Below are 132,897 nucleotides of genomic sequence, written 5' to 3' on the forward strand. Positions count from 1 at the left end.
GACCCTGATCACTCAGTTCATAAAATCAAGCTTCCACAGCTTCTAAGTAGGGACTAAAGGCAAGTGGGGCTTCCTGCCGGCCCAACACACAGGGTGGTTGTAACAGAGAGACCAGAGGCCAGGTGTTGAGTGCCGGCTGAGAAGCCCCCTCCCGTGGGGAGGCCCTGAGCAAATTACAGGAGGTGGGGACAGAGCTCCCCGGGGAGGAACCATCGGGCAGGAAAACCTCCAAGATGGAGGGTGAGGGTGAGGGTGAGGAGGATGGGCAGAGGAGCTGTAAGGTCTGCGGCTGGGCGGAGGGCCGGGGCAGGGCCAGGCGACAGGGCACCAGCCAGGTCAGAGCTGTGATGGGGCTGCCAGGGCTGCTTCCTGCCGTTTCACTCTAACTGCTCTGTGCAGCGTAGATTAAACACAGGGGCGCCCGCGCGGCAGAGCCGCGCAGGGAGCCCGGGGCTATCAGTGCGTGTGGACCCTCCCCCGCTCTTCCCTTGGTCCAGCCGGACGCGTGGGGGACAGAAGACGACACCGGTGTCAAGCCCACACCCTTGACAGATGCTGCTGTCTGGGCGCAGAATCTCTCCGGCAAGAAGAAGAGAAAGGCTCAGAGGTGCCCTCAGGGCAGGGTGGCCTGAAGGGAGAGGCGAGGGCAGAGAGCACCCCTCCTCCCAGGCCTTCCCCTCCCTGCCCCCTCAGCCCCTGTCTCAGGACTTGGCAGCACCAAACTCGGGAAATTTCAAAGCCCAAAGAGGGAAGGGGCACAGGTCGCCCTCGGCCTGACGTCCCCTCCGCCCAAGCCCAGCGTATGGCCGGCTGCACATGCGCACTTGGGCTGCTAGAACCTCTCCCTCTAACTGCCTCGGGTTCCAACCCCCCTCTCCTACCTTCCCCAACCCCCATCAACGGCTTCCAAGCAACTGCCACTGATTCAGGACTGCCTCCCATCCTGGGCCCAGGCTGGACCAGACCCTCACCTCCTCCAGCATCTTGGGTTTGCTTCCTGGGCTCCACCCCGGAACCTGCCCACTTTCTGGGAGTTTCTCGGCAGTGTCCAGCGCTGGTGATGGTCTCCATCAGTGGCTTGGGCACTTTGAACACACTTAACTACTTTGTCAAAAGCTCAGGATCACACAAAACTATTTGTTAGAAAGAGTATAATGTTACAGAACATTGTTCTGGCTGGGGGACCCTCCCCCGCCCTAAGGCTGGTCTGGGGTCTAGTCCGAGACCCGCCGGCCCTTGCGCCTAAACACCACCAGCTGTGACCTGTCACTTCAGATTCTGCACAGCCTCAGGACAGGGGCGGCGACACAGCCAAGCTCTGCCCGGCCGGGCCAGCCTGGGCCGAGGACCCCTGCCCTTCTCTGGTCACTCACCCTCCATGCTCACCCGGATGCTAGCTACACTCTCTTCCCCTCACAAGCAAACTACTGGAAATTTTGCTCAGTTTGTTCTCCGGTTCCACGCATCCCTCCCGACCAGCGTCTAATCCACACGATCGGGCTCCACACCCACAATGTGGCCAACACCATCTTCGGCTCAAGACACCAGGGAACTTGTCATCGCCCAGAGCTATGAAGCTGTTCCGTCCTCACCTTGGGACATCCCTGGGACCACATGTTCTGTCGGGCACTCTTAAAACTCTGTTTGAGCTCTCCGTGTGCCAGGCTCGACGACACACAATACGGGGACAGAGATGAATCAAGATGTGGCCCCTCCAGGAAGCCCCCAGCCTGGTGGGGGACGAGGGCTGTTTTGTAGGAACGCACAGGGGAACACCCAGCCCAACTCAGGAAGATCCAGGAGGTTTTCTGAAAGGCTGAGGAGGAAGTCCCGAAAGAAGGGAAATGGGAGAAGCAAACACAAGGGCTGCACTGCCCACAGGCCTGTCTCACAGGCCCCAGAGCCACGGTCACAGCTGGGCCTCAGAAAGGCCTCTGGTGCCCCTGGGCCTGACCTGGGCTCCCCTCCCAGCCTCTGTCATGTTCTTTTCTCTCGCAGACGGGCTTCCTCCGACCCCCAGGCCCCTTGGCTGCCCCGCAGCTCCTGAGCCTACACATATGAAAACATATATCAAATAGAGACTGGAGACTTTCTTGTACTAAGTCTTGACTTTGACATTGGTCACCCAAGGTCAGGGCTCCACCCCGACCCAGTCAGGCATGGCAAGGGAGGGCATCCCCTGGAGCCCACCCCTCATGGGGGGCCGTGGGGGGACCAGGGCCAGGAGGCAGGGAGCCGAGCCCCCATCAGAGGTCGGGGGGGGGGTCGGGCTTCCCCGGAGCAGGTGCTGAAGTGAGCCTGTCACTCACATGACAAATTCCATCGCCTAATAAACTTGAGCTCCCCCTGCCCAGAGCCCCCTCTCGCTCTTGAGTCTTCTTTGCCACCAGGCACTCATGGGAACCTCTGCCAGGAGTGAGCTGAACTCGAGTGCGGCTCCAGGGTCTCGCACCTCCCAGCCACCTCTGAGAGCCTGACTCGAGTCCTGGGACCCTCCGTCACTTGGGGCGGGGAGTGCTGTGGTGCACGGTACCAGGGTCACCCCCCCAGCGAAGGGTGCTGCCGCTCCAGCAGCGATTCTAATGCTGACGAGCCATGCCTAGCTTCCCCGGAAAGCGCCCCACAGATCCCTCACCTTTCCCAGCGCCGTGGGTGCACTGCTCGTGGGAACTGCCAGTGTGTGCCGCCCTCCACCGCCGTCCCCACAGCCCCCAGGGCGATGCACATGCCCGGCCGCCACCTGAGCTCCGGGGCCCACATGCAGGATGCAGCTCCTGAGTCCTAGGGAGGGGGCCTGGCCCTGCTCCTCCCCACCTCTGGGCCTGGGTGGGTGCCCTTGGAAAACTCAGCCTACCTGAATCACTGCAAACTCACACACCATCACACAGGTAAACCTGTAATCTTCCAAGGTGCCCACCTGCCCAGGTGCTGTCACTGGTGTACACCTCCATCCCGCACGTGAGCCTGCGTGCCTGTGCGCACACGGAAGTGGGGGGTCGGGAATAAGCCAGGGACAGTAAAGCAAGGCAGGGGCCTTGCACAGACCAGTGAGGGTAGTGGGCCAAGAACCAAGGAGTAAGAGTAAATCAGTCTCACCCTCCGGCGCCACCTGGCACCACTCTGATCAGGTTCTCGGGACTTAAGTCTGTCCCCAGCTTCCTCAGACGACCACCTTTGGGCTACCCGCCGAGAGCTGGAACTACCTGGGAATTTCAGGCCCTGGGGTCAGGCAGGACCAGACTGCTCTGTGACTTGCATCCAGGGGCCCGGGATCAGACGAGGCTGAGACGTACCTTGAAAGCCCACTGGGCCTGGCTCCGTCCCACCCAACTCCCCCATTCTCTCACCAGTCTCTTCTAGGAGAACGTCCTTAACAAATCACTTGCATCCAAATCTCTGTCTCAGGGTCTGGTTCTGGGGAACCCCACCCAAGACAATTTCCAGCATGGAAAAAAAAAAAGAAAAACAGGGACTTCCCTGGCAGTCCAGTGGTTAAGACTGTGCTCCCACCGCAAGGGGGCATGGGTTCAGTCCCTCTTCGGGGCACTAAGATCCCGCATGGCCAAAATAGAAAAAAGAAATTGCTATCCCAACCTTGTGCCTGCAAAGAACAACATGTATTTTCCTATAACCCAACCAAACTTCTATTGAGAGACCTTGTTTCCCCCAGATTGAATGAATCCCTCAGTCAATTATAGGTTTGTTCCCAGGGGTGTACTGGTAAACCAGGATCTCCAGGGAAAAGAAAAAGGTCCTGATTTCTAGCATTTGCTAATTTCCATGATATAAACAATCCCACCACAGCCAGTCTCAAACCCCCTACACAATGTCACTGACCAGGGGCTGGAAAGAGATGCTGGGGGAGCCAGCTCCAGCCACCTTCCTTCCCAGCCTCACTCTGGGGGGTTTTCTCCGTTACTGTGAACACCTGTGACTCGGTGACACTGGTGGGGTCACAGCCTCTCCTCGAGGACGGCCACGCAGCCCCCGCCTGACTTGACCCCTGCTTTCCTGGCACACAGGCTGTGTTTTCTGGGGCCCTGTTTTCAAACTGCAGCCTGAACTCGGAATTCTCTCCCTCTGGGTTGTGCCGAAACCCCAGGTGAGACACCCAGGAGACGGGACACAACTCCTTCCTCCTGTCTCTCCTTCCCGGGCTTGGAGAGCCCTCCCTGGGGATGGGAGGTGAGATGGGGTGGGGGCCAGGGCACCTCACTTGCTTTCCGAATGCTTCTTGGCACTCTGCCCCCTCTTCTTCCTTTGGGACATGATGATTAAAGTCATTCACTGAGCTCAACACAGGGATACAGTGACCTAGAAAAACTAGCTTCCCACTCCCATGGAGCCCACATCGGGCTCCTGTTCCTGACTCCCAGCCACGCAGCAGCGGAGCTGCTAGCCTCCTGGGAAAGCTCTCAAGGCAAGGAAAGGGCAGTTGCAAAGGCCCTGAGGCAGGAATGACCTTGGTTTGCCCTTGGTGTTTAAGGCACAGAAGGACAGTGGGTGGGGATGGACCAAGGCCTGCTGTGGAGGGAGCAGCAGGATGAGCACCAGGCCAGCAGAGACCAGCTCAGGCAGGAGCACAAGACAGGGCAAGGGGGTGGGGTTACTCCAAATGCAAAGGGAAACCACGGAAGGCTTATGAGGAACAGAGTGATGTCAGTGGACTTATGTTGTTAAAAGATCCCTGGGGCTTCCCTGGTGGCGCAGTGGTTAAGAATCCGCCTGCCAATGCAGGGGACACCGGTTCGATCCCTGGGCCAGGAAGATCCCACATGCCGCAGAGCAACAAAGCCTATGCACCGCTACTACCGAGCCTGCACTCTAGAGCCCGCGAGCCACAACTACTGAGCCCGAGTGCCACAGCTACTGAAGCCCGTGTGCCTAGAGCCCGTGCTCCACAACAAGAGAAGCCACCGCAATGAGAAGCCTGTGCACCACAACAAAGAGTAACCCCAGCTCGCCGAAACTAGAGAAAGCCCGTGCACAGCAACGAAGACCCAATGCAGCCAAAGATTAATTAATTAATTAAAAAGAAAAAAAAAGATCCCTGCAGCCACTTTGCGGTAGAAGCAGACATTTAGATTAGGCTCCTGCAAAAAACAAAGAACAAACAAACAAAAAAAACACAACAAGTGAAAGAAAGTCATCATTTGGACCAAGGTGGAGGTGGTAGAGACAGAGGGACAGAGGGGACTCCAAGTGTCTGTTGTGAGCAGTGGATGAGGCCCGATCTCCTTACCTGAGTTGGGGAAGAGAGAACAAGGAATCGGTTTGGCGGGGAGGAGTGTGCGTTCCATTTGCACAGGTTAACATGGGGTGACCGCCTGACTTCTAAACAGAGAGGCCAAGTCGTTCATGAAATACAGGAATCTGGAACTCAGGGGAAGAGGTAGAAGTTGGGATCATCCACACGCAGGCAGGATTTAAGCTGTGGGCTGGATTTTAACCAGGACCGACCTGGGAAAGGCTGAGCCTGCGGACCCACCACCACTTAGAGAGGAAGCAAAAGGAGTGGGGATGCAAAGGAGGCCGAGGAGAAGCAGCTAAAAAAGAAGGGACATCAGAAGAGTGTGGTCACAAAAAACAAGCCAAATTCTAAGAACTGTGTCGAACATAGCTGAGTTCAATGGGGATACAGAAGTGCCCAGCCGGCGTGCAGCATGGAGCCCCCGCTGACCTGGACCAGGGCCGTGCTGGCGGCCGGCGGCAGAAGGAAGGGGCTGGAAGAGGGACTCAGGCCTGAGTTCCTGCTGGGAATATTTCGAGAGAAAGAGAAGAGATAACTGCAGGAAAACAAATGCTTGAGACAGTAGGAGGGTCTGACACCGGGGCAGAGGCAGGTGGGCAGCCTCTAATGGGAGCAGAGATGGCCCCTGGATAAAAGACAGGAAACAGAGCTATGGATGCACATAGGTTTGCATATCTGGCCAAGAGAAGATGAAGCTCCTGCTCACTTTCTTCTAGTTTCTTGGTTAGGTGTGGAGCAAGATCTGAGCTGAACAGGTTCTTCCTCAAAGAAGGATCCATAAGGACGATCTGGAGAGTAGAAAACCATCCCTCCCCTCCCTGCATCCCCACCACCACTGGCACCTAATAGAAGAACCTACATGGACCAGCCGACAGTAAGCGTTTACTGAAGGCTGCATCCGTGTTAACCTAGAGCACGTACAGCTGCTTTTGGGCCTAAGACCTTTGCTTCATAAGTCTGATTCACACGCAGGCTGTTGTACGATTTCTGCATGAACCAAACTAGCTCTCTAGCCATCATTTTGGTGTCAAGACAAAAACCAACCTCGACCAGTTTCTCCATTTCACAGGTCTTGGTGCCAAAAGGAGCTGGCCTGGTTTGACAGACATTGCCAGATGACAAAGTCCTTCTTTTACAAGGGGACCACAATAGGGCTTCTTTTATATCAAAGTATTATTGGATTTTGTGATCCAAGAGGCACAGAGAATCTGTTGATACTTCTTCATTTTGGTGTCTATTTCGAAACTGATCAAGGGTGCTCAACAAACCCCACTACCTTGAAAGAAACCTAAAAAGAAAAAGAGCGTAGCAGAGAAGCAAACAAAATTTTGGAAGCCAGAAGGCGGATGGATCTACTGCCATCTATCTGTAATTGCCATCGCAGGTCCAGGAAAGCTAGGTCAGAAGAGAGTGGGGCGGGGGGGTAGTCCCAGAGCACCTGACTACTAACGATGCAGGGACATAACAGATATGATAGAAAGATCCAGAAATGAATGTAATCTCGGGGCTACAAAGTTTTTACAAAGCAGTCAGACCCCTTCCCTCCCCTCCCCCACTCAACTCACTGAACAACTGCCCCGCAGCTGGACCAGCAGGGGCCCCGAGCCTTGTTCTTTGGAGAAGATAAATCAGGATGTCTGGACTGGGCTGGACAGCTGAAGGAGGGATGACGGTACTGAAAATAGAGGGACTAACTGAAAGTTTACACATTGAATGATGAGCCCCCCACTCAGCTGTTAGAATATGGGGACCCAAGCTCCAGCTTAGACCCTCTGGGCAAAAGCATGCAGGAAACGTCTCTGGAGAATCTGACCACAGATGCTCCACTGGTGGAACCCGCCGGCCACATCACCCTGCAGGGAAGATAGCGCAAAGCAGTAATGCCCGCGGGCACGGGGCTTTCAACACGCTTCTAAGTTCAAAAGATGGCTGGATAATATGAAGGGAAAGATACAGAGTGAAAGACACTAAAACAAACATATAAATTCAAGAATAAGAAAACTTCACAATATTCTCATTAATATCCTCACAGAGGCAAGGAAATCTATGTCCCCATTAAACAAGGGCAGGATGATTTTATATATTTAGATAGATAAAGATACAGATATCTGGGCTTCCCTGGTGGTGCAGTGGTTGAGAAGTCGCCTGCCGACGCAGGGGACACGGGTTTGTGCCCTGGTCCGGGAAGATCCCACATGCCGTGGAGCGGCTGGGCCCGTGAGCCATGGCCGCTGAGCCTGCGTGTCCAGAGCCTATGCTCCACAACGGGAGAGGCCACAACAGTGAGAGGCCCGCGTACTGCAAAAAAAAAAAAAAGATACAGATATCTGAACAACCAAAGGGAAAAAGTGATGGGAAATTAAGAGTTTGAGAGCAGATTTTTAAAATCAATGACTCAATATCATTAGTCACCAAGGAAATGCAAATCAAAACCACAATGAGATTGCATGGCACACCGACTAGGGTGGCTATAGTCTAAAAGACAAACAGCAGGTATGGGTGAGGATGTGCAGAAGGGGACTTTCATACATTACTGGTAAGAATGTAAAATGGAAAGCAGCATGGCAACTCCTCAAAGAGTTAAACACACCCAGCACTTCCCAAGAAAAATGAAAATATATGTCCACACAAGATTTTGTGCACAAATGTTCATAACGGTGTTATTCATAGTAGCCAAAAAGGAAAGATAACCCAAACGCCCATCAACTGATGAATGGACAGATTAAGCGCGGTCTACAAGAGGATACTATTTGGTAACAACCCAGGAATAAAGCACTGACACAGCTACGACATGGATGAGCCTTGAAAACGCTATGCTGATTGAACAAAGCCACACACAAAAGGCCACGTATTGTGTGATTCTACTCATAAGAAATGTCCAGAACAGGCAAATCCATAGAGACACAGAGGCTGGGAGGAGAGAAGGCAGGGAGTTACCTGTAACGGATACAAGGTGTCTTTTGGGGGGTGTTGAAAATGTCCCAGGATTAGAAAGTGGTGGTGGTAGTACACTTTTGTGATTATACTAAAAATTTTTTTAAAAAACATTAATTGTACACTTAATTGTAAAAACACTTAATTTAAAAGGGTGACTTTTTATGACATGTGAGTTTCATCTCAATAAATGTGTGTTATTTTAAGAGATCAATGAATGTTTAGAATTTAAAGTTGAGAAAAATCACCCACAAAAGTAAAGCAAGAAGACAAATAACTGGAAAATTAGAAAGGGAAAATAAGAGAATTAGCATCAGGAAGTCTAACATCTGAATGATCAGATGTCTTAGAAATAACAGAGAAAAGAAAGGACAGGAAAATCATCAAGGAATTAAATTTTCTCAAAACTGAAACACCAAGTTTCTAGATGGAAGGAAGCCTTAAAAAATGAGAAAACAGGAAGTACCTAGCAAAACGTATGCAATTAGACTCACACTGTGAAGATCAGAACCCTGAAAACAAGAAAAGAGTCCATAAACTTCCAGAGGGAAAAGGCTCCATACAAAGGATCAAGAATAAGAAAGGCAGTGAGATTTTCAAAAGCAATATTAAAAACTAAAAGTCAACTGAATACCTTAAAAATTCTAAGGGGATTGAACCCGCACCCCCTGCATTAGAAGGCAAAGTCTTAACCACTGGACCACTAGGGAAGTCCCTATTCCACCACTAGGGAAGTCCTTATTCTACCTTTTTGAGAGTTTTTTCAAATTGTGAATCAGTGTTGAGTTTTGTCAAATACTATATCTGTATCAGTTGATATGGTTATGTGATCTTTCTTCTTCAGTCTGTTAATTTAGTGAAGTGTAATTAATATTTTTCAAATATTGAACCTGCCTTGGACCCCTGAAATAAATCTCACTTGGTCATGGTGTCAAAAAAAAGAAAAGAAAAGAAAAGAAATTTAATAATGGGCAAAAATTTGAACAGATCTTATTTTTTTTTTTTTTTTGCAGTACGCGGGCCTCTCACTGCTGTGGCCTCTCCCGTTGCGGAGCACAGGCTCTGGACGCGCAGGCTCAGCTGCCATGGCCCACGGGCCCAGCCGCTCCGCGGTATGTGGGATCTTCCTGGACAGGGGCACGAACCCATGTCCCCTGCATCGGCAGGCGGACTGTCAACCACTGCGCCACCAGGGAAGCCCTCCACTTTCATTTTTAATGGCTACATTATTATATACATTATGGTCGCATTATTTAATGACTCCTCTAGGACTATATAGCATACTAATCAAACATAGCCCCAATTTAGGGGAAGAGGAAGCCAAATTGGCCTTAACTCTTTCCTATAGTTTTACTTATGTTTCCAATGGAACAGTGTCAAAATGTGCAAAAATGGCAATAATAAAGTGCCACTTTTATCAATTAAGCACGGTATCCATACAAAGACCTTAGACATAACCTTTCACTACATCATAACTATTTGCTCTTCAAAAGGAAGTTCAGAGAAAGATGGATTAAGAACGGAAAATTTCTACCTGCAGCAGTGAAGATTATACATAAGATTACATATTATACCAACATGCTGTAATGTTACATTTACTTAGACTCCCCTCATGATTTCTATTTTCAGATTCATAATCATTCTTTGACATTAGAAATTGCCTACATCTATGACCCAATGATTCTTAAATTTAAAAAAATTATCCAGATTAAAGAAAAAACATTAAATTTTACTAAGTTATATACAAATATTAAATATTTTATTCTAATGTATCCTACGCATAGACCACATAATTCAATCATCTAATAATTAGTATTGATGGAAAAAATTTTCGCATATTGAGGTGTGGGGAAGTCATTCTGGCTTATACCTGATTTGGTTCTCTAGTGAGAACTTTATGCTCACTAGAATAGCCTGCCTCCTGGCCTGTCAACCATGCATTGTCCATCTGCATCTGCTTGAACCACTAAAGACAAGAATGCATTTAAAAATCAAAATGGAGTAACTATGGTTCAGGCATCCAAAATGGAGCCAGGTGTCCATTGTGGACATGGTTTCAGACACATTCCTGCATCACTGAGAACTTGAATTTTCTGAACTGTATCAAACTCAAGGACACCAGCAGCCTTTCTCAAAACAGAATCTGGAACAGCTGCCAGCTGCAACCTTCTGGTCTCAACGTCTCCCCTTGTAACTATGCCACCACTTCAGACCCCAACCAATCCTGGCTTAACAAGCACCTCACTTCTTACCAGATCCAATTATCATTCCTGAAAAACAACTCACCTAATTGTGCGGTTTTTTCCTTTAGTAGGCACCCTCACTTTGCAGTCTGGAGGAACACAACCCAAGTGCTGCTTGAATCTGTGTCTCCTGGGGTATAGTCTTCAGTTTGCCTCAGATAAAACTCTTTTCTGTTCCTATTATAGACTGTTATCGATTATTTCCATCAATAGGATGTAATTAGAGGTGTCTGAAAGAAACTGAAATGTGGGCACAAGGGGCAGAGCATTTTTTCCCTAGAGTTCTTTTAATAGGATAGTAAGGGTTTTTTTCAGTTTATTATGTAAGGCACCAAGAGGGAATATTGTCTTCTATTTCTTTTTCTAAGTAAACTATTAAATTTGAGTGAATTCTCATTTAGGTACATTTTATTTTATGTGCTTAAACTTTTAAAAAATTGTACTGTTTGCTTCTATTTTCAGCTGACTTTAATTTACAAACATTGTTATCCATCTCATGTGATACGACTTGATAAAGTGTATATAGTAAACTAAGTTATAACAGAAAAGGAATTAATACGCACTTCTCAGATCTCGGTTCAAATATCCCTTCCTCTGAAAGGCCTTCTCTTGATCATACACAAACCCCCTTCCCTCCCCAATTTAAATTGGACCTTCCCTATTTCTCCTCACTTGTATAATTTGCATTATATAATAAACACATTGGCTTGTGTTTTTATGACTGAACATACGTCCACCTCCTAGTGTACAAACTCCATGAGGACCCACGTCTTTTTTTTTTTTTTCTGGAGTACAGTTGCTTTACAATGTTGTGTTAGTTTCTGCTGTACAACGAAGCGAATCAGCCATATGTATACATATATCCCCTCCCTCTTGGACCTCCCTCCCACTGCCCCCCCATCCCACCCATCTAGGTCACCACAGAGCACAGAGCTGAGCTCCCTGTGCTATACAGCAGGTTACCACTAACTACCTATTTTACACATGGTAGTGTATATATGTCAAACCTAATTCCCAATTCATCCTACCACCCCTTCCCCACCATGTCCACACATCCATTCTCTACATCTGCGTCTCTATTCCTGCCCTGAAAATAGGTTCATCTGTACCATTTTTCTAGATTCCACATATATGTGTTAATACACAATATTTGTTTTTGTCTTTATGACTTAACTTCACTCTGAATGACAGACTCTAGGTCCATCCACCTCTCTACAAATGACCCATGTCTTCTGTTTCACCCAATACCAACCAGGAAGCCAAGCAAATTGTGTGTGCTTGATACATATTAATAAACAAGTGGATACATGGAGGTCAGTGAATGCACATGACAGTGATATTTAGAACCTTCTTCTGTCTTCTCAAGTTAGATTTTCTATAGTCATCCTTTGTTCTACTCAAAGATCTAAAAGTATAGTATAATTTTGGCAAAAAATTTGGCATAATATTAGGCGAAAAGCATTACATGGCATTTGTTATTAACAGGGCCCTAAAATAAATGTGAATTGTGGATCTCTATTTTTTTATTTAAAAAATTAATCAGATATAAAGTTTACTCCAAATGCCCACTGCTGTGTTGCATTAAACGGCCCAATTTGCTCTATTAACGGGATTTTTATTAGATATATTTACCTATCAGTTATAACATCCCATGTCATTTTGCTCAAAATCAAGGAACACGTGTTATAGCAGGTTTCTTAAAAGCTATGTCAAAATTTTCATGTGTTGCAAAAGCCCTATAACATGATGGACATTATGTGAGAATTAAGGAGAAAACCAAGGGATCTCTGGTGGATTGGAGGTGTGGATAGAGGGCACAGGGTCTGGAAGCGGCCCGCTCCTCCCTGGGCTATATTCCGTATTCTCCTTTTAGCAAATATAAACGGTATGTGACAATTGGCACTTGTTTTCAATTTTTTACTAGGTGTAGAAATTGTTGAAAATTATGTCTTGGACCTCCTGATTTGGAAACTTTGTCGAGATGGAAGGTGTAATAGTTTAAGGTAGGGGTCAAGAGTGTGCCGAAGTGTGTGCACGTGTGTAAGATGAGCAGGAAACAGCGCCTCAAGGTGAAAAGAGCGCTGCAGCTGCTCCGGGAATTCAAGATTTCAAAGCTAGCATCCCACCCCTTTACCTGGCTCTCCGTTCCTACTGACCACTGTTCAAGATCACAGCCACGGAGGTGTTTTAAGAGCTGCAATGGCAGCTCCGGGCAGCTGCGGCACCGGCACGGCCTCAGCGGCACTGTCCGCAGCTGCGCACCGGGCTCGGGCAGCAGTCTTTACGGTAATGGGAACTGAGACGAGGGCGGTACTTACGGTAACCGGGGGGGGGGGGAGTGGCCAGGCGGCAGTATTTACGGTAAGGGGGCCGGGCGGGGCTCGGGGCTCGGGGCTGCCCGTGCGGCCCGAGGTCCGCGTTGTCAGGTGATCTATTGCCGAGGCGGTCGCCGCCCCCTACACCAGTGGAAAACGCGGAATGGCCCTCGGGGGCAGTGAGGGGCCGGGGACCTGCCTCATCCGTGCCCCCCAGCCTGCAGGCTGTAGCGCCGCGCCGGGTCCGCGTGCAGCCCCCTCCGGTCCCTCGGCTGGGGCCCCGGCGTGAGCCCCGCGCCCCGCGCCCACATGGGGCTGTGCCACAGCCTCCGGCCGCTGCTCTTCGGGGACCCGGAGCCGCCCTTGGAGGGGGCGCAGTCCGGCCCAGACCACACCCCGGACCAGGACCTGACCCCGGTCCCGACCCCGGTCCGGACCCCGGCGGGGGCAGGCGCGGCGCGGACCCCCGCGCAGAAAGAGAGGCGGCGGCGCGCGGACCAGCAGCGCGCGGAGGAACGCGAGGCCAGGCGGGTCAGCAGGAGCATCGACCGCCGGCTCCGCGAGCAGAAGCGCGACCTGCGGCGGACTCACCGGCTGCTGCTGCTCGGTGGGTACAGGGGGCGCGGGGAAGAGGGCGCGGGGCGGGGCGCGCGCGACGGGAGGCGCGGGGGGCGGGGCGCGGAGCCCGGCGCACGCTGGGCCGGGAACTGGGCTCGGGGCGTCCGCGGGCCCCGCGGGTTCTGTCTCGGGTCTACAGTGGTTCTTACCCGACAGCGTCCAGTTGAGTGACTGGGCCGCGAACGCGCTGCCTGGTGACTCTGCTCTTTTCCACACCGTGTTATCCGGGCCCGTGGCTCACTTGTTACCGGTTAAGGATCCTGCCCGGGAATTTCGTCCTCACTCGGTTCATCCCCAGGGCGTGCAGCCGCGGAGGGGCCTCGTGCATCTCACCTCCTCAGCGGCGGCCTTTGTTCTGAGGGCGCGAGTGAAAGCAAGTGCACGAGGCCTTTACATTGGTGGGTGTGGCTTGTCCCCTTTGGAGAAATAACTTGCACAGCCCAGGGTACGGGCCTTCTGTCTAACTGAGTAGGTTCGAGCCTGGTGCCGTCGTAATGTTTGCTCCTCCTTCAGAAACATTCGCTGTGCCACCTGCACACAAGAAAATGGGCACACCACCACCGGTGCTTGAAGGTACAGACCGCGTCGTTTGCTGGCATTTCTCAGCGAGTAGGACAGTCTTTCCTGTGAACAACTCGGAGACGTTCTCTGTGCTCTCAAAGCCTGGGTTCCTCATGCTACTTGTGACTTTTAAAGTTTAGGGGGAGGGCTTCCCTGGTGGTGCAGTGGTTGAGAATCTGCCTGCTAATGCAGGGGACACGGGTTCGTTCCCCGGTCCGGGAAGATCCCACATGCCGTGGAGCCTGCGCGTCCGGAGTCTGTGCTCCGCAACGGGAGAGGCCACAGCAGTGAGAGACCCGCGTACCGAAAAAAAAAAAAAAAAAAAGAGGCAACGATAGTAGAGGCCCGCGCATTGCGATGAAGAGTGGCCCCCGCTTGCCACAACTAGAGAAAGCCCTAGCACAGAAACGAAGACCCAACACAGCCATAAATAAATAAATAAATTTAAAAATAAATTTTAAAAAAATAAAGTTTAGGGGGAAAAAAAAGCAAGACGTGGGCTTCTGACCCCAATTTTGTGACCTATAAGGAAGAATAATTGTTGAGTTCTGTGCCCTCTTGGGCACAAAGAAAGAACCCGGCCCACGATGGAGGAAGATCCCTGCTTATAAATGAGTGAGACTTTTCAAGATCTCGGGAACAACTAAGTCTTCGGTTTTGAAAGGGCTCACCATTGCAAGAATGAATGACTAAAACAGCACAAACCTAGCTGCTGTATCCGGTGAAATATCTGAATTCTATCATAAAGGGACTTTTTTTGAAGTAACAAAGAACAAAATATACAGAAGTGATCAGGTTACCTGAAAAGGGAAGGGGACACATCAGAAGCAGAGGTATCTACAGTGCTAACTTCTGGAACAGGGCAGAACAATGTTTCCAGGGGTCTGAAAATACAGAACGGTGATCCTAGAACCTGGTACCTCGTTAAACCACTGTGTGTGTGTGTGTGTGTGAGGGGAAAATAGATTTCCAGACATACAATTGCTCAAAGTACATCCCCGACCACATATTCTTCTGGAAAGAAATGAGAAATTACTCCAGCCAAATTTCTTTTAATGCACCAAATTAAAATAACTCAGAATTGTGGTCTCAAAAAATAAGAGAAAAACAACTAAGGTCTACAGTTCGGGCACTGTACCGTTGTTTTAATGTGATTATGCAGCCGGACAGAAGTGCCTAAAAGGATATGTGGAGCAGAAGATGCTCAATATATAGAAAAAATTGTAAAGTTAACGATTCTGTGAAAGGGTCCTGCGAGGTGAGATCTAAAGACTTGAACAGTGAGCAGTTTCTTATCACATGTTGAGAGACTGTCCCTTTAAAGACACTGCCTCAGCCTTGTGTGTCAGCATCATATATGACGTGATGCATAGTCAGGTGACTCACACTTTGGGGGGAAAGTGTCGTGGATCTTCCCACCAGTGACAGCAAGGGTGCAACACAAACTGTCCTGTCAAGGTGACATTTAGTCCAGACCAGGTGTCGGTCTAACAGGGACAGTGCATCCTAGCTTCATCCCGCTGTTGCCTTGTGAGAATGCAGGCCCACTGTTGCCGGGTCTTGAATTTCCAGAATAAGAGGGAAATGCTCATTTTCATCTGAAACCTCCTTACTTTTAACCATTGGCTCAAATTAATAAAACACAATCTGTGTGCCTGCTGTGGCCCACAGGCCACCAAGTCTCACCTCGGTCGGATCTCTCCCAAGCTAAAGGGACATTTCCGCAGGCCGAGCACTGGGCTGTAGGGGCAGCAGCCCCAGGTCAACACCAGCAAAACTCAGTTGATGAGACTGGGTGTGGGATCAAAATATGTAATCTGTCTGAACACACAGCGAGCGAAGCCAGGTTCCCCATCCTTCAAGCTGAGCTCATAGGGTCATGACACAGTCATGACAATAGATGCCATTGATTGTTCTTCCGCCTCTTTTGTTGACTATGACGTAAATTCATGTTCACTACATTCTGATTGGAAAAGTATTCATTTGATATTATCATTTTTTCCAGATAATTATGCAAATTGAAAATGGCCAACTGTGGTTAAGATTCATGTTTTTGTTTCCTTCTATTATTTCCCGTTGTTTTCCTGTGTGTTTGGTCTTTCTCTGCCAGGAATACATCTCTCGAGATGGAAGCAGTCTCTGTGGGACACTTGCTGCCTTTCTCTTGTACTTGGCTGTTGGTAGAAACCAGAACGCTGGCTTGACCTCTGTCTGTGTCTCTAAGAGGAAGTACTTGGTACAGTCACAGAAAAACAGAATGTTCTCCACTGGGAGGTTTTGATCACTTTTTTTCAGACAAATGTCTCTTTTCTTGAGTCGTGCTGTGGACTTGAGCTGCATGGACCCCCAGGACGCCTCCCTTTCAGTTTGCTGCCTTGTCCTGCCCCAGCCTCCTGTAGTCCCATGGTTTTTAAAGTCAGGAGAAATTCCAGATGCTCTGGCTGTGCCTTGGCTTTTCCAAACTCACATGCACAACACGTCCTTACAGCCCGGGGAGAAGATGCAGCCACAGCTTCTATATCACTCTGTTGTATAAACTATCACCAGCATCCTGCAGACACAAAGCTCCCCGTTTCAAATCAGTGGAGCAAGACTTAGGAAGCAGATGTGGCCCAAGGGATGGTGCAGTGAGAACGAGCAGGGGGGGCCGTGGACCTCCAAGGCCAGTGTGGACGGACCCTGAACCCACACCTCTCCTTAGAAGGAAGCACAGCCCAGGAGGGTGTAAGCTGGAGTTAATCGTCATTTGATGTGGGGATGGCCTGTGTTCAGAAGGATGTTGGGCCGTGTTTCGGGCCACCCACCTGTGAGTTCAGCTCCTGCCCAGGAGGGTCAGCAGAGAGGCATCCCTGTGGCCTAGTGCAGAGACAAGGGCTCCAGCGCCATCACGCCCAGTCTGCTGGCCGACGGAGCAGGGCCTGGAGGAAGGGAGGCCACATGGAGGTCACCGAAAGATCAAAGTACACTCATAGAATAGATTTGTTTTTAAAGGGGACCAGGGATTCTTTTTTTCCATTTTGAGGGGTTTGTCAGAAAACGGTGTATTAAGGTTGCACTTGGAGCAAATGCACAGCAAAACGCCCAGCATATTTTCCACCATCGAAACCCGGCACCTGCCGCACGCCAGCTGCATCCACAGTCTAGTCACAATGCCCCGTCAGCCTTCATGGTGTCCCTCTGGAAGGTGAGGTTGGGCCCTCTCATTTGGCTATTAGAGCTTTTCATGTACAAGGAAATTCCATGCGCTGGAAAGAAGCAGCAAAACCCAGGGGGAGATGGCCGTTTTCTGTCCGTCCTTCCCTCCTGGGCCAGGAAGGATGGTTATGTAATTCTCTCTCTCAAAAGCTCTAAAGTACCTGGTACTTTACTTTAGAATCATTTCTTAATTTAACGTAACAGTGTCCTGCACACCAGCTATCCATAGATCGGTGCTGTCTGGCCTGAAAGGCGGGCAGAGACACAGCTGGTCTGATGCACTTCCCTGCGCCCTAATGGAGGATGTTTATTTAATACTCAGACCCACTTCCCCCTCTGTCGGGTGGTGTTTTCTTAGAAGAAACTGCTCCCATTTGGGCTTGGGCACAATAATGAGCTTGGAAGGGCAGGGAAGGCCCGGAGCATAATAACCAGGGTTTAGACAAAAACATTCCAGTTCAGCCGGGAAAGGAAAGTATTCATATTCCTCTTCAGAAAAAAAACAAAGAAAATTTAGTTACTTGCTTTCCTTATCTGTGAAATGGGATCATAAACCACCTCTTAGGATTTCTTAGCCCAGCGGGGCCCCACCCATACTGGGAGAAAACATCCCCAGAGCATGCACCTGCAGAGCACTTGTTTCCAGAACAAAGAAAGGAATCCTACAGACTGACATAAAAAGATGCCAATTAAAACAGGCAAACAGGGAATTCCCCAGTGGTCCAGTGGTTAGGACTCCGAGCTCTCACTGCTAGGGGCCCGGGTTCAATCCCTGGTCAGAGAAATAAGATCCCACAAGCTATAAGATGCGGCCAAAAAAAAGGGGGGGGGAAATGACTTGGAGCTGACAGTACACAAAAGAAGATACGTGAAAAACCAGTACACTGCCAGCATGATTGGTCATCAAGGAAATGCAGATTAAAACCACAGACAGCAGTTCACTCCTACCAGGGTGGCCTTCCTACCAGGGTGGCCTACAGACCCACAGTTCCAGTGCTGACCAGGATATAAAACAGGGTCAGCAGACTCTCTCTATGAGGGGTAGGCCATGGGACCTACGCCATGCAGGCAGCCGTAGACCACACATAAGCACACGAGTGGGGCTGTGCTCCAATAAGACTGTATTTATAAATGCTTACATCTGAATTTCATGTAATTTTTAAATTGGCTCACGGGCTTAGCCTCTCCGCTGCATGTGGGATCTTCCCGGACCAGGTCACGAACCCATGTACCCTGCATCGGCAGGCGGACTCTCAACCACTGCGCCACCAGGGAAGCCCAATTTTTAAAGTTTTAAATCCTATTCCTTTGATTTTTTTTTTTTCCCAACCACTTATGGAGTCTTAGCTCACAGACTATGCAGAAACAGTCTGCAAACCAAAGTTTGCTGAGCCCTGATCTAGATGGCAAAGCCTCACTCTCTGATGGTGGCACAAGGACAACTGTACAGTCACTTCCCAGAATTACTGGGTAGTTTTCTATGAAGTTAAACATACATCCTATGACCCAGCAATACCACTCCTAGGAATTTACAGCAGAAGAATGAAAATATGCATTTATTATAAGAAGTTATACAAAATGCTTCTATCTGCTTTATTCAAGATAGCAGACGGAAAACTGGGAACAACTCAAAGTGTCACTAACCAGAGAATGAATAAGCATACTGTGTATATTCATACAATGAAATACTCAACAATAAAAAAAGTACTGATCGATAACATAGCAACATGGATGAGATTTTTGAGTGTTATGTATACATGCAAAAGAGTATCTACTTATGATTCTGTTTATACTGAATTCTAGAAGAGGTCAAGCCAGTCGATGGTGATAGAAATCAGAACAGTAGTTTCAGGGGTCAGATTTCTGGAAAAAGTCGTGAAGCACCTTTCTGGGGTCATGGAAATGTTCTGTATCTTGAGTGGGACAGCGATTACACAGGTGTAAACATGTGAGAACTTATCATACTGTATGCTTAAGATCTATGCATTTCAATGTATTTAAATTTTACTTTTTTTTTAAAGATAAAGCCCTTAAAAATAGTGCCTAGCATATAGTAGAGGCTTAATAAATGTTTACTGTTTTTAAAAGGATTTTTTAATAGATCAAAACTCAAAAGAGGGACAGTTCTAATTATAGAATGAGATAATAAATTATGGCTTGCTACACCAGGGGTCGCCAACCCCAGGCCCGTGGACCCATACCCGTCCCAGCCTGTTACAAACCGAGCTGCCAGCAGGAGGTGAGTGGTGGGCTAGCAAGCGAAGCTTCACCTGCCACTCCCATCGCTCTCACTACCGCCTGAACCATACCCCGCCCCCACCATCCGCGGAAAAATTGTCTTCCATGAAACCGGTCCCTGGTCCCAAAAGGGTTGGGGACCGCTGTGCTACACCATACCTAAATTTAATATGTTTAATACAAAGGTCCTTACTTACCATTTGTAGGATCTGTGTTCTAATGATCCCAAAGATTAAACACCAGACGCTGAAGTGGGACCGTGGTATGTGAGTGAGGGCAAGGGTGGTGTAGCTAATCTCTCTGCCATGTGGTCAGAGTGAAAGGGGGGTTGTGGTCAGATTAACTGCTTCTCTAGCCATTTACTGAGCTCCTGGGTGATGCCAGGTGTCACGGGAACATCCACACTGGAAATCATTAAACTATAAACTGTTTTGTTACCGGGTCCCCTGCTGCCTTGCTACTTTTCTGTTCTGTTCTCCCCTACCTTCTCTCTAAAACAGGACCCCAAACTGAAGTTGTAAAGCTGAAACTCAAAGGCAGAAGGCTGATAGGAAGCCATTCACTGGGCCAACTGTGTAGGGAAATCATAGTCACTTGTTTTCATCCAGACTCTTTCTACTGTGATAGAATTCCAGCTCAAACAGCCTAAGTTAGAGGCAGAGGAGGCGTCAGCCAGGCTCTGTCTGTCCCGGATCTTGGTTCTGTGTGTTCACCAGCAGCTCCAACTTCACAAAGTCTCAGGAGCCCAGAGGAAAGAGGCTCTAGTAACAGTTCTGGGTGGACAGCTCAAGTGAGAGCTTAACATTGTTTCTAACTGGTATCTGTTCTTGTCCCAAACCTCAAAGGTGCATTTTAAGATAAATGCATTTAATATTTTCTAAAATTATTTCTAAACTTAATTTCACCATTAATCTTTGAAAAAAGACATTGATTTCTTCATAATTTCTTCTGTTTCCTTACAGTGATGAAATGGACAGAAACATAGATTTTTGCTATATCACTGTAAGAAAATGCAAATATTCCTGGATTCCTGTCTTAGACAGTGCATTTTATGATGTATAATCCCGAGCACTATTGCAAGCTAAAGACTCTTAGGCATTTCGAAGGCAAGTTGTTTCCTTGGGAGCCCACGGGTAAGGGACAGGGATTTCTCCTCTCTTGGGAGAAACCATAAGGCATCACTTAAAGTCCTGAGGTTTAAACACTGGTAGAGGTGGACCAGGGAGCAGATGAAATCTCAACAAGAAATGTCAGAACCACTAGTAGGGAAGAGAGATCAGGCATCAGAGTTTTGATTTGCTCTTTGGTCTTTGTACTGATAATTTGGTGTTTGGCAGCAAATACAATATTTAAGCCATATTTCTAAAATCCTGGAAATGACACCCAGGATGTGACGTTTGTGGGCTGGAAGGTTCACGTCCTCTAATGCGGAGAGATGGAGCGTTTTCTCCTGAGACGTGAGAGAGAACGAGATTCCCCACCTAACGTCAGGCTGTTCTGAGGCCCTTCAGGACCCGACCACGTGTCTGCCATTGCGCGCGCATGTGTGCGTATGTCTCTGTGTGTCTGTGTGTATGTGTGTCTGTGTCTGTGTGGGTGTGTCTGAGTGTGCATGTGTCTGTGCATCTCTGTGTGTGCGTGTTTGTGTGTGTGTGTGCGACTGTGTGTGTGCATGTCTATGTGTGTGCGTGTGTCTGTGTGTCTCTGTGTGTATGTGTGTGTGTATCTGTGTGTGTGAAATATCACCGAGCACCGCCCCTTCAGGGCACGTCACACTATCTGTCTCTGTCCCTCTGTCCCTGCCGTTTCTGCCCCCCCCCCCCCACTGCTCCCTCTGCCTGGAGAACGGGTCCCCTTTCTTGCACCTGCATGAACGCATCTTAGCTTCACATCTTGCCTTTGTTGTTACTCTCTCTGTTGAGAAGCCTTATTTGATGCCCATTTTTTCTTTCCCTGGGCAGCTCTTTCCTTCACAGAACTTACCCCATTTTGAATTACATTTTCATTCATGTGTTTGCTTAGCGTTGACGCCAGTAACCTCTTGGGGCCAGAGACCTCATCCTTCGCGTTTCCTTCTGCGTCTCCAATGTCCTGCACGTGCCTGAAGGCATGTTTTTCAGTAAAGGCGTGAATGTCAGGCTTAGGTCAGATGGTGACAGGCAAGTGTAAGCGCTGGCCCGGCAGGCGCCCTGTCCCCTCGTTCCCACCCCCGCTGCACCCCAGCAGGTGAGGACTGTAGGGTTGACCGAGGCTCTAGACCAAGACCACAGGGTCAAGTGGCAAACTTTTCTTTCTTTTTTTTTAGGAGGTTACTTTGTTTTAGTATTTCTTAATCGAGATACTGTTGACAGAAAACATTATATTAGTTTCAGTACAACGAAATGATTCAGTATTTGTCTATATTGTGAAATGATCACAATAAATCTAGTTAACATCTGTCACCACACATAGTCACCCAAAAAATTGTGTGTGATGAGGACTTTTAAGATCTACTTTCTTAGCAACCTTCAAGTACACGATACAGTATTGTTAACTGTAGTCACCGTGCTGTACACTCCATCCCCAGGACGTATTTATTTTACAACTGGGAGTTTGTACCCTTTGTCCCCCTTCCCCCGTTTCTTGTGGCTCACTCCCCTCTACACACAGGTGGACCCACCACACCAAAGTCTCTATGCCACCTGCTCGCGGGCTCCTTGGCTTCCCTTGGTCCTCTGCCCCTGGAATCCCCTCCCCCATTTTCAAAGGTCATCTCGGGTGTTACCTCCTCTTCCAAGCCTTTCCTGATCCCCTCTGTTGGAAGTGTCTGCTCATTTTATATGCAACTCCCTTAGAATACCTTTCCTTCTGCTGTGGACATTCATAAGTTTACCTGGAATCCATGATCAGACTGTATCCTATGGGAGTCATGTCCACTTTGGTTTATCTATTAAACCTCCACGCCACCTGGCAGAACCTGGCATAAAATAAATGGGAAATTATCGTTGACAAAACAGAAATGAGAACGCGGAAATCCTGCCGTGCATTTTAATTCCAACCCAGAAAGATTGCCATCTGTTCTTTTCTTAATTGAAATATAATTCACATACCATGAAATTCACCCTTTTAAAAACTGTACAACTCAGCAGATTTTTAGCGTATTCACAAGGTTGTGGAACCATCACCATTACCTCATTCCAGAACATTTTCATCTTTCCAGAAAGAAGCTCCCTGCCGCTTAGCACTCACCCCTCCCCCTGCCACCCCTGACCACCACTGATCCACTTTCTCTCTTTATGGAATTGTCTGTTCTGGACGTTTTGTGTAAAAAGTCACACAATATGTAGTCTTCTGTGTCTGGCTTCTTTCACTTGACAGGATGTTTTCACCCATATAACATGGACCAGCACTTCATTCCTTTTTATGGCCAAATAAAGTCCACCATATGGATCTGCCACCTGCTACTTATTATCTGTTCTTTCAGTTGGTAGATATAATAGCTAAAATGTGTGTTTCCACTTTTTAGCTATTATGACTAATGCTGCCGTGAATGTTCGTGTACAGGTTATTGTCTGGACGTATGTTCTCATTTCTCTTGGGTGCATATCTGGGAGTGGAATGGCTTGGTCATATGGTAACTCTCTGTTTAACTTTTTGATGAACTACCAGACTGTTTTCCAAAGCAGCTGAATCACTTTACATTTTCACTGGCAACATGTGAGGGTTCCAATTTTTCCACGTTCTCATCAACACCTGTTATTGTCCATCTTTTTTTTTATTACAGCCATCTTAGTGGGCATGGAATGGTATACACTGTGGTCTGGATTGGCATTTCTCTGATGACTAATGTTGCACATCTTTGGGTGCGCTGATTGGCCATTTGTACATATTCCTTTGAGAAATGTCTGTTCAAATACTTTGTTCCTTTCGTAATTGGGTTATTTGTCTTTCTGTTGTTGTGTTGTAGTGGTTTCTTAAATATTCTGTCTGCTGGAGCCTTTTGTTCTTAACCACGTGTAACTCTGCACCTTATGCCCTAACCTGCAGAATATCTGTTCAATAGTGAATAATGTCAAGTTTTGCCTCTATTTTTATAATTTTAATTGCCTTGTACAATTGCCTTGCAATATCCATAGTCTAATTCCAAGTTTCTAGATATGGACCTTACCAACATTTACATATTTATGGAGGGGTGGGTATGTGAAATTTTCTAAGATGTCAGTGTACTTTGAAACCCTGTTTTATCAACGTAAATGTGAAATCAACAGAACCCGATAGTTTATGATGAACAGGATAATTTAACAGCAGTAACAGAAATACAGGGACATGGTGGGGGGGTGGGAAACAGCGGCCTTAGGAAGAGGGGAGGGAGGGAAGGGATGGGTAGGGGAGGTTGTGTATTTTGAAATAGGCGCGTTGTGAGTTTTGACTAACTGACACGTGAGAACAGAAAAGGAGAAACAGAAAAGGAGAAAAGGAGCCGGGAAGGAAGCGAAGTTGGGGCGGGGCTGTGGGGACCCAGGGCCTCTCGAGGCGAGGCAGGTGCGCGCGGCCGGTCGTTCCTGTGGTGGTCGCCAGGTGGCGCTGCGGCGCGGGAAGTCCGATGGATGGGCAGCAGCTGCTCCCGGACCGCGGTCCGCACTGGCCGCCGGGCGGGTAGCGGGGAAACCGGCTTGTACTGAGCTCCCAGGTGTGAGTGGTAGTGCTGGGCGAGAGGTGAAAGCGAAGGATGCCCTGCCAGTGGCAGAGCGGGCCCTGGAGGGGGGGACCCCACCGACAGGGCCCTTACCTGCGCACACCTGCACACACCTGCACGCGGCAGCATCCCCCAGTGGCGGTTAAAGCGGCGCCTCCTTTGTGTGGTCCCTTTTCTCTCCTGGGAATAATTGTTCTGTGTGCCTGTGTGATGCTGTACATCCCCGGACAGGTCATGCACCTGTCCATTCTGCACGACTGTTCCCGCCATCTCTGTCCCAAGGAGGGCACCCCACCTCCTGACGACCACCGGTTCTAGTTTTGTCCGGCCTGTAATCAATTCTCCATGTAAAACTTGCCCCATCCCTGCCCTGCTGACAACTTTGACTTCCGGCCGTCCTGGGGATAAAGAAGCATCCCTAACAGAACCCACAGCCGGACAGCGTGAGTCGTGACTCCTTGGGGCAACACCGGCCATGCCATCAGCACTGCATAAATACTCAGGGAGACTGATGATAAACTCCACACAAACAAAATCCAGCTCGCCAGCAGGTAGGAAGGAAAGGAACCAAGAAATGAGTGAGAGGGGTTCTCACTTCTCCATGACTGATGTTATGTTCCCTTCTCCCCCCCACTTTATTTATCTCTTTGTTGTTGGCATGGACACATGGTATTTCTATATTGTTCAGTGGCTTAGAAGTCACTCCTGTACTTAAATACCTTGGTGCTGAAATCATCCCAGATTTGGCCAAATAGGAGCCCCTTCTGTCTGGTCTTGTGTTCTCGGGAGGTGCCCCCAGCATTTGAAAGCACTTTCCTACTTTCTGGCATAACAATGTTCCAGATTTATCTGTGGCTCCCCTGCCCCCACCTGTTTCTCTGAGGAGTCCTGGCTCCTCTGGGTTGTGTGATACTGAAGACCAAGGCCTGGGCACTAGGTGCGCTCACCACCACTGGCGTGTCTAATGCCTGGGTCTTTTCAGCAGACAGAATGAGGGAATAGATGCGTGTGGCACAGGTGTACAGTGTACACACACACGTATGTGCACATAATCACAGACACATACGTACATACTCTAGACATCACGAGCTCATTCCGGTCGCTACAATTCCAGTCCATCCCATGGGCATGCCTTGCGTTTCGCCATTCCGTGTTTGTCCGTCCTCTTTCTCTCTGAAAATCCTGGTTCTCAGTAACCACCTCAATGCACCTGTCCACCTGCCCCGTCCTGTCATTCATGCACCTAAGGGTTTGGGATTTGCACTCAGAGTCTCCCTTTTGAACCTCAGTCTTGAATTTATCTGTCGTCTAAATTCATCAAACTGTTCCTACTTAATGAGCAAATAAACCACGAACGGGAAATACAGACGATCCCTAGGCTTTGTCTCCCTTGTTCACAGCCTGTGAGCTTCAGAAAGAGCCCGTGCAACCTTCCTGGGAAAGGCCCATAGTTCCCACCTATGATGGAGCAAGTTCATGTTCTGTTTAATTTCATATACAGGTTGACATTCTATTACAAGGGAAACTGTTGCTTTACACTCTGTGAGCCAAATTCTAAAAGAAACCAGTTGCTAAGGCAACTGAGTGAAGAGTTAATTAATTCATCAGTCATTATATGCAGATTAATTTGCCTGTGTTAGCAAGGAGGTGGGCTTGTTTGATTTCTCGTTTTGGAAGAGAGAATGGTGCGATTTTTTTCCCACCAGTCAGTTCCTTCTGGAAAGGGCTCAGGCTTTGGGATCAGACAGAGCTCCACCCCCATCAGGCCCCTGTGGAACCTTCGGGCCAACAGCCTTCTCTGCAAAGTGTGGATAATCTTGTAGCTGTTGCGATGATCTGATCAGATGAGCCACTAGAAACAGAGCACCTTTCAGTGTCTTTTTAAAAATAAGACGAAGGGTGACTTACAAAGGTTAACACACATCGCTCTAAGGAAGGAAGTGACATTTTTCTTCACTTGTATAATTGACTACACACCCCTATGTGCTCCCACTGTAATCTCTACAGAATCCCGAGGACTTGATTGCACGTCTGCCCCTCTCTCCTAGCCGATTAAACTGCTTGCGATCAGGGACAAGGTCGAGTTCGTCCTTGTAATCTCAAGGCTACGTGTGTGTAGGATTCAAAAAATGCTCTTCGGTGAGTGAATGATGGAAACTCACCGCTTTACAGGCTCCCCTGGAGCCTCCTTCTGACTCCAGGGTGTGCATCGCCACCTGCTGGTCAGAACTATAACTGCAGTAGTTGTTTGTAAAGGAGGAATTGAAGTCACGTAGCTGTAATCGGAAGCCTCAAAACGAATAGCGGGAAATCACGGGCGAGAAGGATTTCTGTCTTCAACCACGGTCATGATGTAGACCCTAAATGTAAATTTTTTTCTTGTCTTTTTGTGGTTAAGTATACATAAGGTATAATAGACCATCTTAACCATTTTTAAGCACACAGCTCAGTGGCGGTTAAGTACATTCTCGTTGTGCAACCATCATCTTCAGAATTTTTCATGTTCCCAAACTAAAACTCCAACCCCCATCAAACATTGGCTCCCCCTCCCCGTCCACCACTCCCTGGTAACCACCATCCTACTTTCTAATGTATTCAGTGACCACCTCGCGTTTTCACACCAAAACTAAACCCCTGTCTTCAGCACTGAGTGGCATCTTCCAATGAGGATATTTCAGTCCTGGGTTTTTGGACACAGGGTGAAGTCAAAGACAGTTAACCTACCTTTCCTACTCATTTGCTATTTGGGTTTTTTAAGCCATCAGTTAAAAAGACTGCATCCCTACCCTTTATGGGTGGCACTTCTGAAAGCTCCTTAATACTACTTTGCTGTAGGAGTAGGGGGGAAAAAAAGAAATTAATTCAGTAAATTCTAAAATATTTGATTGCAGAGTGCTATGTACAGAAAGGGAATGTTGAAAACGTTTCCCTACTTTTCTATTTAAAAATGTAAAAAAAATTCGCAAGATTTTTCAAGTGTGTTGTGATTAGGTCGTGGGGTGAGAATGCTGGTGCGAATGAAAATAATCCACACAGACCATTTCCACCGAGACACTAAGAAAGGAAAAAGAGAAAACAGCTAACTGCAAGGTGTTAAATGACAGGAAGCAGCACGAGGGCCGTGTGCGCACAGGCCACTCCACCGCCTCGGCTCCAGCTCCACCAAGTTTGTTTACAAAACTGGGCGCAGCTTTTCATTTCTTCCGCCTGGTCACTGCATTGAGTGAGGGTTCGGCTCTCCCACTCTGCTTTGTTCCTCTTCTTTGAAATCTTTCAATGTACCTGCTCCAAATGCCTTAGAGTGCAGTTTTAACCTTTACAGTATAAAATGCTAGACCAGTTAACGTTTTAAAACATTGATTTTTTAAAAATTAAATTCAATATGTCCGCTATCTCATGCCAGACAGCATTCTAGTCACTTTTCAAACTGGCTCAGCATCTCCTGGATCCAGGCCTGTAGTGATGTGAAACAGTTCCTTTGAATTTTTCATCTTGTTAATTAAATTTCTGCGGAGGTCCTCCTTATAACGGGAGACAAATTTTGTTCTCATTATTATCAACGAGGACTTGGGTCCAGCTAACCAGAGAACAGCTGTGATCTTTTCGACATTTGCCAACTTCAATCGGAGGGGCTCAAACAAAAACAGATTTCAAAATTGTTATTCAAAATTCACAAAACTAAGTACAAAAGAAATTCAAATAATCCAAATGCACTTAGTCAAATGCACTAAGACTTCTGAGATACCTTGTCTTAAACATCAACAAGAGCAGGAAAACACCACTTTGTTTTACGTTTGCCCTTCCGCCCCAAACTTTGTGCCTTCCCAACCCTTCTTGCTGCCCAGGGCGTCCCCCGCCCGGCCGCCCCCTCTGCTGGCAGCGCGCTGCCGGCGGCCCTTCGCCTCCGCAGGTGGGTGTGCGCCGCGCGAGTGGTGCTGATGCTGCGCTGCCGTTGCCTAGCGACAGATGCCGGCACTGCCAGCTCCAGGCTGCTCCCCAACAGCGCCGCTCCCGCGCTCCAGGTGAGCCAGCAGGGATTCTGGATTCTGATCCCAGGGTTCAAAACTCAAATGGGGATCGGTTTCCCAGACCAGACTAGGAAAAAGCCAGGTGACTGGGTTTTTTTTTTTTTTTTAAGTGTCTTGAGCTCCTACCTGATAATAGACTATGTAAAGATGGGCTTGGCATTTCTCATCAGAAAGGTCGCGTCGCTGTGTAGGCACGTAGCTTTTCCGTTTTGGAGTGGTTAGCAGTGTTCGGTGCGCTTACAGTGCAGACGCTGCAGCCAGGCTGCAGGGGTTTAGATCCCAGACACACCTCTTATGCACCCTCTAACATTCTGTAAAATAACGGTCACAGTAGTTCCTTTTAGGGTTATCACAAATACTAAATAAATTGCTCCATGGGAAAGGATTTAACCCAGGGCCAGTAATCACTGGATCAGTCGTAGAAACGAGTTATTTTAACCCTAATTCCTAGATATGAACAAGTGAAAACCTTTTGCTATGTTTTCAGGGTTCCAGGTTCTAACTTTTTTCTCCCTTTATAAGTTTGGTGGGATTTGTTTTGTCCCCTTTTCTTCCAGCTAACAATTTATAGAAACCTTGGCATTAAAAAAAGAGACAAACCTTTTAAAACATCCCACCGCACTCTATTTTTGTACACCTGTTCTCGCCTCCGACTGCCCCGTCAGCCACCGAACAGGCCACGTGGATGTTGCTGTGGGTGAATGCTTGTGTTAACACAAGGAGTGAGGCCTCACAACAGTGCTAAACAGTGTCCCTCCACAAGCTAAAACTCTTATCCAGCTCAGAATATGGCATGGCACTGCGTGTTTGCTTCTGCTGTGTCAAGAAGAGACACTACTGCTTTTGTTTTTTAAAGAGTATTCTTATTTGGATACAGTACTAAACTGGACAAGTATTTTATGAATTTAAAATCTGATCGTCAAATTCCTTTCATGAGAACGCACACTTGGAGCGGGAGTTATCTTTGGCCTTCGTGAATTTGTTCATCCATCAAACAAAGACTCAAGGGGCATCTCCCCGGGCCAGGCACTGAACTGGGCACAGCCCAGCAGGTGTGAAGTGCAGGCTCCGCCCCGGCCCTCACTAGGTCTCGAGTCCAGTGGACATTTGAAAGAGCAGCAAACAAACCATTACAGTGTAGGTGCTGTGAGATACGGGAGAACAGAGAAGGGGGCCTGGCCCTGACTGTGGAAGCAGTGGTGAGGCAGGAAGGGTGACTAAGGGTTGGTCAAGTGAAGAAGGGGCCACACGTCTCCCAGAGAGTGAAGCAGCGCATGCACCCACGCCATGCACTCGGGTGTCCATGTGCAAGGGGTCAAAGGGGGGCTGGACATGAGAGCTGAAGCTGAGGAGTTTACACGGACCCAGTCTTGATGGACCGTGGCTGGGGGCTTGGCAGTGGTGGGGACAGTGATGTGGTGAGATTTGCATTGTCACTGTGGCAGCACTGTGCAGGTGGGCCGGAATGTGTGAGCAGGAGGCCACTTGTGACATCCAGCCTGGACAGTGACCATGGCAACGGCAGATGGGATAGAAAGAACAGGAACGATGTTTAGGAAACGGACCCAAAGGAATACGGTAACTGGGTTTGCAAGAAGGAAAAGGAGTCAGGAATGACTGCCATGTTCTGGTTGGGAAAATCAGGGGCCTTATTCACAGAGAGAGAGAGGAGCGCGCTGGAGGTGTGGGTGGGCACGGGGAGGAGATCCTGGAGGCACGGAGATGGAGGTGTGCTTGCTGCACTGGTGGTCAGAAGGGTGGGCTGGGCTGAAGGTCTTGTGTGGCCGTCGTCAGAGCCGCGTGTGCAGAGGATGGGGGAGGCAGTCAGCCCCCGAGGGCAGGGCATTAAGGGGACAAGGGCTGTGCTGGGTCTGAGCCTCCTCTCCAGGTGGAGAGTGGGCGGGAAATCCAAAGTCCACGTCGGGGAAGCCGAAGAACCGGAGAGACTCCAGGAGGGTCAGAGAAGGTAAAGACCACAGTTCCTGGATGAAGTTTGACCCCGGGGGTCCACTGATGACCCCGTGAGAGTATTTCAGTGAAGCAGGTGGGCCGAAGCCAGGTGCCGGTACCTGAGGCGTGAATGGGAGGTGGGGAATGGCAAATGGAGTCAGATCCCGGTTTTAACTCGGAGCCGGTCTGTGGGCAGGAGGACATGGCGGGGCTGACGCAGGGCCTGAGGCTGTAGGATGGGCCGTCAAATGGGACGGAGTTGAACGTGTTTGTCCGCCCGACGGAACAATCCGTAGAGAAAGGAGGAGAAGAGAGCGGGGAGGCGGGTGAGGCCCGCGGGGCCCAGGGCGCAGGGGCAGGGGCGGCGGAGACCGCGGTCCATGCAGGAGGCCAGGCGCGATGACCGCGAGGGAATACGGTGGAGCCGGAGGGGAGTGGGGACTTGACGGCGGCGTCAGGGCCCCTGGCCTGGAGACCCGAAACTGGTACCAGCGACGTACCGGGAGGCGACCTCCGCGGTCACGGCTCTGCGCCCCCCCGCGTCCAGCAGCGCGGATGGGGAGTGACGGGCACCCGCTCAACAGGTGGAAACCAGCAGCCGCCCTCACTGGTTCTGGCAGCGGTGCCAGGCTCGGGGCCACGGCGTCTTCCAGAAAAGTAGCAAAGCTGCTCAGAGCGCGCAGAGAGCGGGGGGCGGGAGGCACACAGGAGGCTGCGGGAGGCGGCGTGGGTGCGCTGGAACCGTCTAGAACGGTAACGGGGGAAGGCGGGGTGCCCGAGCCCGGCACGGACCCTCCCCCTGATAGAATATGCATGATCATGCGCGAGGCCTCGCGCGCTGGGAGCCGGAGGCGGCGCGGGATCCGGGAGCGCACGCCCAGACCTAGCGCCGCTCGGGCTGCGAGGGAGCCGCGCGCCGCGTCCGGACCGCAAGCGGGTGAGCCTCCGCGGGGTCCCTTCGAGGGCGGCCGCCACCCCTCCAGACCCCGGGACCCGCGGCCTGGCCACCCCCGAGCCGGCTCCCCACCCCGCCGCGGAGAGGCCCTAGGGGCTCGGACCCGGGACGGGGCGCGGGTGGCCGGCGGGTGTTCGCAGTTATTGGCGGGGACCCGGTGCGCTCCGTCCCTCCGCGCCGCGTTCGGCCGCCACCGGCGGGGCCCGGGCACCGGGCCGAGCGTGCCTGCTCGGGGTACCCCCGGGCAGCGCATCGGGCGCGGGGCGGGGGAGAGCCAGCGCCACCCAGCTGGCTCCGGCGGTCCTGCCGCCCTTGGCCCCGTCTCCGCTCACTGCTGTTTATCCAGCAGATAATTCTAAACAAGTGTCTTTAAAAAGTAGTTGGCTCCGCGCGTCTTCCTTGTGTCCTCTTAGTCGAGAGTTCGCGGCGGGGAGGGGGAGGGAGAAGAAACGCCTGTTCCGATCGGAAAACACCGAGAGACCTGAGCATCTCTTTCAGCAGCGAGGAAGAGGGGCCGCCGCAGGATCCACACACACCTACAACTCTCTACTTCTGTGCAATTCCTAACTACGCCTGACGTCCACGCAAGCGGTCAGGCATGGGGTGTTTGGGCAACAGCAAGACGCCAGAAGACCAGGGCGTCGATGAAAAGGAAAGACGTGAGGCCAACAAAAAGATCGAGAAGCAGTTGCAGAAGGAGCGCCTGGCTTACAAAGCGACTCACCGCCTGCTGCTACTGGGTAAGGCGTGGGGCGCGCGGCGGCGCCCGGCCCGAGCGGAGCGCACGGCCCGGGGCGCACGGCCTGGAGCGCGGAGAGGGCCGGGCGGGCAGGGCCCGCGCCCCCGCAGATAGCAAGAGCGCACCTGGAAACGCCCGCGTGGGGGCAGGACACTAGTTCAGTCTCGGTAGGCGTGAGAGATGGCTACGGTCCTCGGCCACAGATCACAGCATTCTCTCTGTTTGTTTGTAGGGGCTGGTGAGTCTGGGAAAAGCACTATCGTCAAACAAATGAGGATCCTGCACGTCAATGGATTTAATCCCGAGTAAGGAATGACCGATTTCGGGTTTGCTTCCCACCTGCATGCACATTTTGTCACTGCTTTCCCGGCCTCCCCAAAGTGTTTTCTCCAAACAGTTAATTTGATCTTTGAGTCGACCTTTTGGGGGAGGGGGGGGGCGGATGTAGAAGTAAGTTGTTGAATTTGGCATATTTAGGCAAATCTTTCTTCTGGTAGTGTCTACATCAAAATAAAATAACGATATATGATTTATTAAATACTCTTGAGGTATTGATCTGCATTATTGATATCGCGCTGAGCACACTTAACCAATGTGTCTATATACACTTCTCTCTCTATCATTTGTCTGCATCTATTTCAATCAACATATGGATAGATTCAAATAAAATATATTTACAGGTGTAGCCCTGTAGTGTTTATATGCAATAGTCATGGTGATTTTGCCATGTTACGTAAAGCCTGTGTTGTTGTCTAGAGCTAGAGATTGTGGTGTGTGCACGTTTGTTTAGAGTCCAAACCAGTAAAGGTGGATGTTTTCCTTTTCCACATAAAAAACTTTGCCCTGTGGTCCTGGGGCTAATGTTGACGTCTGGTAGTACCATTGTAGACCCCCTGCAGCTGGGAATTTAAAATCCCACTCAACTGATTTGGGGCAATGTGTAAAGTTAATTAATAACCATTCTGTTTTCATACAGGGAGAAGAAACAGAAAATTCTGGACATCCGGAAAAACGTTAAGGATGCTATTGTGGTAAGGAATTTTTTTTTTTTTTTTTTTTTTTTTTTTTTGCCTTGCCGTGCAGCATGCAGGATCTTAGTTCCCCGACCAGGGATTGAACCCGTGCGCCCTGCAGTGGAAGCCACTGGACTGCCAGGGAAATCCCAGGAATTTTTTTTAATATTTGTTCAGTAGTAAGGTTGCACCCTCTGCTCCCTCAAACTGCGTAGACAGAAATTATGCACTAGATTACCACACATGGAGCCTAAATGGTTTATTTATCCATGTATCTTTTTCCTTCACTCCACTTTAGACGATTGTTTCGGCGATGAGTACTATAATTCCCCCAGTTCCACTGGCCAACCCAGAAAACCAGTTTCGATCAGACTATATCAAGAGCATAGCTCCCATCACTGACTTTGAATATTCCCAGGTAAGTAAATCCTTACTGAAATATTTTAAATGGTACACGGTGGAACAGTTTTTTAACGAGGTGGCTTACTACGAACCAACGTTAATATTATTTCATCTTGGACTTTCTTCAAAATCTAGCTCTCTGCTTAGGAGAAGTGCTTCCCTCCATACCCAAATATTAACGTGTTAAAAACATTAAAGACAATAAGATTGTAAGAAATGCTTTTATGAGTATATCGGTGGGGGTGATGATCAGGTAGACAGCATACCTCTAAGAAATATTGATAGTACTTTTTCCACTGTGTATTCCTAAATCAACAATTAAGCCGTTTCCCAGATAACAAAAAAGTAGAAATTGCACGAGCAGAGAGAAAGGTTTTATGGTATGTGACTGCATCCTTGGGAGTAATAGAACAGAATTCAGTTCACTCTTAAAGGACATGCATCCTTCAGCTCAAATGAGAGGCGCATGCCAGCTGTAGGTCATACATGGATTACTTCTGAATGTTGACTGTATCCTGGGAAAACGTGATTTACTTCAGATCTGCAGGATTTAGGGCTGCTTTTCTAATCACTTGGATGGCAATGTTGCTTATGCGAAAGGGTGTTATGAATATTAGTTTTCTCTTGTTTGGTGGACATACGTTTCTTTAAAATATTGTTATTTGGTAATTTGATTAAACATGTCTTGAAGGAGAAAATAGTTTTTCAGTTTCTCAGAAAATCATTTTTGTTAACAATTGTGCTCAAAGAGCATGTGTGTGTGTGCATGTGTACCCCTCCAAAACAGTATTTCAAAGTCTCCACTGCCTGGCGTGGTGGTCTTGAGACATTTTTCATTCTAGAATCCTCTTTTCTGAGGGAAGCTGATGCAGGACCCAGTGTGTAAGACAGATGGGCCCATGTGCCCCCTCCCCTCCCCTTCAGTAGAACACACCTGCCCTGTAGGCTCTGTATCCAGATGGCGGATAAGAATTACATTTTAAAGCTTTTTTTTTTGCATCCTCTCATGTGATTTTTGTTTCTGATAAGCATTCCCATATAGCCAGTGAAAATCCTAGAATTTCTAAAAAGACAGAGGTAGCGGTGGTGAACTACCTAGAAAAGGGGGCCACGCCAGCTGGCGTGGCAGGCACAGTGTTTTTTAGTTAACTGTGTCTTTAACTGAGTGATGTGGAGGGGGCTCAAGGAGACGATGGGGGGCCAAAGCCGTGCTTCAGCCAACTGGAGCTCTGGGTCCTCCCAGCTCACTGTGATGATTTACATATTGGAAAAGTCACCCAAGACTGCAAGGTCCTAGCTGAAATCAGGTTGTTCTTATTCAACTTCAGAGTTACACATTCATAGACATGTATTTGAGTTTTAAATTTTGTCCTGCATGCTTGCCTAAAAGTCATCATAAAACATTTCCTATGTGGTTCTGATGAAGGGAAAAGTTATTCTTAGCATATAAAGAGAAATTAGCATCAAGATGTATCGATCTGTCACATCTTCTTTCTTCTGTTTATGACAAACTCACATGTGACAAGAGCTCCCAGATTCTATCTGAAATCCAGTAACTCCCACGTGGGTTACTAAGGAATCCAAAGCACCTAATTTGCAAATGTGTTTTTGAGGTATAGCATGATTTTTAATTAAAAAAATAAAACTCAAGAAACCATTTGCATTGAAGGCATGTATTTTCGTATAGATATGTTGAGGCAACTTAAAAATGATTATCGGGGGCTTCCCTGGTGGCGCAGTGGTTGAGAGTCCGCTTGCTGTTGCAGGGGACACGGGTTCGTGCCCCGATCCGGGAAGATCCCACATGCCGCGGAGAGGCTGGGCCCGTGAGCCATGGCCGCTGAGCCTGCGCGTGAGAGGCCACAATAGTGAGAGGCCCGCGTACTGCAAAAAAAAAAAATGATTATCGGAAATCATAATTAACTATTAATAAAATAAAAGAGAATTGGGAACCAGCAGATGCAAATGCAATTATAATACTTTTTCAGAGGTAATACTTTTTTTGGTAGTTTTTAAACCTACATTCTGTTGTCATGTGTCTCTGTCCATGTCAAGTGAGATTATGTTTACAACTGAGCCTACGCTTATATAAATGAGGAAATTAATATCTAACTTTCTTCCTGAAAATTGTGTTTTAATATGCACACAGTTTTCAGTAACACTTATTCTATAGTACTCTGAAATAGTCATCACTTATATCGTTAGATTAAATAGTTCTTGAATTTATGTTTTGATGATCCCCTTAAGAGTGACATTAAGACAAATCTCTGACTTATGTACTCATAACACTTGGTACATTTGAAGACAATTAACTTTTGTTTAAAGAAAATGTGTATTGTAAAAGTCATAAAAGTAGAGCTAACTCAAGTGTTTCAGTAGTAAACATAACACGAATTTACTAAGTCTAGTACTTTTTTTTGGATTAAATCCTTGAGAAAGTCTGTGTCGTAGTCCAGTTCCTTGAGGATCTTGTTTATTTTCCTGTAGATCTAGAACAATTTTTGAACCAAATATGTCCTATCATTAAAAGTTAATTTCAGCGTTATTTAATTTTAGAAGGAAAACTTAGAAGAATGTTTAAGATTCTTCTTTATTATTAAGAATTTGAGATTCTACGTGAGATTACTCTTTATAATGAAAAAATCTACAGTATCTTAGTAGAATCCTAAGAATTTCCTCTAAGAATGTCACACTTGGGTTTACTCTTTACATTGCCTCCTACTTGAATTTCAGTTGGATTATAGAAAGAAGAGTGAGGTTGGCGGGTGGCCTGCCTAGGGGACGGTGCCAGGGCAAGTCAGGGCCAGCATCAGGGGCCACAGATCTCACTGGCCTCTTAGGCCTGGTCTGTCCCGACCTGGAAGGGCTCTGGAGCCCTCTCAGAGGGGATTTTCGTGACCTGAGTGTTTTATCAAGGTCGCTCTGGCCTTTGGCAGAGACGGGCTCTGGGGAGGAAGAGGTGACTCCTGTGACAGTCCAGATGGCAGACACTGGGGCAGCCGGGGTGGCCTGGGATGGCTCACTGGCCATTGCCTGTTCACAGCGTTTTGCTCATGAGCACGCCAGATCACCTCCGCTCTGGACAGGGCTCCACCCGGGACCCCTTCCTGGGACGGCACCCCGTCTGTGCACCCAGCCCATCGACACGGGAAGCGGTAGGAAATACACAGGCTCAGGTGGTGGTCCTGAGAGAACGCACATCACCTGATCATTTACAAAGTGGGAAAATATTGTGGTTGCCTTCTGTGGCTTCACAGAAGATACTTTTTTAAAATTCCATCTTCTTCTTTGAAATACTATCATAAGGGATATTCCTAATAAATAATAACTTTTTTTGAAGCAATTTTCAACTTACCCCCAAAATGCAGAAGTAGGACAAAGAACTCCCATACCCCGCACCCAGGTTCATCAAGAGGTAACCTCTGGCCACATTTGCTCTCTGGCCCTGTCTATACTAAAACACACCTTTACGAGCCATTTGATAGCTGGTTGCAGCCATCATGCTCCCCATAAATACTTCAGTGTGTATTTCCTACAAACAAGGCCCTCCGCTTGTATAACCAAAGCACAGTTATCAAAATTAGGGGATTTAGCATTAATACAATGCCTATGCAAATTTCACCAGTTGTCCCAATAATTATAGTGAAACTATAGTAATAATAATAATTCTGTTGGTAACCCTGGTCAATAATCCAGTGCAGGGTCTGGTGGCCTTCCCAGTGGTTGGGGACATGAACTCTGGTCACTTAGTGAAGGTGGGGTCTGCCTCTTTCTCCTCTGTAAAGTTACCTCCCCCTCTTGTAACTCATAAGTACGTTTGGGGAATATCCTTTGAGACTGTGTAGACACCCTGTTCTTTTCAAAACTTCCACACTCTCATTTTAGCGCACTAATAAATTTCATCCACAATAAATATTTAAGAGGGAAAGCTGTTGGCAATTCTTTCAGTTATTTCTAAATCCCATAAAGAGAAGTAAACAGAGTGTGGAGCCTGGTGCTGCCTTGCGTTTGATGAAAGGCTTGTCGTCCATGCTGTTAACAATCAGAGTTTGTGAGGGTCACTCAGAGCAGCATCCTCTCATCTGTACCCTCACGGCGAGAAATCTGGGCTGAAACCACGAGACACATTTTCCCTAAAGTATTTTTCTTTACAGAAAATACACTCTAAGGGTTACAAAGTAAGGCAACATTTTTTTAAAATTCCTTGGAGAAGATGTCACTGAAACTTCAGATCCTTTGAAAGTGTGAGATTTTTGTTGTCAGGGTTCCCCTCAAATTTGGATGTATTGGAAGTTTGTCATCAGGTTTACCAAAGCAAAGTTCACTTCTGAGGACACTTGCACTTTTCAGAAGCATTTGACATTAAAAATACCATAGTAATGGGGCATTTTGTCCTTACCATTATTGAAGTATAGTTGACTTACAATGTTGTATTAATTTCTGCTGTACAGCAAAGTGACGCAGTTATGTGTATGTGTGTGTATATATATATATATATATATATACTCTTTTTCATATTCTTTTCCATTATGGTTTACCCCAGGATATTGAATATAGCTCCCTGTGCTACACAGTCGGACCTTGTTGTTTATCCATTGTATATATAATAGTTTGCATCTGCTCATCTCAAACCCCCAGTCCTTCTCTCCCCCACCCCACCTTCCCCTTGACAACCACAAGTCTGTTCTCTATGTCTGTGAGTCTGTTTCTGTCCCGTAGATAAGTTCACGTCGTATTTTAGATTCCACATATAAGTGATATCATATGGTATTTGTCTTTCTCTGTCTGACTTACTTAATATAATAATCTCTAGGTCTATCCATGTTGCTGCAAATGGCATTATTTCATTCCTTTTAAGACTGCGTAATATTCCTTACCTTTGCAGTTTTATGTAACTCTGAGAGAAAACGTTTTTACCTTTTCATCTATCTCTCCGGAAACGGAGGAAGGAGCAGAATGAGTTGATCTTCTTGTGTCAAATTAAGGCTTGAGTGAGTCAACACACGTGGCTTATGACACAGGTACATGAGGTTTTCAGAAGCAGAAAAATGAAGTTGCTCCTGAGAATATTCCTTTGAAACACTGACTTTTCAAGTTTTTAGTTTTGCATGAGAATGTCATCCATGAATATGTGGGGTTTTTCTTCACCTCTTAAAATAATCCCACACAGTTTTTATCCTGTCCTTTATTACGGCATATAGATTGAATTAAATCAACTTCACATGTAACATTCTCACTGCACATAGCAATTTCATGTTTTAAGTTGTATTTGTATTTGTTTGAATAGGAAGTGTCTGTGTGTGGCACAAAATGCAAAAGATAGGAAAGAATGACAAGTCCTTCCTCACTCCTGCCCCCAGGCACCCACGTGTCGTCCCCAGAGACAGCCAAAGTGACGTAAAATCGACTTAGGGTCCTCAAAGAGCAATCTTTTAAACATATTTTGATCTCATAGCAAATAGTCAGTTATAAAATGTCATTGCAGTTAATCTTATCAGTATGGAGAAAATATGTAGCCTGAATTGCCAAGTAAGCATTTTTTCAAATAACATTTAACATTAAAGTAAATTGTATTGAAACTGTTTTGATGCCGAGACAAAATCCCAGAGTGGATGGTGACGAAAATAAGAGAGGTTTATTAGGCATCCATAAAATACTGAGATTTTAAAGTGCAGAAGCTGCAGGCGTCATCCTTGGAGGGAAACCACAAATGACACAGTTAAGCAGAGCAGGACATGGGAGGGCACTTTACCTCTGGGTTCTGTGTGGTGGGTGACCTCTTCGGTCTGACCCCATCCCGCCTTGGCTTTAGGACACACCGTCTCCCCCAACACCCAGCTTCCTTTCACAGACCTCACTGGAAGTTTCTGCCCAAGAGAAAGCCCTAAAAATACGTAAAGGTATTTTCCATGTCCTATTCTTCTGAAAAGGGCAAGTGTCCCCAGGTGTGACGTGCTTTCCTCCATCTGCAGGTCATTCCCCAGCTCTGGCTCTTTCCACCTTGAAAACCCACCTGCTGATTTTTCTTCCTCTATTTGAAAAGCTCAGATTCCCGAGAGCACAGTGTTCACGCTGTATATTTGCCCTTATTTAAATAGTGATTTGCCAGGGTCCGTCCTGAGCACTCAGTAAGCACCCAATTAATGCTGAGTGATCAGAATAACTAAAGAAACAAGTTATTGGCCGCTTTTAAATCCCTCCAACTAACAAGGCTAGACTTACTTAGAAAGCAGATTATGTGTCATGATTCCAAATGCTTAACGTTTACGCCTGTCCTTTTATCTGAAGCTCACATCATGACTAGTCATGTTGAGTTTTGCCAGTAAACGTGCATTTACGGGGTGTGGGAGCCTCTTCCCCTTGCTTGGCACGGCATGTGGCATATACTTATGCTCCGAAAACGTGCTCGAGAATCACGTGTTTGCCATGTGCTCAGTGCTACACTTAGGACCGTGAGTTACACTAAGAAACTCTGAGTTATGACTTCTCACCTCCAGAAACTTACGACTTAATGAAGAAACAACATGTTCGTAATGTGTAACATCTGTAACATATAATACGTAACATAGAATTAATGAACAATAAAGTATCCTGTAATGGCAGGCTACCTTCTGTGGGGTAGACTGGAAACTCTGGACCCATTCAGGGAAGAAGACCCGTAAGAACCACAGGTGCTCAGACCACAGGCTTGGTGACCATGCCCTGGGGGAGAGGGGCTTCCTGGGCTAGTAATAGTGTCACCAGCAGAGCAGTAAGAACTGAGGGTCGTGGTGGGGAGGACCCAGCACAAGTCAGAGGTGTGTATTGAAGGGAGATGGAGCATTACGGAGGTGGGACATCGACCCCCAAACTAACTGGCACACTCAATCAGATGAGTGTTGGTAGAAGAATGACAATTGGTATTTGAGCTTGCATTTTTATCAGCTACAATGTTAAAGGATTTATGGAGTTATCATCATTTATTCTCATCCACAGTAGTGTGTTCATTACCCAGAAGAACACCTTTTACGACAAGTTGGCTGATTTGAGAAATTACTAGGGGGTTCCTACACCACTTTCCCAAGCCTCTACTCCTTAGTTTCCCAAACCCTCTCCTGAATTTTAGACATTGTCTAAATGTCCCATTGCTTTACATAGTAAATAATGGCATATCATTTCAAAGTACTCAGTATTAAATTTTTAAGGGTATTTTTCATAGTTCTTAAACCATTGTATTTTTATTTGTTTCTTTGTTAAACTGTGTCATCACCTCCCAAAGAAACTCAAATGGCACCAACTGGCATCTTTAGCTGCTTGAAAGAATTTAAGTGATAAAGATTATCATCCATGTTTCTTATTTCTACAGTTAAAAAATTATAAGTAAGTAGTACATCATATCCATATCATCACATAAATTCCTCTAATTCACTAGAAGTTAAAATCTTTCAAATCAACCTTCATCCGTTTTATCTAAAGAGGCATCCTATTCGATTTTTTTTTCAGTGATTGCCTGATATGTGTCAGGAACCGTGTTAGGCGTTGGAAGTACCGGTGTGGATGCATGCCCGTCTGCATGCCTGTGAGGAATAACAGGGTGCATGCAGAGTTCAATAAATAATTAGGAAAGGTTCGCACATGGGTGCAGGGGAGGAGGGATTGCTGGTGAGGTTTGGGTGGCTCAGTCCCAGGGGAGCCTGGACTGACTTGTGGACAGGTCCACAGGTTGACCGGGGACAGAGGGCAGTGTGGCCAGAGTGTACAGTGGGGGATGCATCCAAGGGGTCCGTCTCCCAAATCCCTACATCATATGAAGAACTTAGAGAGTCTAGCCCTGCAGAAGTACCATGGCCAGATGGTCTTGGAGTCCCAGCCCTCATGAAGCTAATATTTAGGTAATTCAGCTGGAGACTTTTACACTAACTGCAGTGTAACATTTCATAGTGTGAATATTATGGTAGAAATAAAAACACCAGTGCCGGTAGTAGAAAAGAATTATGAGGCATTTAAATGGTTGTGCCTCAATGAAAAGATTGTTTTACATTGTTCTGGTTGACTGTATGGAGAGTACATTTGAAACTACTTAGTATTTAAGCTAGATTACTAGCCATGCTTCCCTTTGGTTCTCTTCACCAAGAAGTCTGGGAGAGTGAGCGTGTGAGGCTTCTGCCTCTAGCCTTGTTCTGTGCCCCCTGGAGCCCCCAGCCCTGCTGCGGCGTCAGCGGGTCCTGAGTCGGGCACACCTGGCAGCCCACCTGGTGTTGACGGTGCCCCTTGTCTCCACTCTAGCGGCTGCTCCTTGAATCTCGGCCTTTCAGCCGGTCGTGACTTCAGGGTGTCTGGTCCAAGTCTCACTTTGTAGACCGGCACAGAGTCTTGCGGGGGGTGTCACCCAGGCGTGCTGCCCTGGAGGTCGGGTCAGGACAACGACAGTCTTCTGACCCCCATAGGCGGTCTGCTAACCACCCTTATCCGTGTGTGGGTCGGACCCACATTTGTACCGAGGAGCTTTATGATCTGTTCAACAGAAACATAAGAAATTGCCCACGTGTGGCCATTTTTGACCTACAACATGGCCGTTTCATGAGGTTTAACCTTGTGGACGTCATGCCACCTGCCAGCCTCGGTCCCTTCGGTCGCCTGGTCCCTTGCCCTGCATCTGTGTGGCGGGTGCCCCCGAGGGACCCAGCTCTGTCCTCTCAGTGCTGGGCTCCCTCCTCAGGGCTGCCTTTCACTCTGGTCGCTTCCGTCACCCCCACCGCCAACCCCGAGGTGCTTCCCTCCCATCCCGGGTCTCTTCCTGTGTTTGGGCAGAAACCTTCCAACCAGCCCCATCTCCTGGGAGACCCCCCCACCGTGAGATGAGAGGCAGCCCCAGTGTCCCCCCTGAAGCCAGTGTCCCCCCCCGAAGCCGTGTGCTCACGTGTCCCACGCCCACTCCCCACCTGGTGCCTCTCATTCCTGCACCTTCAGTGCTGGCTTAGCCAAAGCCACAAATTTTGGGTAACTAAGCATGTGATGTGTTTGCTTATCTACAGTTGTAACAACTACAGGTTCATGCAGTCTGTTTAAAGGATTTTGTGCGAAATCACCCCAAAAGAGCCTCAGTGTGTGTTGGGGTGGGAGAGAAACAGGATGCTCTCTGCGTAACAAGTCTCTGATATAACTCCCTTAGTCAGCTCGGTGTCCTTTCTTGAGGCTCTTTTTTGAAAAGAAAGGAAGCAGAGTAGTACCAAAACTCTAATCATAAGAGCTTGACATATATAATTATATAAAAACCGTTGTATCTGAATCATTCTGGTGGATACAGTAAAAGTTCCTCAACCTTGTGTCTGAGGATGCAGTCTCTGTGGTTCCTGTCCCGTCTCTGCCTCCTCCTGCAATCTTGGGAAAGGTGAGGAGCATCTCTGGGCTCAGTTTTCTCATCTGTAAAACAGGGTCAGTAATAATGATGCCTGTCTCATGAAACTGTGACGGGAATTCAGTACAGTCATGCATCTAAGTGCTCGGGATTGTGTCTGGATGCTGCAAACGTCCAACAAACGTCAGCCGTCATCCTGGTTGCCCTTTCATGTGATATTTGTAAATGTATGTACACTGCCTTCTGAGATGTTGCCACATGCTAAGCTTTGGAAACTTCACTCAGGGATTTTGTCATCAAATCACAGAGAACCCTGTTGCTGATGAAAGGAGAGTTGAGACCTTACATCTCTCCTGAGGATGGCAGTGAGCTCTCAGCGTCCTTGCTGGATTCCTGAGACCAGCAGGGCCCTGGGGAGCAGGGAGACGGGAGCCTCCACGAGGCTGGGATGGAGCCCGACCGTCCCCGCTGTTGGATGTCCAAGCTGCACACAGGCTGCCCCGTCTGACGGCACCTCTGGGAGTGGTCCCAGAACAAGCCTGCCTCTGACTAACGGGTCTGGCTGTGGTGTTCGCAGGGGCCTCTCTTCTGTAGCTTTTCCAGGACTGGGTTGCATGGGCGGAGTCAAAAATACTATACTGTGCAGAAAACGTTTTGATCTGGGATAAATTCATAGTTTAGAATAAAAATGTAAAGAAAAACAAAATTGGGATTTTAAAATACATAAAAGTCTATCAAAAAATTTTTTCTCCCCCTCGGTTTTCATCCTTTTTCGGCGATGTTGGTCAATCAGCTTGATACAAGTGAAAATAAGGCCTCAGCTCCCAAAGCCCTCAGGCCACATCCTGTCCTGAATCCAGTGGTCACAGCATCTCTGTCATCCTCCCTGCATACCTCAGGAGACAGGAGCTCGGAGAAGGCGGTTGACTGGTCCAGGGTCAGAGCTGGGATCTGGGAGTAGGTGGTCGGGGCTGGAGCCCGGTGGTCTGACTCTGGAGCCTGCTGTGTGGCCTTCCTGGGCTCGGGAACTGCTGGTCCATCCTGATCGCTGGGTCAGCCTCATTCCAGCTGAGGGTGTAGGGGTGGGGGCTTGGTCAGGCCACGTGCAGCCCCTCGGAGCAGCCTGGAAAGGGGAAATTTCCTGGAAGAACAGGGTGTTCTCTGGAGTCACTCCGGTCCACCTCTAGTGGTGCTGTAAACAGTCAGCTTTGGTGGCCACTCAGTTCTCTTAGGAGCAAAAATGCAAGTGAATGAAAATGAAAGTTGGGAATTATTGGATCATTCACTCATTCAAGTAGAATTTCCTGAAGGCCTCCTGGGTGAAGGCTAGGGTGGCCTGGAAAATGGAACATCCCAGTGACCAAGACACGGTCCTGCCCCGAAGGGCACTTCATTCACCCGACTTTCACTGCAAGTTGGCCATTTCCACGGGCACACTCTTGCAGCTCTGTTCATTCCCTTGCATCATACTGCAAACATTTAGCTGTACAGTCAATTAATTAATCAAGGTGGAAAGTATCAACCAGGGATTATTTTTCTACTCCCTTGAAGAAGCGTCGTGCAGCTTCCTGAGATGGTGAAAGACGCCTCTAATAATTTGTTGTTGTTGTTTATGAACTAAATAGGCCATTAGAACGTGGATCATCACCCCATTAGGGCCTCTTCCCAGCTTTGGGTTTATACTCTTCCTTGGGGTCTCAGATGGCTCGTGTTACATTGCTCGGACATAGTATAAAAATATCTTTGTGATAGGGACCTCCCTGGCGGTCAAGTGGTTAAGACTTCGCTTCCAATGCAGGAGGTGCAGGTTCCATCCCTGGTCAGGGAGCTAAGATCCCACGTGCCTTGCGACCAAAAAACCAAAACATGAAACAGAAGCAGTATTGTGACAAATTCAGTAAAGACTTTAGAAAAGGTCCACGTCAAAAAAATCTAAAATCTCTGTGGTAAGTTTCTATTTTTAACTTTTTAAACTTCTTTTCATACTCTGACACCCGAAATTATTCTATAGGAACTTGAGTCCAGTCCCTAAAGTAGAGGGATTTTTGCATAGTCACATCCATGCCCTCCTGGCCAGGTATTTATCCCTGTGTGCTGTTGGTACATATTTGAATTCTATTATGTAAGCCCATCTTTTAGAGAAAATATCTAAAAATTTTTATAATGTGCCTGATATTTTAGAAAGGATAAGGTTTTGTCACATTTAAGATGTGCTAACTCTGGGACTTTAAGTATTTTCAGGTCTTCAAAAAAGTCAATGCTTATGGGAGCCTCTTTGGCTCTTTAAAATAAAATATTCCAGCTGTAAGTGGAAGGATGGGGCCTCTCTCCAAACAGTTTTCAGAATTATTCCAACCAGCCCCAGTGAAGTCAGGTGCAGCACGGCGAGCCCAAGACCTAAAGGACTTGAGTCAGTTCTTGGCCAGACACAGTCTCTTAGCCAACTTGCCTTTGAATTTTCCCGTCTGTAAAATGGGGACAGTAATACGTGCTTCATGTCTGAGAATGAATTAGATCTCATGAGAAAGCTCGGTAATTTAAAGAACAGAATAGCCGTGAATCATTATGGTTACTACCGTTGGCCAAGTTGAAATACGAGAACCAGAAAGGGACTTGGAATTACAATAAAAACTAGCAGGAAATCCAATTTGATGTACACACTGCTGCCAACCCCACTCCTCGCCCATAAGACCTGGGTCACCCCAAGGCCTAAGTGACTGATGACAGGTGTTATCCCCCAGGTGTCTGTCATTTTAACCAGCTCAGAGCCTGGGACCACAGGATTGATATTCTACAAGTTCAATTTTAAATATCAACCAGTGAATGACTAAAACTTCTCAATGCTTTTTATGGCTGTTTCAAATTAGGGTTTAAGTGTAGGGAAAATATATTTTCTTTTTCGTTATAGACGTTTCCTCTTATAGGCATTTTTTCAACATGCCACATCCATGGTCGCTGCAAATTAAGCATCCCCTGACCTATACATAAGAAAGTGGACTCAGAAATGCCTAACCATCGATGTACAGCTCTGAACAACTCTGAAGTTTCCTTTGTGTCACCCAAGCCAGGGAGCCCAAGCCAGAGTTGAGGGAGCCTAACCCAGGATTAAGGGAGCCTTATTACCATACACCTTTAAAAATGTGGAATCTCTGAAATTGCCATGTGTCTTATAATAGCTATGCACATTTACTGTGACAGCATTCTCCTCCCATACACCCCCTCACCCCCCAAAATCTATTATTATAACTGTAGTACATCCAGAATGGAGAAAATACAGCATTTTGTGGGAAATTAAATATCATATTGCTTCGAAAAAAGGAAAAGAACAGTTGTAAACATTTCCTTGGCTAATTACATAATTCTTAAAAAATATATCATTTTACATAATGAACAAATTACTGAGTTCTTTGAAGATAAACCTTGTCCTTTGTGGTATGTGTGTGTGTATATATATATATATATATATATATATATATATATAAAATTAAAGGGACTGAAAGGCTGTATTTGATAAGCAATATGGAAAGGAAATTCTGAGTTGCACATGATAGAATTCCCAAGGTACTGAATGTTTCTTTATTCTGCCATTTTTGAGGAAAACCTAGGAGATTTCTGGCTACTGCAGGGATTACAGTGGATTTCAGAATTAAGTTTGTTTTAATTAGTAAGTGTTATCGTGAGGAATGTATAACAGGAAACGTAGTGGCACTGTTCTTAGAACCAAAGGCTGGAACAGCCCATCCCATCCATAGGATAGTGGACACAGACCCTGCGGGGACCAAGGGGGGCGGGTGCAGCAGCAGTGGATCCCACCCCCATCACGACATGGGTGGGTCTCCGTCTCTTTATGGTGAATGAAGAACTGAAGTGATGAAAGGTTATATAGAATACAGTACTCTTCTATGAAGTTCAAAAACAAGCAAAACTGGGCTTCCCTGGTGGCGCAGTGGTTGAGAGTCTGCCTGCTGATGCAGGGGATACGGGTTCGTGCCCCGGTCCGGGAAGATCCCACATGCTGCGGAGCGGCTAGGCTCGTGAGCCGTTGCCGCTGAGCCTGCGCGTCCGGAACCTGTGCTCCGCAACGGGAGAGGCCACAACAGTGAGAGGCCCGCATACCTCAAAGAAAAAAATAATAATAATTTTTGTAAGAGAGAAGAGAATGAGCATCACAGTACTTGGTGTGGGCGCGAGGAAGCAGGAGAGGGCTGCAGAAGGTGAACATCAGTTATCCATCACGCTGGGTGCGGGGGATGGGAGGGGCTCAGAGTGTTCTCTGTGTTATAAACAAATACGTAACAAAACAAAGGCAAAGAGGGCCCTGTGTCATTCCCCAATTCTGCTCACCTGCAGTCCCCATTAAAAAGAAATTGGAGTTTTCTAATTTATTAGCATAGATTCTTATTTGTGCCCTGTTCCCACTTAGAGGGAAGTTTACATAGATGAACTCGAAGGCGCTGTGTGAGCACAACATCCAGTAAAGAAAATCCTAAATCTCAAGAGTTTTACTGAGGTTTGCATTTCTTGTGATAGAAGCTTTAAGATTCGTTGGCACGACGCTGCTGAAGGTATTTCCTCCATAAGGACAGATTCCAGGGACTTCCCTGGGGAGCAGGGGTTAAGAATCCCCGCCTGCCAATGCAGGGGACACGGGTTTGAGCCCTGGTCCGGGAAGATCCCACATGCCAAGGAGCAACTAAGCCCGTGCGCCACAACTACTGAAGCCCGTGCGCTCTAGGGCCTGCGAGCCACAACTACTGAGCCCTTGTGCCACAACTACTGAGCCGTGCACCTAGAGTCTGGGCTCCACAACAAGAGAAGCCACCACAATGAGAAGCCCGCGCATCGCAACAAAGAGTAGCCCCCGCTCGCTGCAACTAGAGAAAGCCCATGTGCAGCAATGAAGACCCAATGCAGCCAAATAAATAAATAAATAAAATTTAAAATAAATAAATAATTTTTAAAAAATCAGATTCCGATTGTGCAGAAGGCACGGTGGAAGATCGGTGTTTGTTGAAGTAACTGTCATTCTGGAAACTTCATATCACATCCTGGCAGTAATTCTTACAGTTATTCCAGAGATGGGTGCTGTCCCATTTCTTTTTTATTATGAATGTAAGCCAGGTTATTTTGAAAGTATTCTAAACTTTCAACATTCAAAAGAAATGGGTGTGGGGAGAGGCCGCTGCCTGAGCCTGAGTCCGGCTCTGCCCTTCCTGGCGACCCCACCACCCTGAGCCTCAGTGTGTCCCTCTGTTGAATGGACGTGACAGCAGAACCTCTGCCCCAAGCCCATGAGGATTGAATTGATTGAGTTAATATACGGAAAAGGTTGGCCTCCACCTTTGCTGGTCTCGGTATTCCCGATTAGCTATTCAGAAGAAAACCATTTTTAAATCAAATGTTTATGTTGCCTGTTTGCAAAGCCAAGACACTCTGCTGATCTCAAAGCAACTGCGTCACTACATGAGACCGTGGCCGGCCCTTCTCGGTGAGCGCGTCCTCCACGCCAGCCCTGACCAGATACAGAAAATAGGGGTATAGTGAGAGCCACAAATGCAAACCATGTGTGTAAATTTACGTTTTCTAGTGGCACGTTTTTTGAAAAATGCAAAGAAACAGGTGAAATTTAATAATATATTTTACTTAACGTGATATATTCTACATATGACTTCAATGTGCAGTTTTTAGAAGTTATTCATGAGATAGTTTGTCATCTTTTTTCTTAATCGATCTTTGGAATCCACTGTGTATTGCGCGTGTCAGCACACCTCAAGATGAAGAAGCCACATGTCAGGTGCTCAAAAGCCACCTGTCAATGGCGGCTGCCACATCAGACAGACAGGGCTGGACCCGAGGATGGGGCAGAGGACATAGTGATTTCTTCTTAACCAGCCTGAACGTTGGTGCTAGTGACAGGTGCAGGCCAGTGGCTGTTTGTTGGGCCTCTCTGAGCCCCCACTGGGACCCTGACGTCCACGTGGCCATCCGAGCCCCGGCTGGTGGGGAGGGACACCCTGAGGAGGGGCCTGGCCTGGGCCGGGCAGCGTGTGTCCTCCTCACGGGGCAGGCACACTCGTCTGCCCTCCCGATGCTGATGAAAACCTCCTCCTCCTATAGAACCTTCTCTGCAAGGCTTCTCTGTCTGCAGGTCGGTGGGTGAGGTGCCCGCCATTTAGCATGACTCCAGTCCAGCTCCCTGCCTCTCAGCCTCCCGTGTCATTCGCCATGCCCTGACTCTGGGACAGTCAGCACGTGGCCCTCGTCCGTATCTGTAGGTGGTGTTGCCAGCGGCCGGGCCTCTGTGTGTACAGCAGGTGTACCTCCGAGTCCTGCTTCACCACACTCCCCAATGACGCCCCTGTCATGATCGAAAGCTGCCATGAGCCTAGCGCCGTGTGTGTGACACGTACCCTTCTGGGTGCTTTTGCCCAAAAAGGGCCCCGTGGCTCTGGATTGCTTGAGCAGAGACAGATTGTGCGATTTTGTTCTTTTCGTTTTCTTTTATGCGTGCACTTTTTTAGGGCATTGAGTAATTCACTGAAAACATACAAATTAGCATTTACTTCTGAGCCCAGCAATTGGCTCTGGTCTATGTGTGTTTAAAAAGACTGTGTTATGAATCTAAATAGGATACATAGGGGGAGAAAAGATTCCATTTCAGCTCAGTGCAGAGGAAAAAGCCAGAACCCGATTTCTGAGCCTTAAAGGAACTCACTGTGCGTGTTCTGTCGGATTCTGAGAGCTGGGCGGGCCTGGGTGTCCGTCTTTGAGGGAGTCAGAAAAGTGGGAGGAAATGTGTGATTCACGGTGAGCAGAGAATCCGAGTTTGGAAACGGGGAATGAGCAAGAAGCATTACTCAGTTGCTGCTATTTAAAACTGGGGACCAGAGGACAATGCGCACAGTGGTGTTTGAAGAGAAAAAGTTCCAGATATTGTAACATTTTTAGTCTCTCCGAAGTCTGGAATTGCTGTGATTCATACTTTTTTGTCTGTCCCATGCTTAGTTTTTGTCCCCTGTCAGCCATTTGAAAGGAGCACCTTTCTTCCCCAGCTTCAGTCCCCTGAAGACTTCTAGGTATTTCTTTTTGCAAGATTTTGCCCCAGTGGCATTTGAAAATCGAGTGTAGACAGGTGAGAGGGGAGAGGGGAGCTGAGAGTTGGGACGAGGCTTGGGTAGGTGGACCTGGATTCTGCCCACTCCCCGGCATCATCCCTGGGGAGGCTCTGCAAAGGTGCGGTGGGTGTCTGTAGGGCAGATGGGCAGTTGGGATGCTCCAGAGCAAGCTGTGTGCCTTGAGCCTCCCAACAAGTAGAGCAAATGGACAAGGTAAATTTTAGAGCTCTGACAATTAGAGGAAACAAGGGTGCTGGGCCGCACTCGGAGGTGCCAGCGCTCGTGCCCAGGTGCTGGGGGCTTCCGCCCAGCCCAGCCCAACGATGCCAGCAAGGACCCGCTGAGAACCCCGGTCCCAGTGAGCTCCCATCCAGCCTTTCCAAGGGTTTTCTTTCTCTCTCTCTCTCTCTAGCGTACAATTCATCACATTAGGTAAAAGAAGTCAGTGCTGGTGAATTTAAAATGAATTGCATTGTTTCTGGTTTGGTTTTGATTTTCTGACAGTGTGTCTTTCCTAAATTGGGCTCAAGTTGTTGTATGCGAGGCCATGAAGGGTCATTCTGACCAGAGACCTGGGGTAAGTCCCCCTCCAGCAGAATGTCAAATATTCGGAGTCTCGGCTCCCAACGGGTTACAGCACCCGCACCTCCTCCGGCTCAGCCCTGTGTCGAGCTGTTATTGAAGTCTTGAAAGATTTCCACCCACCTCCCGCCCACTCTCCTGGCAAGTGAAAGACGTTTGAATTCCTCTCTCAAGGGAGAAAATTATTAAAGTGAAAGAAAATGACTGTTCCCTGTTCTGAAAAGGAGAGAGGAGAAAAGTGGGTTGTGGCCCTCCTTTGCTATTCTGTACCTGTGAGGATGCTGTCATGCCGGCTCCCAGAAATCAAGACAAGGAAGCTGATCCCAGCTGCCTTGTGTGCCTATTTCAGCTTAGAACCCAGGGTCCTGAAATACAGAGCAGGAGATGCCATGACTAGAAGACCCCAAGTAACTGAATGCAGAGAAGAATGTCAAAGGGGAAGGAAAGGAAACTCGGTTTATGTCTCCCACCCCTGGAGCCCTAGAACTGCCACTGAAAATGAATCCACTTGGGGGTCAGATCTGGATGAGAAGTAATGATTCTTTTACAGTTGACTAAAGACTGTAGGGGGATGGATCCTCACACATCTCCATTTAAATCTTTTTGTATTTTATGAACATCATTTCATAATTTGTTAGTTCAGCTCACCTTTCTACATCCCAAGCTAATGAAACTGTTCAAGTTATGTTCACAGAGCCCCAGCCATGCTGGAAGCATCAGGTTAGGGGCTCAGACAGGGGTGAGGGGGGTGGGGTAAAGATTTTTAAAATAATCCCTGTTCTAGGGCTCGTGGTCTAAGTAGGAAGATAAGACCAACACACATGAAAAGCTACAGATCAAGAGATCCTAGAGGGCTTTCCTGGTGGCGCAGTGATTGAGAATCTGCCTGCCAATGCAGGGGACATGGGTTCGAGCCCTGGTCTGGGAAGATCCCACATGCCACGGAGCAACTAGGCCCGTGAGCCACAACTACTGAGCCTGCGCGTCTGGAGCCTGTGCTCCGCAACAAAAGAGGCTGCGATAGTGAGAGGCCCGCACGCCGCAATGAAGAGAGTGGCCCCCGCTCGCCGCAACTAGAGAAAGCCCTCGCACAGAAACGAAGACCCAACACAGCCAAAAATAAATTAATTAATTAGTTTAAAAAAAAAAAAAAGAGATCCTAGGATTTCACTAAACCCTAGCCTAAAACTGTCTCTACTTTCCACAAATACAAAAGGAAATAAGAACCTGACAATGGCGAAAGTCTATTCCATACAAATTTCAAAACAATGCCTTCCCCATCCCCCTTCAGATGTAGAAGTATTAGAACTGAAGTCTCTGCCGATAACGCATCACTTTTCTGGCGACGGCTCTGGTGCCTGACGGTGACAACACGCTATTCAGTGAGATGGGTGGAAGCCATTCTCGACCTTTGCAGCATCACCTGATTTTACCATTAGTGACTTTGCAACAATGACGTAAAGGATGAATATAGAGCATTTCAGACCTTGACATCGTTAGGTAGCATCGTTAACTAATAAACGTTAAACCCGGTTGGGTGATTTCCTATATTTGAGATCACCTGCCTTGGTCAGTTCTACGTCATGAAGTTTTCATGCATATTTAGGGAGCTTACTGGGCTCGTGGGCCACCAGCGCTGGGCTGGCTCCACGATAAAGGCACAGGGTGGACTTAGGCACCTGTTCCATTGCCGTTGGCAGTTTCCCACTGCCTTCTGCAGACTTTTCTTTTTACTTCCTGCTGCCCCAATAAATAATCCTGATCAAACCCGGAGCAGATCCCATAATCAGGCCTTCGAGATCTGAAGCAGCCTGAGAACTTGGCAGCCACGGGGTCAGTGCATTATTCCCAGATCAGGCCGCACCTCAGAATCGTCTGGGGAGCTTTTAAAGCAAGATCCCAACGCCTGCCCTCGGAGACTTTGAGTAGGAATTCTTGGGGAAGGTTAGAGGAATCTGTGCATTTGAAAAGCTCCCTGAGGTTTCCACTGCACCCCCAGGTTGGGCAGTAATGACCAGACTCCTGGGTGTGGTTCTCAGCGCCTGGTGGGGCCGGGTTGCGGCCGTGGACTTGCAGTGACTTCTGGTTATGGGGTGTGGGTTGCCGGACGTATATGTAGCTTCACTTCAGAATCACAGTGATAATTGCACCTTACTGTAGCCATTTTTGTATTTACAATTCAGGGTAAGTCTTGATTCATTCAAAGTCATCGACAGTATTTTTGCTTAAAAACAGAATGTGTGATACATTAAATGTCAAGGATCGATCGTAAGGAGGGCTTGACACCTGTGCCCCCTCCAGAGGGTCGTCCAGCCCCAGGCAGGGTGGCCTGAGCCTCCTTTGGCCTGTCCTTCTGCTCCCACCCCCACCAGGCCTGCGGGGAAACTGGGGCAGCTGGGGCGGGCTTGCTGGGAAGCTCTCTGCGCAGCACAAGTGCTGGGGGGTCGCTTTGGAAGCCGAGAAGGTGGTGGGACAGCCCAGGCGGAGCCGGAGTCCTGAGAATATGGGCACCTCGTGTTTCAGCGGGAAACGCTGAGGGATTAAAGAGGCTTCGATGGCGTTAGGAACTGTGCCCCCCGCGCCAGCGCCCCCCACTCCGCCTTGTACGCGAGGTCCTCCAGAGTTGGGGACCGCAGGATGGGGTCGCTCCTTGTCGGCTCAGCATTTTCTCCCAGCCCCGCCCCCCCATCTCACCCCATGTACAGGGAGGGCAGGGCTGTGCACCCGGGAGTGTGTCTAGGGGGAGACCACACAGAGACAGCCAGATTCCCTCGGATCAAATCAGGCAGTTATGCATCTTACGGATGACAAACAACCCACATCTCCTTTGTAACGTGGATTTTTAAAATAAAGTTCTCTGTGTTTATCCTATTTACATTTTATGCCCACTTTTTTCTTGGCATTAGCTACCATAATTTGGAAACAATCTTAAACTGACAGAGTTTTACATGTCATTTACACAAATAATTCTCATCTGATTTTGAGGAGGTATAGGAAGACTTTAGACCCGGAAGCTATAAAAACACCTTGTTGTGAAATGCGTTGTAACAAGATGCAGGCTGCCACCGTCTGTGCTGCTGTGTTTCAGAGTAAAAGTCTCAACAAAAATGTTTTGTTTGAAGTAAAAGTAAATATTTTATTGGGAGCACCTCACAAACCTGATTACATGTATCTGAGATACACACTTGGAGAAGAGAAGACTCATTTGCGATTATTCAAATAGCGAGTTGGTATGTGTACACCTGAAACTAGTGTAATGTCCTATGTGGATTACACCTCAATAACGTGAATAGTAAATAAGTAAATATGTAAGGAAGGAAAGACTCAGGTCACTGATGCGAACACGAGAAGAAAATTTTAGGAAACCAAGTTCAAGGCTATAGTTTTCTGGAGATCCCCAAGGGTCCGGGAAAGGTGCTCTTTTCAGAAAATAATGAGATGCCAGATGTATTCAAAGTAAAGATTAAAGTGGGGAATGGCTTTTAATGGTGTGAATAGAATCACTGAGCTGAGTGTGGGGTCTCTGTGGGGTGGGGTGGGGTGGGGTTGGGACCTCACCCCGCTCACCCAGCTCTGCTGCGATGGCTGTCACGGCCTCTGATTCCCACGCTGACATCACTGAGTCCTCGGAGGGGGATGTTTACCAGCTGGATCCACCTCACTGTGAGTGCAGACGTTCCAGGAGTTTCTGACACTGTTGTGAATTCTCAGCACCACAGCAGGTCGGGGTTCAAAGGGAGGGGGAGCCTGTTAACATGTTTGACCTTGATCTCTGAGACCCCTGGGCATTTAACATCATGTCAAATTCTGTGGTCTGTAGCCTGTTGATTTTTCCATCAGAGCTATTTCAGTACTTAGTAAAAGAAAGAAAAGGACTGCTTAGAATGTACAGAGCAAGGTACCCTGACTTAGGAATGATGCTGTGTCCCTTTAGTGTTGGGAAGGGAAGCTGAGTGTTGAGAAGCTTGTTGGATTCGTGAGACGCGCCTGGGATCCTAACGAAGGTTTCCAGGAAAGCGAGGAAACTCTAAGAGGTTTGCTGGCCACGGTTATCTTCAAATTCCCTGTCCACGGTGTCCCCATTGCCAGCCACCCAAGCGGAGCCAGTGAGGTGTTTTTCTGTAGCCACAGCAGAGCAATAGACACCCAGGTAGGAGGAGAGACCAGAAGAGCCATAAGGGAGCCTATTTGCCTTCTCAACAAAAGGCTCATTATCAAGAGATCATGCTTGTTTGTTTCAAATACATGAGCTGATTTCTCTCCTGGGTGCTTTTCTTGGTAAAACATTTTAAATGCTTTCAAAAAGGAAAAAGAAAACACAAACCTATAACCAACTCCACACGATCTAAATAAGATGCTACGCCCGTATCGTATCCCCTCCCCCCACAAGAAAATCAGCGACTAGAGCATGTCTTACCCATTTAGGTAAGACAAGGTCAGTAGAGCATAACCAGCTCAGCTTGTAGGTATGTCACCCAGACTTGGGTGGCCCCCTGGTATCACATCTCCCCCCCAGTAAGTTAAGCCAGTCTCTTCAAGGCTCCTGGCTGTTACCACCTTCATCGCTCATGTCCTGCTGATTCTTTTTTTTTTGGCTGTGTTGGGTCTTTGTTGCTGCGCGTGGGCTTTCTCTAGTTGCGGGGAGCGGGGGCTACTCTTCGTTGTGGTGAGCAGGCTTCTCATTGTGGTGGCTTCTCTTGTTGCAGAGCACGGGCTCTAGGCACGAGGGCTCAGTAGTTGTGGCTCATGGGCTCTAGAGCACAGGCTCAGTAGTTGTGGCACACGAGCTTAGTTGCTCCGTGGCATGTGGGATCTTCCCCAACCAGGGCTCGAACCCATGTCCCCTGCATTGGCAGGCGGATTTTTAACCACTGCGCCACCAGGGAAGTCCCCCTGCTGACTCTTTGAGTTTAACTCTACCTCCTTTGGAGACCTTTCCAGTCTGTTCTGAAATGGGGCGATCTCACCCTTTCCCGAATTCCGGCGGCTTTCATTTCCTGTGGCTCTCCTAGTTGGCACTCCAGCTTTGGTCATTATATTATATCCAGTACTTATTGCCCTTTATAGTCGCCTAATTATTCGGTATATCTGAGCTGCAATCTCCTTACTGAAAGTGTTAACTTCTTGAGACCAGGAGTCGTGGCTTATTCTAGGGGTCCCTCTCCCCAGCTCCTCGCCTCATGCTGGGCACATAATCTGCAAAATTTCAAGCTCCTTGAAAACAGGGACCACCTCCTCACTCACTCACCTCACTCTCCCTCACCTCACAACACCTGCCACAGAGCTGAAACTCAGTAAACATTTGGTGAATGATTGATGGTTGGCACTTAGGGGATACTTGGGCTTTGATGACAAGTTTTGAGGGAGGAGGTCATCCTTGTTTTAAAATGTCTTTGACAAACTACCATCACGGTGACATGACGATGAAACTTCCATATGAGATTCTTCATAGTCCATTTGTGGGAGAGAGAGCACTACAAAAATTTTTAATAAGATTAGGCATGTTTATGTAGTATGGACTTGTTATAGTATTGAAATATGTCATTTTCCAGCAAAAATTCATGTGAATTTGAGAAATAATCTAGATTGAACTAACCCTATTAACAACATACATAACCTTACACCATACACAAAAGTTAACCCAAAATGGATCAATGGCCTAAATCTAAGAGTCAAAACCATAAAATGCTTAGAAGAAAATATAGGGGTAAGTCTTCCTGACCTTGGATTTGACAGTGATTTCTTGGATATGACACCAAAAGCTCAAGCAACGAAAGACGAAATAAATACATTGGACTTGATCGAAATTTAAAACGTTTGTGCCTCAAAGGACATTATCAAGAAAGTGAAAAGAAACCCACAGAATGGGAGAAATATTTGCAGATCGTATATCTGATAAGGGCCTAGTATCCAGAATATATAAAGAACTCTCACAACCCAACAACAAAAAGACAAACAGCTCAATTTAAATATGAGCAAAGGACTTGAATAGACATTTCTCCAAAGAAGATGCACAAATGGCCAATAAGCACAAGAAAAGATGCTCAACATCATTAGCAAATCAAAGCCACAGTGAGATACCATTTCAGACCTGCTAGAATTGCCGTAAGTTTTTTTAAAAACTTGAAAATAACAAGTGATGGTGAGGATGTGGAGGAACTAGAACCCTCACATGCTGTGGGTGGGAATGTAAAGTGACGGAAGACAGTTCAGCGGTTTCTTAAAAGGTTGAACGTAGAGCTATCATCATATGACCCAGCAATTCCAAAATAATTGAAAGCAGGGCATTGAGGAGATGTGTAAACTAGTGTTGATAGCAGCATTATTCAGAACAGTCAAAAAGTGGAAACAAACCAAAAGTTCATCAACAGATGAACTGATAAACACAATGTGGTGGATCCACACAATGGAATATTACTCAGCTGCAAAGGAATGAAGCTGTGACACATGCTGCAATGTGGATGAGCCTCGAAAACATGCTCAGTGAAGGAAGCCAGACACAGAGGGCCACGTGTTGTGTGATTCCAGTTGTATGAATCATCCACACTGGGTAACATCCACAGAGACAGAAAGCAGAAAAGTGGTTGCCTCGTATCGTGTGGAGGAAAGGATGGAGAGTTACTGTTCTGTGGGCAAGGGATTTTCTTTCAGACGATGGAAGTTTTGGGACCTACAAATAGAGGTGATGGTTACACAACATCATGGTTCTACTAATGCACACTTTAAAATAGTTCACTTTCTATTCTGTGAATTTCACCTCAATTTTCTTAATCTTTTAAAAAGACGTACATAAGCAGGCATCTAACAATGTCTGTGCCTACCGTCAGGAATAATTACCTTTCTTAAATTTCTGTTGAGTGAAAAATAGATTAAAGTAACTTATAAATATTGCATTTTGACCATGTATTATTCATGCTAAGCTACAGATTTGAGGATAATGACCAAGAGGCAGATGTAATGAAAAGCCTTGTAACTGAAAGTGAAATCAGTTTTGTTGTGAGGAAAGTCCTGCTCAGGCCAAGAGAAGGGGACTTTCCAGAAAAGCTTATTCACCCAAGCACTCATGACACAAATATTTATTGAGCTCTTACTAAGTGTCAAGGACAAAAAACATGAAGATCCCTGCCTCGTGGGGCTGACAGTGTAGCAGGGGATACAGAGACTAAGTAGGACATAGTGAATGAGTTAATTGCAGGCTTTAGGAAGTACTTAGTGCTGTGGACACAGGAACAGTCAGGGCAGCGGAGGGGCCTGGGCGTGGAAGACTGAGGATGGTTAGAGAGGGTCTCATTGGGAAGGGGATTGGGGAGACCCCGAAGGAGAAGAGGCAGCTGCACAGCAGGGCTAAGGCGCTGCCCAGGTGCAAGAGGGAGGCCAGTATGGCTGGAACAGTGACCGAGAGGGAGGGCAGAATGGGGACAAGATGCTGGATAGGTCACGGAAAGGGGCGCCATAGAAACAGGGCTGGTGTCACGCAGGGACCCTGAGCGGACAGGCTGTAGGCGATGAGCACGGCAGTGACCCCAGCTGACTGCTCTGTGCAGCCCCGAAGATGTGGCAGGTGGGAGGCGCTCGCAGTAATCAGGTGAGAGAGGCCACTGGTCGGAACCCGGCAAGCGGTGGAGGTGGAGCCATGGTGATGGATTTTACGTGCCTGAGAGACACAGGAGCGTCCAGGTGACTTCAGGGCTCAGTCTGAGCCACCAGAGAGACACAGCCTCCATCCACCAAGTTGCAGGGCAGGTATGGGGGGTCAGGAGCTCGGCTCCAGCCGTGTCGAGTGTCCAGTGTGCACTGGACATCCGGGGAGAGGCCAGAACTGCTCTTCACCTTCAGGTAACAGGTTCTTCTGAGGAAGTTGCTCGTGGTCGCAGAGTGAGGACATGGTGCTCAGATACGTGCTCCCGGGCGGGTCCTCGGAACAGTCACCGCAGTGAGCCGAGCGGTGCAGAATCATCACATGGACCACTTATGACATCAAAGCTTTTTCCAGCGTGGACCTGGTTACCCAATTCCCTGGAAGGTTAGGAACATTTTTCTTGTCTAGGAAGAAAGTGGGTTTCGGGTAAAGATTACAAGAAAAATGTTTCTTCTCCCTACAATTGTCAGATGCCTTCTTTGATTCCCTCTGGACAGTGCACTTGCCAAACAAATATCATTTTCTTGATATTTAGAGTCAAGTTAGCAAAATACTAATAAAGATCATGCTTCTTATGGGTTTTCCCCCCAAGATCCTGTTGTCACCAGTGAGGTAACTGGCCTAAAAGATTGAGAGAGTAAGAGCAGAAGCCATCCATTTACAGGGTTTCTTGTGTCACAGACAGCCCCTTGGGCTGCGCTGATCTCTCCTCTTCCAGACCATCGTGGCCAAAGTCAGCTCAGGAGGCAAAGAGTGGGCCCAGGAGGAGGCTTCCTTGTTGTCGGGAATTGTCGGGAGCTCCAGGAATGTCAGGTCCATCTGTGTTCAAGTTTAAATCAGAAACACGTTCAAGGGGCTTCCCTGGTGGCGCAGTGGTTGAGAGTCCGCCTGCCGATGCAGCGGACACGGGTTCGCGCCCCGGTCCGGGAAGATCCCACATGCCACGGAGCGGCTGGGCCCGTGAGCCATGGCCGCTGAGCCTGCGCGTCCAGAGCCTGTGCTCCACGACGGGAGAGGCCACAACAGTGAGAGGCCCGCGTACCACAAAAAAAAAAAGAAAGAAACACGTTCAAGAGCTGGATGAGAGTGACATCTTGTAACACTGGCTGCACTGCCTGCCTCTGTTCCAGTAAAGAAACGTTTAATAAAGCTGCTAAATGCTGAGATGAATTAAGCATGATGAATCAGAAATTCCAACAAGTAGCTCTTGTAAAATGGTTCCTGATGTTTCTCTTGGGAAAGGAGGCCCTCTCCTAGGTACATACCCAAGATAATTAAAAACCTACATTTACTCGAATACCTGTACATGAATGTTCACAGCAGCACTATTCACAACAGCCAAAAAGTGCAACAACCCACATGTCCATCGAAGGATGAATGGATGAACCCACGTGGTCCGTCCACACAGTGGCATCTCATTTGGCCATAAAAAGAATGAAGCCCTGACCCATGTTACACCCTTGAAAACATTACGCTAAATGAAAGCCTGACACAAAAGGCTACGTATCGTATGAGTCCCTTTTTAATGAAACATCAGAACAGGCATATCCGTAGAGACAGAAAGTGGACTGATGTTTGCCAGGGGCAGAGGGAGGTGAGAATAAGGAGTGACTGCTCGTGGGTGCAGGGTTTCTCTGGGGTGATGGACACGTTCTAAAGGTGATCGTGGTGATGGGTGCAGAACTCCGTGAATAAACTAAAAGCTACTGACTTGTACACTTTAAATGGGTAAACTGTATGGCATATGCATTATAGGTCAATAAAACTGTTCCATTACAAATCGACAGAGGGAAAATATAAAACTTAAGATCAGAGAGTCCCAGAACTGGAAGAAATCTTAAAGGTGATCTCATACAAACACATGAGTTTAGAATATCAAGGTCTTTGGGTTCTTTGGACAGTTTTCCTTCCCTTTTGTGTCTGGTGCCAGATTCGCAGCTGCTGCAGTTTGCACAGGAGATCTGCTGCGCCTCTGAAATCTTTTATTTCGTGGAAATGTGAATCCCCTAATCCCTCCAGGAATGCACCGCGGGTGTTGCGTTTCCATTTAGCCATTGTTTCCTCTCAGGGAGGCTGCACATTCCCACTGAGGACACCCTCAGCCTGTTGTAGGGTGTCGGGTACACGTGTAGCTTAGTTAATTACTAAGATCCCCCTTAGTAACTGGGGACTGTGGGCCTGCACCCTGGCCCAGCCCACTCCCCTTCCTCCTCCCCGCCCCCCAGCTGCCTACGGGCTGAGGTGGGGTTCTCCAGGGCCCCGGGGACCCCCTCCCGTGTGGGGACTTGGAAGCTCAGCTTCCAGGCGCCCTTCCATGGGGCTGCACACGTTCTTCTACGAGGGCTTGGCCCTTGTTTCTAGAAAGCAGCTGCAGTCCTGTTCAGCCAGCCCCACTCCCTCTCCAGCTGTAAGTGCAGGAATCTGGGGGCCTTGTGGCGGGGAGCGGGGGAGTCTGGGAGCCCAGGCACCAGAAGCTCAGGGTGCAGCTCTCAGTGCGACAGCAGTGCCCTCGGGGCTCCTGCCCCCGAGGCCCACTCTTGGCCACCATAACCTACCTCTTGCTGGTGATCTGGCCGTTCCCTTCTTGTGTTCAGACCCCGTGCCCCCTCCCCAGCGCCTGGTGTGATGCCTCGTGCCCTTGGGTGTCCTGAAGCTGTTTCTGGAATTCAGTCCTCAAGCCTGCACGGCCTTCTCTTCCCTGCCACGTGCTTCTCTGTGAGCCTGTTGGCACCTGGCGGCCTTGTCATGATGCTGCCAGATCTGCAGCCCGTGGTCTGGCCCTGTCCTTGTGCCCAAAGCCAAGAACTCCCTGGCCCTCCCCCCAGCAGCACTTCACAGGTCGGTCCTCACCTCTTGGCTGTCCTGAGGCCTGGTCCACCCACCCCCTTCTAATTTTGTCTTCCTGCTACCCTCTCACCGCCTCCCTCCTGCCCTGGCCCCTCACATGCACATCCTCAACCCCCTCCTCCACCCGTCGGCTGTGTGCTCATCACTCCAGCTGAAGCTCCAGGCTCTGACCAGAAGGACCCGTTCTGTCCCCGGGGAACAGGACATAGTGGTCAGAGTGAAGAAGCTCCCCCGGCTGGGACCTGAACCCAAAATCCATGCTCAACCAGAAATACCGTTTTAGGATTCCTCATTAGGCACCTCTACTATGTTTTACACTAAAATTTTCCCAAAGAAATATGTATCTAATTCTACAGCCATTGTCAGTAGGAATATACCAAACCCACTTTTACAGACATTTGCTTTAAATCTAACCTGTTCCCAAAAAGAGGGTCTTCTCCCTCCATTTTTGCCTCTCAGCACGTAAAACAGGACTCAGAGTGACTAAAAGACCAAGAATAATACCTCCAGGTGTTACATAATCAAGCTTGATGCCACGGAGAACTTTTGTCAGATGACTTGACAGAGCCTGTCTGGAAGCAAAGACCAAAGTCGTGATTCTTTGAGTCTCTTATCCCTAATAAAAATACATAATTATTTTATTTCTGTTCCCACACAAATAAGTTTCTCCTGTGAGTCTCTTTGGCATGCTTTAAGTGCACAAGTTTCTCAGAGAATTAGGATTTTAGAGAGAGAATCTTAGGTATAAGAGTGGGAGTATTGTGAAGGAGAAAATCAAAAGCTAAAAAATTAATTTTGTGGGGAAAAAATACTTAAGGAAAATTATATGTTCCCATCACAATGGGGTAGATTTATTTAACTCTCTACTATGGGTCATGGATCTAATTACTAGAACTTTATACTTATCAGTTGTTCTGTGAGACTATAATTTGGAAATAAAAGGTAGAGTCCTTAGACAAATCTTACTATATCTTAAAAAGAATTTTTTTTAAACCAAGTGCAAGAGCAGCAAAAGGCATGCAACCTGGCCATGGTGGGCAGCAAAGGCCCCTTTGGCTCAGTCCCCCTGAACCTTGGAACCACAGGGAATTCTGATTCTGCCCCAGCCCTTGTGGGTCATGCTTCAGGGAGAAAAGAGACAGGCCAGAGCTTTGTGGGTAACTCTCTGTGCTCAACTACACAGGAAGGAAGTGAAAGCCTCTGGAACTAATACATGAAATTAACAAGGTTGCTGGATATAGGATCCAATACAGATGTCAACTGTATTTCTTTGTACTAGCCATGAAAAATTCCAAAAATGAAATTTAAAAAAAACATGGACCTTCAAAACAACATCCAAAAAAATTACTTAGGAAAAAAACCCTAACAAATGAAAGATGTATACACTGAAAACTAGGAAACATCATTGAGAGAAAATAAGACACAAACAGATATTACCATGTTCATGGATCAAAAAGCTCATTGTTGTTAAGATGGCACTTCTCCCCAAAGCAGCCTAGAGATGTAGTGCAATTCCAGCCAAATACCAGCAGCTTTTCTATAGAAACTTCCAGGCCAGTTCTCAGACATATGTGGAAATTCAGAAGACCAAGAATAGTCAGAATGATGTTGGAAAAGAACAAAGTTGCAGGACTTAACACCTAATTTTAAGACTGACTACAGAGCTACGGTAATCATGATGGATGGAGTTGGCACAAGGATGGACATGTGGGTCGGTGGAACAGAATTAAGTCCAGGAACAGACCCACCTGTGTATGGTCAGTTTCAGCAAAGGTACCAAGGTCAGTTTCAAAAATTCAATGCAGAAAGGGTAGTCTTTTCAGTAAATATGCTGGGGGTGGGGGGGGAAGCTGCATATCTGCATGGAAAAAAGTGAAGCATGACCCTTTCCTCCCACCATATCCCCAAATTAACTCAGATTGTAGACCTAAATCTAAGAGCTAAAAATATTAAACTTTTAGAAGAGATCTTGGAGAAAAAAACTTTACTTTGGGTTAGGCAAAGATTTCTTAGAGCACAAAAAGTGAGAAGCAAAAACTGATTAATTAGGGACTTCCCTGGTGGTCCAGTGGCTAAGACTCCACACTCCCAATGCAGGGGGCCCGGGTTCAATCCCTGGTCAGGGAACTAGATCCCACATGCATGCCGCAACTGAGAGTTCCCACACTGCAACTAAAGATCCCACATGCCGCAACTAAGAACTGGCACAGCCAGATAAATAAATAAACTTAAAAAAAATGATTAATTAGACATCATCAAAATTAAAAGCTTTGCTCATCAAAAGATGCTTAGGAATGGGCTTCCCTGGTGGCGCAGTGGTTGAGAGGCCGCCTGCTGATGCAGGGGACACGGGTTCGTGCCCTGGTCTGGGAAGATCCCACATGCCGCGGAGCGGCTGGGCCTGTGAGCCATGGCTGCTGAGCCTGCGCCTCTGGAGCCTGTGCTCCTCAATGAGAGAGGCCGCAACAGTGAGAGGCCCGCGTACCGCAAAAAAAAAAAAAAAAAAAAAGATACTTAGGAAAATTAAAATGCGAGCCACATTGGGTGAGAAAATGTTGGCGAAACCTGTAGCTAAGAAAGGATTTGAATCCAGGCAATTTTTTAGAATATTTTACTCTTATGAAAAATAAAACAATAATAAGAAGACATACAACCCAATTTTTTAATGGGAAAAATATTTGAACAGACACCTCAAAATGAAGATATGCGAGCAGCCAACGTGAAATGATGTCCATCGTCATTGGCCATAAGGGAGATGCAAACTTAAAACCACAGCCAGATGCCATTACACACCCGTTAGCATAATTAAAATCAAAAAGACTAACAAAACCAAGTATTGGTGAGGTTTGGAGGAACTCGAACCCCTACCCATTGCTCTTGACAGTGCAAATGGAATGGTCACTTTGGAAAACAATTTAGCCATTTTTTAAAGTTAAACATGCACCTGTCCTGTAACCCAGCAATTCCACTCCTGGGTATTAACCCAAAAGGGATGATAATAGAAGTCCATACAAAGCCTGGTACACAGATATTCCTAGCAGCATTACTCATAACAGTCAAAAACCATAAATAACCCCAATGTCCATCCACTGGTGAGTGAGTAAACAAACAAAATGTGGTCTTATCCACACAATGGAATAGGACTCAGCAGTTTTTTTTTAAGCTGCTAAAATACATAACAAAATGGGTGAATCTCAGAGAAATCAGGCTAAGTGAAAGAAGCCAGACACAAAAGACTATATGACTTCATTTGTACAAAATTTCTAGAAAAGGCAAAATTATAGAGACCAAAGTAGATTGGCAGTTGTCTGAGACCAGGGAAGGGGGCAGATGGTGGAGGGGTTCTAAGACTTGGCTGTGTTAGTTGGGTGTGTGACTGGATAAGTAAATGGGTGAAGTTTAGGGCATATAAAGTATACCTCAGGAGGCTGTTAGAAATGATTCTAAGAATAGTTAAAGTTGGCTGTCACAGGGGGAGAAAGACGAGTGTGATGTATATTGTAAATGTGGATTTGCTCTCACTGGTCTCCAGCCATGAGGAGCTGCTACAGAAGAGAAGGAGGAAGCTGGCCAGGCCCTGAGGCTGCTTCCAGATCCAGACTGATCACGTCCTAGTCAGGGGCTCAGGCAAGTACAAAGGATCCAAGATCATTCCCATTTCATCATCTGTAAAACGAGAGCTGCATCACCTGCATGGCAGGGTATTTGAGACTCAAGTGAGCCCTCGGCCAAAGACCCTGAGAAGCTTGCCTGGGACCCACGAGGCCCTAGGAAAGGCCAGGGTGACACCACTTTACGTTTGGTTACTTGCTGTGGTTGTCACCCACGGAGGTCGTGCTTCATGCTGGGAAAGACTCGGGCTTGGGGACCCCTGATTACTGTCGACACTTTATTTGGTTTGTTTAGCCTGGTCTCTGAAAGCTGTTTCTAAATAGAATTTGAAGCATCCTGTATTAACTTAGACCTGAGGATGGACAGAGCTTATAAATAACCAGGCGTGACGGATCCCACACAGACCTTCAACTTGACATCCACCAGATATCTGAAAAAAGAAATGACAGACACCTATTAGATCGTTCTACTCCCCGAGGGGTAAAACTGAGTAGGTGTATTTTAAATGAATCAGACCCAAACTTGAGCTTTAGAAAATTCTACTTAAATGGCTACTCTCCTGACTGTTTCTGAGGCCCATTTGATGGTCGTGGTGGCCGTTGTTCACTGCATTACCATGGAAAGTTCCGGTAATCATTTATTTTTGCTCCAGCGTGTTCCAGAAAGGATTTAGTGCCACTCACAAAGTTATAATACAAGTTAATTTAAAAAAACCAAAGTATGGCAGAAGGAAGCTAGGAACAGGTGAGTGAGTGATGTGGTAGCAGAGGTGAAGTTGGTACCCAGAGCATAAAGGCAAGGTCTACACACAAGCTGGGACCAACCCCCAAATGGGATTTCTGAGCTTCTTGGCGGTCAATTCAGTGACATAAATGAAAGCAGCAGAAAAGTCACAGGATCCCAGAGGATTAAAAATTAATAATGAAATTGGTAAAGCATTTTCTTGAGAGATGCAAAAAAGTATTACTGACACTAAAATTAAAGAGGAATATTTTCCATAAGACATCCTAGGAATAACATTTTTCACTCAACCCAGTAAGGGTTTCCACCACCCTCAGGACAGAGCACCACATGTGGGAGCAGCTCCACCTGAGACCTGGGTGCCCTCCAGGCCACTGGACGACATCTCTTTCACCAGATAAGAAATATTATGCTTTTGATGGTTATGTCCAAAACAAAAAGTGAATCTTAAGTGTCAGTGTCACCAAAAGTTATTTTATTGTATTACATTAGCAGAGAAATCATGCAATAATTTTTTTTCTACATTTCTTATTGGCAGACATTTATTTCTGTTTATAGCAGTTATGAAGAATTTTTTTTGAATTTTTTTTTGTGTGTGTGGTACGCGGGCCTCTCACTGTTGTGGCCTTTCCCGTTGCGGAGCACAGGCTCTGGATGCACAGGCCCAGCAGCCATGGCTCACGGGCCCAGCCGCTCCGCGCATGTGGGATCTTCCCGGACCGGGGCACGAACCCGCGTACCCTGCATCGGCAGGCACACTCTCAACCACTGCGCCACCAGGGAATCCCTAAAGATTTTTAAAAAAATTGTTACCTACCTGAGAATTCCAGGCTAGCTTTGAGTACACTTTATACCTACAGGAAGGCGTAAACAGCAGAACGAGAAGGAAAGTGCTGTAATAGGAAATGGAGGAGTTGGGTATTTAATTTTAGTTTAAATTTGATTTAAACATCAAAATTATGCTATGAAAATTTAAAGCCTTGCTTTTTAAAAGTAGGTTTAATTTGGTATCATTATCATGTTTATTTTCTATAACGCAACTCAAACTCCTTTGAATTAGAATGACATAAATGACCATGTATTTCAGTTGCTAAATATATGAAGATCACAAGGTGATTCTCAAATTCAATAATACAGAAAAAATTAAGAAATGTCATTTAGTAATTTTCTTTTTATGCTCTCAGTGTCTCTCAACTCTCAGATGTCAAAAACAAGTGAGACTTCACTATGAATCACCTTTTCAGTCACACACACACACACACACACACCACTGAAATTATTTTTATTTAGTATTATTCATCTTAGTTGCTAACAGAGGCATACTAAAATTATTGCTCATATTTATTTCCCAGTTGTTTTAACAAATGTACGAGAATTCTAGCCAGGCTCTGGACAAATGTGTGAGCACAGCTACAGAAGCTACAGGGGTTAATGATTTTACAGAATCACTTCTTTACTGGTTTATGTATTTTTATTTGAGATTGTGGGATTGTGGCTATGACTTCTAAAGATCTATCTTTTAGAAATAATGTTGAAATAAAATAATATGGTGTGACAGAACTGCTATTAAATAATAAAGGTGGAGAAAAGGGCTGAGATACAGATAAAAGAGAACAGCCACTTGAGTGTGGAATCTGCCTGTGGGTAGTGAGTGCCCAGGGGGCGTTCTCTCTCCTTGTGTAAGTTTGACATTTTCCCTGATAAAAAGGTGAAGGGGCCACAGCAGCAGCAGCCCTGGAATTTTCCACGAAGATCTGAGAACTCCTTAAAGAGTAAACGTAGGGAGTCCTGGGGACCTGGCCCTGGTCTAACCCCGCATCTTGTTTCCCAACAAGGAAGACAAAGCAGCAGATCGAGCCTGTTCTGTCTCCTCCGTGTTGTCCACGGCGCCTGCTCTAAGATCCCGGCACTCACGGTTCCCATCTCACTCTGCTGTCGGCATGTCCCCAGGAACTGTGCATTTTGTTTCTTGGGTCAGGCACCCCTCTGTGACTCTGTCTCAAAGGCTTCTGCTCAGACTATTGAAGAAAAAATGATTCTGACACTTGTTAAAGACAGTAAGGAACTTTCTTCCAGGACCACTGCACAGGGGTTTGCAGTAGGGGGAAAGTGGGGCTCAAATCCCAATATCACTGCGACAGGGGTATAACTGCCCTCCTGGACCATCCGGATAATAGCACAATAGAGCATTTCTCTTTAGACCTGGGGTGCGTGTGTGTGTGTGTGTGTGTGTGTGTCTCCTCATTTGACTCTTTGAAGGAAAATTTTCAAGGAAGCCCACAGACTCCTTCAATGGAGTGATGGGAGCGGCCCTGGAAGATTCCGGAAGGAAGCGTCAATCCAGGGAGACAGGATAAACGCTGAGGGTCCAGCTCCTCTCCTTGGCGTGGAGACTGTCCCTTCCTGTCACCTGTGGGCAGTTTGGGTTTGTTGTTGATGAGGACAGACAGGCAGACACTGTAGATACAGAGACGTGCAGCACAAGCTGAAAAGCTGTTCCCGACACTGGGAGTCAGGCTGGGATGGACTAGAGCCTGGTGAAGCTGTACTCAGGGCCCCCTGCTCCCCCTTCCAGGTCTTGTACCTGATTTGTACTCATAATTCTGTGTTCCTTTTTTTCAAAGAGTGTCCACAAGTTATATAAGCATCAGGCCCCTCAATACTTGGATCCACCCTTGTATGGAATCGTGAACCAACTCAGGTCTTGTTTTTTCCTGCAAAGAATCTGCGCTGATTCTTAGGGAGAGCAGCCTCGACTGCTTCCTGGCGGGGTCACCCCAGGCCCTCTCCTGCAGAGCAGAGATGGAAATCGGTGCTTCCTTGGTTTGGGAAGGGATATAAATATTCTAACAAAGAGTTTTGTGAAAATTTATGTAACTTATTTCATATTTAAAATATATGTGTATAGTCACCTGCTTCCATAGCACTGTTCATTTAATTTGGATAATTTTGGAAATACGGATTCATAGAGCCACCTTTACTGAGGTAGACAGGCTGCTATTTCAGAGGCTGCTGGTGCCGTAAGGGATGGGCCTGCGCACTGTGTGTGAACCAAAAATCCCAGTTCACACTTAGAGTTTCTAAAAAGGTCAAAAACAGTAAATCACTATCCCCAAAGGGTGTAATTTTAAAAGTTTCTTTCTTATGTACCTAATGCTTTGGGGCTGAATTTAACCCGTCTGCTCAACCATGTCTATTCATAATCGTGGCTCACCTAGAAAATTTAAAAGAAGCAGCTAAAACAGAACTTGCCATTGTAATAAGCATGTTTTTTCACAGCTGAGATGGCCATTCTGCTAGTCAGGTCGTTGTGTCCTAAGAACTTTATTTATTTATTTATTTATTTTTTTTTTTTTTTTTTTTTTTTTTTTTATGCGTTACGCGGGCCTCTCACTGTTGTGGCCTCTCCCGTTGCGGAGCACAGGCTCCGGACGCGCAGGCTCAGCGGCCATGGCTCACGGGCCCAGCCGCTCCGCGGCACGTGGGATCCTCCCAGACCGGGGCACGAACCCGTGTCCCCTGCACCGGCAGGCGGACTCTCAACCACTGCGCCACCAGGGAAGCCCAGAACTTTAAATTCTTAGTTGTATTGATAGTTGGTGAATGTCATTAATTTTTGACTTGTCATTTCCACTTTGAGGAACTTTCTGGAACAATAAGAATGTTTGAGCAGTAGATTGAGTGGTGAGATCTGGGCCTTCCACCCCATGTGTGGAGTCAACCTCCACGAAGAAAACAATTTATGCACTCCCTGCAAATGTTTTTGGCATTTTCTTTTTACTTTTAACTTTCAGAAGAAGGTAACACATGGGTTTTCTTATCTGTAACTTTTTCAAACTTCAGGAATTCTTCGATCACGTGAAGAAGCTCTGGGATGACGAAGGTGTGAAGGCCTGCTTCGAGAGGTCCAACGAGTACCAGCTCATCGACTGCGCCCAATAGTGAGTCTGTCCGCGAGGACCAATCCGTGCTGCCCTCCCAGAATCTCTGAACTTCCTTAAGTACAAGGAACAAATAATTAACGACTCATTGCAGAAACCAGCTTTTAACATAAGACGAGTTTAGTAGATGCGTAACTGAAAATCCAGCAGGAGGCAGTGTTTCAGGGAAGAACCAGAAGCAGTTGTATTCATTTTACCTCGATCTTTGTATTCAGTTCTAGTCATTTTTTGCCTTCTATAGAGTTATAGGCATGTTCATAAATTCTAACATACTTAGTTATTCATTACTATATTTTAATTTTGGAGCCAGGGCCCCCAAATTAAAATTTAAATAATCCACATCCGCCGTCAAGCCGAAGCTCTTACTTAATGTAATGAGATCATCGTACACACATTTGAAGTAGACTAGAACCTCAAGAGTAGATGGTAATTAAAATAATAAGTAAATATATGATGAAAAAAATGTATGAGGAGAAACAAGCAAAGGACTCTGGTGCCAAGGCTGGTTCATTGTTTTTCCCTGAAATTCTCATTTTCCTATTTCCTATCTTTCGCTATTTTAGATTCAGTCTATAACTATTACAGTATAATGGACCCCAGAAGAAGGTTAATCAATGAGTTTTAGCTGTGTTTGCTCGTTTGATAACAAAAACTGTATTTAAAGTTTGTCTTTAAATAGATAGCTCTTTGGGCAGCAAGAAATAAGCTTTTTTACATTTCAAGTCTGTAAACTCTAAAAATCCATACTTGTGGAAAAGGTTCCAGAAGCGTAAAACCTGGGAATTCACAGTATTTGGGACCAAACCTACACTATTTAGAACTACACTGTGAATACTGACTTTAAGGACAGGGAGGTGTGGCCGCCCCCGGGCTCTCCTCACCCCGGGCAGCTCAGGCTCCATCACCTGTCACTGGCGAGGGGTGCTGAGCAGGGTGGGCAGGGCCCAGGAGGGGATGCGGGCGTGTCCCTAGCACTGACAGGAAGCATTGTGGGCACCCAGCGGTGATGGAGGTGGCCGTGGACAGGCGAGAGGGGTCGAGGGGCCACACCCTCCCAGGCCAGGGAACGTGGATTTTCCTCCGGACGCAGCGAGCGGCCATCGGCTGGAAGAGTGAGGCTGTCAGGTCTCTCTGGTGCTGCGTGGAGGGTGAAACGGAGGCGGCAGAGACCCGTGGGTGCACACAGGCAGGTGGTGGCCGTGGAGGTGAGCCTGGCGCCTCAGGGACAGAGCCAGACACTGGATCGAACAAGGGAGGTGGAGGAAAGGGGGGGGGGTCAATGAGGATGACCACGGGGCCGTTATTGGGACAGGGACCCAGGAGATGTCATTTATGGAGGACAGGATGCCATCAAGCTCTGGTCTGGGGAAGTCTAGCTGTGATGCCAGAGGGAATTTCTAGCACAGCTGGAGATAACATTAACATTCATATAGGTTTGCATTTGAGGTTCTGGGGGAATGTGTCTGATCGTGGTTCCCAGTATTTCTTGAGCGAAGTCGCCTCTGGACCAGAGCGCCCTTCAATGTCGCATTAGGAATTTCTCTTTCTTATAAAAAGAGACAACGCATCACCATAGCAATAGAATTAATGGTTTACTTTAAAATAGAATATGCAAAGTAAATTTGACAAAAAGAAGCAACATGAGCTTTGACAACAGGCAGTCAGGATCCAGATCTTTGCTCTGCTGCCGAGAGCAGAGAGTTTGGGCAGGTTACTTCCATGGGGATAAAATTATGGGCTGTATTCCTGTACAGTTGTTGTAGGGTTAAATAGAGACCCGAAACCCCAGAGTGGCACCTGGCACACGTGAGCCCTCCTGAGCTCTTGCTGCTGTGTCTCCAACGTGGGAACCTCGGTCCTGAGGCCACTGAGATCAGGGTTCCCACCTGGGGGGGGGAGGGGGGCGGGGAGCCCCCGCCAAGCTCTGCTATTTCTTTCTGTACTTTCAAATTACAGAGAGTGAGACTCAGGCACGAGGTCAAGACCCCAGGCTCGTAAAAAATAAAACACCAAGGTTCCTGCGGTCTTCACTCTGGGCTCTGCAGAGTCACAGAAAGCCGTTCCCCCCTAAACCTCACTATCTGGGTCAATCATAACGTCCAAGTTTGCTTTTTTAATCCATTTCAATATACATGGGAATCAGGTTAGGTCAGCAACCTTTGTCTCTTAATAACAATCTTGTTTTTCCTCTGTACTCAGATGTTGAGGTTAGGGGTGAGACATTTCAAAAACAAGTAATATTTCAGTAACTCTTGTTAGACCGACACATGGAGACAGATGTTTTTTTGTTGCCGAATAAGATGTTGAAGGAACGTAGCTGCTTCCACCTCCCATCACCTTTGCTCATGAAATAAAGGACAGAAAGGACATTTCAATGTCCAACCGAGGATGTCCTGGGACCAGGACGCTCATGCTGGCTTGCCCAGCGCCCCGGAGTTCCAGTTCCTTGGGGAATGTGTGTTGTTCCTCCTCAAAGACCTGACTCCTTAGTGGGAGTTATTGCACGAAATCAGGGCTATTGGAAATAAGTGAATGGGCAGATCGGGAGCCCGGGGCTCAGCGCAGGGCCGATGGGGCACTGAGCTTTGCCCTGGCAGAGTCCAGGGTTCTGACAGGTCTTCTTTTCCTCTCTCTTCTGAATCCTCTGAGAAAAAATCTGCCGACATCTCGGTGTGACTCTAAGTCACTATGTTACCTGCTCAGCAGTCTTGTGTTTTGAGCCCAAGTGCTAATTAAGAAGGGATTCATTCTAAGCCCCGTTGAAGTCATTTCTTCCACGGCAGAAACCACGGGAATATCTGGGGGAAGAGGCGCTTCCCAGGGGGGCTGAGCTGCCAGTGAAGAATCCAAGGATGGTCTCACCACGGTAACTCAAAAGCTTAAACACAGAGGGACCCGGCAGTTTCTCCCCTGGGTATACACCCAAGAGAATTAAAAACATACATCCACATAATGATGTTCACAGCAGCATTATCCACAACAGCCAAAAAGTGCAAACAACGCAAATGTCCATGAAAGGATAACTGGATGAGCAGACGTGGTCTGGCCACACGATGGGATCTTACTTAGCCATAAAAGGGAACGAAGCACCAACACATGGTACAACATGGATGAACCTTGAAAACGTGAGGCTCAGTGAAAGAAGCCAGACGTAAAGGCCACATATCGAATGAGTCCAGTTGCATGAAATGCCCAGAACAGGCAAATTCATAGAGACAGAAAGTAGATTAGTGGTTGCCAGGGGCTGGGGGAGGGGGACATTGAGAGTGACTGTTAAAGGGTACGGGGTTTCTTTGGGGGATACTGAGAATGTTCTGGAACTGAATCGTAGTGATGGTTCTAAATATAGTAAAACCCGCTAAATTGTGTACTTCAAAATGGTGAGGTTTATGTTATGTGAATTATATCGCAATTTTAAAAAAGAAATATTACGGGGGAGGGAAGGGTCCAGGGCAGGACAAGCAATGGCACCACCAGTCAGTCTTGGTGAGGACTCGTGAGAGCAGAAATCCTGCCTCTTCTCGGTCCTCTTCCCAACAACAGATTCAAGTCTAAGCAAGTATTTTAAGGGCTGCTTCTTCGTACCCGCCGCCCCCTCTCCAGGCCGCGACACACGGGCACATGTGGAGCTCCCAAGTTATAAATCACCTTTCATATAAAAATGAGAAAGTCTGCTCAGGTCTGTGTGTGCTACCTGGCATGCAAGGTGCGGACACTTGCTAAGACTCCTTCAGGAAAGGGGGGATTTGTTCTGAGTCTCTCAGAGCCACTGAAGCCCGAGGCATCACAACTTCTCTGTCCCTGTCTGCTGACCCGTGGGGCCATCCCATAACCCTCAGACCAGGGCCCAGAGGAAACAGGGCAGACGGGTTTGCTCCAGCCGGGCAGCTTTGTCCCTGTCACCCCGGCCATCGGCCACCTCTGCGTCCCCAAGCAGGGCTGCAGCAGGCGGGGTGGGCACTGCACCATCCAACACCAGGACCAGCCTGGCTGGAGGAGCGTGGCAACAATCATTATTATGAGCTTCAAGGGTTATACATTTGAGTGTCTTTGCAGCATCGAGCAAGCTGAGCAAATCAGCAGAGATTATATTTCATACAGAGGTCCCCAATTCCCACGGTGAAAATTAAAAACAATCTCTCCTGCATTATCCCCCAAAATGCGTTTCCTCTAAGTGCTAATAACATGTGATTATGTAGCCATGGAAACAGCTATTTTGGGAGAAAGGAAATCAGGGAAAATCGGATTTTTATTTATTTTTGGCTGCATTGGGTTCTGGGTTGCTGCATGCAGGCTTTCTCTAGTTGGGGAGAGCAGGGGCTACTCTTTGTTGCAGTGCGCAGACTTCTCATTGCGGTGGCTTCTCTTTGTTGCGGAGCACGGGCTCTAGGGCGCTTGGGCTTCAGTAGCTATGGCACGTGGGCTCAGTAGTTGTGGCTCACCGGCTCAGTAGTTGTGGCTCATGGGCTCAGTAGTTGTGGCTCGTGGGCTTGGTTGCTCCGCAGCATGTGATATACCCGGACCAGGACTCGAACCCGTGTCCCCTGCATTAGCAGGCAGGGATTCTTAACCACTGAGCCACCAGGGAAGTCCCTGGAAAATTGGATCTTTAGAACAGGTTTATAAAATCATACTCTGCTTAATCTAACTTGAAACTCTACAGCTTGGAGTGTATGTAGGTTCTCATGCTTTGCACACATGTGTTTACGTGATACTCACCTTTCGTATACATCCATTTACATAATTGGTTTTAGAACACTCTGGAAAGGAGAGAATATCCCCCTCAAAAGAAAAGAGCAGTGAGAAAGGTGTAGTGATTTCCCACGTGTGCCCTTTGCCGCCCGGCAGGAGCCCATGGGGGCCCCATTTGTCCCCTCCACACCAGCCTGGATCTCAGGGCTTGCAAGTCCTTGAATGTGAGCTTTCAGGACAATCTGGAAATTATTCACAAAAATGAAGTTTCAACTTCAGAGTAGATTTTTAGGTCATTGTAAAATAAACTATAATTTTAAATATGCATCTTACTATATAGTGTTAACTCACTAAATATCCAGTCAATTATCTGAGTGCTTCTGAACCCTGGATTTGACCTTCATTTCAGCCAAGTTTATTTTCAGATTCATTTTCTAGATCTGTAGCATTGGAAGTGCTCCTGTTTATGGGCAGTAATGTTTTTAAGTATGAAGAATAAATTACATGCAAATATCTCAGTATAAGTGGGTCAGCCTGGTTCCCCTTTGCCCTCTTTGGAAGCTTCACCCCGAGAAGCAGCTTCTGAGAGGGTCCTGAGGGTGGGAACCTGCACTTTCCTCGTGGGTCCTCTTTGCTCCCACTGTGACCACACTCACCACACTCTGACACCAGATGTGTTACACCAGCCAGGCGTCCCACCGTTTAACTCAGTTCTGACACTCCCTTCCCAGGAGATCCTCAGGCCCCACAGGGTAAGGGCTCAGGCCACGAGACACCCCACTTCAGGTGCCAATCATGACGAGGTCCCCAGGGGACCCCCCACGTCTGTCCCACTTGACTGCAGATCGGAGGTGCCCGTGTCCTCCACCTTGGATTCAGTTTTCTGCTTAGAACAGCTCACAGAATTCAGGGAAATGCCTACTTAACGTTTACCAGTTTATTAAAGGATATGATAAAGGACACAGGTGAACATCCAGATGAAGGGGTCCCCAGGGCAAGGCCTAGGAGGGTCCTGAGGGTAGGAGCTTCTGTTCTGTGGAGTTGGGGGTCCCCCCTCCCAGCACGTGGGTGTGTCCACAGCAGGGGAGCTCTCCAGGCCCCACGCTGCTGGGTTTGCTGTGGAGGCTTCCCCATGGGGGCATGATACATCATTAACTCAGTCTGCAGCCCCTCCTCCCTTCCTGGAGGATGCAGGTGGGGCTGAAAATTCCCAGCTTCTAATCACAGGTTGGTCTTTCTGGTGACCAGCCCTCAACCAGGAGCCCACCCAGAGTCACCCCATTAGAACAAAAGATGCTCCTCTCACTTAGGAAATTTCACGGGTTTCAGGAGCCCTGTGTCAGGAACCAGGAACAGAGACTACCTTTTTTTTCCGTGATTTCACGCTGTATACGTGGATCTTTTTAAACCTTTCAGAAAAACTACTCCCCTGAGCGGAGAATCCTGGGGGATTCCCGTTCCTTGTCTCATGGGTCCTCAGACTTCCTGTAAAGGCGGCAGGACCCCACGTCCTCGCCCCTTCCAGCAGGTGGAAGGAGTTTCCTGTTCACTGTGTATTGTCAGATTCATTCTGAAGGCTGTGGACATAGGGCCGTCGAACCAGATAGTGTCAAGCGCGGGCACACACACAGACACACACACACACACACACACACACACACACACACACACTTTTCGCTGCCTTCCAGCTATTTTTCCTCGTGTTCCTTAGAGCTAGACCCTTTGTCAAACAGTATCCCACGTGGGGTGCCAGCGTGCCGAGGGCTCCGTAGGGCTGAGGAGCAGGATGTGTCGCCCTTAGAGCCCCCCCCAGAGCCTTTGTGGCCCCTCAGTTGATGCCAGGAAACCCCAGTCTCCACGGGGCCCAGGTTAAAAATTAGGGCTAGTGTCCAGAATTTGTAGCAGCAGAATGAAATGCATCAAATACCAAACCAAAGTGGTACTTGAGTAGAGTGAAATTTTCAGTGTTCACACTGGTAACACTTAACTTACTATATGACCTGTGTAGTGTGGGTATGGATGGCGGCTGGTCTCCTCTGGGCTCAGCGTCCAGGGTCTCCTGCGGGGGGAGGGGTGTGCGGAAATATTCTGGTTTATGTGGTTGAGTAGCTGCAAATGGTAGCAGAAATGGGTTTTTTTCGAGTTGGCCTTATAATCAATCACAAGAAACATTTAAGTTAATTATGCAGGAATGTGGAAAGGAGAAATGCAAGAAATTTCCCACCAACTGGAATTCCTAGCAGCCCCTAACCACTCCTCCCATTCCTTAAGGTAAATGTAAAGTCAGATAGATGCTTAAATGTTTTAATGTGTCACATTTCCAGCTGTGATGACGGGACTCTGACCCTCACGTGAGCCCGAGCTTCAGTGACATCTGAAGAAGCAGGTGCCCTGTCCTCACCTCGAGGTCCTGCAGCTGGACGGGGCTGGTCATCTAAGCAGTAGATGTCCTTTCTCCCAAACAACCGTACATCTAAAAACATGTGCATAACGTCTTGATAAGAGTTAGCATTACACAGGTGTACGCATTTGTCAAAACTCAGCAAACGTACACTCACAGTTTGGGTTTCTATGGATCAAAATTTCCATCAAAAGCGTGAACTGTGAACAAACATTGATTTTAGCTAGTGACCTGGGTGCTGAATCATGTAGGAAGAGGCATTCTGGTGTTTGCGATTTTGTTGAAATTATCAAAAATAAGATGGATAAATGGGGTAGATGTGTGACTTTTAAAAGTACAGTAAAGGGATTCCCTAGTGGCAGGGAAGTGGTTAAGAATCTGCCTACCAATGCAGGGGACACGGGTTCAAGCCCTGGTCCAGGAAGATCCCCCATGCCACGGAGCAACTAAGCCCCTGCGCCACAACTACTGAGCCTGAGCTCTAGAGCCCACGAGCCTAGAGCCCGTGCTGCTCAACAAGAGAAGCCACCGCAAAGAGAAGCCCGCACACGGCAACGAAGAGTAGCCCCTGGGCTTCCCTGGTGGCTCAGTGGTTGAGAGTCCACCTGCCAATGCAGGGGACACGGGTTCGTGCCCCGGTCCGGGAAGATCCCACATGCCGCGGAGCGGCTGGGCCCGTGAGCCATGGCCGCTGAGCCTGCGCATCCGGAGCCCGGGCACAGCAACAAAGACCCAACACAGCCAAAAATAAATAAAATAAATAAATAAAAAATAAAGTACAGTAAAAATGGTCATGGCAGAATCTAGGTGGTGGGTATTCAAGTATTCACTATAAAATTATTTCAAGTTTGCTGTGTGTTTGAAATTTTTCATAATAAAATGTAGGGGGAAGAAAAATATACATAAGAATAGATGTGATCAGAAGTCTACAGAAAAATAACATAGCAGCACAGAGTAATGCATTGGTAGTACCCCATGAAATATATAATGTGGCACATAAGACATTTGATGTGGAAGGGTTTTGCTACCATTCTTTTAAGTGTTTGTTGAATTATGTGAAACACTTGCAAAGAGCCCAGGGAACTCAGGCTGAAAACCACTCATACTACTAACTATTAATAAGATGTGCAGCTGCCGAGGAATGTTAAGAGACGTGTCCTGTAATTCTCAGCTTCCAAGTGTAGCTGCAGAGTAGCCCATTGTTATAGAAACTCACCGTGCACATCATATGAGTTAACATATCCATCCTCACACAAACCCAGAGAGTTTATTATCTCCATTCTACAGAGGAGGAAACAGAACTGCCCACGACTACATAGAACTACCAGGCTGTTACTTGATTTAGCCAGGATTTCACATTTTAAACCTAAAGATTGTGAGAGACTATCATGGTTTAAAAGTTTAACAAACATTATGTGAGCATGAAATGCATGCCGGGTGCTGCCACAGAATAAATTTTAAAGATGATGAGGGTGGATCCTAGCTTATAAATAAGTGGATCTTCACAGGGACACCCATTTTCTCAGATTCTGAAGTCACTCTCCTTAACTGTTCATTTTTATCACATTCGTGTATCAAACATAGTTTGCAAATGAAAACCAGGATAGTTGGGTTTTTTTTATAGAGGTCCTCATAGTTCAAGAAATTTAAAGGATAATTCACCGAAAAGGGAAAATATTTGTAAACTACGTATCTGATAAGTTATTTGTATCCAGAATATATAAAGAACTCTTACAACTCAATAACAGAAAGATAAATAGGGCTTCCCTGGTGACACAGTGGTTAAGAATCCACCTGCCAATGTAGGGGACACAGGTTCGAGCCCTGGTCCAGGAAGATCCCACATGCCACGGAGCAGCTAAGCCCATGCGCCACAACTACTGAGCCTGTGCTCTAGAGCCCACGAGCCACAACTACTGAGCCCACATGCCACAACTACTGAAGCCCGTGCTCCTAGAGCCCATGCTCTGCAACAAGAGAAGCCACCTCAATGAGAAGCCCGCACACCACAATGACGAGTAGCCCCTGCACACCGCAACTAGAGAAAGCCCACACACAGCAATGAAGACCCAATGCAGCCAAAAATAAATAAATTAATTAATTTTTTTACAAAGATAAATAACCCAATTTCAAAATGAGCAAAGGATCAGAAGAAACATTTCCCCAATAAGATATATAAGTGGCCGGTAAGCTGTGAAAATGTGGTCAACATCATTGGCTCTCAGGGAAATGCAAATTGAAACCATAATGAGACACCACTGTACACCCACTAGGATGGCTAGAATCGAAGAGTCAGATGAAAACTAATGTGGCGAGGATGTGGGGAAACTGGAACCTTCATATTTTTGCTGGTAGAGATGTAAAATAGTGCAGCCGCTTTGGAAAACAGTCTGGCAGTTCCACAAAAAGTTAAACACAGAGTTACCGTATGACCCAGCAATTCCTAGGTATACATCCAAGAGAATTGAAAACATACATCTATACCAAAACTTTAAGACAGGGACTTCCCTGGTGGTCCAGTGGTTAAGACTCTGTGCTCCCAATACAGGGGCCACAGGTTCGATCCCTGTTGGGGGAACTAAGATCCCGCATGTCACGCAACGCAGCCAAAAAAAAGAAACAATCCAAATCAACTGATGAATGGATAAACAAATTGTGGTCTGTCTATGCAATGGAATATTATTTAGCTGTAAAAAGGAATGAAGCACTGACACACACAGTACAACATGGATGAGCCCTGAAGATGTGATAAGTCAAAGAAGCCAAACACAAAAGGCCACATACTGTGTGATTCCATTTATATGAAATACCTAGAATAAGTATTTCTGTAGAGACAGGAAGTAGGTTAGGATTGCATAGGGCTGAGGGGAGTTGATGGGGCGGATGAGGAGAGGACCTGCTTGATGGGTACCGGCTGCCCTTTTGGAGCAATGCAAATTCTAAAAGTGATCGTGGAGCTGGTTGCACAAGTCTGGAAGTATGAAGAAAACCACTGAATTGTGTGCTTTAAATGCACTTTGAGACCCCCTGTTGCAACTGGCTTATTAGATTAATTTGGATACCACAGTAAAATTAATATGGAGACTGCTGACCATTTGAATCTGCCTAATTTCAGGGCATTTCTATTTAATACCAAGGAAAAAGCAAAAAGAGAGACTCCGTTCAAAAGTGGTGAACGATTGCTCCACAGAAGTGAATGCTTCTGAGCCTATAAAAGGATCTCTGTCTCACCTGTGTGCTTGAACTGGCAGTACAGGTATGCTGTTGAAAGAAAAGGGAAGAGGAGAAATGGAAAAACAAAAATACTGATTCAAAATATGATTCCCATACTGAAAAGATGTTTTGATATCTCTAAAAAGTATCTTTATGGAAACTGGCAGGTAATTTTATAAGAAGTTATTTCCATAGGATTTTGAGCTGTTCTTCTCCACACAGTGCCCGACACAGTAACATCTCATTAAATATTTGTTGAATGAATAAGTAAATCTAATCAGGTATTTTAAACTCTCCGTTATGGATGGGTCAGGGGGCCACTGCTGGCTGTTCCCCACCATGCCTGGAACAAAACCCAGCACATAGTAGGTGTTCAGAAAGCAACTGTTACATGAATGGACTTTTACATTTTAACTGTTCATTCTCGTCTGTACAGAATTCATCTTTCTCTAAAACTCAGATAAAGGCACAATATCTGTTCATAGCGTTATTCAGAATAGCCAGAAAGTGGAAATAACGCAAATGTCCATCGTACGATGAAAGGAGAAACAAATGTGGTCTGATCAGACAATGTTGTTCAGCCTTGACAGGACGAAAGGCTGGTTCCTGTTTTCACATGGCCTCCTTTCGAGCAGAAGCATTCACTTCTGCTCAGAGAAAACGGGCTGCTCTAGTAAATAGTACATTACATAAGGACTTCCCTCCTTCCAGTAAACAGTGAGCATGTGTTCGCACTGTCAAGAAATGTAATTACAGCCTTTCAAGTATGATTCAAGGAGTGAGGAAGCTGCCCTTTGGTAATTTCGCATCAAAGAAAGCTTTCAAAAAAGGAAGAAAGTAAAACCGTCCTTCTTCCTTACACCAAATTCCATTGATCACATAATAATTAGACTCCATGATACCAACAGAAAGCTACCTTTCAAATACAAGCTTCATTCTGTTCTTATATTAACTTACTAAGCACAGATGGAATTCCCGTGTGCTCGCTAACAGTTTTATCCACGTGATCACAGTTAAGTGCTTGGTACTCAGTGTTTCCCATCCTGTTCTCCATCGATGTGAACCTCGAGGGCCGGGCATTGTTTCTGAGGAGAAGGAATGAAGGATTCCTCATACCAGCTGCGGGGCCTCAGAAGGAAGTCACTTTGCCGTGACTCTCTGCTAAGATGTATGCAGTAACTAAATATATCCTCTTCTTTTTTTATATATAAATTTATTTATTTATTTTATTTTTGGCTGCGTTGGGTCATCGTTGCCGCGCGCAGGCTTTCTCTAGTTGCAGCAAGCAGGGGCTACTCTTCGTTGTGGTGTGCGGGCTTCTCATTGCGGTGGCTTCTCCTTACTGCGGAGCACGGGCTCTAGGTGTGTGGGCTTCAGTAGTTGTGGCACACAGGCTCAGTAGTTGTAGCTCGTGCATGGGCTTAGTTGCTCCACGGCATGTGGGATCTTCCCGGACCAGGGATCGAACCCATGCCCCTGCATTGGCAGGCTGATTCTTAACCACTGCACCACCAGGGAAGTCCCAATATATCCTCTTATAAAACTGACAAGACTTACATCATTTTTTCAAGAAAGGATACATTTTATTATCCTCAATTGACCATGTTTAACGACATCTCAGATCCCTTCTAAAATAAGAAATTTGGCGTGAAGTGAGCACAGATTGGAGGGCCCGTTTCTCACTGCGGTTCTTCCTCTGATACATGGTGTGCTGGTGTGACACAGTGGTGTATCTGGTCTCTGACGACAGGGCGGCCCTGGGCCTCCAGAAGGCTGTCTGCATCGGGAAGCCCTCAGTTGACCCCCTGCTTCTCAGGCTGGCCTGCCCTCGGTCAGCTGCCTCTCCAGGACCTGGGAGGTGGTGGGACCTGCGTCCCGGGGCTGTGACAGGCACACGACGCGGTGGACACCACCTGTGCTATTTCCTTGCTTTATTTCACGTGAAAGACATTGAAGAATTTGCAGCATTTCCCCCATTTGTGTAAGCTGAAATTCAAGGAGCTCTGAACTCTCTTTTAACCCCTAAACTGCTCTGAAAATACATTTTCTCTCTCCTGCAGTATGCTAGAGTTTACTGTTAAGTATTGTTTTCCAGATGTTAACCCTGGCTAGGATTTATTATATTTAGGACACAGTTAAACATGTCTCAAGGCAGCCTAGTGGTTCCTGGAATAGAAACATCTGCTAGAACCTAGCCTCACTGGGCAGATTTATCAGGGAAGCTCCGCCAGCACCTCTGTGCCCCAATTGTGGCGACCCTTCCAAAAAAAGAAATGCGGGGGGAATGCACCCCTCTGCTTTGTGGAACAGTATAAATGCATCACGTGTGTGGATTACTTACCTGTCCCCACCTCCCACCCCCGCCGTACATCCCGAGCCTCGAGCCAGGCAGTACTTGTGGAAACAGGTGTGAGCTGGAAGAGTCTGGCCCAAGTCCACCAAATAGTAGAATAAGAAAGCATAGCCAGTATATTTTAGTTCAGATACCTTGTATCTGATGACTTAGTTCAAAACCATTTTAAAGCTGACACTGCTTTTAAAAATACCTACCTTTGGCCTCCTTCAGACCACAAGTGTTCACTGTCTCAGAGAAACTGCAGGCTATCATAGTAATTATAGCAATGTAGACGTGTTAACAAGTATCTGGCTTTTTAACAGGATTTTTCACGTTTTAAATAGAAGTTTTAAGTTATTTCTAGTAGGATTCATTGAGTTAAGTTATAGTGGAGTTCTCATCCTGTTTTGCTTCCTAACTAAAGATATCAGCTTAAACTAACAAAACCTTTATGTTGTGGCTCAAAAGCTTGATTGCAGCTCCTCCTTGAACAAAAGAAATTGCGAGCTTGGGCACTAATGGCCCGGGACTCCTTCTTTTATGTGGACAGTGTGGGTTAAACTAGACCTGGAGGGACTTTAAGTGGTTCTCAGAGTACATGGCTGTCAGCACTGTCCTTTGTTCTGTGGCCATGGGTATTTTAAATCACATGACCCACTTAAGCTTAATTTAACTGTGACAGGATGCTACTTAAAAACTGTGTCTCGGGATGGGTCAGATACAGCACCGATTAAGGATGTGGGTGTATCAGCTCCACACACCGGAACCAGGAGCGGCAATGAGGGGCCCAGGGTTGGGTCCCGACACTCAACCCCACCAAGCCCTGAGGACGCTCTGCTTCTAATGTCTCCATTACTCCCAGAAGGAGCTGCCAGAGCAGGCCTAGACAGGGCTGTGATGTGTCGCAGATTTACTGCCCAGGGTGCACAGTAGCTGTTTTTAACGTACGGCTTGTAAGCTGAATGTTCAAGTTTAAGGGAAAAAAAACTTATGTGAGAACCGTCAGCCTCCAGGTTCCTGGAGAGCAGTCCCCTCTGCAGCCCGGCTGGACCGGCAAGCAGTCCTGTCCACCTGCCCCGGACATGTGGTCCTGAAATCCCTTCCGACCCAGAGCAGTGGCCGCAAGATGACCTACTTCCCATCAGGCAGCCAGGCAGCTGTTAGGTACTGCAACATGTTTCTATGCAGGTAATAAGCTTTTCTTAAAAATAAAGAAAAAGTAGCAGAATAAAGATTCCCAGTGACGAATGGAAAGAGTGACGGGAAGAGGCATGCAGGCACATGTCCCAGACCGTGAAATATTTCAGGTCTTTGTTTTCCGACCACAGTTCCTTACTCTCTGCTTATGTTCATCTGTCCCTTTGAGGCAGGAGGAGGAGATTTTCTCACCAAAGGAGGAGATTTTCTTCCTACAAACTTTTGTATGTGGAGGAGTAACATAAAGATAAGACACAGTCCGCCTTCTCCCTTTTGCTGAATCTTCTCTGCGCGTTCCACACGAGATCTGGCAACATCCATCACAAATTGCTGGGAGAAAAGCAGTTTAAACAGTACATTTTTTTCTCTAAGTAAATCTTAAAACGAATCTCTACAGATTGTTTTAGGGATTTTTTAAATGGGATTATGCCATGTATACCATTTTGGTCTGTTCCTTTTGCTCCAGTTAAGTTTTTAGGATGTATTCATGCTTTGAGTACGGGTATAGCTATTTATTTTCATTGCTATGCAGTATTCGATTGTAAAAATCTGCTACAATTCATATCTCTGTTCTGTTCACAGTTACGTTGTTTCCAGGTTTAGGTCATGACGTCTTGTTTTGTACCCGGGGCACACATGCAAGCGTTTCTCTGGGGTGGATCATTGCAAGCAGAACTGGTGCTCATGGGGGTGCACTTTTTAACTTTATTAGGTAAAAAAGAGAGGTTACATCTACTGACACTCCCACCAGTAGTGTATGAGAGTCTTCACTGTTTCACATCTTGGCCAAAACACACTATTTTGAGACTTTGCCTGAATTATTTGAATTCAGGGATTTTTTTTTAATTTAATAGTTTTGAGCAGCCTCCCCCGGTTCCAGGACCTGATGAAGACATGACTGTTAGATCCTAGGTTCTCCCTTTCCAGTTTTACAGTTGAGGAAACTGAGGCCCGTAGAAGTGAGCTGGTCTACGCCGGATCACACGAGGAATCACCCAGCTTTACCAGAAGGGACCAGCGCCCGGTGCCCTGACTCCCAGTCAGGGTCACACCCAGGCCTCCCCCTCTTGCTTTCACATTGCTTCTTTTGTTGGGAAAGTCCAAAACCGTCCTAAAATAAGACCAAACTGAAGAGAATCTGGAGTTATGTTTTAACAAAACTTAAGTGGGGAAATTAATATTTAGAGTCTTAAAAAAAAAAAAGAAATTACTGCTATTGCTGTTTTCTGAATCAGATTGTTCTTTATTGCAAAGAGGATCGGGAAGGGGTGTGGAGGCTCCTTCTGTGAACGGCTGGGTGCAGTAGGGATTGCTTTCCTCTGCACCAAGGGAGATCCCGGAAGTCTTTAGAGCCTAGAGTGTTGAGGGTTCATTTTCAGCCTGTCGTCAGATCAGTAAGGTGTTCAGCATAGAGCAGGAGAATCCCTGTGACCATCAGGACAGGGGGACTCGGGCTGTGCTGCCACCGTGAGGACCACTGACCGGGCGTTTCCCAGCTGCACCTGTGCGGAGCATCGCGGCAGTCCACTCAGGGGCGACTTTTCTGTTTCCTTCTAACGCTTTCTTGTTTTCATTTTTCAACCTGGACGTCATGTTAATATAATTTGAAGGACAATGGCTTTGCGATTTCCCAAGGTTTGAGGAGTCTCGGAGTCTCACATTATGGCTGTGTTCCTAAATGAATAGAGAGGAAAATTGTATATATAATAGGTGCAGTGGTGTATGTCATGCACTCCTGGAAATGGTCACCAAGGGGGTATGTGCCCAGTGCCGGGTCCTTCGCCTGCAGTCATATGTTCAGCAGAAACACACTGAGCTTCCGTGTGTCCCCGAGGGTGACTGGTACCTGGTGCCAAGCAGTGAACTTTCAGAAGCGGGTGGTTCCAGATGATCCCTAAGAATCTGACCTGAACAGCTGGGTGCATGGAATGCCCTTTAGCAGGAGGAACAGGTTTAGGGGGAAGGACCGAGCAGTCAGTGGGAAGACTTGCCAACGACCTTGCACCCCCAGCTCTCCAGGGTCAGCAGGTCGTTGGGACATTGGGCTCAGAAGGAAGCTGGCTCTCGGAAAGTGACCATGAGAGCTTCAGCCTGGGTCATACTGAGCACAGTGGGGTGGCTGAGGTGTCAGAGAAGAAAACAGAGGGCCAGGCCTGGGAAGCAGGGCCCACGACAAGGTCAGCCTCCCCTCGGCATCCAGTCTGCCCGGGCCTCTGGAGTCCTCAGCTGGTGTCTGCAGTCCAGGCTGTCCAGCAGCCAGAGGAGACCCGCCTCGGTCAGCAAGCCTCTGGGGCTGTCAACTTCTCTGAGCAGCCTTCCTTAGCTCCTGTTAACCTCGCAGTCAATCCAGTCCTCAGCTGTCTCAAAACAACTCCTGCTGCATCAACCTCTTCCTTTAAGTAGAAATGATAACTCCACTGGATCCCATGTTAACTTACTGCATCCCCCATTGTTTCTTACTTGTCCCACCGCAGCCCTGGAATCCCATTCCTCACGCTCAGCAGCTGTGGACCCAGCCAGTGGCTTAGCGTGCTGTGCTCCAGTTCCCTGGCCCGTAGGATGGAGGTGTTAACAGCGTCTACCTCCTAGGGTTTGTGAGGATGACATGGGTCAATTCATGCAAAGTGGCCGGAACAACCCAGCACATCAGGACTTAATATGTTAGTTGTCATTATCCTCATAATCTGTCAAGGTTTCTCACGCTTATATTCCAAACCCTGTCACCTAATGGAACAGGCCATGGGTAATGGTCAAGGAATTGGCTTGCTGACTGCAAGGGGCCCAAAAGAAAGGTGGTGGGGACAGTGGGTGAGCAGTGGAGAGGGTGGGGCCCTCTAAGCCCCACTTTAAACAGATTTCTTCCCTTTATTGGTCTTTTATATTCTGTTTCTAGGAATGTCTCACGTGAAGAAAGAGTTCTGCTTTAGGGAAAAAAAGTAATCTTGGCTAAGCTGCTGATGAGGGTAACGTCCTAGCCCCTCTCAGCCACAGTTCAACTCAGCAAAACCTTACTGGGTTCAGTGTCTGCTGTTTGCAGAGCGTGTGCTGGGTTCCACGGGGGGAAAAAGGAATAAGACTGTTCTCTGCCTCCACGCAGTTCGTAATATAATAGGTACCTGGACCCCGTGCCAGGCAGTCTGACATGTGTGCTGTGCGGGGTAAGGGGACAGCACGGAGCCGGGGTCCTGGAGAAGCAGCTTTGAGCAGGGGCAGGATCACAACAGGCAGAGATGCGACGGCTAGAAGCCCAGGCAGTGGGGACAGTGTCCGGAGGACCATCCCTCCTCATCCACACTGACCAAGTGACACATATGGTGTTCAGCCTCCAAGCTCAGTCTGGCTTGACTGGGTGGGGAGGGAAAGAAAAGGGAGGGTGGGGACTGTGTTCGCCGCGTGCCTTTCTGCTCAGGTTTTGGAGCGAGAGTGATATAACCAGAGCTGCGTTTTAGGAAAATGCATGTGCAACAGCACCACTGGCAAACTATCACACGAGGCCCAAAGGGATGGTGAGACTTTGGATTAAAACTTTCTCAAACAGAATTACTCTCAGAGTTCATTTTCAGCCTAGCTCCTTAGGGCAGGTTGGGCCCTGCTATGTTGTTATTGCTGTACGGGAGCAATCTTCCTAAAAGAAAAAAGCCACAGCACAGTCTGCTGCCATCTGAAAGCCTGCACTTCTAAAGGGTATAATACATGGTGACAGTTTTGACCTACGCCAGTGGGTGTGGGTCCCAGTACTTCACCATTTAAAATGACAGTTTCGTGTCAAAATGAAATGTGAGTGAAGTTCCTTGGATATTTATAAAATATCAAACAGAATCATGTCAGCAAAAGATGGGTCTTTTATTACTAAACCACACAAGGATTTTTGTATGTTTGGAGTTGCTGGCAACTCATCTACAAGCTGACCTTCAGCCACAGCATAGACGAGGTGGTCCGCGGACCAGAAGGTATTTTCACCCGCTGCAGTAAAAGGATGTCACAGGCTGCAACCAGATTGTCCTCAAAGACCGAGGCGCAGGTCAGTGATACAACTTTTTCTGTTTCGTACTTTTAATTATTAACGGTTCACGTTCCCCTGAGAAAGTAGAATTTGCCAGAGCAGATGGAGAAGGCTGTGGTCTGCTAACCTCAGGACAGCTTCCTGGTTTCCAGCCTCTGGCCGGACACCTCAGGCCACCAAGTTTGGACAGTTTTTACGTGCAGCTCCAGACAATCCTGTCCGTGCCTACGAAAGTGTGTGGACACGCATTTCCGTTAATTTACTAATGCTTCAGTTCTTTAACAACTGGTGCGGGGGGCGGGGGGGTGACTCGGTGCAGACGGCGAGCGCGGGGGTCAGGGGGGCCGCGATAAGCGCTGCAACATCTGGCCGCCTGGGCGCAGGTGCGCCTCGTCCAGGTCCGGGAGCCCCGCCCCCTACGCCGTGCGCCCCGCCTGCTCCGCTCCCGGCGCCGAGCGATGACGTCACGGTCTGCGCCGCGTGCTGCAGAAACGGGAAGTGGGACCAAAACAAAGGAGCGGCGGCCGGGAGCGGTCTTTCTTTTCCTACCTCCTCCGGCTTCCACCTCGGCCCCGGCCGCCGACCCCCGGGAGCCGTCCGATCATGTCCAACATGGAGAAACACCTGTTCAACCTAAAGTTCGCGGCCAAAGAACTGGGCAGGAGTGCCAAAAAATGCGACAAGGAGGAAAAGGCCGAAAAGGCCAAGATTAAAAAGGCCATTCAGAAGGGCAACATGGAAGTTGCGAGGATTCACGCCGAGAACGCGATTCGCCAGAAGAACCAGGCGGTGAATTTCCTGAGGATGAGCGCGCGGGTGGACGCGGTGGCCGCCAGGGTCCAGACGGCCGTGACGATGGGCAAGGTGACCAAGTCGATGGCCGGTGTGGTTAAGTCGATGGACGCGACGTTGAAGACCATGAATCTCGAGAAGATCTCCGCCCTGATGGACAAGTTCGAGCACCAGTTCGAGACGCTGGACGTGCAGACGCAGCAGATGGAGGACACGATGAGCAGCACGACGACGCTGACCACTCCCCAGGGCCAGGTGGATATGCTGCTGCAGGAAATGGCAGACGAGGCCGGCCTCGACCTCAACATGGAGCTGCCGCAGGGCCAGACCGGCTCCGTGGGCACGAGCGTGGCCTCGGCCGAGCAGGACGAACTGTCCCAGAGGCTGGCCCGCCTGCGGGACCAAGTGTGACCGCGGAACCCGCTCTCAGGCGTCCCGGCCGCAGCCACCTTCGAAGACGGATACTCTACGCTAGAAACTCGGAACCGGCCGGAATGCTGAACTGCTCTTACTCAAGATGCTTCTACCTTTGGGTTTTACAGTGCTCTCCAGATACACGAAGACGTCCCAGGCCTTCTCCACTCTTAAATGGATTTGAAAGTTCTGTATAGCTTGTTATCATGTGTATTTTTATAGCTGCCTTTTTACAGATCTGGTTAATTTGGCGTATATGAATCTTTCTCAAAAATTTGGTCAAAACTCTAGTTCCCGTGTATTCAGTATTCTGCCCGAGTTACCAGAATTGAAGGTTTTCTTTTTAATTTTGTGTAATCGATAATATCTAGAGTGGACGGGAGGTGATTACTTAGGTTGATTACAGCGCTGTCCACACCTCATTAAGAGATTTATTTCATGGGCAGTGCTATTCTGTGTATCCTTTGTTTATTGTAATCAGATCCAGACTAAAGGTGACTATTCATCTGTTCTCATAACTTACACTAAAATTACTTTATGATTTTCCTGCATAATGTTCAGTTACTCTTTACGTCCTATAAATTTTTCTTATGGTAGTTGTCTTTTTATAACTGGAAATGCCACGTAACTTCCATTTATCATAAGAGAAAAGTGTTCATTTATGGTTTTAAGATTTACAAGGTTTAACGTTAGTATGACAGTTTTTTCCAAGTGAACTTCTCTCTCACGTTTCCAGTTATTTTCCTATTTAATTAGACTTCTTTTAAAGTATGGCAATTAGCATGACAGTCACATTACTCTGACGTTGCCAAAGAACCATTGATTGGTTTGAGAAAGCCCTGGGACTGTGTGTGTGTAGGTTTTGTTTTGATTTTAATCAAAAATAGAAATAAAATTAGAACTGCATTTTAGGTTCTAATTATTTGCATTTATTATCTTGTCTTAAAAGCAACAGCTCTTTTAAAACCTCGAAAATACAAGTTGGAGTGTTTGGCTTAGCCATGCAAATCCCTTACACATACATGCAGCCACCTGGAAGTCTGGGAAGGACAGATGCAGGGTCAGACAGTAGGCTCGACCCTCTCAGGCCAGAGCCCGGATGTGCTGCCTTCCATCTTTCTGGAATGGTGGTGTGTAAAGTAAAAGTGAAAAAGCAGAGCCTGTAGCTACCACTTTCTCAGAGCCGCAAAACATGGAGAACAGCAACTTACTTTTGCCTTGGCGAGCATATTAATCTGAGTTAAACACTTAAGGATATTTTAAATTCCCTCTTCCCTTCACTGGAGAGAATTCCAGTATTTCAGAAAATAATTAAACGGACTCTTCCAAGCCCTTTGAAAGATTGAGAACCAAGTATTCACTGTTACAACATGTCCTACTGTATGAATCTGTGTGTATTAAGGAGGGAAAAAAAATGAAGAGTTGTGTGCAGATGAGGACTGGCCCTCGTATATAAGTGTCATTATGTCTGACTGGATGTTGTTCCAAAGTCTTCTGTAAGGGACATCTGCCAGTCGTCTGCCCCAAATCCTCTTTCTAGAACTTGTCCCTTTTGATGTCACCTCTCATCCGCAAGGTTGCCCAGAGGCAGCTGTTGGTGAGCACAGCATGAGTCCTAACCCCTCTTTAGACTGAAAACATCATTACAACTTAAATAATAGCTTGGTGTTGACCCTTTGGTAAATTGAGGACCCTTTTATAGTGCAGATAATTCCCAACAATACTAATATATTTTGTGAGATTAAACAATGCTTATATATGCTTGAACTTTCTTAAAATATGTTCATTTCAAACTATATGAATGTACATTTTTATGAAACATAAATATTTTCAAAAGCATACCAGGCCCATGAATTATTTCCTTAGTTTTGCAGTTGATGAAATGCTGGAATATGAACCACAGAAGTTTGTCAAATAAATCATTTTAAACTGCATGTTACTGCATACTTACTGTACATCCTGTTTACAAAGCTATTTAAGGAAAAAGAATTCAGAGGTTGATTTGGTTCAGAAAGCATAGTATTTTTCCAGACTCACCTTTAGCACCTGAATTTCTGTTTGCATGCATATTTCTAGAAGCCCAAGTTGTTATTTCTTTACTGTAATAGTTTCTTCGTGGCAACAAGGTTCTTCCTCATACTGAAACTTGCCTAGGCTAAAGAGAGAATTTCCAAGAAGGATCCAACTCAAACATACCAGGGAAATGGTTCATCTTCCATGCAACTACTAGTATAATTTTTGCTCTTATTTCTCCTTTGTATTTTTCTGCCTTCAAATTCACAGTTTCCAAATGGATTTAGAATAAAATTTTAAGTTTACTTTAGGAACTATTTAGTTTATTTCAGTTCAGATTATAACTGCACTATTGGAGACCTTTACTACAGATGCTTCTTCCTTGAAGGAGCCTTAATGTGTGTGTGCCTTTCAGATGAGGGTGCCGTGTGCCCACCCTGCTGTCTTCGATTTGGAAAGGTGCCACCTAAAGTAAGCACCCATCTGACCACCTTATTCACTGAACGTGATCTCAGGGTCAGCCAGACAACCTCACCTCATTGAGCAGAAGTGAGGCACCTCATGTTCTAGATTCCTCCTCTGCAACAGGCATGACACCCTCTTGGAGGCGTTTCCATAGCCAAAATCCAAAGCTCAGGACCTCGGGTGCTGTTGGCAAAAAGCTGTGAGCCTGTGGTCATTGAACAAACTGATGAGCAGGCCCCCATCTCTTTTTTTTCTTTTAATCAACTGGTTGGAATGAGACAGTGCCTGCCTGGTGTACCGGGGTTTGTTTTCCTACAACCAGATAGTAGGTTCCATGTGGGGCAGGACCAGTGCATCTCAGTCATGGTTCCTGGGCATCAGGTGGTATACCCAGCTCAGTAGGTGTGAATGCAGATCTCCCTTGGGTGATGTCACTCGTGACCACGCCCAGAGCTCCCCGGTGACAGCATCACAGTGGGTGCAGGGGCCCTCAGCAGAGCCCAGATGTACCCTCAGGACCACCCTGTCCTCTTCCTTCATCGTGTTTCTCCAAATTGAGGTATTTGCTCCTGCTCTTTAGGGTTTGTACATCCTCCATCCCTCCTGAACGGTCAGGACAAACAATTCAGCAGTGTTTGTTGAGAACAACTGAATACAGTAGAAGATTTGGACTGAGGCGTGTCAGATGCTGGCTGTCTGGGGCTTCTTTCTAGAAAAAAAGACATGCTTCTGCCTTAAACGGTCCTCAGTGGAGTCAGGTAGGTAAGGCACAAGCAAAAAGAGGAAAATACACAAGTGTACACAGGTGTGATAGAGTCATCAAGATGAGTAATGTCAGTGCTCTTTGCGCACCGTTTTATACCTCAGCTTATACAAGGGGGGAAATCACGATGTAAGGTGTGTTCCGAGCTAATCAAATCATGAAACAAACTACGTGGAGGATGGGATTATAGTGTCCTGAAACTGGTTTCTTTTTTCTTTTCTTCCTTTTTTTTTTTTTTGAAGTGGCACTGGCTTATGACACATAAGTTTCATGTTTACAACATTCTACTTCTGTACACACTACAGCAAGCTTGCCACCAAAAATTTCGTTTCCAGCCATCACCTCACAGTCGATCCCCTTCACCCATTTCCCCCTCCCCCTGCCTCTCCCCCTCTGGTAACCACTACTCTGTTCTCTGTATCTATCTATCTCTGTATCCACCTCTATTTGGTTTGGCTTGTTCATTTATTTTGGGGTTTTGTTTGTTTTTTTATAGTCCACGCATGAGTGAAATCATACTGTATTTTCTTTCACCATCTGCCTTACTTCACTTAGCATAATACCCTCAAGGTCCATCTGTGTTGTCACAAATGGCAAGATTTCCTTCTTTGTGTGGTCAATATTCCTGTGTGTGTGTATATATAATCTTCTTTATCCATTCATCTGTCGATGGACACTTAAGGTTGTTTCCATATCTCAGCTATTGTAAGTAATACTGCTATGAACATTGGGGTGCAGATATTTTCTGGAATTAGTGTTTTTATTTTCTTTGGATAAATACCCAGGAGTGGAATTGCGGGTCCATAAGTAGTTGTTCTGTTTTTAATTTTTTGAGGCGTATCCACACTGTTTTCCACAGTGGCTGCACCAATTTACATTCCCATCAACAGTGTACAACGGCTCCCTTTTCTCCACATCCTCACCAACACTTGTTATTTCTTGCCTTTGATAACAGCCATCCTAACAGGTGTGACGTGATACCTCATTGTGGTTTTTGTTTGCATTTCTCTGATGGTTAGCAGCGGTGAGCATCTTTTCATGTGCCTGTTGGCCACCTGTATGTCTTCTTTGGAAAAATGTCTCTTCAGCACTTTTGCCCATTTTTAAATCATGGTTTTTTTTGTTATTGAGTCATGTGAGTTCTTTATATAGTGTGGATATTAACCCCTTATCAGATATATGATTTACAATTACCTTCTCCCATTTGGTAGGTTGTCTTCTTGTTTTGTTGCTGGTTTCCTTTGCTGTGCAGAATCTTTTTAGCTTGATGCAGTCCCATTTGTTTATTTTTCCTTTTGTTTCCCTTGCCCGGGGAGACATACCTAGAAAGATACTGCTAGGACCAATGTCAAGGAGCATACTGCCTATGTTTTCTTCTAGGAATTCTGTGGTTTCAGGTCTTGCGTTCAAGCCTTTAATCCATTTTGAGTTTGATTTTTATGTAGGGTGTGAGGTAATGGTCCAGTGTGATTATTTTCCATGTAGCTGTCCAGCTTCCCCAACACCAGTTATGGAAGAGACCATCCTTTCTCCACTGTATGTTCTTTGCTCCTTTGTCATAAATCAGTTGTCCGTATGTGTGTGGGTTTCTTTCTGGGCTCTCAATTCTGTTCCACAGAATTGGCTTCTTAGAAGAGGTTGGGTTCAATCTGAGGCTTCAAAGAAAAAAAAGTGGGGATTACAAAGGTCTGAAAAGCGAAAACTACGTGGGGATTTGACTGGAGTGGAGGGTTTGACATCAATAAGAACAAGGAAGAGACGGGACGCATTGCAAAGGGCTCGGAGGCCAGATTCAGGGTTGACTTCACTGAGGGCGGGAACAGGATGTGAGTCATCGGGTGTGCCATTCAGGTGACGGGAGAGGACAGGCCAGGGAAGGGGAGGAAAAGGCATGATGCTTCTCAGACATCCAAGGGCACGTGGGTCACTCATCCACCCTGGCTCTGGCTCAGCTGCAATCCCGATGCCCGGGCTCTGGTCCGAGGACCACCTCTGACGTGGCCTGGATCTCAGCCCTGCTGCACATTAGATGAGGCTGATGCTCTGTCACTACTGCTAACGTTTTCCTCCAGTATTTTTTACATCAAATTTTTTACATCATCATGAAGTGAATTTCAGTAAAAGGGTTTTACTTGTGTCGATTTAAAAAAATGCACAACATCAGACTTACGAGTTGTTTTATTTGGGGCAAAATGAGGACTACAGCCCGGGAGACAGCATCCCAGATAGCTCTGAGAAACTGCTCCAAAGAGGCAGGGGGGGAAGGTCAGTATATATGTGATTTTGGTGAAGGGGGAGTACATACAACTGAGCACATACTATTTTGCAGAAGGTTTCTGCTAGTCACGAGGAGCAGTCGTCACCATGAAGGATTTTAGTGCTTTTCTAGATATGAACAGATAACAAGAATTGGGCTCATAAAATCGGCTTCTGAAAACATCCAACTCTCTGAAGACCTGTTCTGCCAGTTTTTCCTGGAGCACAGAGTGCCTCATTTTTGCTGTCCACCTGAACTCCTTTCAGGGGGTGTTGAAAGTCAGCAGCTGCAGCAGCACAAGAGTTAATCCTTGTCGAGGTAGATGGCAAGTGCCAATGGAAAATGCCAATTTGTAGTTGACACTTGGCTTGACACAGCTCCGACTTGCTGCATTTTTCATAAAAGAAATCATTTTAAGTACATTTTAATTAAACGTCGTTGGTGCTTTTCCTGAGATCCAGTTGTTCAAAGGCATTTAACAGGATAGCCTCATCTTTTCACCATTCCCCCCCTCAACCCCCACCCCCGGCCCACAAGAACCCGAGTTACTGGGGTGGCAGACAGATGAGAAATGAAGAGTGAATTGCTGTTTCGTGCCAATGTCGAGCAGAAGGGGATCCCAGTGGCCAAAATAAAAACACTTCTGCGAACACAAATATCCTCAGCTGTAGCAGGAAACAGTGAGGAGAGATCAAAGTCAATTGCCTTTTAACTGCTTTTCTTAAAGTGACCATAAAGGTGGGGGGTGGGGGTGACATTTCTTTTTAATATTTATTTATTTACTTATTTATTTGGCTGCACCGGGTCTTACTTGCGGCATGTGGGCTCTAGTTCCCCAACCAGGGATCGAACCCAGGCCCCTGCATTGGGAGCACAGAGTCTTAACCACTGGACCACCGGGGAAGTCCGGGAGGTGACTTTCTATAATTGTATTTTGTTATTGTCCTGCGACTCTTTATCTAGTGGGAGTGAATGGTCTACAAGTGGAATTCTTAGATCTTGTTAATTTTATGGCATAACAGGCAGTGGTATATTTAGGGACAAAACCTTTTAAATTTTAGTCATACAAAATTCTGTGCATGATTTGGAAGATCCTTTTAAAACTCCTCTCTCTATATATTATCTTAAGAGCCCCAGTTTGAAGAAGTCCTACTACAACGTGTGGGAAATACACCAGTTGAACCAAAGATTAAGTCAAAAGTCTGGCAGAAATCAACTGCTAGCCTTTACTCCTTAGAGAGGCTCTCAAATGTCCAGGGAAACATTCACATCCAGGGAATTTTCACATTTTATTTCCATTGCACAAACTTGAAATCCATGCATTCAGAAGACTATTCACCATCAGCAACAATTCAGAAGATGCTCTGGGAAATGTCCACTGATGCTGGTCAGGTCTCAGGTGGTTAAGTACCAGAGCTGGAAGGAACCCTGGACACTCACCCCGGGCTCAGGGGTGGGGACAGATGGTATATCTTTCCTTAGGCGCGATCAGGAAGTGGTCAGGAAGGTACTCCCACGTGTCCTTGGGAAGGCGGTCTCTGATCTTTCAACGACTTCTGATGTCTTTTTTGTTAACCACACGTCATTGTGTCTACTTAACCCGTTATTACCATCTGAATAGATTCACCCACCCGCTCCACGCTGTCTGCATCGTGTTTGAAATCGGGCGCCTCCTACCCTCTTAACCAGGGCTGAAGGCTTCATATTTGGTTTGATTTTCAGTTCCTTCCAGCCCTTTCGATCGGAGATGATCAGTATCTGTATCACCTTCTCATATTAGATGTCCCTGCCGAGAAGACAGACCACTTCTGCTTCAAATTATTACATCCATACACAGGGAAGGGGGGTGGCTCATCTCCCCACCGAAGCCCCCAGGTTTCTGGGCTATAGTCTAGGGTCCCTCCCCACCTCGGCAGACACCCCTCCCTCTTCAGCACAGACTCGAGTCTTCTTGCCCCTTTCCTGTCCTGCTAGACGGTCGGGGTGGACTTTGAGGTGCCCTCCACTCCACCAAATGCAAGGCCGGCAAGGACTGGGCCAGAGTGCACTGTGGTTTTCAAACCAGACTCAGCTCTCAGGGGTCCCCTCCTGTGGCTCCTCCGGGGTCTTCTGCACTCCCACCTCCTCCTGTGAGCAGCTCAAGGGCCTGCAGTGCTGGCTGGGGAGGGGGGCTGTGTGGAGGTGGGGAGGTGCTCCCCGCTCTGTGCAGAAGCTCACAGGCACACAGGCTGGGAGAAAGGCCCACCATGACTTTACTCCAGATACGGAACAGTGGACCCCGAGCTGTCCAGGCAGGGACTCCGGCCGAGTCCCCCTGATCCAGGTCACATCCACTCTCCCCAGGGCCGGAGCCCCACCTCAGCCACAGGGACCCCCCACCAGGAGATCCCCGCCCACTCATCACACACTCTGCTACCCCCACCCCTCGAGAAGTGGTCCTTTGCTCACTGGTTAACCAGCGCTGTGTCTTCCTGTGTCGGCTGCAGGCTGGGCCTCACAGCCCCCTGCTCACTTCATCCCACAAATATGCAGGGGCTGGGCTGCCCCACAGGCGCTGGGGAAACCCGGCCAACAAGCCAGATCTGCCCTGTGGATCCCACATTTGGAGGGAGAGACAGACGATAAACAGAAAGACAAATACATGTCAAACCTGTCAAGGGAGGGCAGAGGCCTGGACCCCCGCTCCCCCACCGCGACAGATCAGGACCCTCAGGAGTCTGACCTGCTGGGGAGACACGTGTCCAGGAAGAACGCGGGAAGCTGCTGGCCCGTGGCTGCCCCGTCCCCCTGGGCTCGTGCAGGCCCTGCACACCTGCCCCCCAGCCCAGAGGCATCCCCAGAGCGGTCCCAAGCACGTCTGGCTTTCTTTTCAGCTTCCTGGAGAGAATTGACAGCGTCAGCCTGGTGGACTACACGCCCACAGACCAGGTAGGTGGGGTTGGGCCACGACCACCGCCCGAACCGAGGGACACTGTACCCTCGGGGCCTAGCCGTGCTCCTCCGGGAGGCTCCCTGCGCACCCCCCCCTCCGCGAGGTCTGAGCTCCTGGTCGTCCCCTGGAGTCCATCCCTCTACGAGGCCGACCCTGGGAGCTCAGTTACCCTGGCCTTGAGCCTGCCCCTCGAGTCTGTCCTCACACTTCTCATCGGGCTCACAGGGGCCACCGCCCTCCACTTCCAGAGTCACTGCGGTGGCCAGTTTACATCCTAATGGATCTGGTGACCAGCAAAGAAACCCTGACGCCTGACAGGCCAGCAGAGGTGTCAGCCTTGTGAAACTGTATGGCTTTCTCATCATCTTTTACCTTAGAGACTAGAACTGTGAGAGGAGAAAGAGTGAGTCTGATCCGGAGCGGCAGCTGGGGGGACGGGCGCCTCTCCCCAGACACTGGCGGGCTGTTGGGGACATGGTGTCAGTAGGGAACACTCAGGAGTGATTACAAGAAGCTTCTAAAGGAAATAAAAGAGCCATCAAGTCTCCAAGACCAAACCAGTACATTAACTGTGACTTTCTCCGGGGAGCGAGACCAAGAGCATTTGTCTCTTGGTCTCAAGTCCTGTTTCTTTTCCGATGGAGGGAATTGCTGTTTGGGACACTCGCAGCCTGTGGCTGCCCCGGGCTGTCCTCCTGAGGACAGGGGTCACTTGTTTGCTTCTCTCTTCTCTGCCTCCAGGACCTCCTCAGGTGCAGAGTTCTGACATCAGGGATTTTCGAGACACGATTCCAAGTGGACAAGGTCAACTTCCAGTAAGCATGTGGGCAGGACCCTCCCGCGGGGCCCCCAGGCCTGGGGTCGGGGAAGCGGCCTGGATACCGGGCGATCCCGGGCCTGCAGTGCTGCAAACCCGTGTGGGCGCCCGCAAGCCCAGGTGTCAGTGCAGGGAAGGGAGGCACTCGAGCCCGGTGGCCTCAGGCAGGTGCAGAGGAGGAGGACGCAGGCAAGGGGCTGCCCAGGGGGAAGGAGAGCCAAGCAGCCACTGATCACAGGGCTAAGGGCCGGGATCAGAGAAATACCGGGGTGTGGACACCCATCTGGGCCAGACTGGGGATGCCCCGCTGGGCCCGTCTGCAAGGTCACCCTGGGGAGCAGAGCCACGGGCCAGGGGGAGGGAGAGAGCAAAGGACAGATGTCCTCCCGCCCCTCGCTAACGGCACCCCCCAACCCATGTTCTCCCCCAGCATGTTTGACGTCGGAGGCCAGAGGGACGAGAGAAGAAAATGGATCCAGTGCTTCAACGGTGATTTCTCCCTCTCTCAAGAAAATGGGGACAAACCCACACTCCCTCCTGCTGCTGTGTTTCAGTAGCTTTCAATCCGCTCACCCATCAAGTGTCTTAGTCCCATGAATACGGAAGTTAAGCATCCTGGGGTCACACTGTCTCTGCTAGTTTGGGGGCCCCGGGTCAATTCTGCGATCACAAGGGAGCTCTCCCCGGACATGGGTGGCTGTAACTGCTCTAAATAACCAAGGTGCCTCCCCCACTCCTCCCACCCAGACGTCACTGCCATCATCTACGTGGCCGCCTGCAGCAGCTACAACATGGTGATCCGGGAAGATAACAACACCAACCGCCTGCGGGAGTCCCTGGACCTTTTCGAGAGCATCTGGAACAACAGGTGACAAGACAGTAAACTCGGCCTCCCGCTGCGTTTAAAAATAATGCCTCTCGGCTTGCTTTCATCTTTGTTCTCTGATGCAGTCCTTCCTTGTGATAAATCTAAAACCCTAAGAAGCTTCTTTCAGTCCATTTAATGTAGAGACTTACTTAAGATGCGGGTGTGGAGCTGATGGGACTTTGTCAGGAAAATCCAGCCTCTGTTTTGGAAGGTTATATACGGTTCAAAATTGGTTTCGTTTGGTTTTTAAAATGCAAAAAGCGCCCATTTAAAACATCGCTCATGACTCGATGAGCCCCTCCCTCGACTTGTCAGCGAAGTGACAGGTCCCCACCCAGACCCTCAACACCCAGCTCCTCGCCCAAGAGCCGCAGATGCCCTGCGTGACCATCTATTGTTTCTGTTGTTGTGAGAGCTTTAACTTCTCCCGCTTTTCTGACCCTTTACAAGTAAATTACACCACACAAATCCGAGCGTACTTATTCCTGACGTGAACCTTGGCTTTGGCGCCAGTACAGCCCCGTGGAGCTGAACCTCCTCCTGAGAGTTGATCCTCATGAGGGAGTCTTGTGTGCAGATGGAGTGGGGGCTGAGGTTCCGGGGCATCAAATAGTCCCAAGCCCGGTGCCTCGTCCGGAGGGCAGCACGTTGTCCTCTCCACGGATAATGCCTGCGACAGAGGTGCCTGCTCAGGCAGTGGACCCACACCTGTGTGTTTCCTGCTCCTTTCCAGGTGGTTACGGACCATTTCCATCATCTTGTTCTTGAACAAACAGGATATGCTGGCAGAAAAAGTGTTGGCAGGGAAATCAAAGATTGAAGACTATTTCCCAGAGTACGCAAATTATACTGTTCCTGAAGACGGTAAGATTCCAAAATAAGTATCTTGTGATTAAGGCAAAGAATTGTTCTTTCCATAGCCCTGTAACTGTAATTCCTACGGTTCTGATGAATCTAGGAAACTCAGTTAATTTAGATCAATCTTCTTGATTCCTGCCCCACCCTTAGCTTCTAGAGTATTAATATGTCCTTAGGGTCCCATTTGTAAAATTTTCAGAGTTCAGCTTGGTCCACGCTGAGCAGGAGGAGGAAGGGCAGCTTGACGTGAATGCGGGCTTTGCAGGGAGGCTCTGCCTCCCGGGGCCCCGTGTCGGTCGGTCCGCCTGGACCTGCCTGCTGGCCCCGCACAGTGACTGACCGGGAAGTCGCTGTCTGAGTCACTTCGGCCAGGCCCGCAGGGACGGGGCAGCAGTGACCTCTGTCCCGAGCCGCCGGCTGCCGACCACCGTGTTGAGGCCTCTGTCCCCAGTGATGACTTTGGCCACAGCATGGTGACTTCATCGGGTGACCAGCCGTCCCGGGAGGCTGTGATGCTCCTGGTACGTGGGAATTTCAGTGCTGAAGCCGGGAAGGTCCCGTCTGGCAAACCTGGAGGAGTCGGGACCCATTTCCAGTGGCTGCTCTTGGGTTTTGAGTTTCCTGGGCCACCAGAGTCTCCAAGGAGGGATTTGCTTATGGCAAAACAACCCCACTCCTCAAGGTTTAATCCCAAACTGGATAAAGCAGGATGAAGGGGGCTCTCCCAGAAACTTCAGTGAGAAGTTAAGAAACCTATCGCGGTCTTTGCACCAACCTCAGCCAGCCTGGCGGGGTGCTTCCTGGGCCCGGGTAGTAGCCGCCATCTGGGAGCACCCCAGCCCCCATGCCACCCACCCCGCAGCAGCCCGGCCTGCTCTGACCTTTCCTGGGAACCAGCCCCTTGCTCCCCTTACCCTGTCTGGTCAGCATTTTTCCTGGGAAAAGTCTCAGGATGAGCTGGCAGCCCTCCCTGCAGGACGGTTCACCAGGTGCAGGTGACTGGGGGCCGGCTCACCAGTCAGTGAGACGCTTCATCTGACTTGAGTAGAAGCTGTTCACCCGGCACCAAACATAAACCACTGTTGAAGTCAAAGTGACCTGGGAGGAGAAGAGAGACGAAGGTCACGTTTCAGTCTTTGGCTGCATGGCCCGTGTGCTTCCGTGCTCTGTGTGCACAGCCTCCATCCAGCTGTATCTGTGTTTCATGTCACTTAAATAAAATTCCCTTTGATTTTCTACAGCGACACCAGATGCGGGAGAAGATCCCAAAGTCACAAGAGCTAAGTTCTTCATCCGGGATCTGTTCTTGGTGAGCATTTTCCTTGCCCTTTGCTGTCCTGCCACCTTAGGGTGACCCTGCTCTTTGCACTTAGTCTCTCACGAGCTTATTTAATCTCCCCCAAACAATGAGGGATGGGAAGGTGTCGTTCCCTCATCTCATAGCTGAGCACACGGAGGCTCAGAGAGGTCGGACTTCCGACCTCAGGTCACACAACTTCCCAGCAGGAACGGGCAGGGTACAGTCCCCGGGGCAGCACTGAGATGACCGACCCCGCTTGCGTGTTGCCTTTCAGTGGGATGCGGGGTGCGGCCTCTCCTCAGCTGAAGGGTCACATGGAAACGGACCTGCTCAGGTTTAGACGTTCCCTTTTTGAAAAAACTCTGTATTTTGAGATGATTTCAAACTTACATAAAAAGTGAGAAATGGGGGGCTCAGCCCTGACACAGACGCCCCCACCCCCGGCCCTCGGTCCCCCGGAGCTGACGGGCTGCATCTCCGCAGCGCATCAGCACGGCCACGGGCGACGGCAAGCACTACTGCTACCCGCACTTCACGTGTGCCGTGGACACAGAGAACATCCGCCGCGTCTTCAACGACTGCAGGGACATCATCCAGCGGATGCACCTCAAGCAGTACGAGCTCCTGTGAGCCCCCCAACCCCGCCCCGCGTCCCAGGGCCACCCGGCACAGAGCAGCGAGTCCCCGTCCATTGTGCGGGCTCTCGTGACCTCCGGGCCCCCGGCCACCTCTGCCCCCACCACCCCGCCCCGGTCTGTGTGGGGGTGAGGGGGCCCCGACTCGTGGAGAACTTGGCAGATGGGGAGACGCACTGGCCCAAGCGTGATGGGGCGTCGCCCTTCTGACCCCATGGGCCCACGACTCAGAGGAGCCCCCAAGCCGCAGTGGGGACAGAACCCCCTTCAGTCCTGTCTCCAGGGGCGGCTGGCCTCAGCCTCTGTGTCAGAGCCCCTCTGACCATCCACACATCAGCAGAAACCCCCGCCCTCGCTCTGGCCACATGTGTCCCATCCACGATGGTCCCCAGACTCACGCTGCTCAGGCAACGGCCTCCTTTCATAGGTTCTTTTTGTTGTTTTACTGCTGGTTTATTACACTGTACAGACCACGAAATGTAATATTATTTTGTATAACTACTCAAGGAAAATCCCTGTAGATCTCCGTGCCTTGACTATGGCTGTCCCTGTAAAAGAAACGTGTTTCTGTTGTGCTGAACAGCTGTCATCATACTGCCGCTTGCTCTGAGAAAGGGAGTGAATGGTGTATAGAGAGTTTAGGGTATTTTATCAGGTTGGTACTTTTTAACAATACTCCTTGATAAATATATATATATAAATTTATATAAATATAAATGATACACGTTAATCATCCACATTTCACAAAATGCCACACCCACATCACAAGCTTCTTTCGGGGAACCAAGGATGTTTTTTTCTCTCCAGAAAACATGTTTCTCAATTATCTGGCAATTTAAAGACTTTTCCAAGGTCACCCATTCCCTTAGTCAAAGTTTTTGAACCACTTACTTGACCACGGTCTCATCGTAAACGAAGAGTGAGAAAAAGACAAGGGTTCCAGGCTTGTGTCTGGCCTTGGAGAATCAAAGGATAGAATGTGATTTGCCTTTTGAAGAAGAAACATTACAAAGCCTTTATTTGAAATACAAAGTCAAAATACATGGCTGTTTCTCAACCTTGAAAGACTTGCAAATGCAGCCTCATGAGTTACATCCAGCTCAAGACCTAGAAAGCCATTCTCGTCTATCCATGGCCTTGAGGGCGGTTTTCTCAGGTCAAAGACAATCTTTTAAATTGTCCAAGCTTATATTTCAACGACACAAATGCAGAGATGGGGCAGCCTAGCCTGCGTTACTGCATTAACTTCCATTTCGTCTTTTAGTCTTTAATATGTTTAAGTTTACTCTATAAAGCAGCATCTTATAATCCTTTGTAAACTCATCCACATTTAAATACCGCTCTTCCATGAAATAAAGGATGACAACTTTACAGACAATGCACCATCACATTTTTTTAATTTCATTATCGAATTCCTCTTCCTGTCATCCTTGATTATTTCATAAAACTCTCAGTTGAACTGAGACATATAAAGTGGAAATGATTTCCAGTTTCCATTGCATTTTCAAAGTAAAACATGAAAATATGAAGAGCTACAGCCCCACACATACACCCAAAAAAATGAAATTATATATTTTTACATGCATTATTATTCAACAATTCCACTGTAACTAAACTTCCTATTTAAAAGTCTGATTGAAGAGCCAGACTCTTAGGAAAAAAACACAGAAAGAATACATTTTATCCGGTTTAAAATTACCACGGCATATTTATTTTTAAATACAAAAAGCCTCTTCCTGGTCCATTTTTCAAGTTTCTCTTCCTCACTGACAGGCATTCAATTCAAATTTAACAACTTGGTCTGCTGGAGAGAAAATTACACTCATCTAAAAATCTGATTCCAGGGACTTCCCTGGCGGTACAGTGGTCAAGACTCTGTGCTTCCACTGCAGGGGGCACAGGTTTGATCCCTGGTCGGGGAACTAAGATCCTGCATGACGCGTGGCGCAGCCAAAAATAATTAATTAATTAATAAAAATCTGATTCCATTAATTTAGCACAGAAATACAAAAGCCTTGAGAACAATGTATTCCTGCTTGTAGCATCTGTATTTTATTTTAAGTATACAGCTTTATAAAATATAAGAACTTGAGAACTACTCATAGGAGGACAGAAGCAAACCCAGCATTTGTGAACAGCTAACCCTCCGTCTTGGGGAAGGAAGGCTGTCTAGTGCATGCAAGTGATGACATTCATAGCTTTTACACACTGTACAGACACAATCTTTGATTACACATATATTTGATAAAACGAGAAGACAGACCAGCTGTAGAGACAAGTCCCATTTTCACAGTGTGAGAACAGCACAATCAACTATTGATTCTGCAGGACTCTGCACCAGCAACCCAGATCCTACGAGCTGTGCCCATGGCCCACTTTGGTCTCGCCCTCCGTAAGCACTGCCCGAAGTTCAGTTTCGTTGGCTTCAGGACTTACTACTAAGTGCAGAACGTCTCCCGCTACTCACGTGGTCTTAAATTTTCTGAGCATGTTCCAACCGAAATGAAAAGGTGAGGCTACAAGCCCAGCGTGGCCTAACGTGAGGAGCACAAGGCCCCCGGCCGCCGTGCAGTACGTGGTCAGAACCGTGTCCTCGCAGGGCAGGTAGCACTTGGCAAGGGCGTACTCTGTGGGCGTGACGCTGCCCTGGAGAGTAAGCGAGACCGTTAGCTGCCGTGACAGCGCCAACCCACAGACCCAACCGAGGAAAGGCAGCCGCTGGGCGTGAGGCACCTGAGACCGAGGGCACAGCCTTTAGCCACCCCCCGCCCCCAAGCACTGGGTCCCAGTGTGCCGAGTGCACACGACCTGGAGCTGACCTCCACTGAATCTAGCCCCTGGCACGGGGGGTTCCCGCGGGGGGGCACATGGCAGAGGGGTTCAGAGAGGCCTGGAGACTTAGCATCAGCGGTCATCCAGGAACAAGCAGGACACGGCTGTTTTCCACGCCACTTGATGCTGAAATAAGCAACTGTTACCAGAAATACGTGTGCTGGGGGCATCGCAGTGGGCTTTTTTTTTCTTTTTTTTTTTTGGTAGATGTTTTTGCTATGTGGAATGACAGCGGGGAACGTTCATTTACTTTGAATTTGAAAACAGGAGGTTTTCCCCATCTTGTTATGAAGTAAAAGCCCCTGACATGAAAGCACTGTGACCTGGATGCTGGACTCATGGGTCAAAGAAAGGAGCTGAAGCTTCAGGTCATCACTAATTAACATCTTTAATAAACGTGCAAGAGCTGTAGCATTTTTCTGTCAGAACAAATGGGCATGTTTGGAAAATAACACAAGATGACCCTGCTTCCTTAGAAAACGGAATAGGCAGAGCTGGTACCCAAGGGCACTGCAGGGACGCAGGATGAAACGCCTTGAGGTGTCCCTGCGCAGCCACAACTGTCCCCTGAGAGGTGTTCCTGCCGGTACGCCTGGGGGGTGGTGTTTACAGCTTCTGTGTATTTTCACAGATTGCAGCAATTCAGTAGTTGATCACTGTGTTGATTTAAATACGTATGAAAGCTTTGAGACGAAAATAAAGGTTCACGTACCATGATGAAACTGGGGTTGTTTCTGTTCCTCCAACTGAAAGATGGCACGCTGACCTCCAGGACGCCGGCCCCGTGCAGGACCTCGCAGGCGCTGTGCGTGTGGCCACTGAGGACCAGGCGCGGCCGGAGCCACCACAGCAGCTGCAGTGACAGCAGAGGTGGGGAGAGTGCAGCCGGGGCCCAGGGCCACCACCACAGACACCACCCCGCGGCCACTGCCCCGTGGCTACCACGAAGCCCCCGCAGGTGGGCGGGCCCGCTTCCCTCGGCCCTGAAAATCCTTTGGGCTGTTTAGACTCCACCAAAAGTTGAGCTCAGGCTCTTAGGGAGAATCTATTCTTCTCATCCCAGATTTCATATTTTCAATTACATTTTCTCTTTATAAATATTTTTATAAATCTACTTCATAAATGTACTTATATTTTGCTTTGCATATTACATACACCATATAGTATATCAATATTCGTGTGAATGTATACATACAGACACACACACTTAAGAAAGCACATTCTAATTAAGTCCCTAAAAACTTAACTCTAAGTGTCATTCACCTTCCCAAATACGTGGTGATAGGAAAACAGAATAAAGAATAGCTGAGAACATTATTAACTAGCTCTTAGGGAACAGAAGTGGGTTTCCTGGGGAGGGGGCGGGGGGGGGAGGATGAAACAGCTGTGCAGGCACTGCCTGTCCCACCCCGCGTCCCTGTGTCCCCAACATCCCTGCGTCCCAGAGGCAGCAAACCTTCCTCGAGGCCTCCTGGGAGAGCGCGTCGTAGCGCTCCTTGAAGGGGGTGTACTTCTCGTCGGGGGGTGCCGCGTCCTCTCCGGAGCAGTTGGCGTCATTTCTCCGGTAAAGCGGGAAGTGCTGTCCAAGGTCAGAGAGGAGTCAGGGGACCATAAGACCCTGGACACTTCCTCCAAACACGGGCGGGGACCCCCTCACCTGCAGGAGGATGGGGGCCGAGGCCGGCAGCCGCTGCCTGTCTCCACACTCTTGGGGGCGATGCTCCTGCTGGTCAGAGGTCAGGCCCTTAACTCACACCCCCGCCTTCACTGGACGGTGGGGAGGGAAGGCAGGGAGGCCATGCCCTGGGGGTGAGAGGGTGTGGGGTCCTACCTCCCGGGAGCAGTTCAGCCGGTGAGAGATTTCCAGGAGCTCAGCCTCTGCTCCAGAGCAGATATCACAGCCGTCCCCTTCCAGTGCGACGCTGTTAACCATCACGAAACTGAGGCAAGGGCAGGAGATCAGCCATGGGCCACCTGTGCTGTCCGCTGGCAACTGTGTCCCTGGGACACAGAAGCTACACACCCACGGGGAAGAAACCCCAGCACAGCTGTAAGTCTCAGCCCGGCTGTGCTGTGTCTGCAGGTGCAGACGATGCTCAGAGGACAAAACAGCATCTCTGGGCGAGTCCAAGACGCGGTAAAGGCTTTTCCACCCTGAACGTGTGAAAGGTCCCAGGTGACCGCCACGCTGAGCGTCTGACCTTGTGTGCCTGGATCTCGGCTGTAAAATGGGGAGACGAAGACCCACCCACACACCCTGGCTCCCTTTGGAGATGACGTGAAATAAGACAACAGAGCAAAGCCTAAAACCCGGCGGGGGTAGGGGTGCTGCAGAGCTAGCTGGGCCAGAGGAGCCCAAACTGGGATTGACAACAAGGCCAGCTGTGGTTCCCTGGGCCCCCTTCCCTCTAGTGCACTGTCAGAGACGCCCACTACATGTGCCTTCCTTTCCCACATGCACGTCCACCGGGCACGAAGAAGGTACCTGACACTTAAAGAGTTTAGAGATAAGAAGCCGATTAATCCAATGATCTGGGACATGACCATCGTGTTTAAACTTTCTTAAGGAAATTCAAGTTCTAGGGGTCTTCATAAGAATTCACAGATGATACTCACTTAATTCCTTTCCAAGAAAACAGCCTTTCAGGGTTGAAAACTTTCTCAAATCGCTTTATTTTGTATGTGTTCATCCTATGTTCAGTTGTAAAAAGAAACAGTTTTCAGAACGAGCCATTTTAAGACATCTTAAGAAGTATCGTGAACACAGAAAGTAACTTCCGGGACCTGAGGGCCTGACCAGCACCCTTCGTTCTGAGCTCCCATGGGCCCCAGGTGGGCGAGGTACCACCCCTACTGCCCCACCACTGACCAGCCCAGGGCCTGGAGCCTGGGGCTAGCGGCTTCGTCCCCAGGGCCCCAGCTTCCTCACTGGTACAGTGGGTAAAGTAATAAAAAATACTGGGTGAAATAGGAGATTAAACGTACAGAAGCACAGTGCTCCCAGCAGGCTGGCGCATCAGAAGCACTGTGTGAACGTTAGCTAGTACAGCCCAAATCGTCCTGTTTTGATTCCCGAAGAAAACTGGCCACGAAATGTAAGTTTCAAGTTAGAATCACTCCAGGGCACATACAGATCAGCCGTGGGGCAGGCGTATGATGTGCAGGACAGCAGTCCCGCCCGCGTGGAGCCCCGCCACCTGACCGCACAGGTAAGGCCCCCCAGGCTGGGCAGGCAGGAAGGCACAGCCGTGCGCAGGGGCCTCCTCTGACCACTCACTGGTAGTGGAAGCCGATGTCATGGTTACCGGCCACGGCCCTCAACTGCACATGGGGCGGGTGTCGGAAGATCTTCCAGAAGCGCCCCACGTCATCCGCCCAGGCCTGCGGGGAGAAGCACCACCGTTGTGGCCCGGGAGCCTTCCCTGCCCTGTCTTGAGGGTGAGGAGGTCACTCCCGCCCAGATCAGACGTTCATAAAGCCATCGTGCGGAATTTCTAACATTCTTTTCCCAAAACTAACTTAATATTTTAACTATTTAATTTGATGCCAAATTTTAATGAAATGGTGTTATCTCCCCAAACCACCTGCTTCATACACCCACTACTACTTCAAGGTCGCCTGACGGCCACGCACAGACCCCAGGCTGAGTGAGGATGCCCGCAGATCTGAGCATGTCCTAAGAACGGGCTCTGCAGAAACATCAAGTACACTGTGTGTCCCCCGAGGATGAGGACCAGCAGCCCCCACGGGGTCACACTCCCTGGGGCTGGACGGTGGGGTAGGGCCCAATGAGACGTGGGGGAAAGACAAAGTCCAACAAATCTCTCAAGACTTTTCCGACTTTAACTGTTAAAGCTTGAGAATGATGCTTGTTTAGTTCTTATTTTTATTAAGCCTAAAAACATAAAGTGGACAAACACTCCAGGCTGGACGATACCTAGTTGAATAGTAGTCAACTTTATCCTAAAAGTTTTAAATTTGGCCCAACCAAGGGAAATAAGCTGGATAGAGATTCCTTCAATACATTTACAAAGACTTTAACAAATAATACTTAAGGTTAGAATAACATAAAATTAGAAAAAGATAAAATGTTCCCTTTGATTTGCAAAACCAACATCTATATCCAACCTCATTTTATAACTAGCTGCTTTTTACATACAGCATTTCCATTGTTTCATAATTAGTTCTGCACTAGATCACAACAAACACTGCAACCCTATGAATACTGGGTTTCTGTCATACCTGGACCAAGACTTTCTTTGTACAGCTTAGGACCATCCTGCGAAATCTCAATGAATTTTTAAAAATATCTTCCAGGGGACTTCCCTAGTGGTCCAGTTGGTTAAGACCGCACTCCCAATGCAGGGGGCGCGAGTTCGATCTCTGGTTGGGGAACTAAGATCCCACATGCTGCACGGCACAGCCAAAAAAAAAAAATCATCCAAAACCACTGGTGACAGAACATTGTTAACTAAGCAGCGAGAACAGCTTTTTTTTTTTTTTTTCCCATTAATCCCAGGAATGTAGTAGGCAAAGCATTCTGACAGCCAAGGTAACAAGGGCCTTTTCTCTCTGGTTTGTGGAAAGCTTCACATCACCCGGTCTCGGGCCCGAGGGCAAAGGAACCTCCCACCAGGGCCTGGCTCCCCCCACCTTCCTCAGAGGAAGGAAAATGAGAGGAAAGCAAGTAACCTGTACATAGCACAATCTCATGATGTAGCCATTATATTTTAAGAGCCTAAAGTCAAGCTACGTTTCAGCATGTACTCTGTAACTCCGGGGACAACTGAAACACTTCCCTCTTGCTTACTTTTCCCCTTCCGAGAGCTTCGTGGGAAGCGTCTGGCTAACCCAGGTGTCTCCTACACAGGCAAACCTAAGATGAGCCGACCTAACTCACGACTGTCTTGACACAGAGCCCAAAGACCTCAGGACAGGCCACACACTGTTCATGCTGGAACCTCCGACCCACGGCCAGGGCTCCACGACCCCCTGGGCTTCCTATGCTGGACCTCAGCACAGGACCAGGGTGCCAGGGTTGCAGGGTCCCACCTGGGAGGAGCTCCACTTCCCTTCGTCAAAGACGTCTCCCAGGATGAAGACGACTTCGGGCTGCAGCAGCCACAGTGCCGTCTGGAAGGCTCGCTCCATCTGCCACTCCCTGGAGGCCAAGAGAAAAGGAAGGGTCAGTCCACTTCTCGGGCAGAGCTACATCCAGCGGACGGTCTGACAGGCCATTTAAAATGTGAACTAAAAGGTCCCCGCTCCTTCTTCCATGGCCCCCCTTGCTTGGAAGAGCCAGGGTCCCCACCTGCTTCACTGAGGGGGCAAAGGCACCAGGGGACCGTCAGGCTGCCCCTCCCACCACCGCAGGGACTGCCTCCCTGGGTGGGACCCTCAGACCAGCCCCACCCTGCACGTGAAGCTGTCCCTCCTTCACCAGAGCCCAGGGGCCTGGGAGGCCTGGATGCGGCTTCCAAAGATGCCAGTGCCGACGGACACACAGAGGAGATGCAGCACAGGGCTTATTGGGGGAGACGAGAGACACAGCCCAGCATCAGAACTCCCGGAGGAAGATGATCGCTCAGAGCCTCGGGTCTGCAGCCCATCAGGCCACAGCCCAACACAGCGCCCTCCAGCAACCCATGGTCGCCTTGCCAACGCTGCCTACTGCCTTTGATTCCTGGTTTCTCTGTGGTCAACGAGACAGTGAAACCTGCTTTCACGGCTAGTCACGGGATGAAGCGAGCGGGCACGGTGCCCACACTGGTGGGGCTTCAAATTGGCAGCACCTGCCCCACCTCCAGCTCCCTGGCCAACTCTGACTCCACCACTGTCCTGCGATCCCAGCTCCTCTCCCCTCCCAAAGCGGGCGTTACGTCTGGTACACAATAGAGGGGACGGTAACTGTCCATCAGGGGAGACTGAGGCCAAGAAACCTCTCTGCGTGGCCACTGCTTCACCCAGGACGCCTCACAAATACACATCTTGGTTTGCCCTGATGTACTGTTATTCACCCTGGCGAGGAAAGCGTGTAGAAGCAGCAGAAGGAGGACACGGCAGGCTGCTCGTGGGACTGCTCATAAACAAGGCTCCCTAGGTGAGGCCCAAACAGAGAACCCAGGCCTCACCCTAGCCCTGGTCTAGCTCATGCCTCCTGGGGTTTAAAACTCTGAGGAAGAAGGTACAGCAGCCCCACCGTCCATCCCGCCTCCTTCGCCCACCCTGGGGACATCCCAAGCACTGGAGGACATTCCCGCCCACAGGAGTAAAGGCCTGTCCAGGGAGGCACAAATGAAGCCATGGTGACGAAAAGGTGCCAGGGACAGGGCCACCAAGCCAGGAATTGCCTTCATGCCATCAAGCACAAAGGCCAAAGGGTGGAAGCAACCCAGTGTCCAGGAACAGATGACGGATAAACAGAATGTGGTCCGTCTAGACAGCAGAGTAAAACTCAGCCTCAAAAAGGAAGGGGATCCTGCTACCTGCCACCACACAGATGGACCTGGAGGGCGTTCCACTCAGTGAATCAAGTCAGACACAGAAGGACAAACACTCACTGTGGGACCCACTTACTGAGGGACACAGAGCAGTCAAGTTGCTGGAGACAGAAGTAGATGGTGGGGGACCAGGGCCTGGGGGAGGGAAGGGGAAGTCAGTGTTCAGTGGGGACAGTGTCTCAGCTGGGGAAGATGATGAGGTTCTGGGCATGGATGGGGTGACAGCTGGACAGTGCTGTGAATGTGCTTAATGCCACCAAGCTGTGCACTTAAAAATGGTTAAGATGGTAAGTTTTACATTATTTGCATTTTACCACAGTTAAAAATAACATTTTTAGGAACTTCCCTGGTGGCGCAATGGTTAAGAATCCGCCTCCCAATGCAGGGGACGCGGGTTTGATCCCTGGTCAGGGAACTAGATCCCACATGCATGCCGCAACTAAGAGTTCACATGCCACAACTAAGGAGCCTGTGAGCCGCAACTAAGGAGGCCACGAGCCGCAACTAAGGAGCACACATGTTGCAACTAAAGGAGCCCACGAGCCGCAACTAAGGAACCCACGTGCCACAACTAAGACCCAGCGCAACCAAGAATAATTAATTTAAAAAAAATTTTTTTAATAACATTTTTAAAAGCCTTCCAATGAGAAAACAAACTAAGCCAAGCAGGTCTAAGCTGTCCCCAGGGAAACAACCACAAATCTGCTCCTCTTCCAGTCTCCCAGAGGGGCAAACCCAAGGGCTCAAAATTTCACACCAAAGAGGTGAGGGGGAGAGGAAGACCGCTCCGCGGACCTCGTCCACATGGCCTGTGAGGTTTCCCGTATGAATCCACTTGCAGACGGGGAGACAAAGGAGCTCAGAGGCCTGATAACTATTCCAGAGCCACAGGACTCAGACCCACACCCGACTCACAATCCTGGGTCCTTGTACGTAACAGACACTCAGTAAATAGTAAGTTAAAGGAAAAGCCAAATGCCCCAAACGTCCTTCTTTGAGGAGAAAATAACGAACGCGTCCCTAAAGCCGTGAGGCCCAACCCGTGGGGAGAGGCCGACAAGCCTCCAGCCTACGGACCCACAGAAAACCCTCCGTAATTTGTCCAGCCCCTACCTCCGTAATTTGTCCAGCCAGTGGCCTCTCACAGCCCCGAGCAGGTGGGTGTCAGCCAAGAACATGGCCCTGAGCACAGGCTCAGGGGTCCCGAGTCCACTGGCATCCGCGGGAGTTTTCACTGCAGGCCAACTGCACCGGAAGATCACTAGGTAATAGATTAGAAATTCACAAAAGAGAAGCACAGCAAAGACGATGGCCGTGAGTCTCAGCAGCACCAAGCCCCTCCTCTTCAGTGGACGGAGGTGCTGCCTCCCGGCCCCCAGCCGGGTCGAGGCTGTGTCCTCTGCAGCCATGTCCCTGCTTGGGGGTGCAGCAGCCAAGTCAAATCCACGAGACTTCCCACAAGGAAACTAGACTCCTGGCCAGGTGCAGCTGGCACTGGTGTCTTAGCCGAGTACCTGCAGGGAAAGGAAGAGGACCGGGTGATGTGTGTCCCTTAACAAGCCACTGTCACTAGACCTCCATTAAGAACTAGCAAGTTCCAGAACCCTATCACCTTCCCAGATAAACAGGACTGTCCTGTACTTTCACAAGGACGACCCACCACATGACTTACAGATAAGGGAAAACAGTGGCTTCCTAGGCAGTCTCTACACAGCCACATGACAGGACAGCGCTACTGGAATGATCTTCCCACCAAAATGACAAAGTTTTATTACTACTTTAGAAATCATGAGATGGAGGGAGTCTAGGGAAGGATGTTTAAGGTGCGAGACATAACAGGAAAAGTCAACAATTAGCAAACAGGTGCCACTTGGCTCCCAAAAGGATGCCCACCTACCTCCGCAAAAATCAACAGGCCGTAGCCCCATGTAACAGCGTTGCCTTTGGTGTGAATTCTCCACCTTTCTACACGGCTCTTCCACAAAAGAAGGAGACATTCACAGACAAGGTGTTTCCTCGCTGGCTCAGGGCTGGGGTCTGATGCAGCCACAGCCATGAACACTGCGCTGGGTTACACACATTCCCACAAACATGGGTTTTCACCTGCACATCAGCCTTAAACTCTAGATGGCCTTCCTTTATAAGACATTTATGTGCAGTTGTCTCTCTTCGGGAACCTTTCAAATGTTCACGGGTTCATCTGAATCACAGATGAACTTTGCATCCATTTTTGACACATCTGACAAGAATGTTGATGAAAGAGTGGCCTGAGGTGGGTTTTGAGAGGTGGCCTTCCACTTTAGGTTCCTCCACTAGTGCTCAAGACCAGGATCCTACAACAGGCGGTGACCTGGAGGCCACAGAGAGCTCAGACTCGGGAGAAGCCCCAGAAGGCAGGGGGAGCTGTGGAGACACCCACCATGGATCTTAACTGAGCCAATAAATACAGAGTCCTTTCCAGGGAGGTGATTTTCTAGGATGGATCTAGGAACCTTCATATGGTTGACAACCAAAGGGACAAGGACACTCATTCTTTTAGGGCTTAAAACAATCGCCGCGAAGTCCGGCTTCCAGAATGTTCGCACCTGCACCTGTAAAAGCCCAGCCTACTCCACAGTGGGGTTTATAACACGCAACTCCTAAGACACGGAAAAACAGCAAAACCTCACCTATAAACAAACAGGGGCAAACGTGCACGCTGAGCCATTAAACAAAACCTTAAAACACAACCCAGTGTTGAAAATACCAGAAACCGATCAATGAGGAAGCCAGCTTGCAACGACTGAACTCATGCTGACGACTGTGGGGCTGCACTGCTCAGGACTCACCTCCACAGGTGGCTTTTTAGAAACGAGGAAATGACGGGCAGGTGCTTCCCACCTCCCCATCCTGTCCCGTGTCTGCCCGCGAACCGCATTGTTTATAGTAAGTACCCGATGGGAGAGGGAGCAGGGCTCAAAGGCTAGATTTTAAACACGTCCCTTGGGACACAGAGGTCACAGGCAGCGCGCATGTGACCTGGGATCACGGAAGACGCACGACACACGACAGCTTTACCCCCAGGTCTGGGCCGTCAGTGATGGGAGCCAGCCCTTCCCCTCTGACCTGGACTGTCCTCCCCACCTGTTTTCTCCAAGGAGAGTGCAGAGTGGCTCTGAGGGTGGTAGCGCCGCCTCGTGACGTGTGGTCACCCGATGCGAACCTCTGCCCACATGGCCAGCGCTTCCTCGGATGGCACGAGGAGGAAGAGCAAGTCCTTTTTGCTGCCATGCACTCGTCACGGTCACACCTCAGGTGTGGACAACCGTCAGTGTGACTCGGGGCACGGACTCTCTGCTCGCTGATAAAAGAGGGAAAACCGAAGGGACTCGAAGGAGTAACGAACCCTCTCAACACCATCAGCCTCAGCCTGGACTCATCAAATGTACCAAAACCACTTGCTCTCACTGTCCCATTTTCTTTCAAAGTCCTAGAATCTCCTAAAATCCTGAAAGCCAAGGCCAAAACAGCAGCTGAAACTTGCAATGTCCCCAACCACGAGGATGAGAGGGAGGGAGCCCCAGCCCTGGGGCTGGTCTGGAGCCTTCCGTCAGCAGCCTTTGCTCTGTGGGTCCCAGTTTCCCAAGAGAAAACCCTAAGGACAAAGTTAAATGGCTCCTCCACACCCACTGCTCCGTCAGAGAACCTTGTTCCCCACGGCATGGGGACAGAGACCTGGGAGCACAGGGAGGTCACACCCCGGGGGGAGGACACAAGAGCACGAGGACAAGCAGAGACACGGTGGGTTTGCACCGTGGGCACGGGGGACCCCTCCCAGCCCGCCCTATGCCCCACAGCTGTCAGCTTAGATAAGGGCCCAGGCAAACGGGTCAGAGGGCACAAGCCGAGCCCTGGCCCTTCCTCAGGCTTCCGTGTTCTTTCTGCCATAAACAAACAAACCAGAGGACTTAGAAGGAAGGAGAGGGGGAAGGGGAAGAAAGGAAAGAAGGGGGGCAGCAGGCCAGCCAGAGGCTGTTGAGACACAGTTTCTGGAGAAAACCCCAATACCATGTGAACCTGGTATAATGTGATCATTGAAAAAAATAGAACTCACCATCAGAGTGAAAACCATATTTGACAGCTTCTTACACCAAATCTTTCAAACAGTTCCTTTTTCTCAAAGCTTGGAAACTGCTTTTCTTCCTCTTTCCAAAACTCACTGTACCATCCATCAAAGTCGTGTTCCCAACGCTGTCTGCAACGTCATGGCCACAGCCCACCCCCTTGACCTTCTGAAGTGAAGGCAGTGTTTAGGGCTGACACGGTGGGGGAACCAGGCCAGGCGTGGCTCTGAGCCCCACGCCAGGGGCCCAGACGTCACTTCCACCACGGCTGCTTTCTACGGCCCTCTGCTGGCTCCTAGCCTGCGGCCGGCCTCAGGGACCTGGCTGCTGCTCACTTCCTGGCCCGGCTCGAAGGAACCTGCAGCCATGGGCAACCAATCACTACCCTGCGGCCGGCGGGGCAGGAAAGAGCGAGACGGAGCAGCCCTGGCTCTTCTTCCGGTGTTGCATCCTCCGTCAGATCTGTGAGAATCGACCGCAGCTCTGCTGGGGGACCTCAGCAAGTCCCCGACCCTCCCTGGGCCTCGCGGGGTCACAGCACCTGCCCCCACTGCACCCGTGGAGATTAACAGAAATGTTCACAAAAGTGCTTTTTTTTTTTTTTAAAGTAAGTCTTTCTATTGTTGACAGTAAAATTAACCAACAGTCGATCTAAGGAAAAAATGGAAAATTTTATTCAAGCCAACCTGGGAGATGCTCTTTTGTTTCTGAGACAAAGGGTCACACATCAAATGTATCACTGACAGTTTACACAATCCAGACCTGCATGTACAAGCAGTGAGTGGTGGGCCATCACGGTCCCTTACAAGTTGAAGAACGAAGGTCACCCCATAAGGAGCTGTGACCCTTGATGAGATGAAGAAGGCAGGCCCTCTCTAAGTTAGGAGGGCTGGTCAGTGCAGGTGCACAGCACACACTAAATGGGGGATGAGGCCCAAACGGGCAGAGAAAAATTTTGTATCTAAGGTTTTCTCGCCTTACCATAAAATATGAATTATATTTCATCCCTATGAGGCAGGCTTCTCAGGACAAGATTAGAGTCAAGCTCACACCCTGAGGGATTCCCGCAGGCTCGGTCAGTGGAACCCAGCAGGTCCAGGGAAGGAGGGCCAGTGAACGGAGGGTCTGGGAGCCATGGCCGCCGGGCTGACCCTGCTTCTCCATTCATTCACTACGTGGTGCTTCTAACGCTTCACACCTGAAGCCCCCAGACCCTTGCCTCACTAAAGGTAAACCTTATGTTTTATCTCAACCATAATAAAAACCAGTGACTTAAGATCCCCACAGCTGTTAGGGAACCACTGACTGAAACCGCCCGCCCTGCCCAGGGAGGATAATGACCGCTTGCATGATTTATCTTACAACAGGAGGTCCTGATAAGGAACACAGACTGACAAACAAGCTACCAACAGCCAGAAGAATTAGGGAGAGCCCAAAAGAAGGCAGGAGACGCCAGGGTACAATATGTCCTGCCAACCTCTCAGAAACCCTCACACTGGAAACCATCTTGACTGAGATGCCTGCACTGCCAGGAATTGGACCAAATACAGGCACAAGCAAAATGACTGGCCATAGAGGACCTGGGGAGCTAAACCCATTACCATAAACCCTGAGACTACAAGCATGTGGCAGAGCAGGTCTCCTGGGTTCCCTTACCCTGCTGCTCTCCACCTGGGTGCCCCTTCCCACTAAAGTAAAGTCTTCTGCTTCATCAGTACATGTGTCTCCTTGGACAATTCATTTCTGGGTATTAAAGACCCCACCCTTGGGCCCTGGGACGGGTTCCCCTTCCGGTAACACAGCCACAGCTTGAACCACCAAATGCTACTGTCCCTTTCACGTCCAGGCTCTCACAGGTGAATGGAGAGAAAACGTGTCCTTTCCTAGACTAAGCGACAGGGGGTCTGGTCCCTCCCAGGCGCAGATGCCACTGTCCCCTCCTGCCTGATCAATAAACACACGAAAAAGATGTGTTTATCCATCCGTATCACCAGCCTGTAAGAGGAGGAAGTGGAAGGTTATGATAAAGACTATATTCTGTGTGTTGTCTTCTTGGGATTAATGATGAATAATTCTGTCCATATTAGAAGCTTTCCTCTGCGTTAGCAGGTTTGGGCTCAAAAGGCAAAATTAATAAAATGTTATTGTTTTCACTCCCCAAGTTCAATGTGTCAGTTTTATTAAGCTCATCAAATTTAACCCGTCAGGGCTTCCCTGGTGGCGCAGTGGTTGAGAGTCCGCCTGCCGATGCAGGGGACACGGGTTTGTGCCCTGGTCCGGGAGGATCCCACATGCCGCGGAGCGGCTGGGCCCGTGAGCCATGGCCGCTGAGCCTGCGCATCCGGAGCCTGTGCTCCGCAACGGGAGAGGCCACAGCAGTGAGAGGCCCGCGTACCGCAAAAAAAAAAAATTAACCCAGCAGGAAAGCCATACAAGCTCCTGACACAGCTTAGTCTGGCCTCGGATGAAGGGGCAGACTCACAGGTCTAGGACCCCTCCTGGCTTATCTACATGTAAGAGGCCCTGCTGACCCCTACAGGGCTGAATCTTGGTATTTTGATTTCTACTACACACACACTTCTTATCCCTGACAACACAGACGACAACAGTATAAAAACAGCTCAGTAACATCTACTGAAATGGAGCAGGACCCTATGGGGCCCACTCCGGTACAAGGCCTTTCTGTGTGCCCCGTTTCTCACTTGTAGAAAACAGGCTTCACTCAACCTCCTTGACCTTTCCTGAGTCCCAAAGGGCAGATTCAAACAGTTACTAATCAGGAAAGGGAAGGAATGCAGAGACAAGGAAGTAACAGTCTAGAAACAATAGTGCAGCCTTGGGGCAGGGTCCTCAAGATACAATAATGACTTGGAGCTCTTCTGCAGAACTAAGGCTCCCACACAGGTGGAGGAAGGCAACTTCAGGCTGAGCACAAGATTCCTGGAGCCCCGCCCTGCTACTTCACCACCAACCAAACAGAAGAAAGCCACACACCCTGCACCCTCCCCCCAAATTTTGCCTATAAAAACTTTTCTCTGAAAAACCATGGGGAGTTTGGGGTTTTAGAGCAGGAGCCACTTGTCTTCCTTGTATTGGCGCCTTTCCAATAAATACCCCATTTTCCTTCACCACAATCTGGTGTCAGTAGATTAGACCCAAGTTTCGTTCGATAACACTACTATCCCAGAATTTTTCAAAAAGCTAGAATAGACTCATCACTGGTTTATAAAATCAGTTTGGTGGTTTCTGACCCAAATTTTTAAAAATAAAATAGAATAAAACAAAACAGAAAAAACAAGCCTGTAGGGCACACTGTGGAGGAAAGGCAGAGTAAAGCTTTGAGCTCCGTTTTTCTGTACACGTGCCTGTGTGCACTGGCCATGACATCAACAATACTTCCTACTGCACTAGGCTCTCCACTCCCTGAACAGGAACCCAGCCCATTTATCTTCATGTCCCCCCCCATGCCCACTTGGTGCCTGCAAACAGTAGGTGCTCAATTAATGTGTGTGGACTTAATGGCTTACGTTTAGTTTTATTTATTTTCCCGGGCATTTTAGAATTACAAACACACAGCGTGGCTGTTTCACTCCATCATCTCTCTTTAAATGCACAACAGTCTACCCTCATCACAGACACAAGAGGGAAAAGGACAGAGGCTGTTCCTGCCCCTCTGAGTGGGAGCCAGGCAGGAACGTAAAGACTGGCAAATGCGTGCCCAGAACCATCCTCTCACCAGCCCCAGTGTGGGACTCAAACAGAGGAAGAGCCCGGGCAGTTCTCTGGTTGGTGGGAAGTGATGACAGTCTTCCCCAGCCTCTTTGGAGAAAACACTTTCTTCTAAAAGGGAAGGACACAGAAGCGCTTGGAGCTCCTGAGGTCTCCCCTAATGTCTGGGGCCCGGGTGATCCCAACAGCCGGGGAAGCCCACACCCCAGTGTGTTATTTCCCAGCAAGTGACCTCACACAAATCACTCAAAACAAAACAAATAAAAAAGGGACAGGATGGTTATTATCAAAAACGAAACAAAACAAACAGAAAATAACAAGTGCTGACAAGGATGTGGAGCAATTGGAATCCTTGTGCACTATTGGTGGGAATGTAAAATGGTGTAGCCACTGTGGAAAACAGTATGGTGGTTCCCATCCAAATTACAAATAGAACTATATGATCCAGCAATCCCACTTCTGGGTACATACCCAAACGTATTGAAAGAACAGACTCAGATATTTGTACACTAATTTCACTGCAGTACGTTTCACAACGGCCAAAAGGTGGAAGCAACCCAAGTGTCCACTGATGGATGAATCATGAGTAAACAAAATGTTGCATGAACATCTAATTACAATGGAATATTATTCAACCCTTAAAAAAGGAAAGAAATTCTGACACAGGCCACAACATGGATGAACCCTGAGGACAGTATGCTGAGTGAAATAAGCCAGACACACAACAACAAATACTGTACAATCTCACTTATATGAGGGCCCTTGGACTTCTCTGGTGGCTCAGTGGTTAAGAATCCACCTGCCAATGCAAGGGACACAGGTTTGAGCCCTGGTCTGGGAAGATCCCACATGCCATAGAGCAACTAAGCCCGTGTGCCACAACTACTGAGCCTGGGCTCTAGAGCCCACGAGGCACAACTACTGAGCTCACGTGCCACAACTACTGAAGCCTGCGCGCCTAGAGCCCAGGCTCCGGCAACAAAAGAAGCCACTGCAATAAGAAGCCCGCCCACCGCAACGAAGAGTAGTCCCCGCTCAACGCAATTAGAGAAAGCCTGTGCGCAGCAACGAAGACCCAACGCAGCCAAAAATAAATAACTAAATAAATATATATATGAGGGTCCTACAGAATTCAGTTCCATAGAGACAGAAGTGGGATGATGGGTGCCAAGGCCTGGGGTGTGGGGAATGGAGAGTTATTATTTAATAGATGTTGAGTTTCCATTTGGGAAGAGGAAACAGCTCTGAAAATGGATGGTGGTGATGGTTGCAGAACAATGTGAATGTACTTAATGCCACTGCACTGTGCACTTAAAAACGGTAAAATTTATGTTATGTAGGTTTTGCCACAATTTTTTAAAAAAAGAAGACAAACACATGCACACAGAAGACCCTATAAATTAACAATGTCCTATAACAAGGGCTTCCTTTTAGATTTAAATTTACTACTTTTATATTTAAAAAAAGAAGAAAAAGTGTTGGGAGCTTGGATTCAGGGGAATATCACTGGGTCATCTTCTCACCTTTTAACGACAGAGACCAGCATGAAGGTTGGCTTGTGCTCCCCAAAATCAGAGCGCCTCTACCTGAAATAAAACACAAACTGTGCGCTTTGTGGCAGAATAATCTTTCATTCATTAACTATCGTTAAAGCGGAAAATGCATCACCTCCTAGAGGGTACAGTGGCTGCTGCCTCCTGCCCACAAGGAACCCAAGCCACGCTGAAAGTAAAAGACACCGAGAACCACACAGCTAACGACCTAACGACCGACATTAGTTACTGGCCAAGAACAGTTCTTTTAAGTTGTAGTATAAATACTTACACATAAAACACGTATACAAGATTGCTCTGTGTGGCCCAACACACAACAATAGTAGCTGCAGTCCATCACTGGGAGCAAAACATTTCATCCATTGACTGATTTTTAACTTCAAAGCTATCACTGAATAGCTAACTTCCCTCCCCAAAAAAATTAGCATTAAAACATGTTTAATACTTGTCCACTAATGTTAAATTCATTATTACCACAATGTCATCAGTGGCTGTTTGCATGTTAAATTTTCCATCTTAAATTACATTTTAAAATAAGACGCGTTTTTAAAAATCTACAGCAGCAAACTAGGAAGGGAGCAGCCCCTACCATTTAATACATGGGCCTTAGGTAATGGTAATTTTCCTGCAAATAAATAGTTTCCAGTATACCGTTTTCTCAAGAGGTAAACCTGCGTTCCTAAAAGGGCAAGGGGGCTGCAGCTCGCAGGGCCGGTAACAGCAACGAACAGAAGCACCGACGCCTCAGCGCGGAGGTGACACGGAGCCCGGCTGCCTGGCCCCCACCTGCCTGCGCAGCCGCCTGCTCCTGTCCCGGAGGCCCAGACCCGCGCCGGCCTCTGGCCGCGGACTCCCACCGCGGGTCCGCAGGGTGCGCCCCGTGCGTACCCGCACCAGTCTCAGGGCGCCGGACGTCCCGAAGCCGCCAGCGGTGCGACGCTTGCTCTGCAACGGACCCAGCGGGCTGCGGGCGACGAGCGCGTGGGGCGGGGCCCGAGCGCCGTTGGGGCGCGGGGGGCGGGGCGTAGAGGCTCGGGAGTGGAAGCGCAGGGGCGGGGCGCACTGGGGGCTGGGCGCGGGGCGTAGAGATGCAGGGGCGGGGGGGCGGGGCGCGCAGGCGGAGGGGCGGGGCGCACTGGAGGCGGGGGCCGGGGCACTGGGGCAGGGCGCGGGCCGGAGTGGGGCGCGGGGGGCGGGGCGTGGGCCTGGGTGGGGCGCGGGGAGTGGACGCACACGGAGCGCTGGGCGGGGGCGCCTGTGACTGGAGACGCTAGGGGCGCTAGGCAGCGGGGCGCACGGCGGGGCGCGCGGCGCTGGGCCGGCTCTGGGCCCTTCCCCGGGCTCCCGCGGAGGGTGGCTGTGCGGCCGCTCACCTGCGTCCCCGCCTCTCCGGCTGCTGCGCGCCGGCACCGGGCCGCTTTCATCCTCTTCTGCGGGGCCTGGCTTAGCGCCTTCAAGAAACGGGTGCGAAATAAGTGAGACAGACATCACAGTAACTGTTTATTTTGGATTTTCTTTTCTTAATTTTTTTTATAACACTATAGCAGGGCGTGTTCTACTTTTCAATATGCTTTCATATCATTACTTCAAATAATCCTCAAAATAACCCCGTAAATCAATAGCAAGAATCACTATGTCAAAAAAACAAATTGAAGCTCGGAGCAGTGGTTCAGAGTCTTCCAAACAACCAAGTCCGGTCCGTTTTTCAAATTTATAAGTACAGTGAATGTACTGAGATGTAATATAAGAAGTCGCATAGAAAACAATTAGCAAAATTCTTGGTATATGTAAGTAAGCAGTAAGTGGTAATTATTATTATTAACTAAAATATTGTAATATTTTCAAATATGCCCAGATAAACAATTTTAACATCACCAAAACCGGCACAACTGGACTCTATATGAACAGTGATATGATGCAACAGGAGGTAAGCATCACCTCCAAAGTATTCTCACTAACCGGAAAAGTAAAGGAAAAAAAATGAAATCCGGTTACGCCTAGAACTACAAGCTTAAGGAAATACAGGGACCAAAGGAACATGTTATGCTACAGCAGCAGGAGGCGGTCAGCCGAACGCAGAATGTGGGGAGTCTACAGACCAAATGACCCAATTTCTTTATTCAACAAGTAGCATCACGACAAAAGGGAGGAGGGTAGGAGGAGGATCTCTTGTTGCAAATGAGACGGGAAACAAGGCAGCCAAATGCAGTTCCTGGCCTGGGTTGGGTCATGATTGGGACAAACTAACTTCAAAAAAAACACCAAAAACACTTTTTAAAAGATTGGGAAACTTGGACATGGAATGAATGTTAGGTGATACTAAAGAATTATTGGTAATTTTGCTATGATAATGCTCTTGGGGTTTTTTGTTGGGTTGGTGGGTTGGTTGGTTTTGGGTTTTTTGTTTTGTTTAGCTGCCCCACGCGGCACGTGGGATCTTAATTCCCCGACCAGGGATCAAACCCATGCCCCCTGCAGTGGAAGCTTGGAGTCCTAACCACTGGACCACCAGGGAATTCCCCTGTATTTTTTTAAGATTAGAGAATCATACTAAAATACTTACAGGTAAATTATATGATTTCTGGAATTTTCTTTAATACTCCAGAAAAAAATTTTACGGTAGGGAAATAGGAGAATAACCGCTATTGGCAAAATGTTGCTAATGCTGAAGCAAGGAGATGGGTGTATGGCACAGTGTTTGGCAGAATAATGGCCCCCAAAGATGTCCATTCCACGTCTCCCGACCTGTGAACAGGTTTCCTTACGTGGCAAAAGAGACTTCGCAGTTGTGTTGAAGGTTAAAGGGCCGTTTATCCATTAGGTGCTGTGAACTGAGTGAGTAGGTACCAGATCCAAAACCCATAGACGATGCTTAGGGCAAAACGATCTGACAAATTATTCCCACAAACCCCCCAAATGTCAGGGGAGTGAGGATGAACCAGAGATCGCTACAAGACCAGGTGACATCAGTGTAGATGCAGGTAGAAACAAGAACAGTAAAGAATCTAATGGACCTGATGACAGGGAACCCCAAATAGCATCAGGTTCCGCAGGAAGCATGGAGAGGAGAGCAGCTGAAAACACGAAGGATTTTTCTTCGTCCAGCGGCAAGGGGCCCACGGATGGGCCTGAGGGGCTGGAGAAATTCTTCTTCTGGAACAAAACCCCACATGGAGGGGGACTCCCAGGGTGGGATGAGAATTTTCAGGACATGGACGAGAGACATGGAGGAAAGAAGTGCAGATAAAACTGGGAAAGAGGGAATTGCAGAAGGCAAGCTCTCACATGTTAGCCCGTCGATGACAGCAACAGAAGGTGTTGCGAAAGCTCTCTGAACGCTCCTCCTTTTGGATGTTCAGAAGTAAATTCAGGAATGAGCATTAGGGAAGAAGTGAGGTCAAAAGTTAGCAAAGTTATCATCAGAAAAAAAGAGAACAACAAATAGAATAACATTCCTGAAGACGATGAAAGCATGCCACAGAAACATACCCACAAAACAGACCAAAACTGTCACCTACTATTTCAGAACAAACTAAAGACATTCAGAGAATGAGAGACAATGTAAATCAGAATCAGGAGAAATTAGAAATAAAAGAAAAAATTAAGAAATAAAGACAACTAAAGGAATGAAAGGAACTTAACAAACAGCACCTTAAGAGAAATGGAAAGTGAAAAGGAGAAAATCTTTATAAATTTTTTAAAAATGAAGAAAGACAAATGAGTGTAAGAGAGGCTGACAAATATTGAGGACAGCCAAGAGCAACCAACAGATAACAGGAGTCCCAGAAGATAAAAGCAACGTGAGAGAACAGTTCTAAAACCTGCAATTCAAGGAAATGTTCCTGAAATAAAAAATAGGCATACTTGAAACATATCGAAGGCAAACACTACGTACCTGAGGCTATGAATTCAGAATGTTCATCACCAAGACATATTCTAGTAAAATTATTGGGTTCTCAATAAAAATGAAAAAATATCTTTGGGCATCGAGGCAAAAACAGCAAGTGAGGGAATAGGATTTAGGTTATCATCAAACTCTGACAGTGTGCTTTATGCCACAAGAGACCAAAGTACATGTACTTAAGATTTTGTAAGGAAAGAAAATGTGAGCCATGAATTTCAAGTATTAAGGTCATAGACCACTGTTATCAACATGCAGGAATTCAGAGAATTCAGTTCCTGTGATTTCTCCCAGAAAACAATCTTCAGACCATCAGAATGACTAGGGAGAGACATTGCTGTAAAGACCAGAGGTGAACATCAAAGTCACAGTGTCATTTGAACTAAGGCCAAGTTAGGGTTAAAAGAGAGAGTGGTATGTAATAGCTATACGCTCTGACAAGATAGATGGACAGTTTTTTTTTTTAATGGCGGAAGAATGGAGAACACAAATGCAGAGACAAATTCTTGTTTTCAGTAAGCATTATTGGTAGCAATATTATTTGTAGTGTCCTTCTAACACTCTTGCATGTATAAGAGGGGATAAAGCAGATTAGTAACTATGGGATATTCTATCAGTGCCTGATGAAAAATGATTATGATTCTTTCATGACTTTTGCTTAGGATATTATTGGTTCTTTAATGTTTTCGAGATTCAGGGAAACTTTTTCTCTCTTAAGCTATCTATAATCTATCCAACTTGGTATATTATACTTTTATAAAGAGAAACAAAACAATCCAGAAGTAGACCCAGAGCTTCTAGGATTGGTTCATTGCGTTTCCAGTTCATATTAGACACAGCGATTTTCTTAAATCCCTGCAGGTAGAACTAGCCGGAGCCATCGGTGTAGAAACACTGCCGTCACAAGCAGAGGAGAGCAAGGATTAAAGTACCCACAGTTGGAGCAGCTGGATGGAGCTTGGAAGAGCAACCAGTTGGAACCAAGCCAAGAAAGCAGTGGACCCCGCATCTACAGGGAAGGCCAGGTCACGAAGGCCAGTGTCCACACCACCACACGGGGGTGCTCCCAGGGCAGTGGAGAGGTCAGGGGCTCAGCACCTCTGCAGGCTGGATAGTGGTAAGAGAAACAACTGATATTGGCAACGAGACCAGGGCCAAGTTTTGAACCCCAAAGACCAGGTCCCAGACTGCACCCTTGCTATCCCTCTAGGCTGCAGAGACCCCACCAGATAGGCTAGTGACAGGGTGTTCCCAACCTAGCACTCAAGAACCACAAGGGCCCTGAGTTCCTGGGCAGATGTCTTTCCTCAGAGCACATCACCGTCCTCTGCCACGACTGGAGGTGGGGAGTTTGCCAACAGAAGGATATTCGTAGAGCTGTTTCACTCATGCTCTTTCTTCTGGACACACATCAGATTCTCCAGAAATGGTTTTTGTTAATTAGAAAAGGAGAGGGAAAGACAGACCGATGGAGAGAGGAGGAGGAGGGGGAGGAGAAGGAAAAGAAAGGAAGAGAAGGAGGAATAAGAGTGGAAGGATTAAAGGAAGGGAAAAGGGAAAGAACTGAGAGACAGAAAACTGAAAAAAAAGAAAGAAATGGAGGAAGGAGGAAAGGGAGGGAGGGACATCATTCTGGTGGGAACACGTGCGCACACACACCCCCACACCCACCCCCACTGTGATCAGCCTAAAGAAATCCGCTATTTTCAAACTACACCTATTATCTTAGCCCTTCCTAGAGCATCCTTTAGGGTAGGAGCAGATAATGGCTGGGATAACTTAATGTTTTGGTTTAAATTATTTTTATCTCTAGGGTCAACTATACTTTGCTTTTCCCTGAAACATAATCTAAAAGACAGAGGGTCTCAAGGCAAATAATTGTCGGTCAGAAAAAAAAAAATTGTCGGTCAGAAGTAGTAAAGGCGATCAGGTCGTGAACTAACTAGATTGCGGCCAATTACTTCATGACCGGATGGAAGGACTATTAATGTCCCCAGCAGATGGCGCGAGCTGCCCTCTGCCAAATGAGACTTCGCACCCTGGGCTCCATTTAGTGTCAAAATAGGTTTCCTCTTCACGTGATGGTCAAAACAGTAGCCCCTAACCAGGTAAGTTTGGGTTAGGAAATAAATCGTTCAGCAGAATTCCAGGGGAAGCTGAGTAGGGAAGACAAAATCTGGAAGCTTTTACATTTATTTCTCATGTTAAACTCATGCACTGACCTCACCGATAATACTGTTCCATTCACATCATCTGGGGCTCTGAAAAACTTAAGAATTCTTCCAAGACAGAGTTTTAGATTAAGTCACAAAGGACAACAAAGTACTAAGAATTAAGACATCTGAAAGTATTGTTATCTGGTAGGATAATTGGTGAAGAGCTCATAAATGAGGAAAGCTTTCCTGTAACAAATGAAAGATAAACCAATTCTGAAGGAAACCTCAGGACAGGGAACGTTGACTAGGGATTACTGGGATAAATCAATGTTTCTGCTGCTTCACTGGTTACTTACATTCTGACCTCTGGGCTGTGCGTTTTCAATGAGCGAGCACACAGCAGAATGGAAAGCATTTACATCTCTGGACAAGAGGCAGGGAACATAACATGTTTTCTTTGGAATCATCCTCAAATCTGGGACAGAAAGTAGAGCTTTATTAATCAAGTTCTTAAACATCTGTCTTCACAAGTTTCCAGAGAAAGAGTTTGGAAGTTCAAGTCTATGACTAATTTCCAGTGAACAGTGGAGCCCCCAGCCCCTGCAGCCTCCCTTCCCGCCCATCCACCGATATTTTAACTCTCTGCAGCTGCTTTTGCTGTCAGCCCGCCACGAAAACTTTACTTTCCAAAGACATTTTAAATGTAAAAGTAATATGTTAACTGCAAGACGTTTGAAAACACTGAAAGGTGTAGAGGAGAAATTACCCACAATTGAGTAGACATTGGCTTGTATCCAGTTGTGGCAGCAAGATTTCGAGTCACGTGCTGTGTTATGTCTGCTTCGACTGCTGTTAGCCTGTTTGATGGGGTCAGGGCGCCTGATTTGCTGGGATTGGAAGTCTGATGCATCAGGTGGATAAGAACACGGACGTGTGCAGGGGGAATCTGCCCTCAAGGATTATAAACGTGCCCTGTGGAAGTGTTTGAAAGAAGCAGATACTCCATTCATAATTACAGCCTGAATTATCTACCGTAACTTGGTCAAGTTTAGAAATGCTGTTGTTTGGGGGAATTTAATCTGTCAAATGTATATACAAGCTGAGCATTGATTACAGAACTGTCTTCGGACTTGCTGACATTATCAGGCCATTGACTAGATTAGCAAGACTCATAAACTGAACATAAAGCTTGAAGAACATTTGGTTTTGATTTTATAATTTTAGTTCATTAAGGACTGGTAAAAAAAAACACCAGCTTCTTTTCTTTTCTGAGCATAACACCCCCTCCCCACCAAACACTCAATGGACAGGCCTCTGGCCACAGTTTCGAAAAGCAAAGGACATGCATCTGCTCAAACCGCAGAAAAGGCCAAAGCTCTTTCTTCTTAAAGACCGTAGGATTTTTTTCTGATTAATACAATTTTTGGAATATTTATGTAACAGTAGTGTTTTCCAATGGGTGTTTTTCCACCCAAAAGGGCGTTTTGGGAGAGAGCGAGCGTTCCCTGTTCAGTTCCTGGAACAGCTCAGCGAGTTCTGCAGATTCTCACCGGCTTGTTTTTCTCTTCTCATCAGGCAAGGATGCAGCGTGCCCTCCCTGGACCCCTCTGATTCTTCCCATCCGGTTAAGGAAAGACTCATGACAGGGCCCCGGGGACAAGCCCTTTCCATGGTTCCCAGACTTCTGGATTCCAGACGCCAACGACAGCTCAAAAAAAAAAAATTTTTTTTGGTGACCTACATAGATTTGTCAACCATTTATGTGGCCAAGTGAGAGGGAAAAGCAAAACAAAACCTGCCATCTCCCATCAGAATCATTTTATTACAGAAATCTTTTTTCACCCAAATGCAGAAAGGACATTACCTCAGCTAAAGACAATGTTTTGCATGGAATATACTTGGCTGGGTGGACATCTCCTGGGCTTGGCCGTATTACTGTCATGTGGGTGTGACCATCTCTGTGGGCAAACTAGTGCCCAGCTTGGAATTTCGGCCCCAAGATCCAGCTGCATGTGGCCAGCCCTGCCCCCGTCACACCCGCTTGGGGCTGGGCAACCTGTGCTCACATGGCCCAGCTCATCGCCCACTGCCTGTCACCCACGCCCAGCTCTGCTCCCACTGTGGCCTCCCCCGGGCCAGCCTGGCTGCCTGGTCTCCTTGCCTGAGTCGGCAGAAGCATCAGCCTCATTCTCCTTAAAGCATCTGTGGCCCTTGATTAATGTGCCTTTCAAATGATTACTAAGTCAGCATTATTTTAGCCTCCACAGTTGTCACTGGGCCAGTCCTGAGCCCAGAGATATCACTTGAGCCCTTCCATTCTCCAGGGAGCAGAAAAAAGAAGGTCCTGCCTTTCCTGGGAGGAAACTTAGTAGGACTGTGCTGTTTCTACCATCTTTCCCGAAGAAAATGTGAAATAAAGACTTCCACCCTATATAGAAGCACCTCCTAGTCTCAGACCATAAGCGTTTTCCATGTGTTAATCATCTCATGCAGCGGTGGAGGCTTTTAGACACCCAGATATTCAAGCTTTCTGAAGAGCTACCCAATGCATTTGATGACTAAATGGAAGTTATATTAGTTTTCTACAGACTGGGAAAGATTTTTTTTTTTTAATTTGAGTCCAATATCCTTTACCTTCCTTTAAAGGCTTTCAATTTGTATGTGAATGTTTCATAAGACCTCTGATGATTAGAATATTGATAACCATAATTGGGCAAATACTTAAGACATATTCATTCATTCAACAAATGCTCTTAAAGCACCTACTACGTGCCAACCACAGCACTGGCTTTAGAGATACAATAATGGAAACCCATTCTTTTCCTCAAGGGCTTAGGAATATTAGTCCGGGGAACAGACATGTCAACATAAAGAGAAGTGCTCAGGGCTTTCCTTGTTCCCTGGGCAGGTCCAGAGCAGCGTAAGGGAGCGGGCATCACCAGTTCCACCTGAGTGATGGGGAGCAGCTTCCCAGGGGCAGCAGACACTGGGGTGGGGGGGTTGCAGATGGTGAGGGCCGTGGGGGCCACCCGAGGAGTGTGGGCATCCTCAGGGAAGGAGGGCAGGGAGGCTGTGCTGCTTACTGGTCTCCCAGCTCATAGCCATCTTCTCAGCTCTGCATTTTGACGCGGGGCTAAGACTATGCAGGTCCCTTTGCCAGCTGGCTCCCTGCTAGGCTCCACCAGCGAGAGGCCTGGAGGAGCTGGGCAGCTGGAGGAGGGAGCAGGGCCTGCTCGCCTACTGGTCTTGACAGCACTGCACCCTGAACCAGCCTGCCCGTACCTGGCAGAGGTGGCAGCTCCCACAGGCAGCAGTCTTGCCCCCAGCGCCTCTTGGCCGCAGCCCCTGGCACCCCTCCCTCCCAGCAGGTTCTGGCAACCCCAGCTCTGAGGCTGGGAGCTGCTTCCTGCCTTACTATCTCTGCGGCCTCAGTTCTCTTTTTTTGCCTTTTTACCTGCTTATCCAATTTCTTTTATTCAGTTCTCTCTGTTGAAATACCCAGTGTTGTTTCTGTTGTCCTGACCGACCATGATTGATGTCATGCTGGGAATGATGGTCCAAGAAAGCAGACTCACAGGTCAGGCCACGGGACTGATGTGGGCAGGGCAGGCCTTGAATGCAGTGCCAGGCTCCTTGCTGATGAGAAGCGGCCCATGGTGGCCGCACATCACTATCAGTCAGATGATCACCCGTGGTTCGTTGTGATGAAGCATTGACTGGCCTGTCTCAAGGACCAAGAGGCTGTGGCCCTTGACCATTAGGGCAGCAACGAACATTCCTGGGTGGTAGCTGGGGCGGCCTGCAGCCGTGTTTAAGAAGGAAGCCAGCATGTGAGGGCACGCCTACAGGAGTGGAGATTCGGACTCTCCTGCAAACTAAACTCAGTAACTTCTTCTTGGTTTGAACATGTGTGAGAAAGCTCATTCTGAAATGCCCTTAATCACATGTTAAAGTAAATAACTTTTGGAGCATGCCGAGAACTGAACAAGATACCCCAGGACAACCCGCCAGAGCACAGTTGGACGCTAACCTAAGCAGCTTTAAGTATCAGGGAATCATAACACCTGCTCCTCAGTCCAGGCACCTGCTCCACACTTGCAGTTACTCTCTGAGAGCAAAACGGAGGGGTTTACTTTGACCCCAGTTACATTTCCCTTTGCCAAGCCGTCCACAAAAGTCCCTGAGGCCTTATTCTGTTATCTACTGTGAGTTACCTCTTTGGTTTGTCAGCTCAAAACTGACACATGCTTCTGTTCGTTCAGTTCTAAAAGCAAGTGCCTACTAGATTCAAAGACAAAGAAAAGCAAATAATTGCATAATTTGTCTAGGTCTGCAGCCAGTTGGGGAGTTGCCGGGACCTAGGGGCCTGGGAGGGGCCTGGGGAGGCCTAGGAGTGGAAAATTACTGATTCTGAGTCAGAGGAGAGGCAAGATCTTCAAGGCCCCCAGACAAGGTGGTCTTGGCAGAGACCCTGAGAAAGGGGATGGAGGTGCCTGGGCCGGGCTCACAGATGTGCCCAAAAGCACGGCTGGGGAAGTGGGTGGGGAGGCTTCTGAGTCTTGGGCTGAACTCCCTCCAGAAAATGGCAGCACGCTGGCCAAGTCCCAAGTCCAGTGCAGGGAGGGCAGACCCCACCCCTGTGAGACCTGCCAGGTAAAACTCTGTAGTTGCCTATGGTCAGGTCTGAAAAATCACACCTGTAATTTTGACCTGGAGCCAGACTCCTCAGAATAAAGTTAAAGTAGGACGTGATTTCTCAACCCCAGCGTTATTATCCTTTTGTGCTGAACAATCCTTTGCTCTGGTGTGTGTGGCGGGGGGAGAGCTGTCCTCTGCACTGGGGGATGTTTGGCAGTTTCCCTGGCCTCCATCCACTAGGATCGTCTCATGTGTCTCGGCACACGGTCAGCGTGGAGGAGGGTGGATCCGGATGACGGGGGGTGTGGGGGGTGTGGGGGCCCACCTGAGGTTAAGAATGGCCAGACGTCATACTGGGATTCAGATGAGATGAAACAAACAACAAACTCATCAAATGTCCAAACCAGCCGTCGTGGCCCTGGGAAATAAGATCAAAGTAACTTGGGGAGGTAGAGAAGTAGGTAGAAGAAAAGAAAACTTGGACATTTTATTTATTTAGACTTTGCTTTGTCCCAGAAAAGACAGGAGGGAAGGGACTCCCAGATTAATAAGGACAGAGGGGGAGGCATAAAGGAGACAGTCTCTCCTGAGTGCCCTCCCACCTCTCACCGCACCCCCGCCTTTGGCCCAGCTTGGGCACCTTGCATGCCACCTCCTGATAACCAGAGCACCCACCTAGGCTGCACCCTCAGGTGGGGGTGGGAAGGGGCAGTTAGGAAATCGTTTTCCAAGGTGGAGCCCGGTACTCTAGGGGCTACCAAAGTTACTGTGGTCCCCCAGGGCCCCTGGAAGAGGCAGCGAGCAGACTGGCATACAGGGCATGATGGTGAAGGAGCATTTCACGTTTCCACAGCAAATCACCATTAAAGCACGGGAAACTTGGATAATCCATTAGAAAAGGCTGATTTCAGTATTCAATGATTAGCATATTTATTAAGCACCCATTATAGCTAAGCAGTATGGTGATCACCTTAGGGTACATTGGGGAGCAAGTCTTTAATAACAGAGGTGCCAAATATTCACAACAGCCAAGCCATGGAAACAACCTAAGTGTCCATCAACAGAGGAATGGATAAAGAAGATGTGGTACATATGTACAATGGAATATTACTCAGTCATAAAAGAGAATGAAATAATGCCATTTTCAGCTACACGGATGGACCTAGAGATGATCATACTAAGTGAAGTAAGTCAGAAAGAGAAAGACAAATACCATGTGATATCACTTATATGTGGAATCTAAAATATGACACAAATGATCATATCTACAAAACAGAAACAGACTCACAGACATAGAGAACAGACTTGTGGTTGCCAATGGGGAGGGGGCTGGGGGAGGGAAGAACTGGGAGTTTGGAGTTAGCAGATGCAAACTATTTTATATAAAATGGATAAACAACAAGGTTTTACCGTATAGCACAGGGAACTATATTCAATATCCTGTGGTAAACCATAACGGCAAAGAATATATATGTATAGCTGAGTCACTTTGCTGACACAACACTGTATATCAACTATACTTCAATGAAATTTAAAAAAAACAAGAAGTACCAAGCACATGTATGTTAACCCGTATAATACCATAAATATTTTACAGTTGAGGAAACTGAGTCAAAAGAGGTTATTTGTAACTTGCTCAAATGCACACAGCAAGGAAGGAATGAGGCCAATACTTAAAGTACTTAGGAAACCTGGGGGCACCAAACTTCACACTAGTTAAAACCACATGATTCTGCCTTAAGATTTTTGGAAGTTAGGCAAGGAAGTTATGGTCTTTTTCTCTAGATGTGTGATAGGCTGGACTCCATGTGAGTTTATCTGAGCCCCAGGTTGGTCCGGGCCGGGTTGAGGGTGGGGGTGTGTTCAGAAAGGGTAGCTGAGAAGAGGCCAAAGAGAAATGTCCTAACTTCCTAATTTTGCTTTGTGCTGGGAATAATCTCTAATGAAAACCTGCCGTGAGGATCAGCAACTGAATACACTTAATTTTAAAATGAAGCATCCGAAGCGCAGTCTTAAGTATTTTCGGAAACCAACTCCCTATTTGACAATCATGAAAAATATGAACAAGAAAGATGGAGCGGAGCCTGCCCTCGGCTGCCCCAGTGCGGCCGGGCGGAGCGGGCAATTCTCCGCCAGTTTCCCCACGTGTAGGGCGAGGTGGCCGGGCGACCCTAACACACTCCGTTTCCTGATTCCTCCTTGTTGTTTGTATATCCACCAGTCTCTCGTTCCTACACCTAAAGCCTCTCTACCAGGTGTCCAACGCACGGTGGGCACAGACGAAGGCTGACAGTGTGAACAGGGTCCCGTCGGGGTGCAAGCGGTCAGCACTTGTTACAGGGCGGGCCGGGCAGCTCCTGAGCTCCTGAGCTCCAACTGCAGGAGGACCGCCGCCCGGTACTCGCGGTGAGCGGTGCCCGCGGCCAGCGGCGCCCGAGGTGCTGCCGGCCGGGTCCGCGCGGGGGACGCTCCTCGCTCGCGGCCACACCCTCGGGAAAGGCTCTGAGCTCCGCGAGGGTTCGAGCCGGGCCCCTCTCCGGCCACGCGGCCCTCAGCTTCCCACAAGCTGGACCCAGCTTCAGCGGGGAGTCGGAGGGGC

The 132,897-nt window shown here is 48.0% G+C and overlaps 3 protein-coding genes across 3 annotated transcripts; 2 read left to right on the forward strand and 1 right to left on the reverse strand.

The window, feature by feature from the left end:
- The first annotated feature begins 31,561 nt into the window (after positions 1–31,561).
- Positions 31,562–100,881, forward strand: GNAL (G protein subunit alpha L). Its single transcript, XM_065889265.1, has 12 exons — positions 31,562–31,703; positions 31,935–32,007; positions 32,679–32,733; positions 33,014–33,133; positions 68,834–68,931; positions 96,350–96,404; positions 97,150–97,223; positions 97,656–97,714; positions 97,973–98,093; positions 98,827–98,957; positions 100,193–100,260; positions 100,735–100,881. Exons 1-12 carry the CDS (start codon positions 31,562–31,564, stop codon positions 100,879–100,881), a joined length of 1,143 nt encoding a protein of 380 aa, XP_065745337.1.
- Positions 87,266–88,897, forward strand: CHMP1B (charged multivesicular body protein 1B). Its single transcript, XM_065890221.1, has one exon. The coding sequence runs from the start codon at positions 87,376–87,378 to the stop codon at positions 87,973–87,975; it is 600 nt and encodes a 199-aa protein (XP_065746293.1). The 5' UTR covers positions 87,266–87,375; the 3' UTR covers positions 87,976–88,897.
- A 2,468-nt stretch (positions 100,882–103,349) lies between the features above and the next one.
- MPPE1 (metallophosphoesterase 1) lies at positions 103,350–111,627 on the reverse strand. Its single transcript, XM_065889478.1, has 9 exons — positions 111,332–111,627; positions 108,771–108,879; positions 106,996–107,099; positions 106,335–106,409; positions 105,550–105,658; positions 105,376–105,441; positions 105,175–105,297; positions 104,431–104,571; positions 103,350–103,532 (listed from the first exon to the last, which is right to left on the reverse strand). The coding sequence occupies exons 1-9, from the start codon at positions 111,625–111,627 to the stop codon at positions 103,350–103,352; spliced, it is 1,206 nt and encodes a 401-aa protein (XP_065745550.1).
- Between the last annotated feature and the right edge of the window lie 21,270 nt (positions 111,628–132,897).

Source organism: Phocoena phocoena, chromosome 13 (assembly GCF_963924675.1).
Source record: "Phocoena phocoena chromosome 13, mPhoPho1.1, whole genome shotgun sequence".
Taxonomy (NCBI): Eukaryota; Metazoa; Chordata; class Mammalia; order Artiodactyla; family Phocoenidae; genus Phocoena; species Phocoena phocoena.

Excerpts from the sequence above, each read along its gene's own strand:
- GNAL (XM_065889265.1), top strand. The coding sequence starts at position 31,562 with ATGGGGTGTTTGGGCAACAGCAAGACGCCAGAAGACCAGGGCGTCGAT. Across the intron at positions 98,094-98,826 it reads GAGAGCATCTGGAACAACAG|GTGGTTACGGACCATTTCCA; the intron begins GTGACAAGACAG and ends GCTCCTTTCCAG. Across the intron at positions 98,958-100,192 it reads TTATACTGTTCCTGAAGACG|CGACACCAGATGCGGGAGAA; the intron begins GTAAGATTCCAA and ends GATTTTCTACAG.
- CHMP1B (XM_065890221.1), top strand. The coding sequence starts at position 87,376 with ATGTCCAACATGGAGAAACACCTGTTCAACCTAAAGTTCGCGGCCAAA.
- MPPE1 (XM_065889478.1), bottom strand. The coding sequence starts at position 111,627 with ATGGCTGCAGAGGACACAGCCTCGACCCGGCTGGGGGCCGGGAGGCAG. Across the intron at positions 106,410-106,995 it reads GACATCGGCTTCCACTACCA|GATGAACACATACAAAATAA; the intron begins GTGAGTGGTCAG and ends AACTGAACATAG. Across the intron at positions 105,659-106,334 it reads TTTTCTTGGAAAGGAATTAA|TTTCGTGATGGTTAACAGCG; the intron begins GTGAGTATCATC and ends CCCTTGCCTCAG.